At 38.9% G+C, this 144,179-nt stretch overlaps 1 long non-coding RNA gene across 2 annotated transcripts; it reads left to right on the forward strand.

Annotated features, from left to right (window-relative positions):
- Positions 1-26,661: 26,661 nt before the first annotated feature.
- LOC144615820 (uncharacterized) lies at positions 26,662-87,541 on the forward strand. Of its 2 annotated transcripts, none has more exons than XR_013554430.2 (4): positions 26,662-27,091; positions 41,439-41,535; positions 80,429-80,538; positions 87,426-87,541. It is a non-coding gene; the product is annotated as an uncharacterized LOC144615820 (long non-coding RNA). The 2 variants fall into 2 exon arrangements; XR_013554429.2 differs by lacking the exons at positions 80,429-80,538; positions 87,426-87,541 and adding exons at positions 50,610-50,673; positions 52,757-52,982.
- Positions 87,542-144,179: the final 56,638 nt, after the last annotated feature.

Consider the following 144,179-nt stretch of genomic DNA (forward strand, 5'->3'; position numbering starts at 1 on the left):
GGTTAAGCGTCCGACTTCAGCCGGGTCACGATCTCGCGGTCCGTGAGTTCGAGCCCCGCGTCAGGCTCTGGGCTGATGGCTCGGAGCCTGGAGCCTGTTTCCGATTCTGTCTCCCTCTCTCTCTGCCCCTCCCCTGTTCATGCTCTGTCTCTCTCTGTCCCAAAAATAAATAAAAAACGTTGAAAAAAAAAAAAATTAAAAAAAAAAAAAAACAAAAAACAAAAACTAGTTCCTAGAGAAAAAAAGGTACAATCCACGGAACAAGATTATTAATTTTCCATACATTTTTAAAATGTTTATTTATTTATTTTGAGAGAGAGACAGAGAAGAGAGAGTGCACAAGAGCAGGAAAGGGGCAGAGAGAGAGAGGGAGACAGAATCCAAGCAGGCTCTGTGCTACTCAGAGCCAGAGGCAGAGCTCGATCTCATGAACTGTGAGACCTGAGTCAAAATCAAGAGTCCGACGCTTAACTGACCAGGTCACCCAGGCGCCCCTACACTTTTTCTATGAAGCTTTTGAAAGCTTGTAGAAGATTCTTTTGCAGACATGAACTATATATATTCTTAAATTACAACGAAAGGGCAAAGAAAAATGAAGTACTGAGGGACAGTTTTCCTAGCTGAGGTGTTTGCTTTGCCCAGCGCCAGGCTGAAACCTCTGTAGGATGGGCAGAAGAATATCATGTGACCTGTATCCGAGTCTCGGCCTGTGTTGGGCTTAGCACCTTCGTTTCCCCAGGCTTATGAGACCTGCAATCTCAACCTGGGCAGGACTAAGAACCACTTTATCCTGGGGTTCATCTTAACCTGGGACCAGCTAATTTCCCCATATCTCTCTTTTCAGTTGATCTTAGCTGTGCTCTAAATGCCAGCCTCTCTGGTCAAATGTTCTTTCCAGCTCTTTCTTTTTATGCTCTCTGCACGTTCTTGCTGCCTATTCAGTTACTGCTCTTCTTCCCTGCACGGTGTGTCTGCTGAGGGAAGCCCCTGCTACATGGTGAGTAAGGTGTCCCCTTAGTCTGTAACTCTCCAGATCTTGCCCATCTTCATGACTCAAATAAAAGCAGGTCTCCCCCAAGTTGCTGTTCCTTTCACGAGCTCTCCTTATGTGATCAGAGGAACAACGGGGGTGGGGGTGGGGAATGGAAACAATCTCTAATTCTTTAGGCCTCCTCACTTATACTTTATTGTAAAAAAAAAAAAAAATTGCTCTACTTTGAGGCTTACTCTCTTCAGATGCTAAGCATCCATCTACTTTACCAGTCACTGTCATGATCTGGGCCCCTGGTGCATATATACACCTTCATCAACAACACTGGCACCTGGCTCAGTCATTTTCTTCTCCCTAAATCTCACATCCACTCTTGGTCTTTCTTTCTTTCTTTCTTTCTTTCTTTCTTTCTTTCTTTCTTTCTTTCTTTCTATGTTTATTTATTTTTGAGAGAGAGAGGAAGAGAGAAAGGGAGAAAGAGAATCTGAAGCAGACTCCATACTGTCAGTGCAGAACCCAATTAGGGGCTCGAACTCATGAGCCACGAGAACATGACCTGAGCTGATGTCGGATGCTTAGCCAACAGAGACACCCAGGTGCCCCCATCTTGGTCTTTCATATCTACTTTGAAGGCCCTTGCAACCATGAGTAGGTATACCCATGTGAAGCCAAAATTTACCAACTGATTGTTTTTTTTAAAGCAATGACACAAAAATTTTGAAATACTAAAAATGGTAGTCTATTTAGGAAACTTCAGGCCCCCTAGGAGAATTGAAGTGTGACCAAGTAACTTTCTCTGGCCAGTGAAACAAGAATGGACCAATTGTGTTAATTTCATTCAAAAGCTTCAAGGGCCAATGTGTGGCTCATTACATTTTTCCTGCCTCTGTGGTTGTTGAGATGCAATATAAATTGCAATAGACTCATTTTAAGCTGCTGATATTTTCAACACAATTTAGCATGTACTGATGGATATATTAAGAAACAGAGACTACCCTGTCCCCAATCAAAAAAATGTTTCACGTATAAGGTCCTTTATTTTCTATCCAAGATAATCTATGCTGGTGAACGTGTCTGTTTCCTAGTTTTTGGACATCAAAGCACATTGAATTTCTCCAAGATAAAGGAGCATATAAACAGAGTTTTCCTTTTGTGGGTAAGTTTTTCAATTACCTGCCTCAAATGGGAACCTTACTGGAACAGAGATAATTGATGATTATGTCATCCAATTATTATCTTTCTTTTGTTATTTCAGGGATGGAGAAGGAGGTTTCCTCTAAAAAATATTAAAGATGTTTCTTCTCTTTTCTTCCCTGCTCCAATACATTTACATCCCTTCTTGGGATAGAATGGTGAGAGACATACTAGATTACTTGATTTGGCAATTAAAGTGCCAGCTCCAAGGTTCAGAAACAGTCTTAATAATTACTGATCAATTCCATATCTTCCTAAGAAAATGAAGAACTGTCATGTATCCAGTATCCAAAAAAGCTCCCTGGCCTATAAATAAGATCACTTAAGAGTTTTTCTGAATAAGGGCTGATATTTGGAATATAACATCAATTCTGACTTCTTTAGTTTCCATTTCTTGTTTTCCTCATTCCAGAACTAGAAGGATATTCTTATCCCTTTTTCCTTCTTTGGTTGAAGCTCTTAAACATCACATTCTCATTTTTCTTGAGTTATCTTTCACTGTCTGCCTCAGTGGTATGCTAGGGCCAGCTCCCACAGCCTCCTGAGAATAGATTGTATTTCTTCCCAACCTCAAGTTCAGTGGCTTCACACTGAGTGCAGTGACTTCAGCCACGGTGGCTGATTTACAGAGAAAATAAAGTATATTGGCTTATTATAATTTCATATATATGTATATTTATATGTATATATATATAATTTCATATATATGTATATGTATATATATACATATATATATGTATATATATACATATATATATGTGTATATATATATATATATATATATAGCCATGTGGATAATTTTCTTTTCTTTTTTTAATGTTTATATTTATTTTGAGAGAGAGAGCAAGAGAGAGCATGGGAGGGGCAGGGAGAGAAGGAGAGAGAGAATCCTAAGCAGTCTCCACACTGTCAGTGCAGAACCTAACATGGGGCTTGAACTCATGCACTGTGAAATCATGGCCTGAGCTGAAATCAAGAGCTGGATGCTCAACCAACTGAGCCACCCAGGCACCTCTGGATAATTTTCATCCAGGACTTGAACCTAAACCTCCTTCCCCTTTTCAGCTCCAGCCATCTCCCTGCATTCCATTTCTGCTGCTCATTGCCAAGGCCATATCCTCCTTGACGTAATTTGGAACTGATTCATCCCTGAAATATTAGACCAAATACCCTACCCTGAGTTCAAATGCCAATATTCTCAGCTCATTGCTCTCTTACTCTCATCGTGCCAATTGTTCAGAGCCCCAATCTATTTATTCTTCCTCTTCCACAAATATATCAGCCCTTTTCTGTCTGTGCTTCTTTTTCTCACCAGCCTAGTCCCCACAATTCAACACATCAATTATTATTTTTTTCTCCCTTAATCCTTTTAGCTCCCATGTGGATCAATCAATCCATGTAACCTGTGTGCTGCAGGCTGTTGAACATAGAAGTTCAAGAAGCCACGGAGAAGCAGCTCTGCGTATTTGTGTGTTCTGACCCAGAGATTGACAAATGTTTTCCAGAAAGGGATATGTAGTAAATATTTTAGGCTTTGTGGGCCGCATACCATCTTCTTGTATGCTGTTTTCTTTTTTGTGTGATACTTTACAAATGTAAAGCTCTTAGCTTGAGAGTTTATAAAAACAGGCCAATGTCTGGAGTTAAGAGACATTGCCTGTTCTTACCCGAGACTGACCCACAGCAATGCTTGGCAATTCTTGTTGACAACCTCTATCTGCTCCCATTCTCCACAGCAGCCCGTCTTAATTTGGACCATCAAAAGGTTCCTCCACAGCTTGCCCTCTGCTTCAGCTTCATAGCAGACCAGACTTTACTGTTTATAAGTAGGTCTCTGCCTAGCTGGTTTTCTCAACACCTTCTCCACTACGGCTACTGCCATTTCATGAGTCTAGCCCTTTCCCATCTTGAAAGACCACCATGGATCCCACAGTTACAAATACCACTATGGCATATGATGTTCCCCTATAAAAATATAGTAAAGTGTACCCCAAAATATAAATAGCCCTGCACATCCCTGATGAGGAATGCTACAAATAGACAATGAGTGGCATACTCATTGGCAAAGAGGTGTCAAACCTTAGCAGCATTACGGACTATTACATATTACCTTTGTGGGTGCTTAGAAGAGCCAGAATTGTGAAGACCGAACTCCCGAGCTCCAGAGAGTTTCTGTGTTAACACTTCTGGAAAAGATCTTTAGACTTACTGTCACTTCATACTTTTATCCATGAGGTTCTCCCTGCCTAGAAGACTCCTTAACTACCCTGACCCCTTCTTAACTTGGTGAGGCCCTTCTTCTGGGATAAATGGATGAAAGTAAACAAACATTAAGACGTATGTATATCCTCGATTAAGACATGCATATCCTTGAATTATTTGTCAGAAATGTGTATCAATTTAAACTCCCACAGTATGTGAAAGTGTCCTTTCCACCAAATGGAGGACATATTTTTAATATTGTGTTTCAAAATATGTCAATTGAGTTGTTTCAGAAGAATATTTAAGCTATATAATTGCATACGTGTCTGACCCCAATGCTTTATTCTGTGAATGTTTGATATACTATAATTACAGTGCTAATAGCTCCCATAATTCTTTACCTTGGTTTATTCTGTGGAATTATTTCAGCAGTTTGGGAAAAATCATCCTGGGCTTGTTATAAAATTTGCTTTACTAGCCATGCGTGGCACCTGAAACTGTAGGTATTTAAGTGATTGCTTCTTGGGATGTGTGCATCCAAGTGCAAATGAGTTTGGCTCTGAACAGATTTTAGCAGGCGTTTGACAGCTTGGATGACTGGCACATTGTCATCTTCATAACACACCTAAAATGCAGAGTGCCAAAAATCACAAACAGGTTGGGTGTAGTTAAAGATCTGAGACCTTGTCCAACTTAGTTAATCTTTTAAATCATAGCAGCAGAAATATGCCAACTTTAATTAAAATTAACAGCCTGTGTTGTAAAATATGATCATCTTACCTGAAGATATATATTTTTATTTTAATATTCTAACTTCATGTTAAAATGTGTCTTTGTAAGACTGGTGTGTGGTGTCAGATTGATAGCTGGTTGGTGGGACGGGAAACCTCCTTGGGCAAGAAGGGTAATTTTGGTATGCTGATCAGCATTTTCTTCCTCTGACCATTTTGATTTGTTATTGTTGTTGTTGTTGTTGTTGTTGTTGTTCTAGGGCTAGAAAACTTGGGGAATTTTTATTGATGAGGAACAAAATCTATTTTTGTTGTATCATATGTTGATAATGACATGAATAAAACACAGCAAAGGGACCCTTACAGAGTCAGTGATTCATAACACATAAAACTCTTTTCTGGAGATGCTAGTGTTTAATAAAGAAGACTTTGAATCAGTGTGTGTTTGTGTGTGTGCGTGTGTTAGTTAAAATCCACAAATTGGTAAAATACAGAAAGAGAACAAGAGATTAAAAAGGGGCCCCTGGGTGGTTCAGTCGGTTAAGCGTCGGACTCTGGATTTTGGCTCAGGTCATGATCTCAAGGTCTGTGGGTTCGAGCCCCCTGTCATGCTTCTCTGTCTTCCTCGCTCTCTGCCCCTCCCCTACTCACTCTTTCTCTCTGAGAATAAATAAATAAACATTTTAAAAAAGTACAACACTCAGTCTGTTTTTTTTTTTAATTTGGTTTTCAGAAATTTCTATCATGTGCAAAATATTCACTAGATGTTTTCTTTCCTAGCACTGTAAGTCATCAATGTAGATTGAGTACCCATTTAAATTTTTTTACATGTTTATTTATTTATTTTGAGAGAGAGAGGGCAGGGGGCAGAGACAGGGAGACAGAATCCCAAGCAGGCTCTGCTCTCACCGAGCAGAAACGTATGCAGGGCTCGAACTCTCGAACTGTGAGATGGTGACCTGAGCCAAAACCAAGAATCAGACACTGAACCAACTGAGCCACCCAGACGCCCCTTCAGTGCCTATTTTATATTTCTTTAAAAAAAATTTTTTTTTCCACAGAGAGGCAATATAGGAATTCTGATCAGTTGAAAACTGATACCAGGGATACGACATATGCAAAGTAAGAAGAGAAATCAGTGGGGGAAGGAGAATCAGAAGATTCTGCTATCTTGAGAATCGAGGCTGAAAGTGTCAGCATAATAGAAGTAGGGAGGCGGTTTAGAGAATGGAGTGAAGCTGGATTTTGTTACAAGCAATTGCAGTCGCTCTCCCTTATCTGTGGTTTTGCTTTTGCAGTTTCAGTTACCCACAGTCAACTGCGGTCCAGAGGCAGATGATCCTCCTGAGGAGTCATCAGGTCAATAGTAGACTAACACTATGCTAGGCTTCGTCACAATGCCTCTGTCATTCATGTCAGGCAGATGTTTTATCATCTCACATCATCCTAAGAAGGGTGAATATAGTATGATAAGATAGTTTGAGAGAGAGACCATATTCACATAACTTATTACAGTATGTTTTCATCATTCCCTGTTATTAATAGTTACTATTGTTTTCCTGTTACTGTGCCTAATTTATAAATTAAACTTTATCTAGTATGCACGTATAGTGAGTGGTCTGTACCTTCCCTGGTTTCAGGCACCCCCTAGAGGACTTGGAATGTAAAGGGGGGTACTGCTGTAGTGATAGTTCTGGCATGAGTACCTTGGTATCTTGTACCTACATTATCTTAAAGACATGGATATGAGAGCTGCAAGAGGCTATGGTGAGTTTTTAATTCCCTCATTTCATTTTTCCAGACAAGGAAATTGAGATCCAGAGACTTGTCCATGATCTCACAATGAGACGGGATTAAAGCAGAGACCAGAAGGCAGATTTTGTAAAAATGTTTATTGGGGCACCTGGGTGCCTCAGTCGGTTGAGTGTCTGACTTCGGCTCAGGTCCTGATCTCATGGCCCTGCTTTGGGCTCTGTGCTGACAGCTCGGAGCCTGGAGCCTGCTTCAGATTCTGTGTCTCCCTCTCTCTCTGCCCCTCCCACACTCATGCTGTCTGTCTGTCTGTCTCTCTCTCTCAAAAATAAACATTTAACATTAAAAAATTTTTTAAAATATTTATTTTTGAGAGAGAGAGAGAGAGAAAGAAAGAGAGGGAGGGGCAGAGAGAGAGGAGAAGGGGGCTGTACTGACAACAGAGAGCCAGATGCTGGGCTCAGACCCATAAGCCATGAGATCATGACTTCAGCTGAAGTCAGGCACTTAACTGACTGAGCCACACAGGCACCCCCAGAAGACAGATTTTTTAAAGAATTCCAATATAATTAACAGTGTTGTATTAGTTTCAGATGTATGACATAGTGATTTAGCAATATTATACGTTACTCAGTGCTCATCACATCCCCATCAGCTATTTCACCCATCCCCCGCCCCCACCTCCCCTGTGGTCACCATCAATTTGTCCTTTATAGTTAATAGTCTGGTTTTTGGTTTGTCTTTTTTTTTCTTTGTTTGTTTTGTTTCTTAAATTCCACACATTACTGGAATCATATAGTTGTTCTTTGACTTATTTAACTCAGTATTATACTCTCTAGATTCATTTATGTTGTTGCAAATGGCAAGTTCTCATTCTTTTTTCATGGCTGAGTAATATTTCAGAAGGCAGATTTGTTTTTATTCCCCATTTTTCACTTCTGTGATCTCTCTTTGATGATACAGAAAACATGTCCATCTGGTAGTTTGAATTATTTGAAATTTGGAATTCCTGTGACTGATGTCTTTTAAAACAAACCTGCTACAACTTATACATTCAAATGAGTTTTATTCTTTTCTAATATCACATTAAACGATTATACAGTAATTCTAAAACTGATTTATGATCTGGGTAATCTTGGATGACTTTCTTAATCTTTCTAAACTTTCCATTTCTCATGTGTAAGATGAAGATAATACCGACCTTGCAAGTTTGCTTAAAGGTTTAGAGAAGATGTATATAAGCACTGTAGGTACTCAAGAAATAGTGGCACAGCTAATGTTCACTGATATATATTACTGTTTAGGATTTTACATGAAATAGATCTTTTGATCACTTGGACTGTTTTTATGAAGATTACCATTTAAAAATATATATTAGCATTGCTCAAAGCATGTTCTAATTCATCTTCTGGAATGTTTACATTTGAGTACTTAGAAGAGCCAGTTTTCTGAACATGAAGCTGCTGCTTCCCCGCTATACGGAGCCTTTCTTGTGTGACCATCTTTTAGGCATCTCTGGACCACCATAGGCCCTGCCTCTAATCATGACACTGTACTGTTTTATGTGGAGGTGTATTAGATTCCTCCTAGTCCTATAACAAATCACCACAAACATAGAGGTTTAAAATAACACAAATTTATTGTCTTATCGTTCTGGAGGTTAGAAGGCGTACACACATTTCACAGGGCTGAAATCAAAGGGTTGACAGGGCCATGTTCCCTCTGGAGTCTCTAGGGGAGAATATATGCCTGTGTCTTTTTCAGCTTTGAGAGGTTGCCCTGGCTTCTTGGCTCATGGCCCCATCTTTCCATCTTCAAAGCCTATGACATTAGGCCATACTCGTCTCATGCTATTATCTCTCTGGCTTTCCTTCTTTGGTCTCCCTCTTCCATCTATAAGGACCCTCAAGATTATATCAGGCCTATTTAGATAATCCAGGAAAATCTCCTTATTTTAAGATCAGCTGATTACTGACCTTCATTAGATGTGAAACCTTAATTTTTCCCTCGCCATGTAACATAACACAGTCATGGGTTCTGGGGATTAAGATGCAGACATCTTTGGGGGAGCAACATTCTACTTACCACAGGAGAGTGCGTAAGAGGTAATAGAAGCTCCTAGTTTGGAGCTTAATAATCTTACTTTATGTTCTCTGTGGGAGAATCTGATAGCATTAACATATCCTTTACCAGCCTTGTTTTGTCATCAGTGCTGCTTTGCAAATGTGAGATTTCCTTTTGCCAGCAAAATAGTTTGTTTTATATAGCATTTGTGTGCAGCAACATCTTTAAGGTATGTTAGTGCTACAATCCCTAGTATGTCTCAACAATGTACCCTTCAAGAGGTAGTATGGTAGAAAAAGGCATTCTTGGGGGGAAGTATGTGTGCTGAGTATCGACCATACCTTTGCTGCATGCACCCTGATCCCCATCACTGTGGCTAGGAGAACAGGGTAGAAGGCAGATGAATCTAGGTTTGAGTCTCAAAGTTAGATATGTGACCTTGGGCAAGTATTTATAAACTGCAATTTGCTCATATACAAAATAAAAACATTAGTAAATGAAATAACATATGCAAAGTATTTAACATAGTAGCTGACTCATAGAGGACTCCATTAATGTGAGTGACTGTTGTTATTTTCATCTTTGTGAAGTTCAGTTCCCTTATCTGCAGAAAGGGTTGGCCCAGATTCACCCTGTTTTAACAGTCCGTGGTTCTACATTTGGTTTTCTCTGTAGGAAAGGATTAAATAAGTTAACTTTATTTTATTTTTGGAGAGTGAGGTAGGTAGATTATAATTACGTATTAAATATCTCTGCCGTAAATGTCATACATCCATTTATGTTTATTTTTTTTAATGTGTGTGTGCGTGTGTTTTGAGAGAGAGAGAAAAAAAGAGAGAGAGAGGGAAGAAGGGGCAGAGAGAGAGAGGGAAACCCAGAATCTGAAGCAGGCTGCAGGCTCTGAGCTGTCAGCACGGAGCCCAACAGGAGGCTCGAACTCACAGACCATGAGATTGTGATTTGAGTTGGAAGTCAGCAGTTTAATCGACTAAGCCACCCAGGCACCCCTCCATTTAGTTTAGTTTTTTTTTTTTTTTTTTTTGAGATGGATCACATAAGGAATATGTTTTTAAGATATAATATTTTTTAAGTTTCAAACTTAATGGCATATTTGGCCATAATATTCTTTTTGACCAAAAACTTCTCTACTATTTCTTTAGGTATGTCCCTTTTCTTCACATTAAATATTACTTATTTGCCTTTTCTCTTTGTTTTCTTTATTGTTTTTGCTAGTGGTTTGTCTAATTAGTCTTTTTGTTTGTTTTTAAACCAGCTTTTACTTTTATTGACTCTCTTTGTTTTTTTAAAACATATCTCTAATTTCTGCTTTTATTTTTGTTATTTTATTTCTTATACTCTGTATTTTTTCTGGTAGTTCTTCTAATTTCTTGAGATGGATAGCTAGATACTTATTTTCACTCTTTTTCTAAAAAAATATGCAATTAAGAGGGTACGTTTTCTTTTGAGTATTGCTTTAGCTGTATATCACAAGTTTTGATATGTAGAATTTTCATTGTTGTTTAATTATAAATATTTTGAAACTACCATTGTAATAATTATAATCTATGTATCATTTAGATTTTGAAATTTCTGGATATATGGGTTTATCTCCTTGTTTTTGACTGCTAATCTTACTGCATTTATTCAGAAATTGTTGTCTGAATGACAGATATTCTTTGATATTTGTTGAAATTTGTCTTGTTTTCTAATAGAGGGTCAAATTTTGTGTATCTTCTATAGGGGCGTGAGAAAAATGTGCATTCTTAATTGGTATATATGCAAAATTTGATATGTCACATACTGATATTTTGTCCTTGATTTATCAATTAGTAGGAAAAGGTTATTAAAATCTCTCACTATGATTATGGCATTACAAATTTATTCTTGCATTTCAATTGACTTTTGCATACTATATCTTGAAACTCTTTTGTTAGGTATATATGAGTTTGCAAATTTTTTGTCTTCTTGGAAATGGTTAAATTATTAATGCTTTAGTATATAATGACCTTATTTATTTCAAAATAACCTTTTGGGCCTAAATTGCATTTTATTCTATTAAAACAGTGACTAGAGCTTCTGTTTGTTTATTTGTTCATTTTGGGGCCACATATCTTCTTTTTCCCTTTACTTTCAACCTTACTGTGCCTTTGTATTTTAGGTGTCCTTCTTTTAAATACGTGTAAATGAATTTCTTTGTTTACTCAGTGTTCGAGTTTGTAACTGATTTGTTTTTATCTTCATTTAAAATTTTGTTTTGTAATTGAGATATAACTGATATATAACATTATATTAGTTTCAGGTATATAAGGTGATTTGATATCTGTATATATTGCAAATTGATCATCATGATTAGTCTAGGTAACATCCATCACCACACAAAGTTAACACATTTTTCTTTCATGTAATGAGAACTTTTAAGATGTACTCTCTTAGCAACTTTCAATATGCAAAACAGATTGTTAACTATAGTCATCATACTGTATATTACATCCTTAGGACTTATTTATTTGATAATTGGAAGTTTGTACTATTGATCACCCTCACCCATTTTGCCCATCCACCTATCCCTGCCTCTGGAAATCACCAGTCTGTAAGTTTCATTTTGTTTTGTTTTAGATTCCACATATAGGTGAGATCACATTGTATTAGTCTTTCTCTGTCTGACTTATTTCACTTAGCATAATACCCCCTATGTTTATCCATGTTGTTGCAAATGGCAGGATTTCCTTCTTTTTTATGGCGGAGTAATATTCCACTACCTATGAAAATCTTCTTAACTGGAGAATTTGGTTCTTTTATATGTGCTTTTATTAATGGAATTTGGGAATTTATTTCTTCTTTATTATTTTATACTTCTGCTTTCCTCTTTAATAGTTATATTAGACCTTATGTGTGCAAATTATGTACACAGAAAGGACTGTAGAAGCCAATGGAGTGGATTGACAAGATGAGGAACAAGTGTTGAGAAGCAAGGGCAGAGCTTAGAGGAAGGCTGAATAAACCTGGGAAAAAGATCCACAAAGAGAGATAAATTCTGACCAGAGAGACAGGAAGAAGTTATATAAAGGCAATGTCTTAGGGTCCAGTAGTTGAAAAAGTCTAGGTAGGAGTGCATTGTCAATGATACCAGACGCTACAGATTCTATGAAAGGTGATTAAATTTGGTGGTTAGAAGATTGTTGAAATGAATTGTTTCCATGGACTAGTGGGAGCAAAAGTTTTGTGGGTGAAGAAAAGGCCTGATATAGAATATAATCTTAGAGTTGAAGATTTATAAGGATAAGGACAACTTCAGTATGGGAGAAAACTGCCTATCAAGATGTGGGAGCACTGATGCAGCAGAACAGAGGTAACTGATGAATCAAAGTCTTCAAGATAACAAAAATCTGCACTTTCTTCTGATGTGGATTTCTTTTCAAGAGTCCACTTAGAGACTGCACAGATTACATGCCTAATTACGAGTTGGAAGAAATGCAATATAAATGATGAGGGTGTCTCAATAGGGAGTGCTGATGAATCCATTAATTTGGGTATCATTGATCAAGCACTGTGAAGTTAATCCTGCAATGTGGGTTAGATCAGAGCATACATTAATAAACGCACTTGCGCTTGACCTATAAAATGAATTATCAACATGTCCCATAGGGCCGTGAAACCGGTGAGCTCTCTGAAGAATCATCACTATCACTAAGCCATTTTAAAGGCCTGGGTTTATATTTTCATTAGGAGAAATATCTCTGAATGTCTTTCCTAATGAAAACCAAGTGCCTAATTTTTGCTAAAACCGACTCAGGGCAATTATTAAAGTTTTTACTCTTAGAGTGAAAATAAAGTAATTTTACTTTACCTGTACCTTTTGTTGCCTTTCCTTTGGGAAGTAACTGCAATTACCAATTTATTTAGCAAATATTTATTGAATGGTGCTAGCAGTGTGACACTCATCCTAAATGACATTAGCTTATCACACAAATTAGGAGGAGCTATTTACAATTTATTTAGGAAAAGAATACTTAACTAGGCTGTGCTTCATCTAGGCATCTTAAATAAAGCACTGTTTCAGGATAAAGGGTAGTTATCACATTGTTGAGAGTTTTGACTGCTTAGGAAAATCTGTTCGTTTTCTCCTAGAACTCTGACAATAAGATATTGGGAAAAACAATGTTAAAGGATGACTGGACTGGATGCCTTTTGTGATGGCTTCCTTCAAAAAAGAGGATTTTTCTTTTGTAAGGAAAATCCTTTTGTAGGAGCTTTGGTTATGAAAAGTGAGTGATTCCCCCAACTCACCTAGATCTTGAGAAAAGTTCTTTATTTACGTTACATAATAAAATAACAAGAATTTGACAGTTGTCTCCTGGTAAAGTAAGAATGAGTTGTATTAGAGCTTGAGCACTATTCAGAGAAGAAGAGAGATGAGTTAAAGGGTCTTACAGGAAGAAAACATGGCCAAAGGTCAGGACTGAAGGAAAAGGAGAGTTGGTAAGAGGTTACCTGTGGCAGAATAGTTGAATATATTTATGATATAAGACATGCTACTTGAAGTTGGTTTTTGATCTGTGATGTAGTCTAAGTTTTTCCAGAATCCTTACTAAAAATCAATTTTACACAGCAGCCCTTAATTTATTGGTGTTTTTGGTAATGAAAGATGAGGATCATGCTTGTGACAAAGTAGGCAAGAAAAAGATTTCACCTGGAGGTCAGGGCAAGGAAGGCAAGTTTGATTTCAGAAGAAATAGAAATTGCATAGAGGAAGCCCTTTGGGACCCCATGGAAGTGTTGTGGAAGGGCTAGTCTTCTCTTGCAAAATGGAATGGTAGCAGGGTGATTTTATTTGTAAAAACATGGTTCCTGGTTCCTGAATATCAGAGAACTTGGGGATAGCTGACTTATACTGGAAGCACTGATAACAATGTCAGCTGGCCATGAGAATTTATTCACTCCAACCACCCCAGGAAAAAAACCAGACCTTGAGATTTCTAGGATTTGAATTGGAAAGAATAGATTTTTCAAAAAGGAAAATGAACACATTCTATTTCAACATAAATGCCATTCCAATATTAACATATTCCTAACTAGTTAGCACTCCTTTTTCAGGCCATATTCAGCTGTAAGGAAACTTAATAGGTCAAGTCATGTTCTATACAGTAAGAATAGTTTCATTCTTTTGAGAACTTTAGTGGCTTGTGGTCCAAATGAGGTCAGGCTCTATCTTAGCACCTGCTTTGCATTTTCAGTTGTTTTGGCAAAAGATTCTCATGCAAAATGTATACTCAGTCATTGGGGTTAACATTTTCTGAACGCATTAATAATGGCTTCCAATGGGAATTATTATTATTTTGATATTTTTCTTGGGCTAGTGTTTTTCATGATATAATAAGCTATGCAACCATATAAGAGAAAATTAGGAAGTCATGATGTGTCAGACAAAACTTGGGAGGAGAAGACCAGAAGAGTAAGAGGGAAGAGGCTTTGGAGTCAAACTGGGTGGATTGAAACACTGGCTCTGTCTCTCACCTGCTATGACTGTGGATAACTTACTCATTCTTCTTGCTCCTCAGTTTATCTGTATAATGAGAGAGGGTTAAACAAATTACCTGGCACATGGTAAGCACATAATAAATGCTAGCTTCTATAAAAAAATGATTCTTGACGCTATTCAAAATATCCATTTAATACCTATTATATACCTAGTATGTGCCAGGATCTGTTAGACTGTAGAGATATGAAGAGGAAACACTAACCCCTTTCTTTGAAGGCTTCACAGGCTTTAAGTTTTTGGAGACCCTAAGGCTAAGACTCATTCTTCTCTTCTGTGGGTTTATAACCACTAAGAAATAGGAGAGAATGAATTGGGATCCAAACTTTACCCTTGGAATCTCAGCATTTCCGTAGCATGGGGCTCCGGGTAGAGAGAGATGGGAGAATGGTGCATCCTAAGTCCACCTATCATTCCTTTGGAGACTGAGCAGCAGAGGGAACCCTTCCTTCCTTGCTGGCAGGAAGACCCTGCCAAGGTTGGCTAGCTTTATACAGGCAGGAAGTACATGAGGAAACATCTGTCCTGGTGAACAAGCAAGACAGAGTGAGCATAGAAAGGGCACCCTTCCCACTCTGATTCAAAAGAACCTTACCCAAATATGGGTGGGTCTTAGCCTAATCTCACCATCATAATTAAAAATTTCTTTTGTAGACTCATAAATGTGCATACGTGTGCAGTTTTAAATTTGATAGTATGGATTTTGTACTAAAGGAATCTTCATTCATGTATATTAATAGAGAGGTTGTAGAGCAGGACTGATGTTTGTTTCATTTATTTAGCACTTGTGACAAGATGGCTCTGGGCCTGGCTGGTGCGAGGGCATTGCTTTATTGATTAAATAATGTGATGAAAGGGAACAGTGCTTATGTGTTGAGAGATTATTGCCAGAGACGCTTGGCCAACAAAGTGCTGAAAGGAGAGTAGTGTGACACTTTCACTGTAAGTAATTAGCAGCCAGTTGGAACCAAAACACAGCATCCTGGGGAAAGTTCCAGTTAATGCAGCAAGTTTGCATTTTTGAAGGCATGCAGAATTACATTCTGTTTCCCAATTGAGCTCATTTTTTGACTCTGAATAATAAAAAATAAACATCTGAAACTACAGTGATATAAAACAATATACTTGAAATTGCACAAAAGAAAACAGTCTACTTTTATAGAAAAGGGACACAGATCTATTCTCAGGAATCGTATATAAAACAGTAATAAATTTCAAACAATGCATTTATTACATTACTTTATTGTAGTTCTAAAAAAAAGCACTTACAATTCTCAGAAATGTTATAGGGTCTGTGTGGAGTGAATGTGTTTGTTCACGCATTTATGGTAGAAAATAGGACTGGACTACTCAAGAGTGTAACCTGACATTTGTCCTTTGGCCTATGGAATGATTTGAAGGATGGATACATTGCCAGGAATGATGGTGATCTCTGAGAACCCAAGGCATTAGGGGATTTAATTCAAGTTATGACACTGGGACTTACTCTGTGCCCTATGTACATAGTCTACCCTACTGGAAAGGAATGCATAGGGCATTTGTGCCACTTTTGACAAATTGACCTCTATCTCACCATTTGTATTCCACCAGCACTTCAGAGTATTGCTTCCAACTTTCTGTTCTTCATTTTTTCACTTTTTTCTCTCTTTGACTTCTCTGCTTGAATTCTTTATTTCCCTTTTCTCTCCCTTAGTAAATACTTAAAACAAGGACTCTGGAGGCTGTCTTCCTGGCTTCAAATCCTGGTTCTGTGACTTATTAGCTATGTGATCGTGGGAAAACCACTTGATCTTTCTGTGCCTCAGTTTCCTCATTTGTAAACTGGTGATAATAATAGTATCCAGCACATCAGGTTACTAGAAGGATAAAATATTTAAAATATTTAAAGTGCTTAAGTTTCTTGACACAGAATAAATGCTATTATGCTTTGTATGTATTTATACACTAATAAATACACTGTTTGATTCCCACTGACTCAAAAAATATGCACTAGGCTCCCTAAGACCTGCAAAGTGATAAAAGGGATTCAAGGTGTTCTATTATTTGGCTACAAACTCTCTTTTAAGTTTTTTTTCACTGTATGCTCCGCATACTCCATATTCGGGTCATTCACCACAGCCTGAAATTGCCATATATTTTCCTACTTCCCCAAACTACTCACTTAGCCAGAAATGGCTCCATTTCTTCTTGTTTTCTGCCACTCAGAAGCTGAACACCTATGTTTTTGTTACTTATCTAAAGAGATTGAATACTACAAGTACATTAAAAGTGCCTGTGTTGACTGTTCTCATTTAATGTGGTTGTGGGAAGTCAAATGATAGCTCCCCTCTCCCAAATGTCCACATCCTAATCCCTGGAACTAGTAAATGTTACCTTACATTGCAAAGATTTTGCAGATGAGATTAGGATCTTCAGATGGGGAGGTTATTTCGGTTAGTGCATGGCCCCAAGTGCAGTTACAAGTGTCATTAAAAGGTATGATACTACCTTTCACACTTGTGTGAAAGGTAGATTTCACACAGAAGAGTGGAAGGCACTCTGACTGTGGAGGCAGAGATTAGGGTGATGTAGTCACAAATCAAGGACTACTAGCAGCCACCAGTAGTTGGAAGAGGCAAGGAACAGATTCTTTCTTAGAGTCTCCAAAGGGAGTGGTCCTGTCTAAACCTTGATTTTAGCTCTGTAAGACTTATTTTGGACTCTGGCCTCCAAGAGTGCAAAAGCATGAATTTATGTTGTTTTAGGCCACCAAGTTTGTGGTAATTTTTTACAGCAGCCAAAGGAAACTAAGACAATGGTATTGTGGTCTACTATTTTATTTACAACATTTTTCTTTATTTTTAAAGTCATATAGGGTAAAATTCACTGTTTTTGGTGTGCAGTTCTATGAGTTTTGACAAATGAATAGATTCATGTAATGACTACCACAAGCAATATATAGAATAGTTGAGGAAGAAGAACAAAGCTGGAGGGATCATACTTTCTGATATCAAACTATATGGCAAAGCTATAGTAATCAAAACCATTATGGTACTATCATAAAAATAGACACACAGAGGGGCGCCTGGGTGGCTTAGTCGGTTAAGCGTCTGACTTCAGCTCAGGTCATGATCTCACAGTTCTTGAGTTCGAGCCCTGCATCGGGTTCTGTGCTGACAGCTCGGAGCCTGGAGACTGCTTCCGATTCTGTGTCTCCCTCTCTCTCTGCCCCTTCCTTCCTGTCTCTCTCTTTTTTTCTCTCTCCCTCTCAAAAATAAATAAACATTAAATTTTTTTTTTTTAAATAGACACACTAGATTAATGGAACTGAATAGAGAACCCAGAAATACACTAATTTCAACTAATTTCTGATAAAGAAGCCAAGGATATATAATCAAATGCAAAAGAATGAAACCGGACCCCTATCTTACACCATACACAAAAATCAACTCAAAATGGATTAAAGAATTGAGTGGAAAACCTGAGATAAAACTCCTAGAAGAAAATGTAGGTGGTAGGCTTTTTGATATCAGTCTTGGCAATGATATATATATATATATATATATATATATATATATATATATATATATATATATATATATTTGATCTGGTACCAAAAACAAAGGCAACAAAAGCAAAAATAAACAAGTGGGACTACATCAAACTAAAAAGCTTCTGTATAAAAAAGGAAACCACCAACCTATAAAAGGCAACCTGTATAAAAAAGGCAACCTATAGAATGGGCAAAAATATTTGCAAATTATATATCTGATAAGGGGTTAATATAAAAAATATATAAAGAACTCACACAACACCACTTAAAAAAAAGAAAAACAAACAAAAAACCCCAAAACCAATCTGATTAAAAAATGTGCCAGGGAACTGAATAGACATTTTTTCCAAAGGAGACACAAATGGCCAACAAGTCCCTGAAAAGGTGCTCAGCATCATGAATCATCAGGAAAATGCACATCAAAACCACCATAAGATACTACCTCACACCTATTAGAATGTCAGTCATCAAAAAGATAAGAGGTAAGTGTTGGTGAGGATGTGGAGAAAAGGGGACCCTTGTGCATTTTGGTGGGAATGCAAATTGGTGCAGCTGTTATGGAAAACAATATGGCAATTCCACAAAAAATTAAAAATAGAACTACTGTATGATCTGCAATCCTTCTTCTGAGTATATATTCAAAGGAAATGAAAACGGAAATGAAAACAGGATCTCAAAGAGAAACCTGCACTCCCATGTTCATTACAGCATTATTCACAATTGCCAGAATTTGGAAACAATCTAAGTGTCTATCAATGGATGAATGGATAAAGAAGATGTGGTACATATATATAGCGGAATACTATTCGGCCATCAGGAAAAAGGAAATCCTGTCATTTGCAGCAGACTTGAATGGATCTTGAGGTCATTATGCTATGTGAAATGAGGCAGGGAAAGATAAATACTGCATGGCATCACTTACTTATGAAATTTAAATAAAAAGTCAAACTCATAGAAACAGAGTAGAAAGTGGTTGCCAGACACTGGGGGATTGGGAAAACAGGGAATGGTTACTAAAAGAGTATGAACCTTTAACTAGATAAATAATTTCTGAAGATCTAATGTAAAACATGGTAGGGGAAATGTCTTCACAATATATATGTATGTGAAATGACCATGATGTAGACTTCAATTATCTTACAATTTTGTCAGTTATACCTCAATAAAGCAGAAATTAAAAGAGAGAGAGAGAAAGGGAACAGTTCTGTCACCCATCCCCATGCCCCACATCCTTGTACTTCTCCTGTGTAGTCAAACTCTCCCCACACACTTAAACCCTGGCAACCATGGAACAGTTTATCATTATAATTTTGCATTTTCCAGAATGTCATATAAATGGGGTATTTCAATATGTAGCTTTTTGAGTCTAATTCTTTCACTTCATATATACGTTTGAAATATATCTCATGTTCTTGCATGTACCAGTAGTTCATTCCTTTGTATCACTGAATAGTATTTCATTTTATGGATATGCCATAATTAGTTTATTCATTCTTTGAGGAACATCTGAGTTGTTTCCAGTTGCTAGTAATTAGGAGTAAATTTGCCATAAAGATGCATAAGCAGGTTTTTTTTAGAACGCATTTTTTTATTTTACTTGGGTAAATATCTATCAGTGGAATTGATGGGTTGTATGGTAAACCTATGTTTAACTTTATAAGAAACTGCCAAACTGATTTCCAAGTGGCTACACTATTTTGTATTCGCACCAGCAATATGATAGAGTTCTACTTGCTCCACATCCTTTCTAGCACTTGGCATTGTCATTTAAAAATCTTTTTATACTTTATTTTAGCCATTCTAATACTTCTGTAGTCGTCTCTCATTGTGGTTTTTATTTGCATTTCCCAAATGATTAATTATGCTAAGCATATTTTTCATGTGCTTGTTTTCCACACATATGTCTTATTTGATGAGGTGTCTGTTTAAATATTTTATGCACTGTTTTAATTGGGTTGTTTTCTTAGTTTTGAGTTTTGAGAGTCCTTTATATATTCTGACACAAGACCTTTGTCAAATGGTAGCAGGATTCTCACACAGTGAGTTGTGACACTGAGGCTTTTCTTTCCAGGAAGCAACTTTATTCGTGCTGGCACTGGCTCAGTTGGGTTCGTACCTGAAGAACTGAGCCCTGAAAGCCATGTGGTGTCGTTTTTTATACATTTGCTACTTCTTTGTCTCCCATATATGGGAGACAATACACAAACATGCAGCCTGATTAGGTGGTTTCAAGTTACAGGGTTGTGAGGAATGTCACCTAGGCATATAGCCAGGTTGCCTTCCTTTATCTTGAGGTTTTTTTTTTCTTCCACATTCCTTAGGGGGGGGACCCTACCATGTTCCCACCCTTTGATGCTCAGACCCCTCTATTTTGGGTCAAAGAGCATCATTTTGGTTTAGAGGTTTATATTTCCATAACATTACATGAGTGGCTGTCTTTCTTTAAACCATGGCCTCAATGAGACTGGAGACAGACCGTACAACCAGGGGAGCTAGGCAGGGTAATATTAAGCACCCTCCCAAAATTAACAGGATAATTCCCATGAGGGTTTTGAAACCCCAGAGAGTTGAAAACCATCTTCCAAATACCTCCCCGGGGTTCCAGCCATTCCAGGTCTGGACAGGACAAGAGCAATCCTTCTCATTCAATCTGTGATCTCCTCTATCACTTTTCTCTCATCAGCTGTCTGTAGGCAGCAGTTGCTCAGATTAAACTTTCCACAAACTCCTCCCTCAGAAACAAACAGGTAACCTAAGGCCAAGTGATTAAGTTAAGAGTTCTGGCAGTTTCATTGGTTATAATTTCTACAACTGCTTGTGGTCTGATTATGCAGTTTAGCATGTAAATGGGAGTGTGGTAGCCCCAGGACCCATCCTCTGCCCAGGTGGCAGGGCCATAATATTGGATTACATGCTCGGGAGGTCACTCATCATCTTTCCAATTGCCAATTTGTAAGGCATGCCACTTCCTTTGACACCCCCTATATCCATACATTTGAACTCCCAGATGTTCCCCCCTGGCAAGTGGGAGCAGGAAGAAAGATGGACAAATAGTCCCCAGCACACATGGCCCTGACCAGCCTGAAGGAAGTACTATTTAGGCTTTTTTTCCACATATCCAGTATAGCCCACCTGGGGCCCGCCATTCGATGGCTGCGTCGATGTTGTCCCAAGTACCTGGTGATTGGAGAAGTTACACAAAGGGTGAGGATCCGGCTCCAGGTGACCTGGGGGCCCCCACCTTTAGGTTTCCTAGGTGGCTGAATTATAAAACCTTTGGCTCAGGCACGTTAAGTTTCCAACAGGGATGGTGAACTTTCCTCCCCATTGGGGAAGACAGTTCTTCCCAATAATTGAGGTTTCGAGGAGCCAAACCCCGGTAGTGGAACTGGGGTATTTTGTTCCATTATAAGGCTCATGGGGATCTAATTCCCTGGGCTCCCCTGGCCATTGCTCCCCCACATTGGTTCCCTCACATACATAGCATGAAGAGATCTTTAGGGTCTGGGTTATAGTCTCTACCAGAGCTAGAAACAAGTTCCTTGCTGTGACTGAAATGGGAGGGTGGCTACTTCTTATTTCTTCATAGAAGGACTGGAAAACTTGATGGGACATGATTAGATGGGTGGGAGTGACTCTTGAAATATAACACAGTCCCTGGGTCTCTGCCCCGCCCAGAGATTCAGATGCCGATTTGGGTTCCCCACTGCCATTTGTAGTCTCCTGGGTTAATGATGGCAAAATTAACAGTGTTACAGGCTTTTGATTGACAATCTGATCTAGCAACCCCCTTCTACAGGAGTGCTGTTGTACCTTCTTTTTCCCAAGGAGCCCATGAAACAGCTCCAGCCGGGGCATAACAACTCAGGTGTATAGGCACATAAACCGTTTTCCTCACAGATGTGTTTGTCATTGAGTCGATATTCTCACTCCCAGTCTAAGCCTCTGCATGATATATCAAGAGTCTTCGGGCCCTCCATGATGAGTGCCCCCTTTTTTCGTATGACAGATGCCTCTGGGCACATACATCAAACAGCATTGACACCGGTCATTTGGGGTTGGTAATTTGTGTCCGGCTGATCAAGGCCCCACTTCTTGGTAGGACCGGACTTCTAACCAATCTTCACTGGGGGAGTATTGTGGGTCAAAGCAAGTGTATTGACTCCCCCATTGGCAGATAAAAAGGTGGTCTTATTGCGTATGCATGTCCCCCGGATCTTTCCCTGGTGTGAGAAGTGAGTATGGTATAGTAAGGTCCAAGTGACTCCCTGGCCTGACCTGGTTATGCGAATACCCCCTGACCTGGGTCACATGATGAGAAATCTAGGTCTACAAATGGGGTCCAGATTAAAAGCAACCAATACCAATAAAACATCCTATCCACAAGAGGAAAGTGAGTGCTAACATAAACCTCTCACCACATTTCCAGCTGGCCAGGGTAACCTCCACCAATCTTATAGTGAGAAGTAGGGCAAAAATTGCAATAACAGCGAGAGACAAGGGATGACAGTGCATCACAGTAAGGAGATTGATACAGGAAGCAAAGACAGTCTATTTATTTCACTGGACCGTCAATTCCTCAAGCTTCTGTCCTCCGTAGATTAGTCAGCTTCCAGAGTGACTAAAGCAGGGCTGCAGTCTCCTGGAGCCTCTGGAGTTGCAGATTGCTTTTTTCATATGGTCAGCTTACATGGTGTGGATGGATCAGGAATACACTCCCAGTTCTAGGATGCCGGCTTCACTCTGCTGTGGTGAATCCAGGAACCCACCTGGGCTACCTTTACTCTGTCTTACGGTTTCCCCATGCAGCTGTGGTATCTCCCCTTTGATGTCCCTGGTAATGCATGACTGCCACTCTTTTAGGGGCCCACACAGTCTCTAAGACTTCAAGGATTTCCTTACCATGTTTTATGTCCTTCCCTCCTGAGTTTATTAGACCCTTCTCTTTATGTAAGGCTCCATGTACATGGAGGGTGGTGAAGGTATATTTAGAACCTGTGTATATATTAACACGTATCCTTGCTGCTAGTTGGAGGGCTTGGGTTAGCTCAATGAGCTCTGCCTTTTGTGCCAAAGTCCCCTTTGGCAGGGGCCTGGCTTCAATGACAGAATTCAGGGTCACCACAGAATAACCAGCAAGGCGCTCTCCCTACTTTACAAAACTGCTACCATCAGTGAAATGTTCAGCATCAGGATCTTTGAGGGGCTGATCCCTCAAGTCTTGTTGGCTGGAGAACACTTCATCCATGACTTCGATGCAGTCATGGTCTGGCTGGCCCGGCCCGACAGGAAGTAGGGTTGCAGAGTTTAGGGTCCACACTATTTCTAGGTGAATGTGTGGGTTCTCACATAGCATTCCCTGATATCTGACCATCCTGGCATTGGTTAGCCATTGCATTCCATTAATGTCAATACTCAGTGTGGCACTCAGACTGTCAATTCTTGTCCCATAGTTAACTTGTCAGCCTCAGACACCAAGAGGGCCATGGCTGCCAGTGCCTGTAGGCAGGGGGGCCAGCTTGGGCCATGGAGTCAAGCTGCTTGGAGAGATATGCCACCGGGCGATGCCATGACCCCAACATCTGAGTTAGGACCCCCACTATAATACCAATGTGTTTGTGGGCATACAGAAATAAAGGCTTGGTCATGTCTGGGAGACCTAAACCAGGCACAATGGTAAGGGCTTGCTTTATTTCCTCAAAGGCCTTTTGCTGTACTGATTCCCACATCAGGGGTTCCCTCTCTCCCCCCACTTTGTAGCCTCAGAGAGCGGTTTTGTCAGGACTGAAAAATTAGGTATCCAGATTCTACAGAAACCTGCAGCCCTGAGAAACTCCCGAGCCTGGTGTCAGGTTGTTGGGGCCGGGATCGAGCAAATGGCCTGCTTCCTCTCTGGGCCAAGTTGGCGCTGCCCCTGGGACAGATGGGAGCCAAGATATTTAGCCTTTTCCTGACAGATTTGGGCCTTTTTCCTCGAGACCTCATAACGGGTTTCCCATAGGAGGGTGAGGAGCTGCTGAGTCCCTTCCATGCAGCCCTCCTGGGACCTTCCGGCTGCAGTAAGTCATCCACATACTGAAGCAGGACGCAGACATGTTGATCCTCTGGGAAGGCTTTTAAGTCAGGGGCTAATACAGTGCCGAAAATGGCTTGGGAGTTTTTGAAGCCCTGAGGCAACCTGGTCCAAGTCAACTGGCTCTTGTCACCATTTTCAGGATCCTCCCTTTGGAAGGCAAAGATCATTTGGCTCTGGGGGGGCCAGGCGGATGCAGAAGAAGGCATCTTTAAGGTCCAAACAGGTGAAGAAGGTGGCTTCAGCAGGAATCAGCCCAAAAAGTGTATAGGGGTTTGGGATCATTGGGTGTATGGTGATGGTGGCCTGGTTTATTGCCCGCAGGTCCTGAACAAGCCCATCATCATCTGTGCCCGGTTTTTGGACAGACAAGAGGGGGTGTGTTCCAAGGTGACTGGCACAGCCAGAGGATCCCATACTTAAAAGTCTCTCCAGGTGCTTTTGGATCCCAATCTGTGCCTTGAGAGGGATGAGGTATTGTCTCTGGCAGGTGGACTCTGCCCTGGGCTTCAGTTCCACAACCACAGGGGGTATGTTTCGGGCTAGTCCTGGTAGGATGTCTTCGGCCCACACCCCTGGGATCTTAAAGGGAAGCTCAGGCACAGGTTGTGGTTCTTCCTTGAGACTGTAGAGACGCCACTCTTCTCCTTGAGGAATCGTGAGAGTCATAATCTTTGTTTCTGGTTTCCATAGGGTCAGAGAAGCTTGTCCCCAAGAGTTGAAAGTTACCTGGGCCTGCAGCTTTCCAAATAGGTCATGGCCCATTAAAGCCATGGAGCAGTCAGGAGGTACAGGAACTCATGAATGACTTCATGGCCACCTAAGTTGTATCGCTGAGGCAGCAGGAAGGGATGCGCGTCTGACTGCCTGTGGCCCCTGTGACGGCGGCTTGTCTCTGTGAGAGGGGCCCACAGGTCAGGTCACTACCAAGTGTTCTGCTCCAGTATCCACCATAAAGTCAATGGGTTGGCCCCCACATTCATTCAGACCATGGGTTCCTGGGGGCCTAACAAAATAGAGTCTGGTCTGTTCTAGTCCTTCTCATAGTCTTCCATGGTGGCTAGCCCCACAAAATCGCCTTTGGGGACCCCATGAGGCTGTGGGGCCATTTGGTAACAGCCCTGGACCACATGGCCTCTTTCTGTTTGGGGCCTTGCTGAGAATTGTCTGGTTGCTGGGGGCACTCACTTTTCCAGTGGCCCTCCAGTAAGCACCCTGGTTCCTTCCTAATTTTGCTCTGGGGCAAGACCCTCCTCCCCATCGTTCCCTTCTGGCCTTGACCCTTTCCCTGTGGGGCACCTTTCTGGGAACATTCAGACTGCTCCACCAAGGCAGCAGCTAATAAGTCTGCCTTTTTTGCACCTTTTGGCATTCTTCCCTCCATGCGGCCTCCTCACGGTTAATAAATACCTGGGTTGCTACTTCTAGCAACTGACTGCCATTCATGCTGGTGAAACCCTCTAGTTTTTGCAGCTTGCGCCAAATGTCCCTCTGGGCTTTACCTACGAAAGTGGCATTAACCATCCGCTGGTTAGTGGGCGCTTCTGGATCAAATGGGGTGTAGAGAGGAAATGCCTCATGCAATCTTTCATAAAACTGGCTCGGGGTTTCCTCAGGTCCCTGGAGCACTTCTGATGTTTTAATCATATTTATGGCCTTTCCCTCCTCCCCCCTCCACCCCCGTTCCTCATGCCATTTAGAAGGGCTTCTTGATACTGTTTGGTCCTTTCAAACCCTCCATCTATACTTGAGTCATTTGGGTACTATTTGGGGTCCTCCCCAGGAAAGTGAGCCTGAGCGTAGGCTTGGGGGGTCTAGTGTCCCAGCCAGGGCACTCTCCTCTAACCATTTTAGGGCTGCCTGGGTAATTTGGCGTCGCTCCTCCATATCGAAGAGGGTCAGAAGAAGGTGGCGGCAGTCTGTCCAGGTAGGTTTGTGGGTTTGAATTATGGACTGCATTAGGTCAGCCTGGGGTTTCTCTGTATAAGAGGGGGTATGGTGCTTCCAATTTAGGAGATCTGTAGTGATAGAGGGTTGGTACACAAAACACACTGGCCTCCTTGGATCTGGCCTTTCTGATCATAATAGATGGGTCCCCTGGTTTCCCTCAGTCGCAAGTATAGGGCTCCCGGGTGTTGCTGCAGAGAACGGCTGCCTCTGCTGGCCTGATTCTCTAGTTGCCTTCTAGGAGGCTTATGTGGATTTGAGACTAGCAGTCCGGTGAGTCAGTCACATTCAGGGAGGCCAGTGGTGCTAGAGGTGGTGAGGTCTCGGCACTAAGAGCAGGCTCTCGATGGGGTTTCAGCAGCTAGGGCTGCTGGGGGGATGGGGGCACAGATGACAGTGAGGGCTACACTGCGCATATGGTGGTGGGGTTTCTTCAGGTTCTCCCGACAGTATGGGCTTTTAAATTTCTGGCCGATGTTTGGAGGAAGCTGTGACGTGAGCCATCATAACTTTACAGCTCTCTTTAATATAGACTTTTAGCCAAGGCATCCGGGATAGGACCAGGTCTTGCCAACAGTAAATGTAAGGAAATTGGTCAGGGTGGCCCGGGTCCCCCACAATGACCCTGAACATTCCGCCAACTACTTCCTTATCAAGAGAGCCCTCGGAGGGCCAGCCCACCCCAAATGACAGCCAATCAATTTCACAGACTGTCTGGAGCTTTCCAGGAGTTAATTTCACCCCATATATCCCTTTTTGAAATTCTTCAACATATACTCTACGGGAGTGGATTTACTCTTCTTTCCACCCATTTTCTCCCCCTAACAGACAACTTTAAGGCACTCGCGGGGAAAACGAGGAAGGAGGGGGACTAATTTGGAGAGGACGCACACTCGCTTTGTCCGCTTCCGGCCGCTCCCCTCCCGGAGATATTTCAGGCGCCTCTTAGCCCTGGCGGGTTCAGTTTCAACCCCTGACCCGGATGAGACTCCCGAGGAAGTCTGACACTACCTTAAGCTGTATGAGGTTGCCCCCGAACCCGAGGATCAGGACTCAACACTCTAGTTAGGTCAGAACCTTTCCGTTGTCTGTCTCATTCACACGCATATACACGACTCCCACCCACCGCCCTATATTCAGAACATTAGGGTTGCGGCTTTATTCCTCATCCTTTGTGGAACTACTAGGGCAGCTCTGGGAGGTGGTCAGACTCTCGTTCTGACTCTTAGGGGCAGGTGTCCCGAAAGAGTCCCGGGTTCTTACCAGTCTGACCGTGGCGCTCTCTAAGCTGGTTCCTGGGCCTCACAGGTTCCCTTGCGCTCACACGGGGTCCCGGCCCCGGTGCGCCGGGATAGGCTAATCTCCTACGGGACAAGCAGTCCGCTGGCGCCAGGTGAGGTCGCTTCTCCTGGCGCCCTGAGGTTCCTACCGCTGCCGCAAAGGAGGTGGAAACGCACCATCTTCGAATCCCGAGGCGAGCCCCCAGGTAATGTAGCAGGATTCTCGCCCAGAGAGTCGTGACGCCCGGGCTTTCCGGGAAGTAACTTTATTCGTGCCAGCACTGGCTCAATTGGGTTCCTACCCAAAGAACTGAGCCCCGAGCACCACGTGGCTTAGTTTTTTATACATTTTCTACTTCTTTGTCTCCCATATATGGTAACACACAAACAGGCCGTCTGATTAGGTAGGTGGTCTCATGTTACAGGGTTGTGAGGAATGTCACGTAGGCATATAGCCAGGTTGCCTTCCTTTATCCTGAGGTGGTTTTTTTTTTTCCTAACACATTCCTTAGGGAGGGGACCCTACCACAAAATATGTGATTTTTTTTTTTAAGTTTTATTTATTTACTTGAGAATGACAGAGACAGCACAAGCAGGAAAGGGGCAGAGAGAGGGAGAGAGAATCCCAAGCAGCTCCACGTTGCGGGTACAGAGCTGGATGTGGGGCTTGAACTCATGAAACCGTGAGATCATGACCCGAGCCGAAACCAAGAGTCGGACGCTTCACTGACTAAACCACCCAGGTGCCCCTCAAATATGTGACTTATACATATTTTCTCCTAGTTGTTTTCCCATTCACTTAATGGTGTCTTTTGTAGAAGAAGTTGTAATTTTGATGAAGTCCAGCTTATAATTTTTTATCTTTTCAGATCATGGTTTTGGTGTCAAGGACTCATTGTCTCATTAAAAGTTACAAAGATTTTCTTCCATGTTTTCTTTAAAGCTTTTGTAGTTAATATTTCACATTTAAATTTATGATCTATTTTGAGTTGGTTTTTGTATTAAGTGTGAGGTATATATTAAGGCCTTTTTTTTTTTCATGTGGATGCCTGTTTGTTCCGATTGTTGAAAAGACTATCCTATCTCCATTGAATAGTCTTTGTCAAAAATAAATTGGCCCTATTTATGTGGGTCTATATCTGGATTCTCCTGTTCTGTAAATCAAGTGTCTATCCTTTTGCCAATACTAAACTGTTTTAATTTATGTAGGTTTATAGTAAGTAATGAAATAAAATTTTATTTGATTATTCTTCCACCTTTGTTCTTCTTTTTCCAAATTGTCTTGACTATTCTAGCTCCTGTGTCTTCCTACATATATTGTAATATTAGCTTGTTGGTTTCTACAAAGAAGCCTGGTAGCGTTTTGACTTGGATTTCATTGAATTTATAGATCAATTTGGGAAGAGTTGACATTTTAACAGTATGAAGTCTTCTCCAACTTGTTTTTTTTTTAACCTTCATAATTAAGTCAGTATTTAAATTTGTTTTTGTAGTCACTAGTTTAGCTATTTCTGTGTTTTTCAAACTGTTTTGTCCATCATTACCTCCTACAAACTGTGCTGTGCTTCTCCGTTTAATTGCTTCTGAAGTATATTCTTCATTGTGACTGTCTGTAAGTAAAATGGGTGATTCTGGGAGTGGCTAATTTTTTCAATATTTGTGTGCCATATCTTTATTTCATTCTCATTCTTATGTAATAAATTATCTAGGTATAGAATTATAGAGTATTCCTCTATGTATTGAAATATCACTTCAAAATCTTTTATCCTTTAATACTGTTTTTAAAAATATTAGTCTGATTAGTCTGCAAATTTTTTCTTTTCCTTTTCTTTTTTTTTCTCTGTTTGCTTTGTTTTAGTGTTCTGCATTGTCATCATGATGTGTTTACACATAATTTTAAGAGATTTTCTCCTGCTCAGGACTCATGGTTGTGGAATTTATGGATTCATGTCTTTAATCAATTCTGGGAAACTCTTAGCCATTATTTCTTCAGGAGTGCCTCACTTTCTTCCTCCAAATGACTCTAGAAGAGTGCTGTGTCCGCGTGTGCCTGTGTGTGTTCACGCATGAACTTGCAGTCTTCTCATATTTTCCATCTCTATACAGGATTGTCTGAGCAATTTCTTTAGATCTGTTCTTCAATTTACTAATTCTTTTGTCATTTTGTCAGTTTTTATCACATCTATTGCTTTTTATTTTATTATAGTTTTCATTTCTAGAAATATTATTTGGTTGTTTTTAAAATCTGTTGCTCATTTTTCTTGATGTTTTGTTCCTAGGGATTTTTATTCTTTCTTTTTTGTCTTTATTCATTTTTTGTTGATTTTTGAGATATTTTTAGATAGCTGTATTGTATAAATTTTCTCTAGATTCTTTTCCTGGTGCATATTACATCTGTTGACTTTTAGTCAGGTGGCTTTTCTGCAGGTGAATTCTGCAGTTGTTTGGGAGGTAATAATTGGGAGAGCTTTACAGTTGTTGGGGTAGCAAATCTCTGGGATCAATTGTTATGTAATTTTCTGATCTTTGGACAAAAAAATGTGTACAATGTAAAGGCCTGTGCTTTTGATTTCTCGTGAGAGGGTTTTTTTTTTTTCTTTCCTCACATACACTATGCCAGAGGATAGAGGGGTTTTTTTTTCTTTCTTTCTCTTCTATTATCTTTTACCTCCTTCCATCTGTCATTCCTTTCTATGGCCCCACAGCATTGTGTCAGCTCCCCATGGTGAATGCTGTTTGTTTATGGAACTGGGCAACTTCCTTTATTTTCTTACAAGTTGAAGTGTTTATTTCAAACATTCTGTTGTTGTTAAATGCTTGGTAAAAATTACTGTTAGCAGTGTCTGCCACCTTGCCCTAAGAAATCTATAGTTTATTCATTGCGTGTGTATCCTACCCCACCAGTCCTTCAACATAAGTACCACTTATTATGGATTTTTTTCTTCCATAATACCTAGTATAGTATTTATGTGTAGTAGATGCCAAAAATTGCTTGTTGAAGGGATGAATACAAAAAGTGAAGTGTGTGTTCCAGGATTCTCTGGTAGAATGGAGACGAAGTTATTTCTAGAAATGTGGTAAGAATAGAAGAATAAATATATCACTGTGGCCAGATCAAGTGTGTCTGTCTCCCCAGATTCATCCTCTCTGCACTTTTCTGCCATGTTCTGTGGCCTGGGGAGACTAACCTCTATGAATGAATCGTCTAGGCTCTCTGGCTCTCTAGCTTCCACTGGGGATGGGTTAATGAGAAGCACCAGTAAGAAAAGAATACGTCAAAGTAGGGTTTCTCAAACTTTAATATGCATGCAAATTACCTGTGAATCTTCCTGAAATGAAAATTCTGAATCATTAGGTCTGAGATGTAGTCCGTGGTACTGCATTTCTTTTTAAACTCCTGGGTGATTTCTGTTGATGTTCTGGAGACCACTCGTAAGTGGCAGGGGTTAGAGTATTTTTCCTTATTCTCTCCCTTCCTTGGGTGTCTACATTCTAGCACTGGCTGTAGCATCCCTCTTTGACAGTGGTTCTCTACCTTAGCTATACATTAGAAATATTATATGAGGTTTTTGAAAACCTGATTTCCTGGCTACATCCCAGATATTTTACATCAGAATCTCTGGGGGTGGGACCCAGGTGTCAGTAATTCTTCAGCTCCAGTGTACAGCCAAGGTTGAGAACAATGGATAGATCTTTGACTAGAGGTTCTGTTGGTTGGCCTTCTTTCCATGGCTACAACTCTCCGAAGGCAATGATAACCCTGTTTCCCTCACTCCTTGCCCCTTCAGATCTGTGAGTAGCAGTTGTAACTGGTTGTTTCTAGTTACAGAGTGTCTAAACCTCCTATTTTGGTTCCCTTAACCTTGTTCACATCTCTATAAATAGTCCCTTTAATGAATTATAGTCCCCTTATCCGTGGTTTTGCTTTCTGTGGTTTCAATTACCCGTGGTCAACCACAGTCCGGAAGCAAATGATGATCCTCCTTCTGACATATTGTCAGAAGGTCAATAGTAGCCTAACACTAGGTTATAATGCCTATGTCATTCACTTTACTTCATCTCATCAGGTAGGCATTTTATTGTCTCACATCATTACAAGAAGAAAAAGGGTGAGTACAGTACAATAAGATTTTGAGAGAGAAAGGCAACATTCACATACTTTTATTATAGATGTTGTTATAATTGTTCTATTTTATTATTGTTGCTAATCTCTTATTGTACCTAATATATAAATTAAACTTTATCATAGGTACGTACAGGAAAAAACATAGTATATAATGGGTTTGGTATTATCCATGGTTTTAGGCATCCATCAGAGGTCTTGGAACATATCCCTTAAGCATAATGGGGCAGACAACTGTTGTATCATTAAACTCCCAGATCTTCCCTGCCACAACTCTAGCTGATATTTAAAGATAAGAAATTTGATTTTTGGTTTTGTAGGTAATTGGGAAACCAGTGTAATCTTAGGAATAGTGTCAAGTTCAGAATTGTGCATTAGGTATTGCTTTCAAATGAAACTTTTCATTTCACATACTTTAAATTTAGAAGTATGGACTTTTATTATAAGATACCAAGCTCAGATATTTTTTAACTGTTCTGCTAAAAGTATGACTTAAGCTAACACTGATTTTTTTGAAATTAGAGAAAAAGAGTAATATAATAGTAATTTAGTTTCTAATTACTATTGTTCTTTAGCTGTGATGTAGCCATAACTTAGTCTGTAGATCGGATTGATTTCTTCCTCATAAGGATTTTCTTGAACTTGTGCCTTTAGTACTGACTCAAGTCGCCATGCTATTGCCCTCTTGGTTTTCCTCAGAAGGTACTGGCACTTCCATTGCTTTGTAACTCATGGTGTCGTCACTTGAAATAGTGAGTTTGAATTTATTTTTTCTTCTTGAGTACTACCCATTTCCTTAGAGTTCACATTTCAAGAACTCCCTGGATATTCTGACTAAATTGCCATTTTAAGAGGCTCTCCATTTCAATTTCTCAACTCTCTACCAATAATCCTGCCTTTAATCCTAGCAAAGGACTTTCCCTACAAAGACCCATAAGCCATCATCATTCCCCAGGAGAAAATTATTCTCTAATCTTCCCCTCAATTTCTTCTTGTAAACATTGAGCCTCTGGCACTCTACCCAGAGTGTTGTTAGCCTTTTGTCTCTTCTTCCATATAAATGGGTTTTTGCAATCAGAGTTGAGTATAATCTTGAACTGAACTCAAGTGAACAAATGATTTCCTCCCTGCTGTTGTATTACAACTGTGTAGTGGAAAAAAAAGAGGGGGGGGCACTTATAATTTCTTTTCACTACTGAAAACAGGGTGAGGGGTTGCTGCTACTAATCCTACTTCAGGGGTACTGCCCTGTTTTTAAGATAGGTGTAAAAAAATATCAACTTGAGAAAGTGGTTTTTGAATGAAGCAGTGTTATATAGCTCTAGCTATAGATTTAGATGCTCTAGTGCAGCCCATTTGGGAATATTCTCTTTCTCACTGCAATTTCTTCCTTCTGTTTCATAAGACTGGGGAGAAGATGGAAGGTCGTTTAGAAGTTTGGCTGTAACATGATGACAAATAATCATGTTGGCAGGTGACTTCTCTGTTGTGTGATAGAATATATCGGTTTGAAAAAAATGTAGGAAATATTTCACTGGAGCCTTCAGAAAGAGAGATATGTATAAGACACATTTGTCCAGGCCTTTTTGGAACCAGTTATTCCTAAAGGACCTGCTTGCTGCTATGTAGATGCAATCTAAAAGATTGAAAAATTAAAACCATCAGTGTGCACTGTGAAAGAAAATGAGCTTCTTAGGCTTTAGTGGACTTTTAAATATGTGAATTTTTTTGTAGGCTAATTCAAATGTTAATAAAAAAGATAAGAGAATTGATCTGAATGTCTTTATTCTTATACTCATAAACCAAATTCTGCACGTTAGTTCAGAAATATTGAGCCTTTAACCAATTATAAACACCTCTTTTCTAATTATTTAGGTTGAAATACTTCTAAGGATTGCATCTAGGCATGCAGTTATTTAAATGAATGTTTTTGTAAGGTTTTTTTTTTCTATAATGTCTTCAATTTTTTTCTTTTTTAAAACTTAGAAATGTTTCAGGTGTTTTGGGATGTTCTTGCAGCTATTCATGGGAAATAGATGAAATGATTAGTAACAAGCTAATGGATAACCTGGTTCTGTAGTATGTCCTTCATATTCTGTGTGTAGGTACAGATTTCTAAGAGAATAGTGAAAATAATACTCACATGAACCATCTGTGCTAAAGGAAAGTCTCAGAGGCAACACAGATCCCAAACAACCATTCATACAAATCCATTGGTTTTGGTATGTTTGTTTTCTTAATTATGTTTTGCTGAAGACCAATATTAAAAGCAGTTTGCCAAGGAAAAGACCAAGGAGCTGTTTTAGAATAAAGAAGAATAGGAGAAATAACAACTGAATGCAATACATAATCCATGATATTTGGGGCCATGAAAACATTATCATGATACTTGGTAAACTCTGAATAAAATCTATAGATTGGATAATACTACTGTATTAATGTTAATTTTCTGATTCTGATATTTGTATGTAGCTTGGTAAGAGTATGTTCTTCTTCATTAGGAGTCCACATAGTGTTTAGGTCTAAAGGAGGATCACATCTGTAACTTATTCTCAAATGATTGAGAAACATGTCTGTTTGCATATACACATCGCATACATGTATATGTTAGGCATATACATATGCGTGTATGCCTGCACATGTGTTTACATGCATACAAAACAGATAAAGCAAATACGGTAAAATACTAACACTTGGGTAATGTGGATGAAGTCTATACGGGACTTATTTTTTAATTAATTAGTTAATTTTTTAGATGGAAATTATTTGAGTCATTCTTGCAACTCTTTTCTGTGAGTCTGAAGTTATGTCAAAATTAAAAATGAAAAGAGACAAATAAAAGCCACTCTGAATGTGCTTGACAAGGGAAGAGGTTACTCAGACACAATAGATAGCAAGAAAAACCCAATCATTCATAGGAGACTACAGGTCCTATTAAAACTTAGTGAACACTATAAGTCTATATATTTTCTCATATGGATGTTCTTCAAAACCTCAGCTAAATTTTCATTCAGGAAATTATGTTCAATGAATTAGAATAAATCCAACCAGAAAGTAGAAAGTAGTCATTTCTGTAACATTTTACCTTGTAGTTGTTGGCAAATGCCAAGCTGCCATGAGTGGATTAAATATAATGGTATATGTTTATTTTCATGAGCACTGATACTTTTCAGATGTTTATTAGTCTACCTACTGTTCTTTTTTCTGGTAAATGAAAATACTGGGTCCTGTTAATTTCAGAGTAAACAGGAAATGCAGAGTGGATTCTTTATAGGTATGTTTCTTTGTTGTTAGATTTGCTAATTCTCATGAAAAATTAAATGCATTAAATGAGGAGGAATAGTTCTACTTTATAGTCTATTCACCAAATCTTCAAAACATTTTCCACCTTTGTGTCAGACATTCTTACTCAGTATGTATTTCCCCACAGGACCCCATCTTCCTTGTCCCTAGACCCATGTGCCTCAAGGCAGGTGATATACTTCCAAGGCGAGGAGCTCTCCTAATCCAATCACAGTGATCCCATTTCTCTTGCCAGTGACTGGTTTAGGCACCAACATATAGTTCAGTTTTAGCCAAAGAAAAATGCTGATTAGGATTTAAGGAGCCCTGAATTTACTCCTGAGGAAGAGACATTTTGCTTCCTCACTGTGGAGTCTAGGTATGAAATTTGGAACTCTGTAACTTTCTGAGGGCAAAGCTGGGGGAAGGATGAGAAGGTGGAAAGATGGAAAGACTCTGGGTGCTGGGTGACACCTGTGAGCTGCTGAATCAGTCAGCCCTGGCACTAGAATTGCCTTATGGCTTACAATCTGTGTTACTTGCAGGCAAATGTATGCTAACATATTATTATATATTCTGGAAATTTCTTACAAAATGTTTTTTTTTATACCATAATTTATTATTAAAAAACCAGTTCATTCATCAAACCAACCAGATGATATAGAGACAGAGAGAGAGAGCAAGCAGGGGAGAGGGGCAGCAGGAGAGAGAGAATCTTAAGCAGGTTCCATGCCCAGCACAGAGCCCAACACGGGACTTGATCCATAAACTATGAGATCATGACCTGAGCCAAAATCAGGAGTTGGACGCTTAACCCACAGAGCCACCCAGGCACTCCTAGATTGTTTTTATTCCAAGTAACAGACCCTTTGAGAAGCAAATGAAGACTACCAACGAATTCAATTTTGTAGGAGATTTAGGGAATAAATAACTCTCAGTTCTTAGATGAAAAATTTGAAAATTTTAATCTTATAGACAGAACTTTCTCTGCATGACCTACAAGTACACTTTTGGTCACCATCCTGATACCAAGTCCAACATAATAAAATGTAAAATTTTGAAGTGCAGCATGGTGCAGTGCTCCATTTATCACATTGTGATTGGACTACCATATTTGGTTGTAATTCAGTGGAACTGCAACCAGAAGCTTAAATAATTGAACTATAATAGAATAGAATGAGTAAAATCAGAGTAAACTGCATGTATAAAGGTAAGTTTCATGAAACTGTTTCAGTAGCGGATTTGTGTATTGGGTTATATCATAGAATGTATTTGTCACTGTGTTTTGGTCATTGGTATGGCAGAAAAACGTATGCTCTGTAGCAAGACAGATTTGGCTTCAAATGTCTAACTTAACTGGCTTCTTATCTGGAAAAAAGCATGGAACCGTGCCTACAGCATAGTAAGCACTCACAAAGCAGTGACCCTTCTTTCCTGCCTCTTTCCACAGGCTCCCTCCTCCCCTTTGCCATGTGGACTTGAACTTATGAAACCATAGAGTAAAGCAGCACTGGCATTAGCAAACAAGGTCTTTTCCAACAAACAGATGCAACCGTTTTATGTGTTATATATTTATCCAAGCTTGAAACACCAGGAGCGCATTGAGTGGCGGGAGTCCTAAAGCAAGGGATATCAATTATATTTAAACTACGACAAATTGAATCTCCTGAGTTCACAGCTAAGAAATCATTCTGGCCTAGTCTTAAAATAACAGATATTTGGTTAAAACTATTGATTGTTTTCAGTTTGGGTTACCTCAGCAGAATGACACACTATCCATTAAAAATGGTGGTGTGACAGGGTGCTTGCGTGGCTCAGTCGGTTAAGCGGTCGACTTCGGCTCAGGTCATGATCTCGCGGTTCGTGGGTTCGAGCCCCGAGTCGGGCTCTGTGCTGACAGCTCGGAACCTGGATCCTGCTTCGGATTCTGTGTGTGTCTCTCTCTCTGTTTCTCCCCCACTCACATTCTGTCTCTCTCTCTCTAAAAAATAAATAAAAATTAAAAAATTAAAAAAAAAATGGTGGTGTCAGGACAGTGGGCTACTCTGGCATGCTGAGCATCTGAGCTGACTGACTGGTGCTCAGATGTCACCAGACCAGGTGTGCCAAGGCCACAGGCCCCTGTCAGAGGTGAAGGAGGGGGAATAAGAAGATAAATGCATTATCTCACGATAACCATCGCTGTTCCACAGAACCCACATTACCACAGGAACAGATCCTTTATGTTTTTTTTTTTCTTCTTCCTCCAAGTCCCATGTTTTTATTTGGTATTATTCACCTTAACTCCTTATTTACTGTGTGGAATGTTCCTGTGAATCTCAGGGAGAAGAAAAAAGAAACATACTTGGTTTTGCTGACAGAATTGTACCAAAAAAAATAGACTGATTCTCCTCTTGCCCTCCCTCCTGGTTTCCTTCCTTTCTCTTCCTCTTCCTCCCTCTCCTCTTTCCTTTTCTTCTTCTTTAATACAACATCTATCTTTGTGCCTGAACTTTGTGAAACTGCTGAGTTAGTCAAGGCAGTAAATCAAACCGGTCCCTTTTACCTCTAGAATATACGAAAGCATCCTTCTGCCATTGAGCTGGCACCCATGGTGGGATCAAGTGCTACTGTTAACAGGAAGGCAGGAAAGTACATTATCACTTCAGGGCTGTCATTACCAGAGGGTTTCACTGTGAACTATGGCATTCAGAGAGAGAAAGCAGGCAAGAGAGAAAAGGAGAGGCTGGATGAGCAGAGAGGGAGGGAAATAAAAAAGCAAGATTTCGTCTGTTTATGAGGCTGACCGGAATGGCGGTGATATTGATAGTAGAAGAATTCAACTCGAATGCAAAATGTGATCCTACTTTCGTTTAAAAGGTGATTATGATAGCCACCTTCCTCTTTAATCCCATAGGTACACATATGGAAAAACACAGGCTCAGCCACACCCATGGCTTCTGCTGATCAGTTCATGTGCATCTTAAATCTGTCAAGACAAGATCTTCTCTTTACTTATAAACCTCAACATATATATTTTTAGTACCAGAGAAATCCCAAAGAGATCAGCTCATTTTATTTTTTTTTCTTGCTGCTTGTAGAAGAAACACATTTTAAGATTTTTTTCCTGTGTTATAAATTTTAAAATTTAAAGAAATCACTTATCTAATGTCTCAAATTATAACAATAAAATGGCTAAAGGTATGAGAGTGCTTTAGATTTTTTAACTTCGTTCATAATACAGTTGCCAAGTGCTGTCTCTAAGTAATGTTATCACCATCTTATAACAGGGGGATTTTGCTGAAGGCAAAGGAGAAAAGTTCAGAATCTGGGGTTTTGCTTCCTTCATTCCTTTATACCCAGGTTGCTTAGCACAGACACTGAGCTCTTACCGGAGAGCAATTATAATCATTTTTGTCTGTTTCTTCGAAGTCTGTTTTCTGTCTGGTTTCTGTTGTGCAACATATTGGATAAGCAGATCCTTAATGAGTTCAAAGTCGGCTAGTTAGTTCCTGGATGTGTAGCAGGCCCTTTTAATCTGGTTATATGTAGCAGGTTACTCATTTTTCCTATATCTACCCTCCACCCTGCCTGTACTAAGGTTTCTAATTTTATTGCAGAACTATTCACCTTTAGCAACAGAGAAATCATCATCATCGTTATTTTTTTTTTAGAACAATAGTGGTAAGCAAAGTGTTGTAGAAAAAGCAAACAGTATGGAATAGCTATTATTATAGGGAAGAGCTACTATTCCCTGCAGGACCATCTGTTTTCCCAACAAAAAAATACAGTGCTTCTCTGAGTTATTTTTTAAAGGGCTTAAGCAGTCATTCAGATAATCAGACTTCATTGCTATGAAATTTCATCAAAGTGTACTCAATCCTTGAACTCATATCTGGGTCCATTTTGCCAATCAGATAAAACTTCCAAGGCTTTTTCCTAGAGGCATGAGGGTTAACTTGATCTTATTGCGTTGCAAAAGATTTTGTGCTACAAACCATTTTTCATAAAAGCTATTTGTTGTGTTAGGAGAACTCCAGACAGGCTCCTTATTAGAATAGATTTGGGAAGGTGGGATGGCGTGCCCTGCTTTTTCACTTTGATGAAATGAAAATTCTTAGAAATTCTGTCAAGTTAACAGCAGAAGAAATGAAGAGGCAAAAATGATACGGGGGAAATTAGCATCTTAGTAAGTAAAAATGTTATTTCTCATGAACAGACCAACAATCATTAAAAAAAAAAAAAAAATGAAAAAACAGTCCTAAGGAGATCCCTGATGTGGAAGCACTGAATTCATTTGTCTTAAGATTGTCACTTGCTTCTGTTCTTTTCTTTCTTTTTTTCTTTTTTTTTTTTTTTTGGATATAGAGGTTGGAACCAAGCGACTCCTTTCTTTTTTCCTTTGTAGAGGTCAGCCACCCAACGCATGCCCACTCACATCCACACCAGCACAAACAGCCTTTGCATCAAAAAAGCACTAGGTGGTGCCCATTTTCTTTGCCGGTGAAAGTGCTGGATTTCCCCAAGGGAGTCACTCCAGAGAAGTTCATCAGCCCCCAGCCCCATAGAGTGCAGTCCTCTCCTTTGACAGATGACCAGAAGCATGGTGTCCCATTCAGTCATTTCCCTAAAGTATCCTGGGGCTTGCCAGTTTTAGGACAGAGTTTTGGTTTGGGAAGTCAGTGGTTTTAAATGTGAAGGTAGGGGTGGAGGGTTGGTGGAGGCAAAAAGCTTTGAATATTCCCTTTGAAAATAAAGGATAAGAGGAATAAAGGCTGCAACCCTGCCATCTGTGTCTCTAAAAAGTCATGGCATAATATCTTTGCCAAGGCTTTCCTCCTGCCAGATCATCTAGACAATGCAGTGCTGGTTTAATTTTTCCCATTTTTACCCATAATCAAGCTATAAAAATAATAAAAGAAAATAAAGGTTAATCTTAAATTTCAATTTGCCTCCTCATGAAAATAATTCTTTGTCAAATGAAGTATGGTTAAACTGAAGATTTTGCATGCCTCTGTTCACCCCCATACCTGCTGTTTGAAGAGGTGGCTTTAGATCACTGGGTTTATTCCGTAAAAAAAAAAAAAAAAATCTTATTAGGCACGCTTAACAGATTGTTGCTTTGTGAGCAAGGAGAGCAAATAACTGGCTAAGAAGATGTTTTCTTCAGGACAATTTTATCCAGGCGATATGCCCATCAGATTTGTTTTCGAATTTAGGAGCATTTAGAAGGTTCTTGTTCTTGTAAAGATCTGGTATCCGGTATCAGCAGCTGGGCGTGATCATACTATTGCCACAAAATGAAAAGAAGAAGAATATATTGACTTTTTTTTTTTTTTAGTTGAAATGGGCAAAATGATTGTCAGTCTGTGACCTATTCTCTCAAATTTGGCTGAATAGTGTTAATTTGTGAAAGTATATTTATTATGTTCTGAAGAGGGCAAGAAAATAGTGTTTTGAATGTTAAAAAGGAGGTTCTTGTAGTAAAACCTGAATCCTGCTTCCTAGTTGGTGAACCATACTCCAAAATACAAGGAAAATAAAGGTTGTTAGTAGTTTTAAAAAGTCGAACTAAGAAAAAAGCCTTATTATGAAACTACAAGAATTATTTCTGTGCTCTAGCTGCCCTGTCATATGTCATGACATGTGGCAGGTTGACTGCTCATTAATTCTATTTATATCAGTATGATAATCCACCCCACTGAGTACACATGTGTTAAAATATTCATAAATTATGTTTATTGCGAACAAATATACATTAAATGCCAAAAGAAGACCATTATTTAAAGACAAAACTAGTCAACAATCAAATAAGCATAGCCTTTTTACTGTCAGTCCACTACATTATGTTTTATCAAATTCACATTAATTGCTTCTCCTTCCAGTGCCTCATAGGGAATGTTTATCTTTTGTATTTAAACTGTGCAGAAGACGTAGATGTCATTGAAAGGAATAAACTTGGGAAACAAAAGATGTCACATTACCTGACCAATAATGATATCAACTGGAACAAGCCATCTAAAGAGGAATGCACTTCTGGCCTCCAAAATTATTTTTAAAAATATGTCATTTGAACCCTAATACAGACTTGAACTGAACTTGAACTGAAATTGTAGACCAAATTAAATAAATCAGATAATTTTTTGATAAAAGGTTGCAAATAACAGTTTTGGGTTTATACATATTTTGGAAACAAATACACAAGGGATGGTTAATAAAATCTAGTACATTGAGAATGGAAACCAATAATTAAAATGTACTGCAGCACACTGTGTTTTAGAACTTATTACTTCCAAATGAAACAATCTTGAACTACTCTATTTTGAGTGATTTCAGGAAGTTGAAAAAGTTGAAGTGATTATTCTTTTTACAAGCTGCCTGTGCCGTTACAGACCACAGTTGAAAAGTTTGAATTTCTTGTCAAAATCGAAAGTAGTTTTAGTTAAAATATATTGCCTAACTTACCCAATTCATCATATTCTGAATTAATGCCATGAAAACATCTAGGATTATTAATTATTAGGACCACACTTCAGGTATAACTAAAATAATGGCCATTTGAAAAAGTTAACTGTGTTCTGGTCTAATAATCTATTTGCAATACTCCTTAGGAAACTTGTAAATTTTCAAAACTTTAACTATACTTAAAGGGACACTTTTATTTCTAGAGAGAAATAGTAAATGGTGAGGAAAATAAAGTAGGAAATTCTGATTTTGTTTCATTGTTATCGTATCCTTCTTTTACACAGCAGGGAAGGACACAACATGGACTTGAAATGCTTTTTGACTGTTGCCAATACTTTGCTACAAAAAGGAAGCCATCATCCTTGGATTGTGTGTTAACTTCAGGTAAGATTTTAACTTCTTTTTTTAGATTTCAGCTTTATAGAAGCACAATTAACAAATTTAATTGTAAGATACTTAAAGTGTACATCATGATGATTTGATATACATATGCATTGTGAAAGGATTTCCCCCATCTAGTTAATTAACACATCTGTCACTTGACTTATTCATTCATTCTTCCACACACTTATTTGTGAGAACTTTTAAGTTCTATTTCCTTAGCAAAAATCAATTATACAATACAATGTCCTCAACTATAGTAACCACGTTTTACACTAGATTCTCAGACCTTATTCATCTTATAGCTGAAAGTTTGTACCTTTTTACCAACCTCTCCCTATTTTTGCCTTCCCCCAGCCTGTGGCAAACACTTTTTCATTCTGTTTCTATAAGTTTAAATTTCTTTTTTTGTTTGTTTGTTTTTATATTCCACAGAGAGGAAAGATTTTCTATGTAGTGATACCTCACAGAATGCTTTGTTGTCCACTTGCCCTTGGAAGAAAAATTTCTTTACTTAAACATTGTTTAAAGAAATTTGTGGGTAGGGAATCTACCTATATAGATAGATGAGGAAACTATCATAAGGAAATCATTCAAAATATTAAAAAAGAGCTGTATGTATAAAATTGTCTTTCTAATGTTATTTATAATAAATATCAGAAGGTGTTTTAGTATCTAACAATGGAAGCATGTTTAGAAAAATAATAACATTAATTTGGTGAAATATTATGTACTCAATAAAAATTATGGACAGCTAACTGTAGGGCAAATGTGAAATAAAATATTAAGTGAAATTCAGGATACAAGATTAAGGTATAAAATGATTATAATAATATCAAGGCATGCAAATAATGAATCAGTAAAAGAGTTTGGACAAACATGTGAATCGTCATGTTAAGGAGAGAGACTGATTTTTTGGCTTCTTTTCAAACTTTTATTATGCTGTCTTACTAAAATCATTCAAAATGCATTTAAAATTTCAAAGAAATTATTTGGAGGAAATCAGCAGTTAATTTACATTTTTTCTTTAGATGTCATAAATAATCACCACAGATTTTTGAAGAGAAATATTAGACAACTTCCACTTCCAAAAATGCTAACTTTGAAACTGGTATCTCAGTATGTGGTTTTTAGCAGTCAAACCTAATTTGCTTTTTACTGAGTCACACGGTGCACATATATTTTATTGGATAAGAATTCCCTTTTTTATTTTATTTTTTTATTTCGCTGCTTATTGTATTCAGCTCCAAAGCACAGCATTTTCATCTATCAGTTCTGAAAAACACCGGGTAGCCATTTCAGAAAAAAATAAGTAAGTAAAACAAAACAAAAAAACAAATCGAAACATCACAAAACCCTCTGTATGAAGCTCTCTGCAAAGTTTGGGATGCACTTTCATGTGAATCTTGGCCTCTGTACAGCACGGCTGCACAATAATTTTCATCTGAGATTTGAACATATTGGAAGAACTATAGCCTTCCTTTCTTTTATCCTGTCATTTCCCCCCCTGGAAGTGACGGGCATATGGCAGGCACCCTCCCTGGATTCTCAAACAACAGGAGGGACCTGATTTCAATTCCTACATCCTGTCATCAGTGACTCTCGGGATATTTTGTTCTTGCAAGGCTAAAGATGTGATTCGAATTTGCCATACGGACAGAGCTTAATGCGATGCCATTTTTACCACTAGAGCCCTCAATCAGTTAATTAAACATGATATAAATCACCGCATGTATTTGTAAAGTAAGATTAATATGGCAAAGTCAAAGTAAATGAGGAATCCTCCCCATCCTAGGAGTGTGAATCACAGATAGGAAGATTACACTTTTGGAAACTCAATACTTTTGAGCAGGCTTTGTTGGTTTAATCCCTTCGACTGCTTTGTGCAACATGAAACCTGGAGCTGTCATCTTTAGCCAAAATTTCAGCCATAACTTCCTCAGCTTTCACCCCATTATTGAAATCTGCATTCACAATACTTAACAAAGATCAAACCTTTCAGCGGACCACAGGGCAGTCTCTTACCACCTGGGACACCAGAAACATGTTTAATAAATATTTCATTTTGTTTTAACATGAAGACTTCCCTAGTTTCCCATTTTTTTCTTTCCTGGGGAGCTGAGGGCTACCCCCAAGCTGCACATTCCATCACTGTGGTCAGTTAGGTTTATAGCCTTAATAAAAGGATTTTCCCCTTTCACGTGCTAGGGAGCCTTGTTAAACCAGAGCAATTACAGAAACACAAGATAGGTGCTCTGCAAAGATCAAAGCTCACCTAAAGACAGCTCTGTAGGAATTTGGAGCTTTCTTTGAAAAGCACTCAGTTTACAAAGTATAGACGTATTAAACCCCAGGAATTTAAAAAAAAAAAGCCTAGTTTCAAATAATGTTAAAAGTCTGACAGTAGTTAATATGGGACCTCCTTCAGCCACTCTGTGTATTATTCCTAATATCTATTCACAGCATATCTATAATAGCTCCAAAGGAACCATTATGTTCAGAAGACATAGGCATATGATGGATCCTTAATACCAAATACATTACCTACTCAGTAGGTACATTTTAACCTCAATATCCTAGCTCAGGGGGAAGGGTGAGAAAATGGTCTGTAAATTTCTTTAGGAGGAATAAAAATGCAGTGTGCCTGGGCCTTATGCTTTGTGGCTCACTCAGTGGGATCACTAGAGGCTCTCCCAGGTGACAGTAGCACCTGCCTTTGGGGCCACGACACAACTCACACAACTGCTGTGGGGTGTTGATGCACCCAGTCTTAGGCAGTATGTTTTCCTCTACCTCTCTAGATTGTTGTCCTTCTTCCTTAAAACACACACACACACACACACGCATGCACACGCACATCGTGCTTGAAGGTTCCATTTCAGAATAACATTGATAAACCCTGAGTAGTTTAAACTGAGGCATGTGGCTGTGGGAGCTTTCAGGTGACAAAGGGTGGCGGTTTGAGGATTCCTTTCTTCATTTGGCTACCTGCAAGCCAAATGATTTCTTTTGTGTGCAGTATCTAAATATTACAGAGCAGTATAAATGGCCTCAACCTGGGATTTTGAATTCCATGCTTCAATTTAGGAAAATAAGTTATTTAAGTGGCAGCTATTGCCAGGAACATTTTGGTATCAATTTAGTGAACACCATTTGGGGGTTTTGGTGCCCAATAGCCTTAGCTTTGAAAAATGCAGAGATCTGTGCAAAGCCTTCATTTTACATCAGCATATCCATTTTAAAGAAAACATTTTTTAAATGTTTATTTATTTCTGGGGCACCCGGGTGGCTCAGTCGGTTGAGCGTCCGACTTCGTTCGGCTTGGGTCATGATCTCACAGTCTGTGGGTTCGAGCCCCGCATCGGGCTCTGTGCTCAGCTCGGTGCTGGCAGCTTAGGGCCTGGAACCTGCTTTGGATTCTGTGTGTGTCTCTCTCTGAACCCCCCCCCCCCCCAATTGCATTCTGTCTCTCTTCTCTCTCAAAAATAAATTTTAAAAAATTAATGTTTATTTATTTTTGAGAGAGGGAGAGAGAGAGGGAAAGAGAGAGAGAGAGGGAGAGAACGCAAGCAGGGGAAGGGCAGAGATAGAGAGGGAGACAGAAAATCCCAAGCAAGCTCCACGCTGTCAGTGCAGAGCCTGAAGTGGGGCTTGAACCCACGAACTGTGAGATCATGACCTGAAAATCAAGAGTCCAATGCCTAACCACCCAGGTGCCCCAAGAAAACGTTTTTGTTTTTTTTTTGTTTTTTGTTTTTAAATTTATTTTTGGGACAGAGAGAGACAGAGCATGAACGGGGGAGGGGCAGAGAGAGAGGGAGACACAGAATCGGAAACAGGCTCCAGGCTCCGAGCCATCAGCCCAGAGCCTGACGCGGGGCTCGAACTCACGGACCGCGAGATCGTGACCTGGCTGAAGTCGGACACTTAACCGACTGCGCCACCCAGGCGCCCCGAAAACGTTTTAATAATGATAAAAATAGGAGCTGGTATTTATTGACTGCTTGTACATGCCAAGCTCTATGCTAAGTAGGTTACATGGAATATCTTATGTAATATTTACAATAATCCTGTGAGGTAGGTTCTATTACTATATTTATTTTATAGACGAGGAGACTGTGGCACAGAAGGGTTGAGTAATTTGCCAAAGATCACACAGTTGGTAAGAGTGGGGTTGTGATCTAATATAGGCTACACCTATCTGGAAGCCAAGCTTTTACAACCTATGACTATCTGATTTGAAGTTTATTTTGGGCTCTGAACTGAAGTCTGTATTTTATAGTTTCTTTTTATTTAGTAGTAGCTTTAGGAATTGAAATTAAAGTTAACAGCACTGGGTTTTTTGTTTTTTGTTTTTTGTTTCCCAGAGATTAACTTTCTTGCTTTTAATTTTGGTGTTAAACAGTAATGAAACTTTAAGTTTTGTGTTTCTCATAATTTATTTTGGGAAATGTCATTCACCAAAAATAAACAGAGTTTCATGATAGGAAACAACATTTTTTTTCTTTTGCCTTGGAATCACCATTTCATAATTCACCTAAGAAAATATAATTATTGAAAATAAAAATATTCAATTATCTTGTTTGTACTTTCCTTTAAGTAAAGCCTTTTCTTTGACTAGCTCAAGATTCTGATATTTTATCTAATTGTGAAGAGGCTTATTCCAGATTTGGAAGTAGTGTGTCTAGTGTTAGTCAGATAGGGCTGAATTTAGAATCTTAGATTCACCAATATTTGGGTCTGTAATCTTGGGTACCTGGGTAAATTCTCTTAGGGTCAGCAGATTATCACTGGTAAATGAGAAAAATAAGGCCAGTCATACACTGTTATTATGAGGACCATGAAAATGAAATAACATATCTATAAAACACCTAGCAGAAGTCTGACCTATGTTGGTTCAAGAAATATTACTTTCCTCTCTCCCCTTGATTGTATTTATAACATATCTTGTTGAAAAGCTTCCCCCTTCTCCCTTAGATAGGCTTTGGAAGTCCTGCTTTCACCGTCTGGCACTTTATGGGAAAAGAATTCTGAGGCCTGATCAAGCTTGAGTGTTTGTATCATCAGGGAGCCCTTTTACCATTCCTGCCAGGCCTGAAACTGAATACAGGGGAACGTACTGTTCTTGTCAGGGCTTTGCTTGATTGTTGAATATCAAAGGGATCCTTGAAATAGGAGGAAAAGGCATAATTTTAGTTTTTAGATTATGAACATTGTAGATTTTAAGAATTTTCTAACTATCTTTTATGGATTGTCAGATCTCATTTAAACAAATATCTCAACACACTGCTCAGCAACAACATATGTCATCTTGCCCTTTAAGACCTTGTCACCCACTGCTCCAAAACAGGACACTTCCTCCTAAGGCTATAGAGACCTGGCCTGCATGTTCGAATAGCCTCCAGTTTCTTGCTGGTATGTAATAAATATTAATAATTATTCAATCAATCAATCTGTCACGTTTCATAAGCACTAGATTTCTTTCACGGTGTAAAAACACAGTTGACATTTTATCGAAATTCAAGAATTTTTGAAGGAGTCATTTTTATCTTTGATCTTAGTATATGTCTATAGAAACATACATGCATACCAGTATCCTCTTAAGAGGGATTGTTAATGTCAAAAATGTTTATTTTGCCTCTTGACATCTCTCTGGTCTTTGCTTTCTTCACTTTCCATAATCTTTCTTTGTCTGTATGTGATATTCTCATTGTCTGTAGAAGCATTCAACATGCAGCATGACTATATGATCAAGCCTATTTAAAAATATCATTTTAGGGGCTCCTGGGTGGCTCAGTCAGTTAAGCATCCGACTTTGGCTCAGGTCATGATCTCACAGCTCTGAGTTCGAGCCCTGCGTTGGGTTGTATGCTGTCAGCTCAGAGCCTGGAGCCTACTTCAGATTCAGTGTCTCCCTCTTTAGAGGCCCCTGGGTGGTTCAGTCAGTTAAGCATCTGACTTCAGCTTAGGTCATGTTTGTGAATTTAAGTCCTGCATCAGGCTCTGCATTGACAGTGTGGAGCCTGCCTGGAATTCTCTCTCTCCCCCTCTCTCTACCCCTCCCCTACTTGTTCTCTCTTTCTTTCTCGAAATAAATAAATAAACTTAAAAAAATAAAAAATAATATCATTTTAGTGAACTATGAAAAGTTGGCTGTTACTGGATAATGCATTAAGATAATTCTGCTATTGTTTCCTACTCAAAGTTTCACTCACTCTACTAGAATATGCAAACATAGAAACGCTTGGTATCTAGTCAGAACATTTCCTTTTCCTTCTGGGGTTGCCTGATTTAGCAAATAAAAATATATGATGCTCAGTCAAATTAGGGTTTCAGATAAACCATGAATAATTTTTAGGGTAAGTATGTCTCATGCAATATTTGGGGTATACTTATACTAAAATATTATTCATGGTTTATCAAAATCCAGCCTACTCGGGCTTCCTGTATCTTACCTGGCAGCTCTATTTCTTCTACCATTATAGTGTGTAAAAATAATAAACTAACAAAATAACATACTATTTGGTGATGGTAGAAGGGGTCTCTGCCTTTGTATAAACACTGGGAAGACTCTGAACCAAAGGTTGAGGACTAAGTCAAAAGAGATGGTTTGGTATTCTGGAAGGGCTAACAATATCAAACAGCTATCAAGCCACAGTTTGTAACTCACCTTTCTGATTTGCTTTAGTCATTTTTCTTAAAGGCAAAAATGAAAATGACTTAATCAGAAATAGCGCAGAAAAGCAGATTGCCTCTGGATATATTATTTACTCATTATTCATTTTTTTCATTCACTCGACAAATATTTATGGAAGGCCTACTATGTGTCAGGAACTAACAATATTTGTATATTTCTGTTATACGTTTATTCTGGTTCAAGGGTTTTGTGTGAACCAGATTTTAATGGTGGTAATTTTGAATAGTAATGGCTGTACATGCCTAAGTCACGCTTCTTGCTGTCTAATCAAACATCAGTGATAGACATCAAGAGTACTCTTGGTAATTAATGATATATATTTTATTGGAAGTCTTTTGGTTTTGCCTTTAAAAAATAGTTGTGTACTTAGAAGATTATGTTAGAAGAATTCTTATTCTTAGAAGAATATAAGTACCTATATTTTATATCTATAGCTACATCTTTGACAAGAACCTATTTCCCCATAGCACTAAGTTACATTATAATTCATTCCATATTTTTAGAAACCAGGTCAAAATATTGTTCAAGCACATTGCTTCATCTGTCAGACATGAAAATGACTTCTATCAATTGTCCTTCTTAATTTTTAAGTCATTTTTACTCATTTTGAGGTTATGGGGAATCTCACGTGTGTTTGATTGGATTCAGTCAAATAGGCTGTGCAGCTTTTACTATGCCTTGTAATTTTTTTCATTACAATAAAAAGCCTTTTAAATCACTGCTACTTAGACTTATATTGAAAATACTTGTGATACTTTTATATACAGTGAGTTTAATGCCAGGATGTGAAAGCAAATTGATTGTAGGCAATTCTGTGCTTGAGCACCCCAGAGTAAAAAGAATTACACTAGTAACTCTGGGGACCTCCTGCTCTCAGAATGGCTGTCTGTGCACTCAGACATCCACTAGCAGGTGAAAAAAAGAAGGGATTGCTTAATTCTGATCTGAAATTGTATAAACACATTTTAATTCAGAGAAATAATTTTTGAAGGGGAAAAAGGCACCTCAAGAGACACTTATGTTTAATGTTTTTAATTTAGTAAAATGAGCTGCAAGGAAAGTATGTCATCTTTGCAATAAGCATTTGAACATCTTCTAACAGTGACTTAAATGCAGACAACTTGCCATCTGGAGGGTGCGTGGGGTGTGGAGAGGCTTGGCTGGATCAGCTATAAAACCCTCATGGACTTTTTACCTCTGACACCCTGGTCAGAGTGAGAAGTACTTGGGGCTTTTAACCGAGTCTCTAATGACACGCACCTCAATCAGCTTGAGGAACAGCTGACGTGTCTTAGGATGAACTCAGAGCGCCGTGAAAGCATTAGAGAGAATGAATTAATATTTTGGGAAGGAGTCCTTGGTTGAAATTGTGATCCCTGACCACTCACTCAGTCCTGATTCTTTTTTCCTGGATCTTCAAGGTGAAAATGTGCAGGAAACCAAAGAGTTCTTGGGTTTTCAATGAAAGCAAAACCCAGATGTGTTAGGTTTGATTTTAGGAGACAGACTAGCTGCGTCTACTTGTTCACTTCCCTTCCCAAGCTTAGCTGGGGCAGATACTGAGGAAGGGGATGAAGGCAGGAAATAAAGAGATAGAATGTGTCTGTTGACATCAGCCATTAATACTTGGAAGGGCCAAGGGGGAAATTTTGTACAGATTTAGTGGGCCTGGAGACAATCTGGTTCTAAATGAAGTCAGGCCTCTCATATGCAAGCACATTTCTATCAAGGTTATGGCGTTGAACAACTTCTAGAGAGAACCTCACAACAGTGACTACCACTACTCACTGGGACCAAGGCCTCTTATCACCAGTTCCCTTAAGAGAGAGCCTCATCCAAGACCTTATCTCCGGGTTCTCATACTAGCTTGAGCACAGCTCCACCAACATATGTCATTCGCATTGGGTTATAATGACCGAGTTCTGTTAGAGAGGTAGTACTTACACAAGGGTATAAGAGTGCAGGCTCTAGAACCCACTGCCTACCTTCCAAACCTAGCTCTGTCATTGACTACCTTTGCAATTTTAAGCAAATTATATAACCTTTCTGTGACTTGGCTTCATCTGTAGGATAGGAAGGATTGAGTCTATACCTATAAATTCCTTGGTTATTACCATCATTTACATCTTTTCTAGCAGGCTGTGAGGCTTGCATGCTGAGGCTGTGTGTTATTTTTGCAGTTATATGTTCTTAGAAAATAAAAGTGTATAAATGTGCATAGGAAATGAGAGCATTTTTCACATGTGTTTGTCAGAATGATTGCCCCTGACCAACAAAGGCACAAGATCATTTAATAAAATCCTTGAGCTAAAGCATCATGTGTAAATGTTCAAACGTTGAGTTCATAGGGATCTTCTGGTCCAATGTTCTCCTTTTACAGATAACTGCAGCCCAGAAAAGGGGTCCTGTAGCAGGCATTGGCAGCACCAGGATTAACTTCTGTGGTTCGTATCATCAAGTGTGTGCCCATTCCATGGCACAATGCTTTTAGTCTTTGTTACAAAACATATTCAATCCAGTCATTATGAGATGGCCGTTCTATTTTGCACCTGAAAAATATCCCCTCTGATAAGTTTCCTGAACCACTCTCCAGATTATCCATCTGTGTATTCTAAAATTATCTGTCAAAATGGTGAGGCTCAATGCCAACACCGAGTCCCCTCCAAAAGATAATGCACTGGTTAGTTACACCACTGGTTAGTTACAACAGGCTTTTGGCAAAGCCAAAATCTTCTTTCTAAAAGAAGATTGTCAAAATGTTTCACTCATGGGCTAAACCTCACATTTTTATCACCTAGCATTCATAACATCAATTCTCACCTTCCAGCTGTCAGGGATGGTCACTTTGCCTCAAAAACACCTTGTGAATTCCTATCACTATAGCTTTGTTCATGTTGTATCTTTCACCTGGAATGGCCTTTCCATTACAACCCATCTTACAAGGTCCTGCTCAGTTTTATCTCTCCTATGGAGCCTTTATTACATAGCCCAGCTTACGACTAGTTACCCGAAGCAGGTAAGGGTTAATGCCACATTCTGTTTTTATAAACTGGAGCCAGTAAATATCTATGATATCTCACTGTCCTCTTATGAATATTGCTCAATTTAGACCTCTGCTCTTCTAGGCCAGAAGCTGTGTATTCTTCTACATGCAGTCTGGCCATCTGAACTATGGACGGATGCAACTTCTTGTTGTCTGGTCTTCCTGAGAATGCATTATATAGATTACAGTTCATTTAGAATGCAGCTGCCGGGGTCGTGACTCACACAGAGATTAATCATTACGCCTGGGTTAGCTTCATTACTTTGACTACCCATTACATCTTGCCAAGATTATAAAATGTTGCTTTTAACTTACAAGGCCTACACTAGCATTCACTTACCTCCAAGACACGCATTTATGCTGGGGTTTTTTTTTTTTTTTTGGTATTATTAGGTCACTGGAAATTGCTAACATTTCCCATAAGCTTTGATTTCAAAAATTACGTCCTGCCGAAGCTTTCTGACATCAGGTTGAGTAACATGTCTAAAAAAGAAAGTATATCATGTGTTATATTATAAATATTATAATATTTTACAAGGTATAAAGGACTGGCATGAAAATTTTAATAAAATCACCAAGGTTTTCTTTGATTTCCTTTTAAAATAATGTCATCTGTAAAAAGATTTAAAAATTGTCCTGCAATTACCGTTGCTAATGAAAATACTGTCACACTGGTGTGAGCCATCTGTATTTTCTATGGCACTATTCCCTTCTCTTCATCATGTGATTCAGCTCAACCCTGAAAAAAATAAAAGGATTCTAAAGAGAAATACTGCTACTGCTCCCAGGACACAGTGAGTGTAAGTGGAAAAATCAAGGAAGAAGATATTTACTAACAAAAATTGCTGCATAAATTCAAGTGACAGAAATGAAGAACCACAAATAGAGATGGACCCAATTTTCTAATTTTTTTTTTTTAACGTTTTTATTTTTATTTTTGAGACAGAGAGAGACACAGCATGAACGGGGGAGGGGCCGAGAGAGAGGGAGACACAGAATCGGAAGCAGGCTCCAGGCTCTGAGCCGTCAGCCCAGAGCCCGACGCGGGGCTCGAACTCGCGGACCGCGAGATCGTGACCTGAGCTGAAGTCGGACGCTTAACCGACTGAGCCACCCAGGCGCCCTGGACCCAATTTTCTAAAATCTGTATCCATGTGAGGTCTTCCCAGAAGCAAAAAGCAAAAAAAAAAAAAAAAAAAAAAGGTTAATGCGATAAAATACTTGAAGGAAAATTGCAAAAGTATGCCTGGAATCCTTATTCAGTTGTATCCTTGACAATTATATTTTAAGGAAGTTAAAATTAAATCTTAAAGTACATGTGAAATATATGTGGAACTGAAGGGGAAATGGAAAATAGAAGATATTGAGAATAGGTTATATTTAAGAGCAAAAGTTGTATATTACAGTTTTCAATCCTTGTATGAAAATTTGAATGTCTTTTTTTTCTTAGTGGGAACTTAAACTGTCTGTCATTCTTGATGCAGGTAATAGGGATGAACTTGTTCCTGATCAATCTCAAAAATTTGATGAGGTCTTCATAAAACATGACTGGCAAGTAAATTTAGAATTGCTGGTAATAGCATATATATAAAAAGGATTTATTGTATGCCAGGTTCTTTTTTAAGCATTTTATATATAGTAACTTATTTAATCCTTACCATACCTCTGTGAGGCTGGTATTATTATTATCTTCCTTTTACAGATGAAGAATCTGAGGCTCAGAGAGGTCAAGAAACTTGGCCACTTAGATAGTTAGTATGCATTGACACCAGAATTCAAACCCAGATGATCTGGCTCCTGAATTCATGTTTATAACCACTACGATTTACTACTTCTTGGAGTCATTGTAGGGGGGCACCCTTCAAACTATCCAAGACTTGTATTATAGAAATAGCAATTTGAAGGCAAGGAGAACCAGAGACAATGGATTTGATGACTTATTGATTAGGATCCAGGGTTCAAATTTATTCTATGGAGAAACAAGGTCTATCTCGTAGTCTACAATGAATTTATGATAGTAGGTGCATGCCAGGTGACTTAATTTGATGAAGAATGGAGGGCTTTCAGAGCAAGGAGCCAGGTACATCATTTAGAAGATATTCTGAAAATATTTCTGCAGTGTCTTCCATATATCCCTCACTTCTGGATCTAAACATTTGTGTAAAGGAATAGAATAATTATTTAAACTAGAACATGGGAAAAAATCAGCATTTGTTTAGGTGGATAAAGTTAGTCTTGACTAAACTAGAAGAATTTGTAATAGGCCAGCCACAAAAAAAGAAGCAGAGACATAGAAAGAAAAAAGCATGCAGATTCTCATCCCAGGTTTGGAATTAATGTGTCCCATGGGTTCAATAATATTAGAGTTTTTTCATAGTTTCTTGAGAACATAAAGAACTGTATGTACCAGTGCCTTAAAGTCTGTGGAAGAATCATTCAGAACGTGTAATTGTTATTAGGAAAGCTAGTATATTTATCTAGTAGTGTGAGGTGTTCTCCTGGTGTTGTTCTATTTTGTACTCTTGGATTTTGATTTCCTTTGACTAAAGACATTTCCTTTTTATTTTTTCATCAGGCCTTGAAGAGAGCTTTCACTCAGGAGAACTTCAGTATGTGTTGACATACTAAATGTGAAAACTGGGGTTTGGTCTAGTTTACCAAACATGCATAGGGTGCTTACTGCACAACAGGAGCTATGCTAGGTGCAAGGACATGGAATGATGTAGATGGGGGCCCTGCCCTTGAGGGCCTTAGTCTTGTTGAGTTCCCTATAAAGCATTTATTTGTCAGGTCATTGGTTTAGGTCCTGCCAGTCATCCCATAGATTTCCTCTCCAGTGTCATATTCTCAGTTTGTGTGTCTCCCCCTTAGCCACTAAATCCTGTGAACTGGTGAAATCTTATCTGCCATCCATCGTTTGGGGACATGGAAAGTGCCATTTTGAAAAATAAAATTTACACACAAAAAACAGCCTTTTAAAAAACACAAAATAATAAAACATCATAACATCTTAGAATAACTTTTGATATCAGTTTATAAAAGTTGATACTAAAAATGAATTCTTGCTTTGATCTTTCTTCTAAAGAAGGGAATGACCTTAGTAAAGCATGTCATTTGTATTGTTCTGCCAAGTGGAAAGCAGATTGGAGAGCTCTCATTTTTACTTTTTTTTTCCTGGTTTGTATCCCAAATGGAAGACTTTTGGTATAATAAGCAACTTAAGCATTTTTATTTTCGGTTGTATACTATAACATTCCTATTCTGTTTCTAAAAAAAAATTACTTGAAATTTTACTTGAACATATTTTCCATGACAGGGTTTATAATTCTACTCATATTACTCTATAGGGGGAAATAATACATTGATAGCACCGTTATATAAAATTCCTAATACAAGTGAGTAAATGTGCTGGGCCAAGGTTCTTCATGGTTTAACCCAGAGGTTGACAAAGTACAGCCCCAGAGCAAAATCTGGCCTGTCATATGTTTCTGTAAATAGTTTTTTGGACCATTGCTACAGACATTCAATTACATATTGTCTATGTCTACTTGACATATTAAAGTACAGCTACAATGACAGAGTTGAGTAGATACAAAAGAGATCATATAGTCCACAAAGGCTAAAATATTTGCTACCTGACCCTTTATAGAAAAAATTCTGCCAATCCCTGCTCTAAACTATTCTCCAAATGTACATAATAAACATATTTGGGGGGGGGGAGGATGAAAGGGAAGCAACTTTAAAATTATATTTAGCAGTCTTTCCACCTATTTTTGAATAAAATGCATAACAAAATAAAAGTTAAGACTTAAAAAAAAAAAGCTGATTTACTGATCAGTGATCCAGACATTAGAATCCTATTCAGATTTATGCAATACACACAAGTTGAACTATTTTAATTTGGAAGTTATAGGCAAAGATACAGAACTAGAGAGATGGCTAGACAAGGTGAAGAGACAAGTAATTTTAAATAGAAGAAGAGTAAGCAGAGACATGGAAATAGGGAAGCATATGAAGTTCAGGGTATAGAATGCCATATTTTAGAAGCTGTTAGTTTTGGTGGAATGTATTTATTCTGAGTTAAAAAAATTAGTGTAAGAACTAATGATTGCACAATGGGTTGAGAAGGAATAGAAGATACAGTTCTTGCCGTGGAAAAGCTTACACTTGAATTGTAGATTCAAAAGTAAAGTCCATGATAATTTTTTAAAAATAAATACAAGACTTGTGTATTGGAAACTATAAGACATTGCTGAAAGAAATTAAAAGGGCCTAAATAAATGTGAATACATCAATGTGCATGGATTATATGACTTAATAAGATGACAATAATCCTCAAATTGGACTACAGATTCAATCCCTATCAAAATCCCAGTTGGCAGTTTTGAAGAAACTGATGTACTGATCCTAAAATTCATATGAAAACATAAAAGATCCAGAATAGCCAAAAATTTGTTGTAAAACTTATACTCACAGTTTACAACTAAATAGCCAAAGATGTAATTAAAAGAGCCAAAGTTAGAGTACTAATATTCACAATTTAAAAACTTACCACAAAGCTTACAATAATCAAGACTATGTAATATTAAGAATAAACAAATAGATCAGTAGAACAGAATTGAGAGACCAGAAATAAACATTTATGGTCAGTTGATTTTCTACAGGGATGACAAGACGGGGGAAAATAGTTGTTTCAGCAAATGGTATTAGGACAACTGGATCAGCGTGCAAAAGAATGAAGTTAGACCCCAACCTCACACCATATATAAAAATCAGTTGAAAATAAATCAAGGCCCTAAATTTAACAACGGAAACTATAAAATTCTTAGAAAAATACAGGTATAAATGTTTGTAACCCTGGATTAGGCCACTGTTTCTTAGTTAAAATACCAAAAGCACAAGCAACCTAAGAAAAATAGATACATGGCACTTCACCAAACTAAAAACTTTTCAAGAGATGCTATCAAGAAAGTGAAAAACACCACACCAGAATGGGAGAAAATATTTGTAAAACGTACATCTGATAAGGGTTTCTTATACAGAATACATAAGAACTCTTATAGCTGAGCAATAAGAAGAAAGATAACCCAATTTAAAAATGGGCAAAGTACTAAATAGACATTTCTCCAAAGATGTTATGCTAATGCTTAAATAAGTGTATCAAAAGATACTGAACACGATTAGTCATTAGGGAAATGAAAATCAAAAGCATGATGAAATACTACTTCATACCCACCAGGATAGCTATAAGCAGAAAGATAAATATTAACATATGTTGACAAGTATGTAGAGAAGTTGGAATCTTCATGCATTGCTAGTGGGAATGTAAAATCATGCAGCCTCTTTGGAAGACAGCTTGGTAGTTCCTTAGAAGGTAACTGTGTTTAAGCTACCATATAATCCTCAACTCCACTCCTATGTATATGCCAAAAAGAATTAAAACATATGTCCATGCAATACCTTCTTTGTGAATGTTGATCCCATTATTCCTAATATTCAAAAAATGGGAACAACCCAAATGTCCATCAACTGATGAATGGTTAAACAAAATGTGGTATTTCTATACAGTGGAATATTATTGAGCCATAAAAGGGAATGAAGTACATTTATGCTATAACATGGATGAACCTTGAAAACATGCTAAGTAAAAGAAGCCAGACACAAAAGGTGACGTATGATTCTGTTCATATTAATTTCCCTAGTAGGCAAATCCTTACAGGCAGAAAGTAGATTGATGGTCTACAGGGGTTGGGAGGAGGGAAGATTAAGGAGTGATTGCTTATAAGTATAGAGATTCTTTTTGGAATGAAAAAAATGTCCTGGAATTAGAGAGTGATGATGGTTGTACAACTTTTGTGATATATAGTAAAAACCAGTGAATTGTGTGGTTTGTGAGTTAAATCTCAAAAAAAGCAAAACAAGAAAATGAAAGCCTATGAAGTGATTAATAGGGTGAGGATGGGTCTATGGAAAAAGGGAGTTTTGAGAAGAGAAAGCTCCTATGTCCTAAAGGCACTAAAAAGGTGAAAGGTAAGAGAGCCTTTTCTGCAGCAGGTTGCATGTTGGGAAAAATGGAAAATCAGTTTGGAAACAGAGTTGTAGTTAGGTTACTTGGGAGCCTTAAGAATCAATCAGAAAAATGTTATAAAGGGTTGCACATGGAGAAATAGGGAATCATTGTAGGTCAAGAAGTTGAAAGTAGAAGAAAGAGAAGAGGGGTGCCTGGGTGGCTCAGTCGGTTAAGAGTCTGACTTCATCTCAGGTCATGATCTCGCGGTCCGTGACTTTGAGCCCTGTGTTGGGCTCTGTGCTGACAGCTCAGAGCCTGGAGTCTGCTTCAGATTCTGTGTCTCCCCCTCTCTCTGCTCCTTCCCCGCTTGCACTCTGCCTCTCTGTCTCTCAAAAATAAATAAAACACTAAAAAAAAAGAGAGAGAGAGAGAGAACCTACAAAATGTCAGAGATGAAAATAGTAGAATTAAAATGCAAAAGCAAAAAAACCTCTTTAAATAGAACAAGGCCAATTTAGGTAAGTTAAATATATTCTACAATTATGTGTGTGTGTGTGTGTGTGTGTGTGTGTGTGTGTGTGTGTGTGTGCGTATCTTGTGGTATATGTGATCCCATATAATAATATAGTGCACTAAATTCAGGCATGCATTGGTAATTAGCTCTTTTGTTTGAATTAGAAACATAAATTGTGTTCTTCCTATCCAAGAGATATTCAAAAAAAATTTTATTTAATTACAGATGTTGAAGCTCACTGCAAAAAGACATTAAAAAAACCCTTCGGTTTATTGATTTTATCACATTTAATGTTTGCTGTGACAATCTGGTATATCTTTATAATGAATAAAATGACTCTTATTAATATGCCACACCATGCTTCAACTACATTACCCATTGAATATTACAAAAGGGAGATTTTATCTTGTTTATTAGCTGCCCTCTTGAGAGTCATCACAAACTTACTGGAGGTGTAGGTAAGCCTGCTGATTGAAAGTTGTGATAGGGCAAAGTGCTTCCAAATCCGTCCCAATTTTATGGGGTGACTAAAACCTATGGGCAAAACCAGACTTGTAACCTTGAATCTGTGACCAAGAATGCAGGACCTAATCCTCTAGTGTTTTTGACCTGAATGAAGTAGGCAAAATCTTGGGTTTGAGTTCAGTGCCATTGGTCTATAGTTATTAGTGATCTTTCTCATCTTGGGGAACCTGTATAGTTCAGTGATCTTTTTTTTTAAGTTTTATTTATTTACTTTGAGAGAGAGAGAGAGAGAGCACACGATCAGGGGAGGGCCAGAGAGGGAGAGAGAGAATCTCAAGGAGGCTCTGCACTGTCAGCGTGGAGCCTGATGTGGGGCTCGATCCCATGAACTTTGAGATCATGACCTGAGCTGAAATCAAGAGCCGGATGCTTAGTCAACTGAGCCACCCAGGCGCCCCTAGTTGAATGATTTTTAATGGCCATCAATAATCAAACTCAACAGAGTGTGTAGACCTGTCCACAGAGAGGGTGTGTTTGTCAGCACTGAGGTATCCTGTAAGTCACTTGGACACTGGTTTCATTAGTTGGCATGAGTAAAGTATGAATAAAAGGGTGTGGATATCATCATTCACCTTTTTATGTATTTAGTTGCCAATTTTTTGGCATATTTAATTTATTTTTAAATTATTTTATTTTTTTCTTTCCCATTTTTTTATATGAAATTTATTGTCAAATTGGCTTCCATACAACACCCAGTGCTCATCCCAACAGGTGCCCTCCTCAATGCCCATAATTTAGACTTTGAGGAAGAAATGATAACGTGTTTGCAGTTAGGTCTAGGTTTCTCAGAGTGATTCATTGTAGAGTGGAATTGCCATGCTTTTAAGTAAGTTGTGGCATATAAAATTCCTAGAAACTTTCTACCCATTGTTTGTTCAGTGGAAGAACACTTACTAAACTTGTGTCATATTTGGGGCATGTTGTAAAAGGCACAGTCGTCCCAGCACTTTGGGAAAAAAACGCATTAGAAATGCAAGAAGAATTTTGTAAGTCATGAAATGACCAGACTGAAGACATAATTGGTGTTGGTGGTGGGAGTTCGTATTTTCTTCTGCATTTTTAACTTTTTCAGTACTTTAAAATTTTCTGCAATGAGTTCTTATTACTTTGATATTCAGAACAACAGCAGGAATAGCAAAGCATTAAAAAGGTCTGTCCCTGAGAGTGGAGATAATAGAGTAAGGCCTTTGTGGAAGCTTGAAGGACGATTGCAGGCAAAAGAATTTTATATCTGACAGGAGGAATGAAGAAAGACTATATGGGAAGAAATCTGGGGGTGATCCTCATGACAAGTAAACACTGGTTGCCAGCCTCTGGCCCTCCTGTTGCCTGACATATCCTCTGGTTGTCTGAAGTCAACCTTTTTCCTGCTAGTTGATGCCAGAAACTTCTATGCCTACCCTCAAACCTTCAAATCTTTTTCTTGTGTCCAATGAATAAATTTTTAATCTCTTTAATCTTCCATAGAAGACTTCTGGTTATCTGCCTCTGGTTGTACCGCCCAATTTTACTGTTCATTAGATGTCTTGATTAACCTTCCTGCCACACAGGCCTACTCTGCATTCTCTGATGAACTTTTATCATCTCCTTTTCCTGCTTTAGTTTTGGAACTTTGTTTCTCACCTTCTGACTAAAACTCTTACACATAGTTCAAATCTTGGTTCAATAGTTCAATTCACAGTGCTTCCACACAGGGATTCAGTGTATTATCTTTTACTATTTAGGGACAACAGCACAGGTGTTTGACTTGAAATATCACTTAACATTTGAGTTACTGTCCCTCTCTCTCTCTCTCCTCTCACCACCCCGTACGTACGTACGTATGTACACACACACACACACACACACACACACACACACACACGTGTTGTCTCTTCCATCAGATTTCAAATTTCTTGAGGGTGAGAGCCATATATCTATTTTCCCCCAATAGTAATAATGTTAAAATGGCACTTTGTATATAATTAGTACTCAGTAACAGTAACTACAAATACTTATGTACCAGGTGCTGCCCTAAGTACTTTATGTATTTAATTTATTTATTCCTCACAATATTCCTACAAGGTAGGAACTACTATTATCCCTTTTTGGCAGACAAGAAAAAAAACGAAGACAACAGATTAGCAATGATTTGCACTAATATAGCAGCCACTAGCCATATGTGTTGATTTTAATTTGAATTAAATAAAAGATTAAAAGTTTTATTCCTCAATAATAGTCACATTTAGAGTGACCAATAGTTTCATATGTCTGGGGATGAATGTATTGGACAGCACAGATTATAGACCATTGCAATCACTGCAGTAAGTTTTATTGGCCAGTAGTGGTCTATATGGTTAAATGACTTCCCCAAGGTCACAAAGCTAGTTAGTGTCAGAATCAGAAATTTGAACCCAGTCAGCCTGATTCCATGTTAACTTGCTGCAAAGAATCAACATGAGCAGGGGTGCGTGAACAAACACACACATACACACACAGATACAAACACATTCACTGAAGGCTGAAGAACGAAACCACTTGAATAAAATGAACATGAAAGCAGATTTTTCACTGTCAGATGGAAGTGCAGTAAAGAGACAACTGTTTTACCCAGTCTCATGCCATCTACTTGAGGCAGAAAAAGAAGATCTAAAGAAAGGTTCTCAGAGAGGTACCCATAGATACCCAGCTCTGGATGCAGTGTTCACTCATCACACCCACAAGTGCATAACTTTTGATTTATCCAGAATAGAGGTTCTTCATCCTGGGTTGAACTTAGAGTATGAAACATCCACTGAAATATCAAAGTTCAGTATATTTGTGTCTATGCACTCTCTTCTTTGGAACAAATCCATAACTTTTATCAGATTCTCAAAGGGACGTGTGACTCCAAAAAATTTAAGAACCATTGATCTAGAATAATAAATTAATTATGCCATTAGTCTGGAATTTGAACTTGATTATTTTAAAACTTGAGTTATTAAAAAATTCTCACTCATTTTTGATGGTTATGTAAATTGGTACCAACTTTCCAGAGACCACTATGACAGAATCTCTCCAAATTTAAGAAAATGTTCTTTGAATCAGCAATTTCCCTTATGAGTGTCTGTCCTGTAGAGATATTTGAGCATGTATGTACACAATAATATATGTAGAATAGTATACTGTAGCCTTGTTTATAAAAGTAAAAAACAGGAAGTAACCTGAGTGTTCATGAACAGAATGATTAATGAAATAAGGTAAGAAATAACAATATTTGGAAAACTATGCAGCAGTTGAAAGGGATAAGACAGATTTATTGTATTACATATAAAGGTCTTTAAACATACTGTTGAATTAAAGGAAAATTGAAAACTGAATGGTTTTAAAAAGCTTAAAGGTTATGTATACTTGTAAATGTGTAGAAACAAGCTTGGAATACCAGTCTAAATACTTAACATCAGAGATAGGGGTGATCATGGGAGCTGGGAGACAGGGGATGAGAAGGAACTTTCACTGTTTATTCACTTCTATTCTGGTTATATTTGTATAACCAAAATGCATTTATTTACTACTTTCATAGTTTAAAAAAAGCAAACAATGCAAACAAAATTTGTATTGGGCTATAATACAGCTCTTTAATTTACCAGGAAAATTGATCTTTCTTTTCTGCAACCCATATTTTCCATACTTCTTGTAATAAATAAGAGTCATATACAATTTTTAGGTCAAATAACTAAGTGTATGCAGCCCACCAAAGTTATTTTCATAAAGTAGTGCTTTGACCAGGATGCATCTTTAGATGATTACCTGTAGATCTTCAGTCTCCAATATGGTATATAAATATCCCCAGTGGTAATGATGATGATGATGATGATGGCAATAATGATAGTCATGATGATCTAACAGTGACCAAACTGTATTTCAGATACTGGTCTAGATGCTTTATGGGTAGTAACTCATGTAATTGTCATAACCACCCTATGAAGTGGACACTACTCTTATTGTCATGTTATAAATGAGGAAACTGGAGTACAGAGAGCTTAAGTAATCTGCCAAGCTCATATGACTCTGAGAGGCAGAACTGGGATGCATAATGGGCTGTCTTTCCAAGGTCTACATGTCTCACCATGATGCTCTTCAGGCACAAACCCAGTTTTCCAGCCTCATTTTTCACTCCCCCTCCAATCTTTCTACCTCCCCCACACACTGTGACTCAGTCCTTGTACTCCAGCATTTTCCAATATCCTGTGTGTTTCTGAGGGACATGGGCTTTTATGTAATCCTGGGAAACACAGCTTGCAGATGCCTGGAACACAGGAGACCTGTAGCTTGTTCTTTGACCACATCATTTCCTCTAATTTCCACATGCTTTCAAGGCTCGGATCAAACACTGTTTCTTCCACGAAGTTTTTCTTGCTTTCTCAGCCTGAATTCCTTCCTCCTGCTCTGTTCCCAAAGCCCCTCTTTGTCACTTCTCTTATACCATACACAGCACATTTGGTCTTTTATAAGCCTTGTTGCTCTTTGTGTTCCCCCTACCCCCGCCGTTGACTTGACGGTTTCTGGAGGCAAGGGTCAGCTCTGGTTCATCTTCTACAGTGTACTGCCTTAGTACCAACTTTCTCAATTTATTTGAATTGGTGGAATTGTTAAGAAGGATGCTTAATATTTGGATCATTAGAGCCAATTAACTTAGACACTTTCTGAGCAGAGTTTTATGTCTGTACATAAGAACTTAGAGTTCCATTTTAGCAAACGAATGTGTTTAAAAATTATCAGAACTGTTTCATGTGTAACATGTTTAAATAATAATAATAAATAATAATGCTAATAATATTGGTAGTAATAGATAAAATTTATTTAACACTTAAAATGTGCCAGTACTTTAACTGTTTCACTTGACATTTGAACAAATATTTGAGGTTGGCACTATTAAATCTTTTTTCTTAATGGAAAAGCTCAGGCTTGCATAGGTTAAAATATGTTGCATGGGCTCAAAGAGGTAGTCAGAGTCTGAGTCAGGATGTGAAGTCTGATTGGTCTGATTCTAGAGCCAAAATTGATCTTTCTTTTTCCTAATGCTGACTTCCAGTAGTGTGCATTGAAGCATCAGGGTGCAGCATTGTGTAGTGGGATCAGCGCAGGCTGGGGCTCAGGTAACAAGTCTAACAGTCCTGGTTCTTCAATTAATTACATAAACTTTGGATTGTCCATCAACATCTTTAGGTCTCATTTTCCCAAAGTGCTGAGGTGGGTTTGGGTAGTGGATCAATAAATATCTCAGGTCCCCACCAATTCTAGTCTCTGATTCTCAGAAGGAGCCAAAGCCTCTTTGACGTTTACCAAGTGTTACATATGGCACGTGTCAACAGCTGTGAAAATTTTATTTAATCCACTGTGTTTATTTTCTTCAACATAAAGGTGAAATATTTTTACATTTTCCCAATGCATTTCTCAGTAATAACATAGCCAGTAAAAATATTTTTGTTCGTGTAGAGCAGTGCTGTTATATCTTAGCCAAGGAAAAAGCACACTATTATAAACTGGTGGAGAAAAAAAGCCTCATTTGTTATCAAGAAGGAGCAGAAATATAGCAATTATTATACTGCCCATTCCCTAATTTGACTTAAATTAGTGACTTTAAGTTATCAGAGGTTATGAAATATACCGTATGTGCACATAGGAGACAAAAATATTGCTTGCTAGTACCTACGTTTATGACATTAATCTATCTCTCAATGATCTAATATAAAATAAACCATTTGAAAGCAATTTCGTTGAAATACTTTCAGAAATGTTGAAATGAAAATATTAATCTTTTGGAAGTGTCATGCTGGATGTGTTTTTTTTTTTTTTTTTTTTTTTTTTTTTTTTTTAAATCCCAGGAAGATGGGTTAGGGAGTGCTGAGAATAAAGAAACAGTCAAGAAGATGCAAAACCAAGAGGTAAAGATGTCAGCCCATAACCAAGAGTGCTATTTCCTTTTTGCCTTCCTCCTTTCCTCCCTCCCTCTCTCTTTTTGTCTTTCTGCTTCCTTTCTCTCTTCCTTCCATCTACAGATATTTCGGCAAACCTATGCTAAATAAAATACTATGCCAGACACAGGCATACAGATGTGAAACAAAGCAAGGCCTTATCCCTTGGAGCCTAGAGACTGTCCATAGAGGTGGGTTCGTTTCTTTAGAGGGTAATAGAGTGAAGGGTCCATACTTCGTCTACTCATGGATACTCACGTTAGCCTGGTGCCTATTCAACAGGTCCTTTTAAATTTGTTTTTCTCTGCCTGTTGAGCAGTGACACTCCTTCACGTTAGCATACTTTCTTACTCTTACTCAGTGTACTTTCTCCTTAACCACACGTAAATAAATAATAGGAAAGCTAATTTAGTCTTTTAAGAACACTGAAAAATGTTCAGTGTATGTGATTAAAGTCATTCCAGAAAAATGTAATTGGGGCTGGGAGTGAATGCGTTTTTCTACCTCTGATGCACAGGTGTATTTTATACCTATCTATATAGTTTCTTTGCAATAGGAAGAGAGGACAATTGTACCTCAATTATGATGAAAACTCTTCAATAACTTGTTACTCCACCTAAAATAAAATCCAGTCTGCTGTCTGAGGTCCAGGATGATCTAGCCGTTTCTGCTTCTGCTTCATCTTGTCTCCTTTCTGTACCTTCATTATGCCATAGTCTTTTCCAATGTCATCATCCCAAACTGCAGTGTTGATTTCATTTTTTGCCATCATATTACAGTTCCTATCTGGTTTGTATTTGCTTACTTGTTTATTATTTGTTTCCTCTGTAAGATGCAAGCTCCGTGAGGGACTCTGTCTCTCTTGTTTGCTATTATGGCCAAAGGGCCTAGCATAGATGTCTGGTACATATTGGCTCAATAAATGAATGAATGAATAAATGAATGGGAATACTCATTTGAAACTTAGACAAAAACACAATGGTCAGTATTCTACAAGATGGAATAAGTTGTTAAGGGTATGAATTGGAAGTGACACAGCTTGGGTTCCAATCCCAGTTTTATCATTTACAAACTATGTGACCTTGGGGGAAATCACTTCCCCTATCTGTGCCTCAGTTTCTAGAGAATGAAGATAATAATGGTATCTACCTCAAAGTTTGTTGTGATTATTAAAGTAACACCTTTAAAGTACTTGGACCAGTAAATGCTAAAGAATGGTCAGGAGGTTTCGTATTCAAGAATTTCAGAAATGCTTATCAACCACTGTTTGAATGCCAATGAAGGTTTGGAGGTAGAGGGTCCAGTGGCTCTTTGCTTAGTCCGGGGTGTGAACCTGAGAGCTGGCAGTCCTTGCCAGAGCTGGGAGGACCATAGAAGTCCCTCCCATATGGCTGGTCTGGGACATCCCGAATGTACATGGCCCTGTCTGGCTTTATGGATAGAAACAATTGAAGGCTATCCACACATAGGTGCAGTGTGGATCTGGCTATCAGTGACAGTATTTCACTAACAGTTCAGAGGGAAGTAGTGGCGAGATAACTCAGCTAATGCCTGCCCCCAGCTGCCAGCTTCCAGAGCGTCAGGGGTCTGCCAGGCAGAAATGACAAGACATTGACAGTTTTTAGACTCTACACTGCAATTTGATTCATAATCAAGGTTTGTAACAGGCTCAAAGTGATTCATCAGTTCATTTTTGCAGATAAACGAGCAGTCCCTTGTTTCCTTGGAAACTTGGACCTGAGCATATGTAGCTCAGAATGTGCACCCTCATGTTTTCAATTGAGCAGATACAGGGTGAGTTTCTCCCAAGAGATTCAATATGTTGCCTTAAACAGAAGAAGCTAGAATAGGAGAGCATTGCCATATTAAAATTGGATGCTACAGACATGGCTAGATCTCTCAAAACACAGTAATGCTGAATAAAAGAGACAGACACTCTTAATCTGGCCCTCACTGGTTTAGCAATTTGCATAATTTATTTTTCTGAATTGAAAAGGTGTATGTACTTCTTGAAATATTCCTCTGTATACATTTAGAATGTCTGATGTTTACACTGCTTACTCTTTGGGGATCTTCATGAGCTAAAATCAAGCTCTAAACCCCTATTTCTGCATAGTGGCATATAGGGAACTAGATAGATAAATTCTTGTTCTGGAATATTTATGACAAACATGAGGCGATGTTAGCTTTTTAAAATGAAGTCTTTTTTTTTTTTTTTTTAACGTTTTTTATTTATTTTGGGACAGAGAGAGACAGAGCATGAACGGGGGAGGGGCAGAGAGAGAGGGAGACACAGAATCGGAAACAGGCTCCAGGCTCCGAGCCATCAGCCCAGAGCCTGACGCGGGGCTCGAACTCACAGACCGCGAGATCGTGAGATCGTGACCTGGCTGAAGTCGGTCGCTTAACCGACTGCGCCACCCAGGCGCCCCAAAATGAAGTCTTAAATATAGGATTATTTTTAGTTCCCAAGATGCCCCCAGTGCTTCCCCCAGCTTAGAGTTCTCTGAAACTTGCATGTTTTCCCGTAGCATGTTTAAAATGCCTGCTACTTTCTACTAGTAATAAAAGCTTCTTTTGTGTTAGGCAACATGCTTCTGTATACCATCTTTCAAATTCTCTTGTTTTTTCATTTAGCAAATGAGGAGATTGATGTTCAGAAAAACATCATTTTTAAGTGGTGAGGCCAGAAGTTGAGCACAGGTGTATCTGAGTCCCAAACCTGTGCCTGTTACTCAGAACCTACTTTATCTACTCTGATAAGGCAGAGTGGAAGGATGGGGTGTTCTGTTTAATTAGCATTCTGGTTAATAAAAAGTCACAGATCTATCATTTATAATTTACTAGCAGCTACAATATTAGAATAGGGCAAGTGAGTGGCAGGAAGATAGTAACTCAATGTGAGCTGAAAAACACTTAGCATGAGTAAGAGTCAGAGGTGCTACAAAATAGTATGGGTATCATGTGAAGTTGTATTCCCCCTCTCACTGGGTCTGTAATTAGAGACTAAAATACCACATGGAAGGCATGTAGTAGAAGAGGTTTCTGCTCTTTTGTGAAAGATGATGTTGGAGTTGCTTAACGGTTATAAGACTATGAATCTAGATAACAGAGACCACAGTGGGTGAGATTTAATCTTTGCTGATTCAGAAGGTACTTCAAGGCTTTTCAGTACTTCAAGGACATCACTATGACCATCAATTATGAGTCCTGAAATGTGAGGAAATATTGGATTTCTGGCTAAAAGAAGGCCAGGTAAGACAAACTTTTTTTTTTTTTTTTTTTTTTGATTCTTTTAAACTATTGCCAGAAACCAAAGTTACTCCTAGATCTGGAGTCTGCAAACTTTTTCTTTAAAGGTCCAGTTAGTAAATATTTAAGCTTTGTGTACCATATGGTCTCTGTCATAGCACTTGACTCTGCCATTATAGGATGAAAATGACTATAGACAATATGTAAATGAATGAGCATGGCTAAGAATGTTTTTATTTATAAAACTATTTGGTGATGTAGATTTACAAATTTCCAATCCCTGCTCTAGATTAAACATCCTAAAATTGTCATACATATTTCCTTTTCTAGTGGTTATACAAAAAGTCAAACCTAAAAACCTAATCACAGTGGTTTAAGATCATCCAAGAGGCTTTTTCTCTTCATGTATATCAGACATAATGCATCAAAGATCATACCGTGTCAATTGATTTCCTTGAAAAAGAGAACCAATAGAAGAGGTGTATTTGGAAGCGACTTCCAACATTTAAAAAACTACTTGGAAAAAAGAGATCTCAGAATAGCATCTGGGAAATTAACTAGGACCATCAATTGTGCTGAAATAATCACCAAGGATTTAGTTGACACATAGCCAATGTTCAATATGATGACTGTGGCCAAGAAGTATTTGTGAAAGTAACTACAAATGAATTTAGAGGAAATTGTAATTTTCCCCTTTAGTTATTTAAGTGATAGGAAACCCATCAAAATGATGACAAATGTTACAAGCTGACTTTGCTCCATGGAAATGATGTTCAAATAATACAGTGCCTGAGCACCTCTGCCTAATTACCTAGGCACTATAGTGACAGATGGTTTAGAAATATTGAGGTAGCTATTGATAAAGCACGTGGAAAATGTGAATATTCTTCAAATTTCTGACAGCAGAGATGGACACGGAACTCCTGGTTTAAATGGAGAGATCATGGCTTCTTTCCTGGATTTAGCTCATTTCAGGTCCATTGAGCATGCGTTAGAATCAGTCGTGGTTTTTCAATGGGACATCATTTTTACCCCTGATTTAGAATACAGTAAACCACTCTTTTTTTTTCTTTTTAAAGAAAGAAAGCTTGCCATTGACTTACGATTTAAAAATATCTAGCATATGAAGAAGGCATGCTCACAACATTCAAAGCAACTTTACACAGAGGAAATTCTGGGGTAGGGGTATCTCTGGAGCTGTTACTTATGAAAGTCTGGATTAGCCATGTGACCTCTCAGCCTCATTTTCTTCAAGTTTAAGATGAGGTCAACAATATGTAGCTCAATGTCCATTGTGGGGATTAAGTGATATAACATTTGGGGAAACATTCTGTTCTACAAAATAGATAAAACTATGGCTATGATTAATGTTACCAAATGACTTAAAAAATGGCTACACTAAGAATATTTAGGCAAAACAAAAATTAATTCAATGAAAATTAATTAATTCACTTAATTCTCTTCTTTCCTAAAAAAAAAATCTGCTTTGGGTAAAAATAATTAATGGAGTATCCAGGTGTCAGGATAGTCACAGTTTTCATATTAATAAGGATCACACTACATGGAATTTTTCTGACTGTGGCTCCATTTAGAAATCTTAGAAATTGGTGATTCCTTTCTTGACTGAGTGCATGGGGACTTTCCTTTTGGCATCCTGTCCAGAGGGATTTATTGGCTTAATCTTTGACTATCCATTTCTGTGGCCACATTGAAAAATGTTTACTTCCAACTAGTTAAATTCATGATTCTGCTTGTGTAAAATTCCTTGTGTCTGTTTCCTAATGAGAAAAAAGCCAAGTCGATAGACCTGGGTTGGTGAGGCCCTGAATAATCTATTTTTTTCTATTAGTATTTCAAGTAAGGCAAATCTAGAGTTATTCAAGTCATAATGTTTTACATGAAAGCTTGCTATTTAGTTGGCTAAATATTTAGTTTTAGTTGATAAAATAGTAAATATATATATGTATATAATTACATATAAGAATCATACAGGATAATATATACATACTATATAGGAATCAGGTGGCTTATCTTAACCTGAAAGAAAAACTGCAATAAATTATTACTTAAATGTGAATTCTTCCACAAACTTTCTTCCCTTTACAGTCTGTCTCTGAACTACCCACAGATCTTGGAATAATTTTCCTGCTTAGGTTCAACTCTTCAATAACTAAAAATCCATAGATCCTGCAGTTTATTCTGTAACAAATTTCGATTCCTCCAGTTGTTATTTTTACATTAGAAACAGAGTTAATGCTTAATGGGGACTTGGTCTGTGTGAGATGGTGTGTTAAGTATCTTTTTTTTTTTTTAATGTTTATTTATTTTTGAGAGAGAGAGAGAGAGAGAGAGAGAGAGCGAGCTTGAGCGGGGGAGGGTCAGAGAGAGAGAGGGAGACACAGAATCTGAAGCAGGCTCCAGGCTCTGAGCTGTCAGTACAGAGCCTGATGGGGGCTTGAACTCACAGACTGTGAGATCATGACCTGAGTTGAAGTTGGACACTTAGCCGACTGAGCTACCCAGGTGCCCTAGTGTGTTAAGTATCTTACTTGAAAATTTTTTCACCTTTATAACAACAATATCTACCCTGGGGAGTAGATATTATTACTATTATTTTAAAGGTGAGGAAACTAGGGGCACCTGGGTGGCTCAGTCGGTTAAGCATCCGACTTCGGTTCAGGTCGTGATCTCACAGCTCATGAATTCGAGCCCCCCATCGGGCTCTGTGCTGACAGCTTAGAGCCTGGAGCCTGCTTAGGATTCTGTCTCCCTCTCTCTCTGTCCTTCCCCTGCTTGCACTCTGTCTCTCTCTCAAAAATAAATAAACATTAAATTTTTTTTTTTAATTTAAAGATGAGAGAACTAAATATTAAGGAATAAAATTGTTTAAGGACATACATTTAATGGGTGGTATAGCCAGTATTCAAACCTAAGGCAGTTTGACATGAATGTATGTATGTATCATATAATATATATTGCATATGTTCTATGTATTATATGTTGTATATGTGTGCCATATTGTATGTATGTATAGATGTATTTGTAATATATGCCTAAATATGTACAATATGCATACACACATACATATATATTTCATGAACACATAAATAAAATACCCCAGCTCATTGCAACTGCAGCATACAATTTACATGGTCACTTACATGTTTTTTGCATTTCTACAAAGGAATTTGCAATGAAAGCCATTAAATAGGATGCAATTTGTAAGCCTTTCATTAAATAATGATTCTCAGCTGGATTTCTGAGAAGGGAATACTAATGCAACCATATGTAACTAGCATTGCAAGAAATTAGCGTTGCTGATTTAGTCTTGAATCAATCATTTTAAGCTATGCATTAGATTCTTTGCTGATATGTTTCTGTCTCAGACAACTTAGCACAAATTGTGTGCTGAATACAGTCATGTTCAGAGTATAATTTTTGTGAAATACCACTAACATTTCAAGTTTCTTGGATTTGGTAGGTAATGATCAAATCCATATGCAGAAAGTAAAAATGCTGCCACTCAGGGTCCAGTGGCTAATTACTAATCTCTAACATGTATTTCTCGGGCATGAGGTTAGGCGGTAAGTCAAGTTTCCAATGCCAACCAAAGTTAGATTTCTGAACATGGGAGCTGGAATGAGTTAGGGTGTGGGTGTGGCTGCTGTGTATTAAAGTCTCTAAAGCCCTAATCTGGTTGCCAAGATTTGAAAATGTTTTGAGACATTTTGAGGTTTTCCTGGAAACTGTGTTATTGGGCCAGTTCTACCGCATTTTCTCCAAGTTTGAAGCAATGAAGTATGCTATTGTCCATGCTTATTTTATTAGTCACAAGAAGCTGTTTTAATAACAATGATGATCAGAGTTTTAGCTAAGAGAGATCATGAGAGAAGAAGCAGAAGAATTCTAAAGAACTAGATAAGTTAGGTCTTCTGGGGGAGAAAATGTGCTAAGAAGCCTTAGTTGGTAAGGCATGCCAATTTGTTGCCCCTCCAGGGTCTGAACTGCTCCCTTTAGACAGAACTCTATGGAACCTACAACCATAATTGTATTTGATTGTTATTTATCTTAACTTTATTTTATTCTATAATAGCTCCCTTCCCCTACTTATACTTTGACTAATTGGTTATTTTTATTCTGAGGAATGACATTGGTGTATTGCTTTCTCATGGTGTCATTTAACTGGTTTTTCTTTTTCCTGCCTACTAGTGATTGATTAGATTATGGTTCAGAGTTTTGACCAAGAATTCATAGGTAATGCTGTGTCTTTCCTATTGCATCATCTCCATAAACACATAACATCTGTTTAATCAATCAGTGAGTGGCTTCCTAGGTGGCGTCCCTCTGCTCCATCCATTATAAAATTTCCTGTAAGTCTTTCACCTAATGATTTTGGCAGCTATAGATGAAGGCTACCTTGATCCATTATTTCATTAGGTAGTACTAAAATGTTTTAGAATAAAGTCTATTCCAGCTAAAAGGAGAATGTGAGGTTGGTGACACCTCCTGAGAAAAAGCCAAGGACACTATACAGGGACAGCACAACAGTACAGAACAACTAAACAATATGATTCAATTGGACAAGCTTATAAGATATAGTCAACATTCTCAAGTATATGTGATAAATATATTTGCCAGTGGCAGCAATAAGAAAACCTCCAGGCTGGTGGAGAAGCCAAAGCCCCAACACAAAATTGCTCACAGTAAAGGCTCAAGAACAGAATGGTCTTAATCTTTATGCTCCTTGATGTGTCTTCTAGTGGAGTCCAGGTGGTTTCAGTTTCATCCAAGCCTCAAATTCCAAGGAAGATAACAAGGTGACTGTCATATCTCATTTTATGAATGTTGTACATCTAATTCTTCCAAGGTAAATATTTCGTTAAAACCAAATTGTAGAGGCCAAATTGCCTTGCTGTTTCTTAGTATATTTATCCCATAATAACAGCCATCAATATCGGTGGTTTGAATGTCTTCAAAAATAAACAACTACTAACAAAAATAAAACAAAGCAAAACAGGTTTAGGATCTGTTTTTTTAATTATTGTTATTATTCATGCCTTTCTGCCTTTCCCAACTGATATTCCTCATCTCTACCAGAGACAACAGAAAATTATTTGAGTGACTATTTTCTCAGTTATCCCAAGGATGGTTCATAACCAGCAGCACTCTGGATTCATAGGAGAGAGGGGAATTCATTACTTAAAGTAAAAGTCTAAAGGCATTAGGCCTTAATTCTCTTGTGGGACCCCAATGGAGAAAGGCTGCTAAACTGTAAATACTTAAGCATCTTGGTTAGCCTGAAAGATCCTTGAAAACATTTCTTGTTCATCTTTGTCTTCACCATGTTGCCTAGCTCAGCACCTCGTCCATAGCAAGTAATCAAATAACATTTGACATTCATTGAGTAAGTGTTTGATTAAGCCTAGATACATGGCCTTGGTTGTCATAGTCCACAGAACTTGCTCTTTTGCAAGAAACATAAAAATAGTGCCAACATTTCTTATTGCTCTCCTTTCCAAACATTTCTGTCCCTTTCTTCTTTTATTTTCTTTATAGAACTTATTGTCCAACAGAACCTATATTTTTACTAATTTTTATATTTCCCTCCAGTAGAATAAATATTTTTTTGTTTTGTTCACTGCTTTTCTCCCACAGTGTCTAGGTTAGTACCTGGCACAAATGTATAATGATAAATATAAGAATAATAATATTATAAAAATATAATAATATATTATATGAAATATTATAATATGAAATAATATTGAATAATTTCAATTCAATATTCAATTATTGAATAATTCAATAATATTCAATTTTCATATTGAAATAATATGAAATATATATGAAATAATAAGTATATAAAATATATTTAAAATAATAAAATAAAATAAAAAATAATAACATTTAACAACATAATAAAAATAAATATGTAAGGAACAAATGAATGTTCTGAGTATTCCTTCTTATATGAAATGTATGAATGGCATGCTTTCTGTCCATTTCTTTAACTCCATATATGTGTATATTGCCCAAATATTCCCAAATTCTTTTGTCTTTATTTTCAATGTCTAAATAAAACAACTCAAACCTATTTCCCGTGTAACTATAGGAAACCCTATCCCTGAATTATTTTGCTGATTACTGGTAGGTGCCTAGACGTCCCATTCATTGTCTATCACTTCTCTTCCTGGGCCTATCCCAAAACTGCTCTATTATTGCCATTCGCTCCCCAGGTAGTGCTTGGGGAGGCTATGGCTTTTTCTTCCCCTGACTTCTCCCCGAATACAAATACAACTTCTACCTCTATTTCCCCAGTTTCCGTAAAAGTCGCATTAGATTGCCATGATTAACCACCTTTACTGAGGATTTGGGGAAATCATAAGAGCCACTCAACATAGACAACTCTGGAACAAACAGTGCAGGTCATGAGGTTTGTTGGTCACAATCTGTCATGAGAATCACCTGCTGGCCATTTCTTTCCTGGGACCTAGGTTGTCTGTTATGTTTGTGGGGCCCATGCCCTCTATGTCAGTCTCCTTCCCCCTTTTCTCTTTTCTGGTCTATACACGTAGTCCTTCTCAAAGGCCTGAACTATTTTTTTTTTCTCCTCAAATTGCTGGTTACTTTCCATTGCTAATGGCTTTCCTTCTAGACCTGGCTTTAAGACTTGCCTTTGAAAACTAAAAGAGCCCATTTCATTTCTCCAATGAAAACAAATCATTCCCCCATTTGATACATTCTCCTGCCACTTTCAGAGTGTGACATAATGTCCTTGTTTTACCCTGGGTTCCCTCTGGAGAGCAGAGTTCCCTCTTTTTTGGAAGTGATCCTAGGGAACAAGAAATGGGATTTGAAGAGTAAAACAGTTCAAGGGTGCAATACTGAGCAGGCCACCAATGTAGTTAACACACTCAATCCTTCTGGCACTTTCTGAGGAACTGTGCAGACATGTTTCAGAATCCTCTCAAAGAACAGAAGGGGAAAGCCTTTAGCCGCTCTTGACACTTCTGGGCACATAATGGATATCTGCATGTGTGACTGTCAGCTGGGTATCACAGAATCAGAGGATCTCCAGGGCATATGCCATATGATTGAGAGAGGCACTGCAGGGTATCCCTGTGTAAGACTGGCTGCCAGAGCTGTGGCTGGGATAAAAGGCAGGCTGAAAGCATAGAAGGTGGTGCCCCCACATTGTTAAATACAAAATTTAACACTGGGCAGGAACTCAGAATTTCTACGCCGTTACTGACTGCATGAACTGGGACAGATCCCTTTACTTCTCTGAGCTTACATTTCTTCAAAATAAATAATGCCTTATTTCAGAGGATTATTGAAGTTCAGAGATAATTTAACTAAAACATAAAACTGTGAAGTCAAGCAGGTAATATGTATCCCAAATAGATTTATTATAATATATACACTTAATGTTAAAATCTTACATGACTACCCAAATCAAAGTCAAGGAATAATAAATCATTTCTGTAGTAGTAGGCAATCAGATTTCCTTGAAGGGGATGCTGATCCTTACTGTGGCGGGGGCGGGGAGGGGGGTAGGTTCCCACATTTGCATTCTTTTCATCCAGAGAATATATGTGGAGTGTAGATGCCCAATTACCTGAAGAGGGCCTTGAACCCATGGGAGCAGATGTATGGCAAACGCGAGGGCATATTTGAGCCTCCTTGATGTGCAGAAACTTCATGCAGTGTTGGTGCCTTAACAACAGACACACTTAGGGCTGTAAATGAAGGAAGGTTGAGTAGCAATGTGGGAATGATCCTTCCTAAAGGCGAAAATCTATCCTGTCAAGCCAACCACCACTCAAGGCTGTGGGCTCTTGCACTTCAGAGCAACATAGTTGTCACACTCTCCCATGGGTACTTGTGGAAAGGTTAGCAATTGAGGGAAGGGATCTGACTGAAGCTTCAAGCTGAATATTGGAAAAGTAATTTATTATTCTTTCCAGGAAGTAACACATGTAACAAAACCATCACTGAAGTTTGCCTAGACAGGTGTAGAAACAAAGAAAAAAAAAAAAGTTAGAGAGGGAGGAAGCCAAACCATAAGAGACTCTAAAAAACAGAATAAACTGAGGGTTGATGGAGGATGGGAGGGAGGGGAGGGTGGGTGATGGGTATTGAGGAGGGCACCTTTTGGGATGAGCACTGGGTGTTGCTTGGAAACCAATTTGACAATAAATTTCATATTAAAAAAAAAAAAAAGAAACAAAGTCCATCAAGATATACCCAGGCAAATCTGGATTTGTTTCTCAAAATACTATCATGAGGCATAAACTGAGCTGCCAGGCCAAGGTGAGGCCCATCCATTAAATGCTGCTAAAAGTTTTCTCTTGTTAGAAGTTCCAGGGAAGGAGCAAAATGATAAAAAGTGCCACATATTCTTTAATTGTTGTGTATTTAAAATACTAGAAGTTTTTGTTGCAGTTACTAAAAACATTAAAAGAGTAGTTCAGACTCCCACAGTCTATAATTAAAAAAAAATCAGCTTTTGTAAACATAGTTAGGTTTGCCTGAAATCAAATCCTTTACAAAACAAGACAGTTGGCATTGTTGTCAATTACTGGTCACAGCAAGATACCTGTGACCGTTTCTGTCAATAAGTAAAAACACTGTGCTAAAAGTCAGTTCTTTGGGTAATTCTGGAAGCAAATGAGTTATTTGGGCTTTGGCTTGGTTAGTTTATGTCATTTCTCTAATTCTTTTACTGTGATTCTTTATTATTTATTTAAGGAAGTCTGTATCAAATGTGTTGACACAATTAACACTATATACTTATAAAATATTTATTAGTTTTAAAAGTTCTTTAATATTTGTTAATCTCATTTTTATATGTCTTGATATTTCAGTTTGAAGTGTCTTTGTGTGTATATGTGCATGCACATGTGTCCATGTGTGTGCATTCGTGGTTGAACATATAAATAGAAAAACCTCATGAGATCATCTCATCTACAAGGTATTATTTCAGCAGAACTGAAAAACTTTTCTTCCATCAATGCGCTTCTTAAATCACTAATTCTCAGAATTCCAGTTTTAGTGGTTCATTGCTTGGGCTCAAGTGTTAGTCCTTCGTAATTCCTCTAAGCAAGGTGATACCTAAAGTCATATCATACATTGGATGTCTATGAGCTAGTTTGTCAGAAACGTTTAGTTTGAAGGAGGTGAATAGCTTGTAAGGGCATTGGGAACCCAGAGGGCTGAAGTGGAGTTACCACTGAAGAATGGAGTATGGTAAAAGACACAGAGAGGATGGACTAGAAGAATCTATGACCTGTAGTTCTCACCGCCCTCTACATAACTCCAAGGGGATGCAAATTAGAAACTATCAAACTGACAAAACTTACACTTTTTTCCTCACACAAATGACGTCCTATCCTCAACAACTACTCTGTTGTCATAGCCATCAAAAAATGGGGAAGGCAGGGCACCTGGGGGGCTCAGTTGGTTGAGCGTCCAACTTCGGCTTAGGTCATAATCTCACAGTTTGTATGTTGCAGCCCCGCGTCAGGCTTGCTGCTGTCATTGCAGAGCCTGCTTTGGATCCTCTGTCCCCCTCTCTCTGCCCCTTCCCCACTTGCTCTCTCTCAAAAATAAATTAAAACAAACAAACAAACAAATGAAAAACCAAAAAAGAAATGGGGAGGGAAAATATCACTCTTGGAAGGGTGACAAGATAGAGCAGGAAAGAATCCCCATGGCCTGACCCAAAGGGGAGAGGAATGGAAGCCCTTCTGGTTCTCACGGACTGTGAAGAGAAAGTCAGAGATGGGTTGGGGCTCATCTTCTGAGTTTTCTAAAGAAGGCTGAGGCAGAGTGCCAGGCAAGGCATGATCTGACCTATTAGTATGGGAGGCCGAGTGTCCTTAGAACACTGAGTATGAAACATGTGAGAATGAGCCAACATTCACCAAGTACCAAATGAGACCCTGCAGCAGACAACAGCCCAAGAATCATGTGGAGATCCACCATACCAATTGAGAAAAAAAAAAGGTGTGGGGGAAGAAACAGCTCTCACCAGAGGTTGAACTGTTAAAATTAGAAGAAAGGGGGTGGGGCACTGGAGGAATTTTATGATAACTGAAGAAAATAAATATGCTACAGTTTTCTAGCACACCTGTGTCATGTGGATAATTTTATGGCAACAGCAACAGTTTTCAAGGAAAATATGTACCTTTGTAGATCTTGTCCATGTCATTCTAGGTGTTCTAATGGGAAGAATTCTAACATATCTTTATTCCAGGAGCAAATTATAATGCTTTCCTCACTTTCTTAAAGGAAAGAAATAATAAATCAACCTTATGTGATCTGTCTCTGTCCTTAACACAACTTACAATTTTGTGAGATTTGATGAGAGGCAATAGTCATTCATGATGACTGTTATGTTCTCTCAAGAACATAATGCCAGAAACTTGGAAAACTTACGGTTTTTTGGAAATCCTAATTCTGATGACTAAGCTAGTCTTATGTGTTGGGGCCACTGCATAGCTTCTAAGTGAAAGCAAGATGGTGGCAATTTTCTGAATAGGCCCATTGATGGAGGACTCAGGCTCCCTATCTTTAATGGCTGTGACTTGGGTGTCTGGTAGTGGGTGGCAATAAAAGTTATTTGAGATGTCACATTATACAAAATAATAATGACTTTTAAAAAAGGTGTGAATTGAAATGAAAAGACTGCACCTCTGAAGTTTCAAGACAAGCTATGCAATATAAATAATCAACATATCATTTGGCTTCAGTTTGAGTCCTAATTCTAAACAGCTTACACATTTTCAAGTCAGAGTTACAGGAAAAACATTGATAGCTAAATAAACAGAGTGAGTGCATGATTAATGTTTAAAATAGTAAACACTTCACATTTGTAGCATTCCTTCAACAGATTGGTCCGGGAGACCTTGTTTTCATTCCTGCTCTGCAATCTGCGTTTTATTTATTTATTCTCTTTATGTTGAATTCCTCTCTTTTAATTTACCTTTCATCTTAATTTACTCTAGGGGGCAAAGTGAAAATGTCTAAAATAAGTGAAAAATCTAAAACAATTAGAAAATTTAAGACTGAGCTATAATCAACTCTAAGAACATTACTGCCTTTTCCAGCAGGATGAATTGTAGGCAATAAAAAGATACCATTAGTAGCTATTTTCTTTAGACTTTTAAAGACTCATAAAGCTTCATCTTATATTTCTAACAAAGAAATAAAATCATTCAGGAAAATGTTGAGGGTAAGAAGAGGTGAGGTCTTTTTGCTTATTTGTACTTACTTTGTTAGGAGTTACGTAAAAATATAAGAAGAGTGAGGAGTTCTAAGGGGGGATTTCCCCTCACAGATCCCAGCAGCCCTAGCCAAGATGTGTTCACATTGTGTGATACTGAGTATCAACTAAAATTCAGCCATTGACCTATTAGGAAAAAAAAATTAAGAAAGACATGTGATTTCTGTGTTTTTTAAAGATCAAAAAAAGAGCTGGCCTAGAAATTATTCAGAGATAATGCTTGAATCATATTGGATTTCAGATGTGCTCTACCGATCTACTTTTTGAATGGAGAGAGCAAAAGGTCCTGTGCAGAAATCCTTAGTGTCCATGATTGGGTTGATAAATGCTGAGCATGTGGGTACATTTTACAAAATGTTAGCCACTGCCTCCCAATGGGAGAAGGATAGGGATATGTGATCCTGACAGTTGTTGGTCATATGTCCTATGTCCTGGTTACTCAAAATAATTTCCATGAGTAGAAGTTTTGATCCCTTCCAGAGTCAAGATAGGCCCAGAACACAAATGCAGAGAACTCTTATTCATGGGAGAATTAACCAATGTAAGGATGGTCTAGGTGTGCACATTCTGTGCATCTCTCTGGTTCTTCCTTTGTTCAGTGATATGCCTTCTTGGGATACTACCGATGTACTGTTGTGTTGCCCAACATCCTCCTTGGTCAAAGGTTTACCTTTGGGAGATAGTTTTGAAAATATCTGTTCATGATCCATTTGTCATTTTCCTATGTGATGTCTTTATGTCTGTAAAAGTAAAATCAAGTGTAATTCTTAGAAATCAACAGCCCATAAAAGAAACAAGTACACTTGATCACAGACAGAACTCTCCTGAGTCTGCCACTTTCCAGCAAGTGGAGTACCCACAAAGGAACATTTGGGTTCCAGGCTATTATGCTTGGTGGGAAGTCCTTGTGACGCAGCCAGAGGGTGCAGAAACCTAGATATTTGCAGACCATTAAGCAGACCATGTAATGGAGATTAACAGATATTTTCCCTCATCATCTGAAGGATATTATGCTTGATACTGTGTTTAGACAACTTGAAAAGCCACTTATGTGCAGATTGTAAAACAGCACTCAGACAAAATAGGTGTTTATAGAATTGGTCTGAAAGGCCAAGGCATGCCATACCCTCCCTCCTTCTCACCCTCTTCTGAGAATTTGCTGAGCACCTATTTTAGCCATGTATTCTGGGGACCAAAAGCATGAATCATTCCTTGAGGAATTTACAATCTAGGGTGAGTACAGACCTGTCAAGACCAAGCTATGAAGAACAAGGCAAACTAGAATGAAACAAAGCTTATAATCCTGAGGTGAACCATAGGTTATCGACATGCTGAAGTAAGACTAATCTTCTAGGAAAAAATTCTTCTAGAAGGTGTGTTTTGAAAGGTGTGTATGTAGGATTTCAATAGATATGAAAAGGAAAAGGTTTTAAGTCAAGCTGAGGGAATAATGCACAGTTGAAATGTAGAGAGGGAACTAGGCAATAGCAGAAGACCAACTTGAAATGTGATTGGAGATCAGTGTGTTGAGGAATGGAAATATTTCTTTAACAAACACTTTTCTAGCACTGGTGATGTGTCAGGAATTCATAGCAACTTACTGATGTCTGTGCTATTACTATCCTCATTTTACAGATGAGAAACCTGAGGCTCAGAGAGGTTAACTGGTGATGCACCACAGCCAGCAAGCCTCAAACCTGGATTCATGCCCAGGCTCTCTGGCTCCAGTGTCTGTGCTCTTCTTGGTAAGATATGAGTCTCAGGACTTTGTACCATGTTCTTTATTCAATGAAGAGTCTTTGGCTGCTTTTTAAGGGGTTAATGATCTAATATAGGTGCTGGGAAATCATTCCAGTAATGGAATGATAGTTATATTAGAAATCACCAACACCGGCGCAGAGATCTTAAGCAGAAGAGAGTTTATATTTGTTGAAGCTTATTACATTAAAGGCAGTGTGCTAGCCATATCTTGTGCATGCGCTGAATTTCCCGGTTTTCACCTTGGGTGGAAAGAAGTCATGTTAAAGGGAATAACTTCTACTTCACCAGCTCTTACCCCTAACTGCTGTTTTGGGACCTCATTTCCTCCCCCTCTCCCCCTGCCTCAGTCTTCAGGCATTTGGGAAGCTTCTAAGGGGTCTTTCACATGTGCTTTGGAACGAAGCAGTCATCTACTAGTCCAGTGTTGTCCAATAGAACTGTCTACGATGATGGGTCTGTTACTGAGACTGAGAAACCGAATTTTTAATTTTAATTCATTTTTTAAAAGCAACATATGTGGCTAGTGGTACCATGTTGGACAGAACAACGCAGATTGGTATTTCCTGGGCACTTCTGCTGGTTACCACACTTCTCCCACTGAGTGTTTTTGGGTGAAGGCTCTCTCTCTAAACATGGCAGCTACCTCTGTTGGGAATATCCCTTTCTCCTGTACCACTGCTTCTGATTGGGACTACTGCCAACTCTCAACAGAATCCACTGCTTCTACCAGGCATGGCCACTGCTGCTGACTTCTCCCCACAGTGCTGCCCTAGGGAGAAAGGCAAATCCCCAAAGAGTATATATTGTGCCCCCGTATATTGTAGAAATTTTAGAAAAACAGCTCTTTCAATTTTTACTTTAAGTTATTGACAAGTGTATAGAATGACAAATACCAATATGTTAGGATTAGTCCTCTCAATCAACTTTGAGGTTTGTTTTCAAAGTTTGTCTTCTTGCCAGACCCCCTCCTCTCTGGGATGAATTTTCTTTCAAAGAGCTCTACAGTATGTAAGACATCTAAATTTGAGCAAGTTCAAATCTTGGGCAAATTAAAATGCTAGTTTAGGTGCAGATGAAGTGCTGTGATAAACACAAGTTACCTCATTTAACGCTTACAGCAAAAATACCTCCCCCAATAGACGAAAAAATGAAACCCTGAGAGTTTAAATAATTTGCCAGAAGTCACCCAGCTTTATATATGGTTGAACCAGGATTCAAATCTAGGTCTCAGGTCTTGATTCAAATCAAGTCCAGCCTCTTTTTCCTTTATAACAAACTGCCCCTCTGTTAAGAGCCCATTGCAAAAAGAAGAGAATTTATAATTATGTAAGAGGTTTATGTGTATGTTATACTGATTTGAAATTTAAGTACATTGAAACGTTTTAAAAAAGAAGGCATGTTTAAGAATAATTAGCTGAGGGTTGATGGGGGGTGGGAGGGAGGGGAGGGTGGGTGATGGGCATTGAGGAGGGCACCTGTTGGGATGAGCACTGGGTGTTGTATGGAAACCAATTTGACAATAAATTTCATATTAAAAAAATAGTAAAATAAAAATTTTTGAGGAGCCTTAAAAAAAAATAGTTAGCGAATCTCAAACAGTAGGTTAGTGTATAGTTGCAAATTGTTGTTTTCAAAGTAGCTGCTGTTTTGAGCAGCTTTGGGATTTCATGTTTCAAACCCGTTTGGTGTGCACATGGTAAATCAGATATCAGAAATTAATACTAGGTCAGGTGCCTGGGTGGCTCAGTCAGTTAAGTGCCTAACTTTTGATTTTGGCTCAGGTCGTGATCTCATGGTTCGTGGGATGGAGCCCCACGTTGGGGTCTGTGCTGACAGAGTGGAGCCTGCTTGGGATTCTCTCTCTCCCTCTCTCTCTCTCTCTGCCCCTTCCCAGCGCTCTCTCCCAAAATAATAAATAAATAAACATTAAAAAAAAAAGAAAGAAATTTAGACTAGGTGATATTTGGAATGGCCACAACCAAGTCACTCCTTAGAACTAACTAGGAGTTACCAAGGAATCATTCATAGTGCCTGCACTGAACACATTGCTTTTCCATTGTTTGAAAACTTAAGATGTTAAACCCTTTGGGACTGCCACGCTGTTATTGCAGAGATTTGTGGAGGGTCAGCATTGTGGCTACAACTAAATCAGTATACAATTGTTTTGTAAAACAATGACTAAGACTAGAAGACACTGGGCAGTCAGCAAAATCAAAATGCCACTCTCCTTCCCCCCCCCCCACCTGTGTTTTGAATATTTTGAAAACAACAGCACCCCATACTTTGCAGATTTTGCTTTAAGTAGGCTTTCTCCTGGAGTTAAGATCAGGGGAAATCCCACAGGATCTTATAACTAGTATTTTTTTTAAAAAATAATGGACACAGGGTTAAAATTCCTTTGCTAGAAACAAAAGAAAACCTCCCCCCCCCCACCTCTCGCTTGCTCTCAAGAATCCATTCTTTACCTTTTATTTTCTAATTAAGCAAACTTTAGTTATTTCACATAATAATGATCTTGCAAAGTTTGAAATTCAGCTGGGAAGATCTAGTTCATAGAGGGCAGATAATTTGTTGTATCCCTTCCACCAGGATATGTTAAGACTGATCATATCATCCATTATCTTGTTCTCTTTGCTTTCGTCATATATTACATAGAGTTATCTGGGCAACAAATATATTTTCCAGTATTTTTTGGTAAGCGACAACTTTCAGATGCTTTGAAAAACAATGCAATATCCTCACACACGATTTATCACCATGCCATTTGTACTTTTGGTATACACATTTTTAATTATAAGTCATGTAGCATTGCACCATTACCTATGCTGGGTATTACAGAGCTAAGTGGTACAAGTAAAATATTTCTGCTTAATCAAATCTTTTTTTTTTTAATTTTTTAAATGTTTTTATTTATTTTTGACACAGAGAGAGAGAGACAGAGCATGAGTGGGGGAGGGGCAGAGAGAGAGGGAGACACAGAATTTGAAGTGGGCTCCAGGCTCCTAGCTGTCAGCACGGAGCCTGATGCGGGGCTCGAACTCACGGATCACGAGATCATGACCTGAGCGGAAGTCGGATGCTCAACCGACTGAGCCACCCAGGCGCCCCTTCAAATCTTATTTAATAAATGATATTACCTTAGGCCACCCGTTTGGTTTCACACCAAATAAAAGCCTTTTTATTTGACGTGAAGACAAAAGAACTTCCTAGTGTCACCTCTGGCATATCTATTTCTCCCTTGCAAGCCTAGCAGTGCTGGGTTTTCTGCCCTGGCAAACAAGGTCTAAAACTGAATATCCAGAAATCAAACTGTAGTTCCACCATTCCTGATGTCCTCCCAGGTGAGCTCCTGGGCTTCATGCTCATACTTCTAAAGCAAGCAAACTTTAAGCTAATTACGTGCTAGTGTATTCTCCCTTGCTGAATTTTGGCAGGTTGCTTCTGTAAATTATGAAAAATAAATGTGAAATATGCAGATGCCTTTTGTTTGAAGCAGATGTTTGGTCCATCTTGCCAGAATCCAATCAGCTGTTCCCCTGGGGGCCTTCTCTCCACAACATTATCCCACAGCAGCTTAGAAACATGAAGGGGTGATCAGAATAGCACTTCACAGGCCTTAGAGGAAGCTTCTGGACTTAAGAGGTCTTTGTTAAGGAGAATTAAAAATAGAAGTATCCCAACCCACAGGATTGAAACAATCAGATTGTCGCTGGTAAAAGATACTGGATACAGAACACTTTTCTCTGGTGATGTTTGATAGAATTGAGAAAAGGGAGGTTTCATTGTTGCCCTGATAGTCTCTGGGGCCTGCCTTTCATTCCATCTTGATGATTCATGGCAATACTTTGGACTGTTACAGTCACAAAATTGCTGCCAATGTTGTTCATACCATGGTTCAGTGTCTCCTCACACAGAAATCTCCCTTTAGACAATAGATTCTTTGATATTTGACCATTATGTGGCTAATTGATTAAGTTTAGGCAACAATACAGAGTAAGTCAATTCAGAATAATTCATCGATGAAGCAAACTAACTGCCATGCCATCAAAGACTGGCCATTCAGCTGAAGACCTCTGATTCACGGACAACCGACTAATGTAGTGAAGCTTTTGACCAGCCCTAACAATACAGAATAATCCAATACACCCTTTACTGATGTACATCTAGATGACAGAAAAATAAAAACGTTTAGGGTCACATATTCGATTTTGAAGGCGAAATCTGTTTATTCACTGATTCAGTGATTCTGTTTTACTGGGCTCTAATTTTATTGTGAAGTCTGGGTAAAATATATATTCAAATATTTTACTGTTACTAAATCTGCTGACCACTGTCATGTGACTTTGGGCAAGTTACTTAACCTCTCCTAGCCTCAGTTTCCTCATCTATGATAACATCTACCACAGAGAACTTGTTTAAATGAGACAGTGTAAGTCAAGTTCTTAAACACACAGCGTCTGGGCCTGGCACATAACAAAAGCTCAATAGTGGAGAACTAATGCTGTAATTTTCCTATTCACTTTCTACCACTTCTCAATGAGGGTTTATTTTATGTATGTACACATGTATGTATTTATGTATTTATTTACTTTTACGAATGCACATCTTTTGTACCACAGTTAAATACACTTCCCCTGCTTCTATTCACAGCAGAAGCAAGGATCCCCTTGCCAACATGTTCTGCTCTACCGTAGATATTTTGTATGAAGCTATATGATGCTTGCAATCTCCTCTTACTTTTATTATTTGGGCGAATAACTTCTTTAACTTTATGAGTCCCATTTCCCACACTTTCTCTCTTCTGAATCCACTTCAGAATTCCAAGCTCTTGTTTAATGCAAAGTTCCGTAGTCTTCTAAAGGTCTGATTTATGAGTATAATGAAAGACTTTATACTTAGCTAATATTAACTGAGCCCCAACTATGAGTCAGGCAGCCAAAGTATTGAGTGTGATTAAGACAGACAAGGTTCCCTCATGGATGGATTGGAGTAAGTAACTAGGAAATACCTCACAGCCTCTGTACCTGAGCCACAATTCATGATTTCCAGAATCATGTACTGTGGCTAGTGTTAGCTAGAGCATTATAGAGTAGATGTACATTTTATTTCTGTATTTCTGGAATTTTTGTGCACTCCAAGAACATTTCACCATGTGTTTTGGAACAGTACAACTGATTAAAAAGTAAACGTTTTGATCAAATGGTAGATTATTAGTTTCTTTCTGACATCAAGTAAAATTAATGTCACTCTGGCAACGTATAGATACATCCTTACTGTGCTTTTATTTTGCAAAGCACTTTGTTATCTGTACTAGAAAAATCTATGTTCTCAATATGTTTATCAAGTCATCTAAAAGAAAGGGATATGAGGAAAGAATAAAATAAAAAAGAGATAAAAGATAGATATGGCCTGTATCTTAGGGCTATTAATATTAAATTGATGATATAAAATCTACAGACTGAAAATAATAATTTATGGTGTTAAAAATAGTATTTTCACACAATTCACATAAAAATGGGTGAATAATAACACTCATCTTATTCTGTCGTTTGGGGATTAAATGAGGTAAATATGCAAGAATTTTATAAACTCAGAGAAGTCTGCAATTATTAGGTAACATGTCCAACTCTACAAAGCACACAGGCAGTTTTTCCTATTCCCCTTTAACATTAAAGAAACTGAGTCTCAGACAAACTGAACAACTTTCTAAGCCCATAGAGGTAACAAAACTTGGGGCTTAAATGTTGAGTCTAGGTCTTTTGATTCTAAACTGAACCTTTTCTCACTCTATTTCTCTAACTCTCAAATGATTTATGAATAATTAAAAGGCTACATAACAGTAAGACCATATTAATGTAATATAGACTTGATACATTAGTATTTGAGAAATATAAAGAAAACAAGCATAATCAGGAAGGCTTCCTGAGAGAGGTGATAGGTTTTGAAGGAGACGGAGCTGGATTGATCTATATATTATATATACTGTATGTATTATAGCCTTCCAATACTCTCTTTGCTTCTGGCTTCCTATCTAATTTAGGTTTATAATTCGAAATGATTTTTCCAACTTTGGAAGTATTTGACCTATCTTCTAGCATTTATTGTTCCACAAAGACCAGTTTTCATGTCCTGAGGAGGTGTGCCCCTGGCCAAGGGGCAGTCTCGTGTGAAACAGAGGCAGAGGGCACACCAGAGAGCAGATGCCACAGTTTTCCTCATCCACCATATAGGGGGGCATTCCAGATAGTGACCCAGGGCTAAGAGATACTATGAACCATGACCAACCTCTTGAGAAAGTCAAAGCTCAATTTCTCAGCCATTTTTTTAATTGGAATTTTCTTAGAAAAGTAGAAAGTTCTAAAAAAGACTGATAATGTCAACAACAATAATAATATAATAATTCTTTATAGATCTACATCCAGAGTTAAAGAGAATATATTTTAAAGACATCGCTAAAGCATTTATCTAGCTTTAACTGCCTCATCAAAGAATATTATTTTTTAAAAAGAAGCCTCATAAAGATGTATGAATATATAGACCTGTGATTATTCAAAAAAAATTGTACAAATCAAAATAAATTTGCTGGAGCAATTTAAAATAATTAACCTTTGACAAACCTCCCTCTCTGGTAATGGAATAGTAACTATATGAATAAAAGATAAGTCGTGACATTCAATGAATTACAATATTCATCCCATAAATTACTTGATATAATAGCTCTATAGTCTACGTTTTTATAACACTAAAATGTCCTAAACACTAAAGAACCCATTCATTTCCAGTGTACGGTTTGCAGATGGGTTGGGTAATTTCTTTTGCCTTCTTTGGATATCCTTTAATTAAGTCTTTTACTATTATTTTTTCCTCCCAGATACACCTTGTTTCAGCCTGTCAACCACTTCTGCAGTACAGACACCTGGAAAACTTGAGGCTTGTGCTCACCGCCCAAGTAGCTCTGAAAATGAGTGAGTGTGAACCTGATTTGCATGTTGGGTGGGATGGTTAAGGGGCTGGCATTGCTATATGGCTGATTGCCACATTTACGGATTTGGTGGTCCAGTCCATGGACCCTTTGGGTAAGGTGCTGCTCCTCTTTATGCTTCTGTCTCCACTTTCTGGGGATAAAAGGGTGGCGGTGATCTGCCCTGCTAGGTAAACTGAAGCCATCTTTGACCATATAAATATGATTAGAGACCACAGCATGAAATATCGGTGCTTACTAATGATAACTAGGAGGTGTTTGTTGGCATACACAAGCCTCAGGATGGCAGAATGGCTGCAAAATGCCCAACATTTTTGGTTCAAAATGTGTTGCTATTTTAAACAAAGAGTAGAAACCTATGGTGATAGGATATCTCCTGAGAAATGGATGCTTCTCTGGCTACCCATTTTACCTATTAAGTACAAGATTTGCTGGTCATCTAGGGGTAGCCGGTTGGTTTTCTTTAACACTTCTAAGTCATTTGCTAGAGTAAATTGAAAAAAATGAACCAATGAAGGCAGCACTGGTTTCCAATTCAATGTGAATACCTCCCCGGGGTCTTTCTAATGCATTTTATATCACAGTAGAATGTGTCTACACTAACACATTGTTTAACATTTCTGTATCCTTGATCTCTTAATCATGGTCTGGATTCAGTTGTGCCATAATAAAAATAGACACCATTTATTGAACACTTATTCTGCCTCAGATATTGGGCCAAATCCTACAAATATATTTTCTTATTCAGTTCTTTCCACAACTCATAAGGTAGGTTCTAGTTTTACTCCCATTTTGCTTGAGAAAATTAAAGCTTAAACTTCTCAGTGATTTGCCTAATTTAACATTACACATTTAACTGTTACGCCGTGCTTCTCCAGACAAACCATGCTGTCTGGCTACCCAAACTCAAAACCCCTTCACAGAGAGGATTATCCTTGTTTCTTGACACTAACATCAGCAGGCCAGAGTTGCAGCTGTAGGTGATGGCAGGTACAACTCCAGAACTAGAGTTCACTTGGCTCCCTTTTTATCCCAAAGTCACAGAAGCAGGTGGGTGGGTCTTGCGTTAATTCCAGGCCCTTAAGTAGATGCTGATGCTGCAGAAACAGTCCTGAACAAATGGTGCAGAGTGCCCATTGCTGTAGCATTTTTGGGCAAGATATTGTTTGAGCCAAAAATACCTTCTGTTCCTCTGTCCTTTTTGTGAAAGCTCAGATGTATGAAAATAAAGGATGTATGGAAAATAACAGAGGTCACCAATTCACAGCCAAAATATTGTTCCTCAGTTTGGCGGGCTTAATAGAATTATGTCTAGGTAGTTGGACATATTTATTTTTTTCTATTAAAAAAAATCCAGGGTGATTTTTTTTCCTGGTCTTCTTTGAATTTTTTTTCCCCCCTTCTTCAGAGGCCACTATATCTGAGCCACGAAGTTAGGGCTCATTGAATGGTCAGGAAGAAGGATATAGAAATCTGGTGAAGGGACCACCTATCAATCTATCAGCTATAAATGATTTTGATGGGCCATCTATTAACATTCCACGGAATGAGTTCTTCAGATACCCCTGAAGGAAACACTGCTCTTGCCCCATCATTTCTTTTTACCACTGAAAAAATTGGAGCTCAGAGAAGTTAAGGATTTTGCCTAGCTTTGCACAGCAAGTTGATTCTTCTGTCTCTTAGTTCAGCATCCATTCACCACATATTATGAGACATTTACTATGTGCCAGGAACTGAATAAAGCAAATTGGCTGTGTACCTCAAACTTAGATTTTAGGAAAGAAAAAAATGTATCTTAAAACCACAAAGGAATGTTCCGTTTCCTTTTTCATCTGTTATACATTTGTCCTTTTCCCTAGTTTCTTATGTTTAATGTCTTTTTATTCATAATCTGCAGAACGTTGTCCTAGGTCTAGGGTAGAAAGAACATTTTGGGCGGCAGTGATTAAAAAAAAATGACTGTTTAGCACAAAGATCCCCCAATTTTTTTCAAAAAGGTGCTATTTTACATTTCCTAGTGTTTGGTTTTTTGAAGAAAGCCAAGTGGGGCCAAAAGCAAAATTTCTACTGAACTGAATTTCCTTCTTTTTAGTAGGATACAAAGTAAGAAATACATTGTAATCCAACATATGTGTGTGCCTGGGTATGCATATAAATATACAGTTGACACTTGAACGACGTACGTTTGAATTGCGCAGGTGCACTTAGAAGTGGACTTTTTACAGTATAGCACTATACATGCAATTTCTTTTCGTCATGATTTTCTTAACATTTTCTTTTCTCTAGCCGTATATATACGTAGTATAGTAGTATATACTCTACATACATATATGTACGTATACATACATACAAATATATGTATGTATAGTATATATTACATACATATATGTACATATATATACATAGACATAACATACAAAATACGTGTCACCAGTGGGCTATTAGTAGTTAAGTTTTGGGAGATTTTCAACTGCGTGCAGGGTCGGCACCCCTAAGCCCTGCGTTGTTCAAGGGTCAGTTGTAATTGAAACATGAAAAGTTTCATGAAATGATACTCTCGTATGATATAATAAAAACAACATATTTTACATCAAATATGACCCTACTATTATTTCAACACTACAAGATGTGTCACACTGCCTATTCAACTTCATTTTTTTTCTTTTTAAGGTAAGCAAAGTTCAATAAATTAACCAAAGCAATTTGGGCAAATGTTTCAATTCTCTATTTAAGTTTTCTTGTAAAAATACCAAAAGGTCAGGTGTCCAGTGCATTTTGTCTGGGTTAGCCCTTGATCATAGATGGAGTCATTTGCCATTCAACTGCTAAGGGTACAATGGGAAGTCTGCCCCCAATTTCTCTTTAGCCTTTAGATTTCCTGGAGTCTAATCATGTGAGTTACCTAGAGCCATGTTTCAACCTCTCTGAACTTTCATCACACATGTTAAATGAGGAAGGGTAAGTCTGCATGACTTTCATGATCTTTTCCAGCTTCAAAGGCCTGTGATTGCATGGTGTATTTTTTTGAAGCCTGGGTACCTGTGAAAATAAAGTCACCTCAAATGTATTCTGTGCATAAACTAAGAATTTCTAGAGCCACAAATGTAGTCCATTTGAAGTTTCTCTAAAATGTTGACAGATGTGAAAGGGAACATTATCAAATGCTTAGTTTTTACCTTTGCGTTCAGATCTGTTGTTTCATTGGGGGCATTTTTATAAAGTAAAAATGTACTACTGCTGTTCTTGGAATTCTCCTGGTTCTGCAACAAATTTAATGAGCTAAAGCGCTGTCTACTTATGTGCACTTTTGTTTTTAAGAGATTTAGCCATTGTTGGGTTTAGGGTATCCCGGGGAGAGAGAGGTTCAGTTTTTCCTTGTCATGCTGTTACGACTGTAGTGCCTGTAGCGCGTGAGGGAATCCCAGCGGCAGCAACGCCAGCACCCGTGCACGTTATGCACAGTCCTCAGGGGCACAGGGATGGCATTTCAGCTGAGTTTGGTAAAAGTAATCTGGGTAACAGCCTGAATGCCACCTTTACTGGTAACGTAGCTCACCTGAAAAAAAGGTGAGTTGTTTTATACTTTCTCCACGCACAGCTGTGTGAACATTTGAATCCTCAGATTAATAAAACAAGAAAATCAACTGAGAGATAGCGTTTAGGGACATGGGGCTCGAGTGGGTCTGGGTGGAGAGAGTTTGGCAATCACTGAAGGCTTAGGAAATCTTTGTCCTTTCAGTCCTAAAGCAACTGAACTGAAGTTTTGGTCGAATTGATTTTATGTAGAACAAAGCCAACATATTCATTTACAGTGAGAAATATGACTGCCACGTGGCCTGGAATATTTACTTGAGCATGACCTGTGTGTAGTCACACTGTTGACTACCTGCACCAGAGGCCAAATAATAACCAGCAGGTTGTGGGGTGATCCTGTAATTCCAACAAGGCGCATCAGTTACATAAGTGGAATATTTAATGCCGTATGGCCAAAACATTCCATGTGTCTGCCTTAAAAAAGAAAACAACAACAACAACAACAACAAAAAGGAATTGGAATGCTCATAGCCTGTTGGCTAAGCCTCCTTTTCCTCTAGACAGCAATTAGATGCTGGGAAGAATATCATCTACCCTTCAATGCTGCTGTGAAGGATAGAGATAACACACATCTAGCACAGTGTCTGCTGCATTATAAAAATGCTGATAAAATGATGATTATTTTAACCTTGTGACAGGGCTTTTGTGTCCAACCAAGTACTCTTCTTCACTTCTGAATGATATTTTCTTTCTTTCTTCTATTGCACAAGTATTAATGGTAATTGTAGATATTTACAAAATTCAGAAATGCATCAAAAAAATAAAATAATAAGTATAATCTACACAGAAAAAAACTCTTATTAATATTTTGGTATTTAATTTCCCCTTAAATGTGGCTCCATTTGAAATGCCATTCTCTAAGATGGAAGGACAGAACTTATTTGATGCCAATAAAAGTGACTCTATATTCACCCCTTGTATGGGATCTGACCTAGTTCATCTGATCCACATAAGAGTTTTTTGAAATTCAATTCTACCTGCTCTGCCTCTGGCCAAGAAAAATAAAAATGAGAAATAAAATTTCTGGATTGAGTCTTTAAATCACACTGAGCCAAGTTAGGTAAGGAGCAGACCAGAAGTAACTTGTAGGAAAAAAATTACTGGTGTTGTTATTTGCAGTATAATTCCTGGTAGCCTGAATTTCAGATCCGTAGACCCAGAGTAAAGGTAGGGAAGGAGTTGGGGGAGGGTAAAAGGAGGTGGGGAATGGAAAAGAGGACAGGGGAGGTGTTTAGCTTTCATTTGCAAGCGTGATACCCGCTGCTTTGTTTATGGATTTGATGCTATTCATACAGTCTTTGCAATATTAATTTTTAATTTATGATGCTCATTAGGAGACACTTAAAACAGAACAATTATCATTTATCTTGATATATTATTTACTAGGACTGACTGTCATGGTTAGGGGCCCATGATTAGTGAGAGGGGGATCGAGAAGAGCTTCTAAAAGTGCTGGGGTAAAAGAATAGGAGCTTAGGAAGCAGTTGTCAAAACCCAAGGCCCAAAGTTCTGATGTCAAAGTGAAAGCCACACAATCCCTAATCAAGACTCAGGAGGCCCCCTCCAAGACAAGCCTGGAACAGTACTTAATGAAACTGCAGGATTATATTAATGAGACTCTCTGTTAGGCCACCAGCTCATCAATTATTCATCCAGCTGCATTCCTGATACTTTGCTGTCTTCCTCCTCTTTTTGCGTTGGTGTGATTACTTTTTTTAACCCTCAATTTCCTTACCTGGAGTGTAAACAGAGACTTCTGTTCTGTAGTTTCCTTTGCTTCTGCTCAAACAGCATCTCTTTTCAATACTCATCTGGGATATCACACACGATAATGGAGGCCTACTAGAGGGAAGTCTAACTTCTGAGTCTCAGGGAACTAGGGCACCCCTGACTTTGTGCTTCCCTAATACTCTGGGCTTATTTTTGACAGTGTGCTCATCCCACTGTGTTCTGATCATCTATTTGTGTGAGACTCTTCCCCACAAATCTGTGAATTCCTAGAGAACGGAGCCTAAGTTGTATTTGTCTTTGTATTTTCAATTCCCAACATGATGCTTAACAGATGACATTGAATGAGTGAGTGAATGCATGCATGAATGAATGAGTTGTGGGTGCTTGGTTACGCCTCATATTCAGCCTGTCTCTTTATAATCAAGCAGACTGTGAGGTGGAGGCCTGAGTACTACCTGCATGTTTCACAGGAAAATAAACGAAAGCAAACCTTGCATTTACAATCTGGGTCATGTAGATGAAGATGTGTCTATGGGCTTGAGGCAAAGCACCCAAGTCTGTGTGGTACTCAGTTCTACATAAGCTTATTAATTTCTTTTAGAAATTACTTATTAAAATTGGATATAATTTTAGGAACAAATTGTGTTTTACTAGGACTGACTGTCATGGTCTGGATGGCCATGTGATTGTGAGGAGGATTTCAATGAGCTTTCACAATAAACACCCAAGAGGCTGGAGTGGGCTTTGAAGCAGGACAGAGGCCAAGGGCTAGAACTTATTCCCAGAGTCTGTTATTTGTTTCACTCACTCAAGGTCAACAGGAAAACCAAGGAAGCCAGTTTCTACTCCTCAGGAGGTAGAATGCTGGAGGCTGTGATGCTGAGCAAAGTCATTCCCTCATGCAGTAAGGACTAGAAGTACTTCCCTTTTGTCCTGGACAGGTAGGGTGAGGGACAAGTGGTCCAGCTAGAAGTGGTACTATCTGGAAGGCAGGTTGACAAAACAAGGGAAAGGCAGAGGTGGGTGTGAGGAAATGCTTTGATATTCTGCCCCCACCAGTTGTAATACTCAAATACCCAGGTCAGCTGGCAGATAGGATCATGCCTCACTGCCTCAGCCACACTGTCTGCAACATGTCTGTACTTTGCCACCAAATAACCTCTCCAAATGCCATTTTCATCATGTCACATCAAGAATCTGCAATGGCCTTCTTATAAAAAAAATAAAATAAATTTAAAAAAACCCAGAAAAACAAATGCTAGAAAAAAGAGCAAGGTTCCAAATTCTCTGAAAGAATAAAAAGAAATGAGAAGACATGGATATAAATCTTCAGCTTGTCAAGGTAAATAGATCGCAAATCTGAAGGCAAGTAGTGACTTTGGCCAAATGGATTCTAATTTGTTACATCTCAACTAGTCACTATTCTGTAGAGTCATATTTAGAGAAATATTGTCTGGAAGTTCTCTCCATGGATTTCTAAATTGGGTCTTCTTATCAGTGTGCCAGGCTGAGAATGGGTTATGGGTGTGCTTCGGCTATTGTTTTTCCTCCTCCTTGAGGCATCTGGTGGGGTCCTCAGATGGGTGGCCCTGGACTAAGAGAAACCTTACACATTTTTCCTTAGTTCATGGATTTGAAGATGTACATCTTTTTCCTCATTTAACATTTCTGAAATTCAAGTGTTTTTCCTTATCAATATATTGCAATCGCTTTTGGCCAGGTGGCAGTGATGAGGTAGTTGTGATAATCTGCACATAAACTTAATGAGGTAGTTTTCATAGTCTGCATATAGCTTGACTAAACTCGGTTGCAGCTGTTTACATTGTCCTAACTTTAACTGAACGACGTCCATCGTTGTACTGCTTACGTTGGGTCGAGTTTCCCTCAAAGTGTCTTCAAAAACATACATTATGTTTCGACATCGAAACAAAAAAGTTATTGTGTGAACAGAAAGGCATGGAAACAGAGACGTGGATGTAAATGTGATATTGTTGGAGGAAAATACGTCATAGGAAGGATGAATAATCCAGTGCTTTATGAGTTTGAGGAAAGGAAGATTCCCATCAAAGATGAAGCTAGTCAGAATCCAAGCTCTGCTATTAAAGGTGGGAGAAATTATTTTTTTCTTTCTTAGTGGTACATAAGGTAGTGGTATCTCTTTTGATGGCTAGATTTTTAGCTTCTAACCATTTCTCTGTGTGCCATGATATGAACCACATCGGGAAAAATGGCTTTAAGCTCTTGCCTGGATCTTTGGTTTTCCTGCAGTCAAACTTTCTGGTAAAGATATAATTTCAATTCAACTTAACAACTTTAAAATTATTAGACTGGAAGTATTGATTGTATTCAGAAAGAGCAAACTTGGAATTAATTTACCCTTTGTTGTATGTTAACTTACATCTAATTTCAGTTTAGCTTTACATGATAAAGATGGAATCAGACTGTGGGCCCTTAGAGCAGACTAAGCTCAGGGAATTTACACAAGCAGTGGGCACTGGGTCCAGCATTGTCATTCCCATTGGGGACAGTGGGAAGCACTCAGAGAGTTAGAGGCAATAGGTTCTTTCTGTAGATCTGTGATATCTGTGTGACACAGCCCACACTGACTGCCTGTAATTAAACAGAATACAACCTTCCTTATTTTTGAAGGTATAATTAGAGGCTGGTCTCCAGCTATCATTGGCCTCTTCATCAAAACAAAGTGGATCGTTCTGAAAAGAAAACTCCAGGATATGATTTACAAAATAAAATCACTTTGCATAGAAATTGTTTGAGATAATTTAGTTCTGGTCTTTTATTTTTACAAATGAGTAATCTAGAGCTCAGAGTAAGTGGCCACCTGGAATCTCACAGTTTGCTCAGGGTAGTAATGGGCCTTCTGCCCCTGATGGGTGTCCTGCTAACATCACACATATGGGTCTCGCAAGGCAAAATTTCATATACACAAAATGTGGACCTATTTGTGTCTTTGCTTATGCATAAAACTTTATTACATCTAATTCTTCTACTAAATCTCTGTCCTGTTAGAATTGATGAACATTTATTGAGGTTTTTCACTGGTTAGGGACCTAATCCTGTGTTTAACTGAAGACTCTGTTCCAGAAGACTTTCCTCCTAAGTAATCGTAACCTTGGTGTTTTTCACCCTCTAATCTCTATTCTTATATCTATCTTCCCAACAAAAATACAGAAACCTGGAAAGATGGAAACCTGGAAAAATGTTACAGTCTCTCTTGGCTTTAAAAATGCATCAACATGACTCCAACCAAGATGGTAGAGACGGGGAGAGAAAGTAGCAAAAGTCATTACCTCTGCTTCCTACTCCCCTTCCTCCAGTGGAATTGCCAACATTGTTTACAGAGGGCTATTAACCTAATAAATACATTCTGGATGGAATGACCCACCTTTCTGGCTTTAGGATATGCCTTTTAAGGTTTATGAAAAAGAATTGAGAGGGCTTGTCAATATAACCTTAGTATCCAACAAAACGAGATCTACCCTGCCTTTTTTTTTTTTTAATGTTTTACTGCAGATGGGTCTTCAAAACCAAAACTGAAAGGAAGTTACTCATTGTGTGTATTTGTACATTTATGAGTGCATATGACATAACATGTGTGTGTACACACATTACACACCTCTGCATTTAATATAACATAGATTTTTATTCCCTCACAAGGCATCTTGAAGTCTAAAGATAAGACCATTATCTGGTATTTCCACAAAAGTCTGAATTAAGTATACCGTTTCTCTATATAGAACCTTACATTTCCTTAGATAGTTGTTCTAAGAAGTAACTTCATCTTGGTTGTGCGGTTTATCTTGAGCAAGTGTCAAGTATTCTTTTCAAATTAAAAGAACAAAAGTAACAAGGAATTTTACAATAAGCAAAGAAGATAAGAGGGAAAAAGGAAAAAGAAGAACTCTTTCCCAGAATCAAATAAATGGGATATGATATAATAATCTAAGGGCCTTTGAAAATCGCATCTGAAAGCCTGGTACCTGGACAGGTGACACATGATGAATATTGCACTGAAACCTACAGCCTGAGTCACCATAAAAAGAAACAGTGTATATATTATAAATCTATCTCTTGACAACTATAGACAGAGGTTATTAGAGTGAATAATCAATTCCATAAAGAAATGATTATATGTAAACTTCAATTCAAAATAGAAATTCTTTTACTTGACCTTACATGTTACTATTTTACAACATGAGGAGCTTTGCTAATTTTTTTTCCTCTAAAGTGTCTCTTTGTTGTTTTAAAAGATCTTTGGGAAAATAATTCAAAGAATATGGGAAGCAGTGTTGAGCCATGGAATGTGTATGGGAGTAGAGGTGAGGTGTGATAGTCAGTCCCTATCAGGGACTTAAACGGTAGTCCCTGTGGTATAGAGCACCACGGCCCATGGTGGGTGCTCCTGGGTCTGTGTGTCCCAAACTGAGGGGGCTGGCTAAATTCATTGCTGTCTTTACTTTCAGCTTGAACATTCTGTGCTTCATTTGCTCATCTTGCATTGTAAAACCTATCTGGAAGCTTTAACATGAATGAGGTAGGAAACAGCTGTTGGATCGTAAGAACAAATTTTAGTTAAAAAATGTGAATTTTTTCCCTTTGGAAAATCCCTTTCTAGTCTCAATTACCAGCACATACACTTGCTGAGAAACCAAATTTGTCAATCCTTATTTCCAATTGCTAGCAGGGCATCATATTTTCAGAACGCCGTTTGTGATCATTCCCCCTCAATACGGTGAAACATCAGACTTGGATGTCAGCCTAGGCTTTCTTCTCTTAGCCCTCATGTCTTAGTCATTTAAAGAACAATGCTTTTGAGTAACAGAGTTACTTGGTCCTCCTGATTTCTTTTTCTTACAAAATTCAGTTTCCTGGGCGGCTTCTAGGGGGAAAATTCAATCATGAGATGTACTGTAGAAGAGGGCACCATGCTACTTTTAATATTAGCCCCTTTTAATCTGGGTAAGGTCATCGAACTTTTCTGATTTTTGCCTAGGGAGAACTTTCCCCTTATTTTGTAATTGACTTTGTCCCCTTTTTCATTTATTTCCCTGTCTCCTGGTTGTAGCATCTTCTCCCCGGAGTCTCAGGTTAGAAGTTTTCCCTTTTGTGAAACCATGACAGGTGCCTAATTGAATGATGAATGTCCCTTTATTACTCTGTAATTGAACTGCCAGCTTTTTGATTGGTTTGTAGAGATGCTCCCCCCCCCAGTCAGGCACTGCAGGGGGCTTGGTAGTTGGCAGTCTGGTCCTACACTCCATCTGTCTAATCCCATCTAGCCCCCACTTGCTTTTTGGGGGGTGGTAATAGAGGTAGGGAGTGAGGGGGAGGGGAGTCATAATAAATTATGCTAATTTGATGTGGCTCTGACAATGAGAAGATCGTATTGTTCCATGCATCTTGGGGGTAAATGCTTCAAGACATTTTGTCGTCATGGGTGCCTAGCCTGACAGGACCACGATGAAGATTAATGGGCCTCACCTGAGTGACAGAACAGGGGATTGTGGGGAAGAGAGGGTCATTCATCATACTCTGACAGGTGTCATTCAATCCGACAGCAGCTCCACCGTCACCCGGCTAGCAGTTCCATTTTTCTGCCAGTTAAGCAAGGAGTTTAATAACATCCCCAGAATTAAAACTCATTCTTTGTAGCAGGTCTGACAGCTGAAAATAAGAAAATCAATTCTTCACATGTTATAGCACAGTTAACTGACTGGGGCTTTGACTCTAATTTAGTCTTTGGGCTGCATTTCAAGCAAAGAGCTTTTTGTAAGACATCATCTATTAAAATTTATCCACAGCGCTAACTTTGGTGGTGTTGTTATTGTGGGCACATTAAAGATTCAGGCTTTCAAAGCCAGTGTCCTTTACTCACTGCGTGCTGAAATGTATCCCTGCAGTAGCCGGGTCTCTTCTGCTTCATCCTCATTAGCAATGTTTACTGCTTCTCTCTTCATTAATATTGATCCCCTCCCCAATTACCGGCAACAACAAGACAGACACTAATTTGAAACATTTGGTATCATTAAACTGTTTGGATTTCAGGTTTCAGGGATCTTGGAAGGCAGAGAAGGTGGTTCAAAGATAAGAAAGGGAGTTACACTTTGGGGCTGTAGGGTTACCTGATGAATGATGACACTCTAGGTTGGTGAGTGTGGCAGACTGCAAAACATGGCTCTGGGTTCCTTTGGTCCCTCTTCTCATCGGGAGGAGGGGTGTATTTGTCCACCTCCATGGATCTGGGCTGTTCCAGACTGTCACTGGTTTTGACCAATGGAGTATAGTGATGCTGTAGAACTTCGGAGAGTGGGGCTCAAAAGATCTACGTCTTCTTTCACTAGTTGTGAAAGCTAGCCACCACATAAGATGTCAGTTCACCATGCTGTGAGGAAGCCCAAACTAGCTACATGGAGAAAGGGAGACTACAAGGAAATCCACTGAGGCACCAGACATGTGCATGAAGAATTTTTGGAACTTGCAGTCTTTTCTCAGCAGCCAGCTGGATGCAGCCACCTAGAAGCCATCTTGGACATTCTGGCCCCAGCTGATGCCACCTGTATGGAACAGAAGAACTGCTCTACTGAGCACCGTCCAAATTTCCAGCCCACAGAATTGTGACCAAATAAAATGGTTGTAGTTAAAAGCCATTAAGTTTTGGGATAGTTTGTTAGATAGTAATGGAGAGCTGAAATAGAGAAGGTGAAATATTGGGGCACGGTGCAAGGGACTTGGGTACACAGCTGTTTTCTATAACACAGATGTAGAATTGTTATGGCTTTGGGGGCAACATTTTTCCCCTCAAAGCCTCCTTGGTTTGAGTAGCTTTGCCTTCTTATACTGTGCACTCCCTCTACAGCCCTCTTCTCTGTCCTAGGACAGGACAGTTTGTTTTAGTGCATTTTCCTGAGTTGAGAGAAGTTGTGTAATTGGCTGAAGAGGACTTGTCACATATATTTCTATGCTTCTTAGTTCCATCATTTTCATTTTATACATCTAGGATGAAAGAAGGTATCTTTGAACAATAAATTATGAAATTGAGTACTTAATCCGTGGCATAGTACTAAGCATGATTAAAGGGTTGTGAATTATATACAGTGATTAAGTTAACCAGATTATTGATCAACTTCGAGGGGTGCCATATACACAAAGTACATATAGATAAGATAATTATTTTCTTGCGAATCATCTAATTTGGTTCTCAACAGTAATCAGATTAGCTGAAGACATTGGTCAAATAATCTGTTGGGGAACCAAAACAGAAAAATAATCATATTTTTATTGCTTTCAAAGAGCCAGACACCATAACAGCAACTTTTTTGGATTTCTGAGTTGTAAAGAACTGGGACAAAAATGTGATGTGGGGGATAGCTGTCTGTTTAAAGAGAAATCCTGTAGAGACACATGCTAAAAGAACACAGAGAGGGCTTGCAATCGCTGTTTTGGATTTTCCAAATTCACATACCATGTCTATTTATTATAGCAGAAGAACATCTGAAGCTTGGGAAGAAGAGTTGAATTTAGGGAGCAGTAGCATCTCGAGAAAGGTCTTAAGCCCATGGTTAATTCCAGGGAAAGAAATAAAACTGAGTATCACCATGGCAATTTTTATTATAATACTTTGCACAGTAGAACTTTTCCTTTTCTTAATACCATCCTTCAAAACAAATATCTGAAAGTCAGAATTGGGCTCATGATACAATGTCTTTGAAACCAGTAAAGATTACTTGGCTGAGGAGTCTTAAAATGAGGCCACTATGGCTGAATAATGTTGTTATGACCTTGAGTGGACCGTCTGCATTGGCATTGGCTTCTTAAGAATGCTTGCTGTCCTTAATTTCAAACTGCTCCCAAAACTCACATGCGTGTTCAGAGTTAGTATCTCTCAATGATCATACACTTACAGTCTAACCAGGTGATTTCAAGGCATCTCCTCAAGCATCTGCCATGGGTGTTTTGTTTTGTTGTTTTGTTGTTGTTGATTGTTTTTCCTGTTTCAGGTTTTGCTTCTCCATTTCAACACTGATATGATAAAGAGGCCCCAGCCTAATACCCGACCCTTAGTATTAAATAGTGGATCCCCTAGCGTTCATTATGTCCTTCTACTGGGCCTGAAAAACAAGTATTGACTACAAAAACAAACTTTTGGTGCCTAGAATGTTAAGTTCTTTTTAGAGCATCTGGGATGATGATTGAATACAAAGTATACGATATTAATAGCTCATAAGCTAGCAGATCCTGACACATACCAAGTGCTCAAGAAATGATTGTAAATAAATATGAACAAGCCAATTCATGATTATCAGCTGCTTGCTGCCTGTTGAAGGTAGGAATTTATATAATATGCAAGAGGCACATTTGCTAACCTCTAAAGATGCAGTTGAGACTGGCAAGGCAGTTTTGCATATGGACCAGCCATATCTGAGAGATAGAAAGATTAGTTTATTAAAATCCACTACCCTGAATCTATGAATGTTTTCAATCACAACAAAGTAGCAGACCTGACCATCCAGATGATATGTTGGAGGTAGAATTTTGGATTAAGAATCTGAAAACTTGGATTCTAGTCATGTAGGCTCTGCCACTTAGGAGGTAACTTTGGACAAGTCACCTCACATGTCTAAACACCATTTTTTTGTACGTATAAAACTGAATCAATGTCTAGTCCTCCTGCCTAGCATTGGTTTTATGAAGATCATCTTATGTGATGTATATTACAACAGTCAACCCTGTGCCCACTACCCTCACCATCTTGCTGTCCCCAAATCAGTAAGTTGAAACCTATTTAAATATTTTTATATTGTGACTCTAACTCCAAACATTATATGTTTAAAAACCTTTAAGATGGTCATCCAAGAGCTTCTGAATTATACAAGTAGTTATATCAAAACTTGTTTTTGTTTTTTTTTTTTGCTAGCCCAGACAAACTTTCTGTGAGAACACCTATTCAGGGGTATCTTTACATCTGGTACAGGTGCTTCTCAACAATAGAACACAAAATATACTCTTGGGTTTTGTAAATGATATAACACAATGTTTATGGAAGCAGCAGCTGTGCCAAGGAAGTCATCATTTCTTGGGAACAGAAGATGAAGAAGAAGGAAATTGAAGAAGAATGAAAAAAAGGAGGAAGAAAAGAGAGACAGGCACCTCATCATCAAGGGCGAAGATGGCATGAAATCCGACAGTTTTGAGCAAAACTCAAAACCTGGGCATGACACACGTGCATGCGAAAACCGCAAGAGCTCTGATGGCCTTCTTTTTGCTGGGTTGAGGAGGGAAAAGAAAACAAAACTACCCCACCGTAAAGATCCAAACAGGCCAGCAGTACTGGCATGACAGTTCCTACAGCGTGACATGCCGTTTCCACTCAGGGAAGCTCCAGCCAGGGAGCAGCATTCCAGTGGGTGGGTCTGATGTCAGGGAGGTGGATTCCATCCGACTTACAGCTGCACCAAAGGCTGACTTTGGCAGCAATTCCTGGGCTGTAATTTTATAAACAGTCTTTTCTTTCCAAACTTCCAATGTGAATTTAGACCTCAGCACAGATTCCGCCTCACATCTTTATTTTGTGTCATCACATTCTAATCCGATGACAAACAGTTGGTCTGAGATTTCAGTATATTACTATATTAGTGCAATTTATGTCCTGTGTGGAAGTTGATGATGTGTCAAGGCTATATTGTGGACTCGCCTGGATTCTAATCCAGTACCTAAAAGGATAGCATTGCTGTGGTGGATCACAGTGGCACTTTGTCATGAAACCAATGGTTAGCGTGTGGTGCTGGTGCCAGGAGTCCTTGGCAGCAATGTTAATTACATTTTCCCCAAAGTGGGCCAAAGATCTGCAATTTACCTTTGAACAATCGTTATTATAATTTAGCGTGTCATTATACCATTTCTGCTTGACATTATTTACAGAAATATTGTTTTAAAATTTACACTCTACCTTAAATAAGTGAGATCTATAGAATGGAGTGGATCCAGCTGAGGAAGGGAGAGGGTGACTACCTAGGTTAGGGGGCCAGGGCTGCCACTGCCTAGCCAGGTTGACAGTGGCTTGATTCTCCCTGCTTAGCAAGAGATGTGGTGCGGGATGGGAAACCAGTTAGCCAAGTGTGTTCTCATTCCAGGTCTGCGTCAGTTGTTTCATTAAAAGAAATTTCCACAACTTGAAAGCAGTCTTGTAGCACATCCCAGAAGAAGTAGACCTGAAATAGATGAGCTCACGAAGAATAGAAAGTAAATCAATTTCCATTTTCACAAGCCCGAGTCTGCTCATTTTCAGAGGGGACAAATCATGCAGAAAATAGTGCCAAATTACTCATGGTTTAATGACAATTTCACAGAAAAGACAACTGATCTCCCATGTTGTTATGCTCAGGACTATGTCCGGATAGAGGTGCTTTAGACCTGGATTGGGCCATCAGAGCAAGGACGAAATGCCTCAGTGACCAAAGTCTCACTCCTTTCTTCGTGGCTTGGTGTGTGGATGTAAACAAGATGCTCTTCCCTAGGCAGCTGCGGAGTTCCTCTGCAGCGCTGCATGGGTTTGTCGTGTCTCCTTTTGGCTGGCCTTTTATCCTTGCTGAGATAAAAGAGATCAAACATTGTCATGTGATATTAACATAAAGTAACTTCTTGGCAAATTATTCACATGGTAGCCTCTGGTTTACAAGTTTCCTTTGCTAGATCAACAGTTACTTTTTTGAGGTGTGATTATATGGGGCCAGGGAGGGACTATTTACTAATTTTGTTGCACTATTTTAAGACTTTTAAAAGGAACAAGAGAAGATGATTAAACCTTTAATCATGAGGCTTGACCTTGGTTTTCTCATAACGTTTAATAGGCAGATGTTGACTTATCGGGCTATTTATTTCTTTGTTATTTAGGATATGAAGTCAGTGGAATGTCATCAGAAGAAGTATGGAATAATAGTACATTTTCTACAAGTATATATCAATTTTATATCTGATTGGTCTTGCCATTATAAAGATTTTCTGTTTTGTCCACCAGAAGAAAGTTGGCTTATAAAGCTCTAAACAGCAGTGTCCAAGAGAAATGTATCACGAGACATACAGATATTAGCCACATTTAAAAAAAAGTAAGAAGGGAGTGAAAATAATTCCAATAATACATTTTCTTTAACCCAGTATATCTAAGATATTATTTTAATGTATACAAAATCATACAAAACATCGCTGATATATTGCACATTCATTTTTTTTTCATACTATGTCTTGGAAATCCAGTATGTGAAAAACATCTCAATTTAGACTAGGTAAATTTCAAGTGTTCAATAGCCAGATGTGACTAGTGGCTACCATATTAGATAGCATAGACCTAGACCCAGTATGATTACCTCAATAGTTTTTAAAGTGTCTTTGTAATACTAATGTGCACCTCTAAGATTTTGGAGTATTCAGAAACAGTCTAGCCTATAGATGCTGTTGATTTTATCTGAACAATTTCAGTTTCTCAAGGCAAAGAATAAGTGCATATGAAGTGTTTATCAGCAAGATTTCTTCTTAGCCACCTTTTTTTTCAACAACAAAGATGCTAGTAGCCCGTAGTGAAACATAAATATTACACCATTATTCCTCCTTTCAATGATGTGACAGAAACGTGTACCAAACAAGGGAAAAAAATGTTTACCAAGCAAGGAAAAACCAAGTAGTTACAGAACATACTTTTTAACACTTCAGTCAAAATCATACTATTTTCTTAACTAGGCATAGTCACATGATAAGTAAACTTGAGATCAAATTTCAGGATGTTAGAGACCCCTTGGCTTAGGAAAAATTCTAGAAGCAGAAAGGTAAGGAGGTGCTGATGTGGACTTGAGGTAGAACACTTCCATGGAAGTAAATGCTCATTAGGGCTGCAGCTGAAATATGAGTTGAGCCTACCCCACTCAGGGACAGTGATGCCCACATTAAGTCCACTTTGTCCTTGACTCTTCAGAAAGGCTGAGACAGATACCTCCTACAGCTGGTCTTAGGCTCATGAATTATATTCATTATCTCCCTGCTCATTCTAGAGTTTCTGTATTCTCAGCCAAGTAATGAGCTGGCTTGTTGGAGGCCCCCTATCTTCCTTTCTGAGGGGTCTAGCCCTTGGTTGCCTTACCTTTGTCAGGTTGTAATTGCTACAGTTGTCCTTTTACACTGTTCTTCCAGTCATGACAGTACAAAGAGGTGCCCTGTGAGTCTCCCAAACTCCATATACACTTCTCACTGCCCGTATTATGAAGCAGCGACACTAGCTCCTCATGGCAAATCCAGTCAATTACTCTTGTCATTCTGGTAAACCCTTTCATTGCCAGCTGGTTCACCAGTATGAGGAGCCCAACATGATTAAGCAGTGATCATAGCTTTATGTTTAGAGAACTCCTTACTATGTCCTTACGTGAAAGCATTCCTCACACTCCCACCCCACCCCCTACTGGGACCTCAAACCTCTAATTCAACAAAATCTCAAATTCCATAGGTGGGTCACTGGGAGACTGTGCATCTCTGTATTCTAGCTACTGGGGTACAGCACCATGTGTCAGATGTAGGGTTTTTACATTCACTACATCCTGGAGCATAGCAACCCTATCGGTTGGGAAGCCTGAGCTGGCGCCCTAGTGGAAATCTTAATGGGATGTTCCAATGTTCTATCAAGCCAACTGCTTTCAGCTGATACCATGTATGGCAGCTCCAATGGATCCTATGCTCCCATGTTCATGTGCTCATTGTTACATCTTCTTTATTGAATAATGACCAGCATTGATCAAATAGTCACCCAATAAATGCAAATTCATTATTTTGGTTAGTGAATGAAGTTATATGTTACTTTGAGAGGTTATAATATGAGACTGTGACCTTGTCAGGGTGATCAAAATGGCTTCCCTGAGGAGTATACCATTTGAAAGGTGTTTATAAGTTAACTAGGTGAAGAGAAGTAGGAGCAGTGGTCCAGGAAGAGGGAAAAGTATGTATAAGCATTGCATGCCCAAGAAAATGAAAGAAGGTCTCCTGATTTTGGGTTGTATTTGAGGGTGGATGGTGTGAGAAAAGGATGGAGAGATAGGGAAAACCATGAAAGGGCCTTATAGGTCACATGAAAGAGTTTTTATTTTATCTTAAGTGGAGTGGAAAGCCATTGAAGCACAGTGTGTATGAGGGCTTGCATGTATGAAGTAGGAGGTGGAGATAGAGCATCAATTTTGCAAATTGTCTTTACAAAGCCCACCCTGGCTGTGTACGGAGAAGGCATCAGAAAGGGCCAGAGAGAGAATACAAGTAGATCCACTAGTAGGCCCCTGAGTGTCCAGAGGGGAGCTGATGGTAGCTTGGCTGATAGAAAGCTTTCAATAAATTATTGTTGCTAGAGTTGTTGTTGTCGTCCCATAAAGTAGAGAACAGGCTTGTGTTGGTAGGGAAGCGTAAACTTCTTTGGGATTTATGCGGCTTCTTTGCTTTTTCAGGAGTGAACACATCCCATGAAGGCATAGATGGGAGAGAGGCAGAGGCATGGCACACACATATCAGTGCTGCTCAGCTGGCACCTCTGCTGATTTTTAAAGTCTGTGACTTGGGCTCAAAGCACTGCTTTATTAATGTGGTGCTGCCCACAGCTGAGTTGCCTTATCCACAGTAGAGAACTGGATGAAGATGGGGTGACTTGGGTAAACACAGGAGTGGAAAGGGGAGAGTCAGCCTGAAGGTTCTCCCCTTTAATTTCTGATCTTTTACCTTTCCATGGGTCTCAGGATTTAAAATAGCTGCCTTGTTTTAGATCTGTTACTAAAACTACAGATGGTGAATCACTAGCCACACCAGGCTAGTCTGGGTCATGAAGTCCACTCTTCCCAAATACAGTCCTCCACTTACCTCCTTTCTGCAGCAATATACTCACTTCTTAGAATCCAAATCAGCTCATGAGTCACTTCTCCAGAAAGTCTTATCTTCCCTGCTCACCCCATCCAGACTGGTTTGCTGCTTCTCCCGTTTGTTCCCAGAGTCCTTTCTGCTTACCTCCTTCACTGCCTCTCTGCACTAGATGCTCTGATCATATCTCACTCTCTCAAGTCTGGCTCTGGTGACAGGCATGCCATTCATTTTTGTATCCTTGGCATGGTGCCAGAAATTTAAGTATAGCCATGAATGAATGGTTGAACAAGGAGTGGATAAAGGTAAATATCATCTGCATTTAGGTAAAACGCAGATGGATAGGATTTAATCATAGTCAGATGAGAGGAGAAGGCTCGTTTGGGGAAGGGCAGCAAGGTTGGTCTGGTGTGCGGGTGATGGGATAGTTACGTAGATGTTTCATATCTTTCCTGCCCCTTCACAGAATCATCCTCTCTTTCTGCTGGGTCCACTCCATCTCATCTTCTAACACCTCAGGCTGTGTTCATGATATTCCTCAGTCTGGGTCTGGGGTGGGGTAAGTAGGCTTAGAGTTGAGAGACAAGGGCTAGTGGGACGGTAGAGAGGTGAGGTCCTGTCCCTCCATGATGGGGTCAGCCTTGCTGATCGCAGGTAAGAATCATACCAATGGATATCAAAATTGAAATTAGTTAAACAATTAATTGTTAGCCAGTTGCTTTAAGAATAACTTTTAAAAACTCAAGTTCTTTTCCTCCTCAAATTGGTGTCTCTGTATACAGTACTAGGACAAAATGTAAAGAAGAAAGAGCAACTGAGGTGATAACACATGGGCCTTTCAATTCTGAGCTCTGCTCCTTCCTACCTCAGGAGTCTTGAACAAGCGCCTAGACATCAGGGAACCTCAGTTTCTTTGTCTGTGATTGGAGATAATGCTCATTCTTTCTAATAGAGTTGATGTGAAGATGAAATGAAATAATTACTGTTTAGCACAAAGTCTAGCACATGGTACACATGGGAGAATGTTAGCCAGAGCTATTATAATGGATTAACTTGCACTACACACAACTTTATGTTTTAAATAGTTCCATTTGCCCAGTAGTTTTATCCATGAATCTTTCCAGTACAAGGATCATTTTCATGCATAGATTTTGCAAGTTATCCTGAATACTTATTATCAAAATTCATCAGATAAATATAAAACTGAGTATATCTTAGACTAGGATCTTCATTTTGCTCCAATTTATTTTATCTTTTTAATTCAGGGAAAATATACTACACTTCTTTATCCTTTGGGATTAATCAAAACTGCACTTGTCCAATTTATTCAACTCTGAGTCGTTCTCAGTAGCACTATCTCAACTGGGAGATGTGCAATTAGTATAACTTTACCTCTTTTCACTTTATCCAATATGCCTAAACTTAACAACTCAGGGGAGCCATGTTCCTGTCAGGTGGGTAGGACAACCACTGTTTTAGCTCTTGGCAAATACGGACATCTTTTTCAGGAAGAATGGAAATTGGGTAAAATAAATCACATACCTGTAATGACATTTACAGATATTATTAGCTTTTCTGAATGTGGTCCATTTAGGGTCCAGACTAAAGGCAACTTACTGTGCTAGAGGGAGCATAAGATCAGGGATCTGGATTACCCGTTAAATCCTTTCTAGCTGTGTGACCTTGCACAAGTCACCTAATCTTCTCACATTTTATTCTATTAAATGAGGCTAAAATAAACCCTCATCTGCTGTGAATATTGATAGACATTTTATTATTGTTGTTAGGATATGATGTGTTCTTTCCCCAAGGGATAGGTGTTCTAAGGTTTTCTAAGATTCAAATACATGTATATATCAGAGAGCACAGAACTGGTGATGTCAGCAACGATGAGATCTATTTATCTCATACCTGCTGTAAAATCAACTGCAGTATATCTACAGTTCCATAATCTAATCAAGAATATGTGTGAGAGAAAACAATGTAAACAGTTTATCAAAAGACAAATATCTATCCAGTATACCAGATTCTTTAACACTAAACATTTATTGAAATGGAGCAGACTTTTCTTTCAATGCAGACTATACATAATTCCCCTTTGGGATAAGTTTGCTGAGCATTAGGAATCCCACTACTTGGTTTGGGGGAAAAAAAATCATTGCATAATACAATCTGATTTTCACCTTTTCTGGTTCTTCCAGAATAGTTCATATTTTAATTTCACTTTGTGGTTCTGAGAAGCAATTATCATTTAATTCAGGGAGCTGCTCTTCAGCAGCTTATCTCAGAGTCTCCCTCTTTCCTGGGAGACCTGCCTCTACTATTCTCAGAAGCTCCATCTCTGAGCTTTCGTCTCTTGGCCAAGGGTATAAATCAAGAAGCCAGTTCGATTTGGAATTTAGGCCTTAGTCTTAGTTGCTGTAAGAAACGGACTGGGTTATTTATAACCACGGGTGTTCAGGTTTTCATCACCACAGACGGTTGGGTGTTTGAGAGCATTCACCTTTAAGATATCCAGAATACAAGCTGTTGATCCTCTGTGGATTGTAAATTTCTAGAGTTGGGCTTCTTGGTTCTTGTCGGCGAGGCAAGTTTTATGATCGCCATTACATTAGCTCTTCTGAAATGTTGGGAAGCTGGGAGCCTCCTTCCTATTAGGAAGCCTTGTCTTGACTTTCATACCAATAAAGTTGTTCTTAGACTAGAGTTCATCCTAATAAGCATCTTGAGAATTGCACCTGAGCTAAGAAATATTTCCCCCTCTGTCTGCCCTAAGCCTCAGAATCTCAAGCAGCCTACATGCTTTGAATCTAAGACAAGGCTTACAGCCTAACAGCTTTTTTATCACCTTCCATCAAGCAGAAAAGCCTCCAGGTGGATTAGACTGAGTGTGTAAGAAGCTTACAAGGTAGCAGATGTCAAGCCTCAGTAAAGGTCATTCTATTAGGGCTATTCTCTTTCAGGGCACAGATTTCCTCCTGGACTAGTGTAGACCTGGGAAGGAGAACTTGGTATTCTGCCACAGACCTTTGGAATGCTTAAGGGGAAGGGTTATGTGTGACAGATGTGCACACGGTTTAAGAATCTAAGCTTCAAAGGGGCAGCATGTAAAAGGACAATGGAATACAAATGGGAAAATGTTACTTGAGAAATCTTCCCAAGTAAGAGACACCAATGATTACTGGAATGTGATGGTGTTGTGGTTTCTGGATAAAGAATCTTTTGCTTATGCAGAAATAATACATTTCTTTATCAGAAAAAGTAAGTGAGAAGTCTACATATGGTTCCATCTGAGGAAGAAAGATGGAGGGAAGTTCTCCACTATCTAACCAGGATTAAAGCCTAAAGCTCTTACCTAACTGAATGTGGCACAATGGGTTGCTGAAAGGGTACAAAGCAAATGTGCTAGAGTAGAGGAAAAAAAATGGCTTTAATAAACTCTTCCTAGGAGCCAAGCTCCACATTATGGTGGCAAGCTGCACAATAGCAGAATTGTCTTCAGGATATAAAAACTTCATACAGAATGTTGGCTTGATGCTCTGGTTCAGTTGAGTTGAGTGACTTTGGCCAAGTTATGGCCATTGATGCGTCACTCACTGGTGGGCTATTGGAGTAATGTGATTAATCCTGCCATTTATCAGTCAAAATGACTCTCTGTCACCAGTACAAGTGCCAGGATCACACCGATGGATGGAGGTGAAGCAGGGTACATTTCTCAAGTTGCTTTAGTCGGTCAGTATCCAGTTGCATAGCACTGTGTTCTCGTGGTCCCGACTTTTCCAAGAAGTTTGGCCTTCCCGCAGACAACCCAAATTAATGTCAAGTCCAAATGGGTTCTCCGTAAAAACATTTGACTAACTCATTGCCTGGATCTTAACATTTGCGGCCAAATTTCCAGTCTTCCTGCTGAATAATTTCTTGTTGGAAAATGTCAAAAAAGGGGAGACATCAGAGGCTTCTGAGTCAAACCGTTTCCTCCCACACACCTGAGTCACGGGTCAAGGGTTTTACCAATTTCCTTTCGAAGACTTTTCCTAGGCTCCCGTCTAAAAAGAGTGTAGTGCCAGATAGATGGGAAGTAGGGATGTGATTAGGAAATCACTTGTATTTTTTAAATGTTGGATATGATCTTCTTGCCAGGGCTTTCCATTCACTGTCTTTGAATAGAAATCTGGTATTTCTGAGGAAGTGGTGGTGGTAGGAGGATGTCTTTACATGGCAATACAAAACCTGTCGCAATCTGGTGAGCCCTTGGAGTGGCGTGCTTAAAAGGGTTCTTGTCACTGGGAGTACTCACTGGAGCCATGCCAGTTCCCTGGGGAAGGCTGGTGTCTGCTACTTGCAGAGCTGGCTGTCAGGTTGGTCTTGTGTGTTTGTAATTAACTACGATGTCTGGATGTTGATAGAGTAAGTCTGGCCAATGGTTCCCCTCCAAAGAGGGGTTTCCTGGCTAGCTCTCCTGTGTCAGAAATGCCAAGTTGGGAGTTGCCTGGAGACTCCAGAGATGCAGATTTGTTTGGCTGAGCTCCGGTTGTGAAGCCAAGTGCCGAGAAAGCAGATCAGAGACCTAACCTGAATTATAATCAGTGGGCTTCTCCAACCATTTGGCTCCTCTGCTTTCCAATGTTATGTTTAATGTTTTAAAGCATATTTAGTAAACATGTCACTAGCAATTGCCAGTCCTTAGGCTCTCCCCACTCTTTCCTTAATGATTTTTCCTTTTATTTTGGGTTAGTTTGGGAAGCTGGTTTTGCAATGTGTGTGTGCGTGCGTGAGCATGCATGTGTGTTGTTGCAGGCTAGATAGATTGGCTAGCCAGATTATTTATTTTTAGTATCTCATTAGCTTGTTTGTAGCATCCACTTCTTATGCACCAGGTAAATAAACTTAATTCCCCGCTTTTCTTTTCTTTTCCTATTTTTAAAATGTTTTTGTTTATTTATTTTGAGAGAGAGAGAGTGAGGAGAGGAGGGGCAGAGAGAGAGGGAGAGAGAATCCCAAGCAGGCTCCACACTGTCAGCGCAAAGCCCGATGCAGGGCGCAAACTTGAGAACCGTGAGCTCATGACCTGAGCTGAAACCAAGAGTTGGACGTTTAACTGACTGAGCCACCCAGGCGCCCCTTAATTCCCCACTTTTCTTATCAAATTTGGCTAGTTCTCCTCTCTTGAGATAACTGAGTTTAGGGTACACATCAGTTACCACAACAAATTTTTAATTTTTAGGCTCATGCAAGGTGTACTTTCTTTTCCTGATTGAGCTTGAGGAACAATATTTCTGTGTTTTACCTATGTAGACTATAGCCACACTTTACCAATTGGTGAATGGCTTGCTTATTAATTCTCAAATGTCAGTATGGGATGAAGTTGGAACCTTTGGTCTTTCTAGTTTCTGCCTCCCTCTTCTTCCTTATCTCTACTCCTCCTCCCTACAGTATCTTTTTACCCTGGTCATTTTCTAGTTTTGTGTGGATGCCCGAATGTATCATGTTGCTTCATTGGCTCTTGTCTCCACACATTGTATTAATTTCCTACGGATGCTGTAACAGACTGCCACAAACATGGTGGCTTAAGCAGCAGAAATCTATTTTTTCACAGTTTTGGGGGCTGGAAACCCCAAAATCAAGGGTCAGCAGGTGCATGTTCTCTTTGTAGGCCCCAGGGAAGAATCTGTTCCATGCCTTCTCCAAGTTTTGGTGGCTGCCAGCAATCCTTGGCTTGTGCTCACAGTCTGTGTCTCTGTGGTCACATTGCCTTATCCTCTTCCATACAAATCTCCCTCTTCCTCCCTCTAATAAGGATGCATGTGATTGCATTTAGCACACACTCAGATAATCCAGGAATAATCTCCCCATCCCAAAACCCTTAACTGAATCACATCAGCAAGAATTCCTTTTCCATTAAGGTAACATTTACAGGTTCTGGGGATTAGAACCTGGATCTCCTTTGGGAAGTCACACACATGCCTGTGATTCTCTTCCACCCTTTGTCACCAAGTCAGTGCTACTCAGACTATCTCTGATAAAAGGTCATTAAAAAAATTTTAAATGCACTTCGTTGCAGACTTCTTTGTTTAAAAAATCACATGCTTGGACTTTGCAGCAATACCAGATTTCTATAAAGGTTTCAACTCTTACTCTTGTCTCAAACCAGACCAGTAACACTGCTACCAGTCCAGACCATACTTTGAGTAGCACTTATCTAAAAGACTGTTCATTCAAGCACTGCCTTTACCAGGAATCTTTTCTGGCTCACCATTTTGACTCTGCCCTATGTTTCCATGGTTCCTAGAATACTTTATTCTGCTCCTTATCACCTTTTTCTTCAATATTTGCCTTCTCCTCTAGCCTTAAGCTCCTTAAAAGTAAGAACCATGCTTTGTTGGGCTTTAAGCCTAGCATAGATCTTGATACATACTAGATGCTCAGTAAATATTTGTGGAATGAATATATGAGATACACATGAAATCTGGAGGTTGTATCCAAGATAAACAGAAAGAAGACTTATTTGGGGAAAATTTGAGGAAAGGATGAAGCTAATGAAACTTAAAGGAGCCTAGGATGGTGTGGTAGATTGCAAAAATGGTCTTCCTCTCAAGATGGAAATCTGTTTCCTTATCCTTTAAATATGGACTGACCTAGTGACTTGCCTTAACCAATAGAATGCGGCAGAAATTATATATGGAGTCTGAACTAGCACTGAGAAACATCATAGCTTCTGTTACCCTTTGCCACCATATGAACAAGGCTGGCTTGGGCTGCTCTACCTTGTATATAGAGGTATCATTCATCCATCTGAGCCTTCCAGATATGTGGGTAAGCTCAGTCAAGCACAGGTGAGACCAGATTAGTACAGAATAGACACCTTGCTGAGCCCAGCCCAAGGTGATAATACACAGAATCATGTACTAAATAAAATGGTCATTATTTTAAGCCACTGAGGATGGCACTTTGTTATACAGCAAAAGCTACTTGATCCACATAAGAAATCAAAAAATGGGGCATGAAGGTTAGTGAACAATTGTCCTCCGACTGTGCCTGGGCAGAATAGACATGGGTTCACCTTGTGAGGGGAAGGATTAGGGTTAAAGGTCAGAAAGCACTTTTTTCTTTGCAGACTGTCCAACATTAGAACACTAACATAGCCAGTAAGAGGGTTTAACACAGAAGTAATTTGAGTCTCTGGTTATGGATCAGATGGGTGCTAACAGATCCTCATAGAGCTTAAAACCAAGACCTGTCTTTAGAAACAGAGTCAATAAATAGGCAGAAGTTGATGATTGCTCAATTCATCCTAATTATATAAAAAATGACAATGAGTTTAACAGAAGTCTACAAAAAATACAAAGGAGAGAAGAAAGCAGTTGGGGAATACAGCTTTTGAGTCTGATAGTTACAGTTGAACTTGTGCTTCTTCCTCCTCATGACTCATTTGGTCATCCTCTTTATCATCCCCTCCACAAATATGTGCCAAGCACCTCCCAGGTGTTGGGCATAGGACTATATACCAGATATTCAATGGTGAGTGGAGCAGACACAGACCTCACAGATCTGATAGTTTGTCAGGAAAGACAACCCAACAGGCAACCATTAAGCTTTGAAGATTAGGCTTTTTTGCTTTTTTTCAGACACATCTGGCCATGCCTTTCTACCTCTGTGATGCCTGCCATCGTGTATAGCCAAGCCTTTAGCATCTGTACCTTTAGCATGATGCTTAGATTATTTCATGATTAGTCTAAAATCAGCCATTTGAAATCATGCATTGCTAAGTTTTTGACATGGATCATGACTGAATCAAGGAGAGTAAAGTTAGAAGGTGTGAGAAAAGAAGTAATAACGGAGCAAATGCAGGCCTTTATGGGTTTACAGGTGAGCCTATTTGTACCAGTCTATGGTGAACATTTTAAACTTCTGCTATAAAACATCTGGGGCCTGAGATAACAAATCAGATATATTGCACCCAACGTTAAAAACATCTCATAATTTACCACAATAAATCAATCAGTGTTTTCCAAGAAATACTGGAACTGAAACAAGAGTTTAGTAAAAACAGAAAAATCTCTAGAAGTTTAGTTGATTTAAAGGCATTTCTTGAAATATTGAATCCCAAGGGCCAGAGCACACTGTATTAGAGAGATCCTTGAGAGATGTTTTTACAAGTTAGGGAAAAATGGCTTCCAGAAAGTTGTTAATTATTTGGTAAAAGGAACACAATTGCTAGATCACTGAAACAGTCAGTTCTCAACTACCTGAGGGCCAATTGTTCCAAATCTGTGCTTTTTTGATCCTGTGTCCATTTCACTGCACAGTACCACTACCATCCAAAGGGTTGGCTGAAGAAGGCAGAGGCCATGTAAGTCAAATCAGCTGCAAATTAACAGCACGTTAGCTATGCTCGTTCTATGAATAGCTTCAGTCTCTGAGAGACTGACTTCATCTTTCCAACATGGTGGTCTTGTATTTATTTTTTGTGGATTTTTTTTATTTCACTGTCCTTGTCCGTAATGACAGTGGTAGATAGCCAAGAGTAGGTGACAAGAATACAGTTTTCTATTTCTTCCATTAATTTTGCTTATATCTTTTAATTTTTAGTATACTATACCTCACCCAAAGTTTTCCTTCTGAAAATGTTCTCAGAAAGGTAAAATAGAAAGACTATGGGACTGGGTACCAAGAAACAGACTTCTACTCATGGCTCAGAGATCATCTAACTTCTCAATATTCAGTTTGTGTATCTAAAACACAAACAAAATAGTGGATTCTAGTCCTTGTTATGGGCAGGAGGGTGTTCTACAAGGAGAGGGAGGCGCTATACAGAGGTTAAAAGCACCGTGTAAATGTAATATAACATTTTAAATTCAAACGCTTGATATTATGCTCTTTGGAAACTACTCCTGACGTGACTCTCAGTTCTAATCCAGTGGCGAAGTGAGGTTGTAGATGGCTGACTGTGGAAACTTCCCTTCCGTGTTTGAAGTTGGTTCCTCCTCACCACCAAGGTCTTTCTTCTTGTTTTGGTGTCAGAGCTCAGCAGCTCATTTTTCGTGGGTTGGCAGTTGTCCATTGACTCTCTCCTGAAAAACTGTAATTGACCTAACTTTTTAATTCACAGGTATGACATTAAACTTGGGAATTATAAGATTATTTCTTCCAAGTCACAATATGCAGTGTGCACACAGAACATTTTAGGGTTTGAAATTTAAAGAACGTTTCATTAAATGTCTCTGCTGTATCAATTCCAAAACCTTAGAGGAATTTTTTTTTAATAAGAGGATACTGTTGAGAATTTGAGTCATTGAATTCCTTTAAATCATTCTCCTTTGATGAGGAAAGCCCTATAAACATCTTATCTTGCTCTGTTTAAACTGCAAGGGAAAACACACATAACACCTATACAGACTTATGCATACATACTCCAGAAATAGGAAATACTCCATGATGAAAACCTAATGATTATATCTACCTATTACATTAAATAAATAAATAAATAAATAAACAAATATATATATATATATATATATATTTTTTTTTTTTTTTTTTTTTTTACATTTATTTTTGAGAGAGAGCACAAGCTGAGAAGGGGCAGGGGCAGAGTGAGATGGGGATCTGAGGCGGGCTCTATGCTGAAAGCAGAGAACCTGAAGCGGGACTCAAACTCATGGACTGTGAGATCATGACCTGAGCTAAAGTTGGATGCTTAACCGACTGAGCCACCCAGGTGCCCCACCATATATTTTTTAATGGCTCTAAGTAAAGTATATTTTACTTTTTAAAAACATGGAAAGCATTGACAAAGAGGCCAAAAACATTCATTATAGAGGCCACATGGTATAAGGGAATGGCTCTTGGACCAAGGACCAAGACACCTCTGCTATGAAGTTGTGACCATGGTAAACAACTTAAGTCCCTGAACCTCAGTATATAAGGAGCTGAGCTCAGTAGCATTTATGAGATTCCTTCCAACTTTAAAATTGTATTTTAATACCAGTATCAATTCCAGTGTAGTATATTTTTTGCTTTCTCAGTGGTTAGGGTGTAGGATAACTTCTTTTCTTCTCCCTCCATTCTTCCTTTCCTTTCTTGTATAAGAATAATTTCCATGCATGTCTGTGATGTTCCTAGCACAATGCTACAAGTGATAAGATAGCAGCGATAAAGACAGACAAGGTACTTGCCCTCATGCAACTTGTGTCAGTGAACCCAGAGAATAAATAATAAGTCTGGTAAAGTCTATGAAAGATGGCTCCTGTTGTCTAGGATAGCCGAGGTGATAGACTATCTTAGGAAAAGCCAAGGTAGATCCCTGTCTGGTCATTTAGGCAGAATTTTACTAGTTTGTACTGTCTAACAGAAGAAAGTTTGCATTTAGAAGCTAGAGCCTGGAAGGCAAAGGGTAGAGCATGCATTAATGAGTACCCATCTTCCAATTGTTTGGTCCCACAGTCTCTTTTCTAATCTCTATTAGAAAAGCAGATTGAGAGATCAGGTGTCCTGACCTGGTCACTGAGCAATAGGAGCCAATTTTCTGTTTGTTAGAGGAGAGCACTGACCACCCCCACCCCCTCCCTTGCAACCCACAGGGCCCTACATGGTTATAGATGATGAACCAGAGACGACTTGTATTTTAAACAGCTGAAGAGTATGAAAAATTCTTCATAAAAAGAGCTTTTGTCTCCTTTGTTGATATTCAAAAGAGGGTGAAGATAAGGTGATTCTAGACATGGTTTGGAGAAATTTCCTGAAAAATTGATCCGAAACTTGTGATAATCTTTTGCCAAATGAAACGGGCCCAGATTCTTCAATTCAGATGCCATGCAGCACCTCCAGGAATCATTACAACTCTTATCTCCCGGAAGAGGAGTTGGCATTCTACAGAGTCTTTTGTCACAGAAAAGAAGGGATCATCATAAATTTCAAGCGGAGGTTCATGTCCCTCATTTCATAATCCAGCCAGCCATGCTAGTGAAGCAAGGTCTTCTGTGAGGGTTAAATGAGTTAGTGGGTGTAAACAGATTAGCCCAGTACTCGGCACGTAATGAGAGTGCCAAGTAGGAATTGTAGGATACTTAGGTGACAGGCACATACCTGTACTATCCGATACCACAAAAAACGCTTAAGTGATTTAATACACTAGAAATAAACATAGGCTTTATTTTATTTTCTTTGATATTTTTAGTAGAAGCTACATATTTATTTCATTTTATAATACTAGTCAGGTACTCACACTGCAAATACCATTGCTTCCTCTACTTGTTATGGGGCCAGAAATTCATCACCGGAGTTTCAGTTGTAGAGAATGAGAATTTTTCTGTTTTCAAAAGTCTTTGGGGGGAGTCTTTGGGAGAGGGAAAACTTCAGCTTCTTTAGGCCAGCATCTAATGAGACAGTTGGGAAGAACAAAATAAACCAAATAATTCTTGAAAACTGCCTTCGAATACAATTGTGATCCAAGAGGGAAAATGGAAAGTGTTAACTATTGAGAGACTGCTATGTATTAGAGCAATATTAGGCATTCTTATCTGATTTTTCATTTAAATCGTTTAAGTGGTTATGTCCATTTTAATAAGCGAGGATATTTAGTGCCTCTATGGTTAGGTGCTAGAATTTAGAATCAGGTTTGCCTAATTTCAAAGTCAAATTCATTTCTCATACTGTCAAAGGTAGGAGAAAGTAGAGAATAAGAAAAGGGGTTAGGTTGGAGTGGGAAGGCATTTGCTTGGAACAAGCCTTGGGATAAAAACAGGTAAATAGGAGAATTTGCTTATCTTAGTCTGCTGGGGCTGCCATACAGAATACAGTAGACTGAGTGGCTTAAATAACAGATATTTATTTTCTCACAGTTCTGGAGCCTTGAAGTCTGAAATCAGGGGGCCAGAATGGTTCGTTTCTTGTGAGCTTTCTCTTCCTGGCTTGTAGGTGGGCTCCATCAATGTGTGTGCTCATATGACCTGAACACAAGGGGAAGGGAGGAGAGAGAGAGAGAGAGAGAGACAGAGAGAGAGAGAGAAAGAGAGAGAGAGAGAGAGAGAGAACGAGAGCAAGAGCCAGAGCAAGTGAGCATGAGAGCATGAACACAAATTCTCTGGTGCCTCTTCTTATAAGAAAACTAATCCTATCAGATTAAGGCCCCATTCTTATGACCTCGTTTAACCTTTATTACCTCCTTATAGACCTGATCTCTGAATACAGTCACACTGCGGTTTAGGGTTTCAACATATAAATTTGGGGAGCAGGGGACACAATTCAGTCCATAGCAATACTTTCTCTGAGTTAATGCTTGTCTATGTCTACTTTATTTTTGTATTCCCAATGCTTAATATGGTTCCCATAATAAAATGCAATAACTTATTTTGCATGAAATAATAAATGAATGCATGAATAAAAGCAGTTGGAGGTTCTTGCTTTCTGAAAGGCTATAAAAATTGATGCTAAGGTATAATAGGATAGTAAAAAGACCTTTCAGCAGTTTAATTTTCTTTTTTTGTCTTCTTTTATTTTTTTAAAGTAATCTCTGTACCCAGTGTGGGGCTTGAACTCACGACCCAGAGGTCAAGAATCTCATGCTCTGCTGACTGAGCCAGCCAGGTGCCCTGCAGTTTAATTTTCTTTAAAAATTTCCCAAGAGTTTCCATTAAATATCTTACTAGATATTTAGTTTTAATCTAGAGCAGGGCTTCTCAACAAGGACACTATAGACATTAGGGATCAGATAATTCTTTATTGTGGGAGCTGCATAGTGCACTGTAGGATGTTTGGGAGTATCCCTGGCCTCTACCCACTAGGTTCCAGTAGTGCCCTCCACCCCAGTCATGGCAATATAAATTGTGTCCAGACATTACCAAATACATGGAGAGGCAGGGGTGGAGCGTGTGTGGCAAATTCATTTGAGAACTACCAATCTAGGGTCAAGACGCTAGACTGTATAGTATTATGGGTCTTAAAAAGGCTTCCCAATTTCAAAGCAGAGAATCTGTTTCAATTTCATTAGGAGGCATGATCCCTTGAGCCTTCCCTCGTTTCTCAAACTTTGGCACCTTTCTTGACTTCACTTACCTCATAGTTTTAACCTCATAGAGCCCACACAGAATTCCGGCCTCACCCCCACTTTTCTCGACCACTTGTCCTGCTGCCGTTCTTCTGCTGACAGTTCCTAGTCCTAGGAAGTGTCCATTCTTTGATCCTGCTTCTAGTAACGGTCAATTGAATAAGCAACAAATATGGCATCTTCAATACACTTCTTCCTGGTTCTGCTGCAAAGATATGTTCTCTAATCTCAGGTAAGCAGTGACCTGCAGCTTACCTCTCAACTTTCTAGTGAATTCCCCCCTCTCAGATTCTGTCAACAGATGAAGCTCATCTACAGCATTCCATTTATGTGGAACCTCCCATTATATTCTCCCATTATTTTATTGGCTCATTTTATAGCAAAACAAAAGGGATTGTCCAAACAAAATGTTTAGAACAAGAAGAAATTTCAATGAAATACTTGATTCTATTAAAAATGCAGAGGTGCTATAACATTCAAAGTGTCAGATTCCCCTTAGGAATGTGGAAAACCTAATTAATGGTGCTTCTCCCTTGGAAATGCCATAGGAAGCCCACAGCTACTAATACTCAACAATTTTGGTGCAAAAGCAAACAGTTCCAGCAAGCTCTGATTTGGCTGCTCAGATGTCTCCACTTTAGGGACCATCTCTTTATTTGCTCTGAAGGAAAGTCCATTCTCCTATCCAAGCATTCTTGGTCTTCTTCCTTGTCACCTTCTTCATATTATGTCCCCCTCTGCCAAATTTCCTTGTTGTCACTTGCATCTTCAATTTCTCCCGTTCTAGTTGTCTTTTCTTCTGTTCCTGAGCACTTGCTTCGTGGTCTCCACCCTAAATTAAAAAAACAGAAATCTCTCTTCCTAATCCAGTCATTCTCAATCAGAGGAGATTTAACCCCTAGTGAATATTTCACAATATCCAGAGACGTTTTTGTTTGTCACAAACAAGAGGAAGGGTGTTTACTGGTATCTAGTGGGTAGAAACTAAGGGTGCTGCAAAATACCCTAAAAAAAGATCATAGGACATTCTCCTCCCCAACCCCCAACAAAGACTTACCTGGCTCCAGATGTCTTCCTTTCCTGAGGTTGAGAGTGTTCAACCCTATAATTACTTGGAGATACTGCACCACTTCTGCTCTTTCTTTTACTTTTTAACTTAGAAAATTCACGCACATCTGCTGTCATGCTTACCGATCAGTCACACTCATTTATTCCTTAATCTACTGCAATCTAACTTCCTTCCATTGGTCACCAAATCACTCAAATCAAGTGACCCCAGTCCAGCCCTTAGTTTCCCAAGCTTCTCTGAAGTAAGTGATGCCACCTTCCCAGCCTGTAGCTTGGGAAACGAGGAAAGGGTCAAGAGATCCTGGATCCCAGTGAGGTTAAAGCAAAGTCTCTGGAGTGGGGAAGTCTAAGATTCACTGTATTCTGTGATCTAAAAACTAGACTTTAGATGAGTGCATCTGAAGTGAATTTGCTACCCTTTCCCAAAACATTCTCCCCACCTAGAAACAATTTAAAAAAATTTTAATGTTTATTTATATTTGAGAGACAGAAAGAGAGAGAGCGTGAGTGGGCAAGAGGCAGAAAGAAAAGGAGACACAGAATAAGCAAGCTCCAGGCTCTGAGCTACCAGCACAGAGCCTGATACAGAGCTCGAAGTCGTGAACTGTGAGATCATGACCTGAGCTGAAGTCAGATGCTTTACCAACTAAGCCACCCAAGCACCCCTAGAAACAGTTTTTATTGCCAGGATTGGGGCAAGAGGCACTGCTGGAATTCAGTGGGTAGAGGCCAGGCAGGCTGCTAAACCTTCTATAGCCTCTTCCTTCTCCCTCAGCCTTAGGCCTCCTTCCTTGACTCTGCTCTGTTTATCTCCTCTAACCAGACAAATCTGTTTCCATTAAATCTACAGTCTCCTCTTCCTCCTTTTCTTTGTGTTATCTAGTCTACTGGTGTGTAAGCTCACCAAGAGCATTTTAATCATCCTGGACATCTGTAATGCCTTACAGGGTGGCTTGCTTTGGAGGATGGCCCAATAAATATGTTTGCTTGAATTGGTGTTAAACTACATAGATGTCTATGTTTAAACATCTCACGAAACAGCACCCACACCTCACGAAAAATGCTTGAGCAAAACTTGGAGCTTTTGTATATCATGTTACATCTTCCCTAAATTACTCTGTGATAGTAAAACAGGCCTGTGGAGAGCCACAAGGAAAGGGTGACAGAACTTGAATTTTGTCGCTGACACTACTGCTAAGGAGCTGTGTGACCTTATGAAACCTGGTATTGCTCTTGGGTATATTTTCTCATCTATAAAACAAAGGACCCTCGAGCAGATAAGCATCAAGATGCTTTCCAACTCCGAATTTCTATGATCCTAAATAGAAAACGTGAAATTTGATTGCTAACAAAACAGTTTTATTCACCAGGTTTTTAAGTAAAAGGACGTTCTGAAGTTGACCTAATCAATTAATATGCATCTACGTTTTTATGAATCAAATACAGTGTTTAGATATATATGTGCATGAGTATTTTTAACTTTCCATCAGGTAAAGCTTGTTAAGACCAGGCTTTATTCCTAGATCAAATGTTCCAGAGGGGTTCTAAGTGAGTAAAACAAGTTAACCATAAAAACACAGATCAGCCTTAACAATTTTGTCAGAGATAATGACAGTGTAGTAGAGGGAATTTGAGAAACAATTAGAAATTGTGTGGGGTTCCTCCCCCCCCCCCCACAAAGCACATGTTAAATTAACCAGTAATCTTTGAAACTGTACATACCTGATGATTATTTTATGATATCTTGTATTTAAAAAAAAAAAAATAGGTCCCCAAACGCTAGATTTACAGCACTGCAGAATCCCACACTGTTGCAATGCTGTCTTCAATTCAGCCACTTCATATTGAAATTTCACACACAATAATTGGCTGACCTTCACAGCTATGGCAGAAACTAATTAAAGCTGTAAGGCTGTGCTAGCAATGCTTTTGTGCGAAACGTGAAGTTTGGTGATAATGAAATATGGGGTGCAGATGTTATTGTCTTAGATAGACTGTGCCCTTGGTTCACACTAATGAAGAACAGCAATTATTAAACAAAAAGTATTTTTTACCCATTAATTATTTTGTGTTGTGATAGTAGAAATAAAAACACTGTGGCATCTCTCCTACCGGCTTCTCCCCGAAGTGATTTTATGGAACTTTTCCAGCTGACTTCTGTTTCATTAGACATCCAGTTTCTGCTTTCTTCTCCTCCTGATCTTAGACCTTTGGGAGCCTCAAGCAAGGACCCGGTTAGGTTCAGAACGCAAAGGGTAAAGGGCAAGCTAAAAATGGTCACCCATAAAGATTTTCAGACAGCTGGAAGATTAAATAAATGAAGCTTTTTGGAAATAACTTCACACAACAAACAGAGATGTCAGTAGAAATATGATGCCCTCCACACTGTTGGGGTATGATAGACAAAGGTCACTGCTGCTATTGAGGTGCAAGTGGAGAAATAAAGCAGGCCCGAGCTCTGTTTCTTGGTTGTTAGGAGGCTGAGTTTCTGTTAATAGGTCAGTGTGGCTTGCAAGACTTCCACTGGGTCAAATATAACAAATCACAGGTTTTCAACAATTGAAGAAAAACACTAGAATAAATAAAAGGCACATTGTATAGTTAAGTCTTAACTTTTCGTGGGCTAATAATGGAGTCTGCTTCTCTTTATCCGTCTCCTCACTGGCTTTAGGCCACTCAGTTCTCAGTAACAGGGTGGAGATGGGAGGGACATGAGTTAAAGTCAGACTGGCCAGTTTCCCTATTTGGGGGAGGAGTTTGAAATTAGATGCCAAAAATAACATTTAACAATTACTTGTGTAATTTTATCTGTTATGCATGCCCCATATTATCTGTGCTCTCCTACATTGGCATCTTAAGGCATTATCTATCAGGTGCCAGCTACTAAAACACAGCAATGATGAAGGGTAGGAAGTAGCAGAAGAAGCAGGAGGGGAAGTAGGCACCAGTGGTTTATGTCACCTTAGATTAGGCAAGGAAACAAAGGTTAGTGCTTGGGAGGGAAAGGACCAACGACCATGAAAATACCATGTAGGGGAAGATGTGCCGTAGAACATATTTTGTCTTTCAGTAACAGAATATTCAGTGGGACTATGAATTCGAGGAGTAATTAATAAAGGTAGTAATGGGTAACATGACTGTTGAGACAATGCGTCTCTTCATTTTAGGGAAATGGTAAGAACTTCCTTTATAAAGGATAGCTATATATATATTGTCAGATGAAAACATAAACTTGTTTTATGGTTATAAAGAAGTTCAACTGTGTAGAGAATGGTACATATGGTAGCTGAATAGCCAAAGGAATAGACCATACCATTCATTAGACTATCGCTGCTCAGCTCCAACTCCACCCTTCGGTATGCTGCTTTTGATAATAGAATATTTCTTCCTTGCCATCATGCACAGTGTTAAACTGTTTCATAGAGAGGGTACTGCAAGGACAGTGGAGAAGGAAAGGCCATTCTTCCTGGATTCCTGTATTCTCTGTTTGCTCCTGCAGCATATGGTGGCCAGAAGTTCATGGGGTACCAGTGGTGCTCAGCACCAGCAAGTTTCATCAGAATTACCCATTTAGGTGGGTTCTCCCACACCCCAGAGGGTGGCTTTGCAGAGTTCCACTGGTGCAGCAAGCTTCTCTGCCACGCGGTGGGCCATGATCACATGCTCTCCAAGGGCATCTGGATCTCAGTCCTTGAAGGAAGGAGGGCTTCCTGGGGTCCTTCGCCTCACTTCTAGAGGTAGTGGCTGCTTTCTACATCCATTTCTGTAATCGGTTACCTACTCCTGGCAGATGATCCCCTCTTGTAGTCAATAATCTTTTTCATTCCACTTTCCTTGTTCAAATTACTGTGTCTTTTCTGTCTCCTGATTGGAATCTGATTCAATGATCCTCCCATCTTTAGTTCAACAACTTCTAAAAAAGAAAGAAACGAAGCCTTTTATTATCATGACTTATTGAGTTAAATATGAAAAATGTGCTGGAAAAGGAGGTATTGGTAATAGTAGGAATAGTAGAATATAGAATGCAATTGAAGCAATTGTCAGCTTTCAGAAGAAATAGCCGTGAATTACGAAAGGTTACAATACCATGCAATTTTCAATACGAAGAACAAAGCAAGAATATACCAAAAATTTTAACTTTACCATATGCCAAATAAAATAGTGAGAGACTGAAATACAGAAAATGGCAAAAAGTGATGACACAGGCACATTGCCCCATGTCAAAATTGCAGCGTGTCCACTTAGGGATTACAAAAGGCCTCTAATATTAAATTCTTTGGGCCAAAATGTAAAGCAACTACATTGGAGTAGCCCTGACTTCCAGTGCAGAAGGAAACTTAGATTGTCTCAACTTCAGGAACTGGTTTTGCTTCTGTCACTGTTCATCTGGAATACATCTCCAATTCATTTATTTGAGGCAGACTCCTTAGCATCACTAAATTGTATAGACACAAGATCCCATACACAGCCCTCTCTTTACAGCATAATCATCATTTTCCTCAGCAAATGTACCATTACACACAATATGATCAATAATGGAGTGGATGCAGTTAAATAGAGCAGTAAAGAGACCTAGCTGGGCACATTAATGAGAGGCAGAGCAGAGCAATGGAAGTCCGCCCTTCCCCAAGGAGAGAAATTGCCCCTAGGATGTCAAACCATGTTTCTCCTCAGGCTGCTTGGCACGTGGACCTATCGATACCAGGAGTGGAGCTTTGTGATGGTAGAGCCTGCCCATGGGAATGGCATCTGGGGAAAGCAATTCAGGCAAAAAAGAGAGGGTCTTAACTTGCTCAGTGGGAAATAAGTGAATTGCAGTGCTCCTGACCAGGTGTCTTGTCTGACACTTCTATGCTAGGAGTGCCCCTTTGGCTTAGAAAAAATAATGTCAAACTTTGTTTCAAGCCAGAGCCCTGGGGACAGCTAAAACTGGGTTGCTGCAAAGAACTACTTTTTTAACCAGAGGCTGAGCAAAGTGCTGCTAATAAAACATCAGATGTCCTTCTGGCGGTTTCTTTCGGACTAGGCTGACTTTTGAATGATGGGTCTTTGGCATCTGCCTGTTTTTAGCAAAGTTTTAACTGTGAGGTCCTGTTTGTGTTGGAACCTTATTTGCCCCCATGAGGGTAATACTGCTTTAAGTCGGAAATAGAGAATGACAGTGACTGTGAAGTCAGTTCTTGTGAGTGTGTCTAAGTTACCAGGGAGGGCAGTTTGCTCTCCTTCTACCAACTACTGTTAGGAGCATGAGGAAATTGCTGCCCTACTCTACTAGTATTATAAAGTGTATTGCTGGTTGTCCCCCTAAATCAGTGGTTCCTAAACCAGGCGTGCTTTGGGGATGGGCCCTGCCTCTGGATATTCAGATTGAGTAGGTCCTGGGCGGGGGACGAGCATCTATATTTTGAACCAGTATCCCCGTTGGTTTCCACACAACTGTTCTGGGGACTATGGTTTAGTAATCACTACACCTAATGATACAGATTCTTCAAAGGCCAGGAGGGCCTAATGTGATAAAAAGTTGAAAGTGGAAAAATTGGTGCTCTTTGGGACTCATTGCAAATTAGAAGGAGACCTGGCAATTTGGAGAGGTGGGTATTAAACTAGCACAACTAAAGATGGAAGAGTTTAAATGGATGTGGTACGGGCAGCACTATTGGTATAAGATCTGGCTCAGTCTGAATCCAGTATTCCCAGCACCATAATATACATCTTCAGGGGATACATTCTCGGTGTGTCTTCTGTCAGTGACACTCCTTGGAGCACAGTTGGAAACTGTGTTCAATAATCAACACATAAGAAGCACACTCATTATGGTTCAGTTCACGTATTTCATCATTGTGGCCTCCAAATTAGGAAAGGTGACTACTGTTGACCAAAGGGGATCTAGGACTGAAGGGTTAGGTGGCAGAGATTCCAAGGCTGAGGAGGAATGGGGAGAACATTTGGTCTACGTCACTTTGTAGTTTGGAGCATAAGAGGCAATTTGTTTTTCTTTGTTCCAAATCAAGAAGAACTTGCTTTTGGAATGCTGTTGAAGAATATCTTTTATTTTTCCATGGTGGGGATTCATTTATGCTAATTTATTCACACTTTTTTACAAGGAGCTCATTAAAAAGAGTAGTGCAAAGTTGAGAGACACATGTGATTGATATCAGGGCACAGCCCATAGTCAGGTAACAGGACAAAGATTACTGGTTCCATGGAGAGATCACACACATAATTGCCCTGTCAACAACCAGCATATGTTAAAGTCAGGTTCATGCATGCAAAATGTTTGTTGGCTCATTCTAAAGATAATGTATGTTCCATGTAGATTCACATGAAAATCACATACCCAAAATATACATCAAAATTCTGAATAATTATTTTGTAGTTACACATTACACACCTCCTGCCAGGTAATCTTTCCCACTTGAAATATCTTATACCAAGTTGACTGGGTTGCCTCAGTCATGTTCATTGAAACCTGGGTTAAAGGTCACCTTCTTAATCATTCATTGGATCACAGTATATTATTATTTGTTACAGCATGTATGTTTGGATACATCTCAGGCCAAATATAGTTTCCCAGTGAAAATAATAAAAAATAGTCAAAACCTGATACAGTGTATTTCCTTGATTCAGAGCAATCATTTGTAAGATTCATCCTCAAATGTTTTGAAAGGAAAAAAAAGATAAAACCCCAAACATTAAATGCACACACTGTTCATAAGTAATGTCTTGATTTCAGAAATGCTAGAATATGAAAAAGGAAAAGAAAGGAAAAACAAAACCAAAAAGCATATATCTTTTTTTAATTTTTTAAATTAAATATAATTTATTGTCAAATTGGTTTTCATACAACACCCCCGGTGCTCACCCCAACAGGTGCCCTCCTCAATGCCCATCACCCACCTTCCCCTCTTTCCCACCCCCCATCAGCCCTCAGTTTGTTCTCAGTATTTGGTTTGCCTCCCTTCCTCTCTGTAACTTTTTTTCCCCCTTCCCCTCCCCCATGGTCTTCTGTTAAATTTCTCAGGATCCACATATGAGTGAAACATATGGTATCTGTCTTTCTCTGCCTACCTTATTTCACTTAGCATAATACTCTCCAGTTCTATCCATGTTGCTGCAAATGGCCAGATTTAATTCTTTCTCATTTCCAAGTAGTATTCCATTGTATATATAAACCACATCTTCTTTATCCATTCATCAGTTGATGGACATTTAGGCTCTTTCCATGTATCTTTAAACATGTATCTTTAAACTGAAGAAAATGAAAGCTATTGTATCACAAAAGATACAAAGTATTTTGTTTAATAGCATAAGAGACTGTTAAAAACTGAGAACAAACTGAGGGTTGATGGGGGGTGGGAGGGAGGGGAGGGTGGGTGATGGGTATTGAGGAGGGCACCTTTTGGGATGAGCACTGGGTGTTGTATGGAAACCAATTTGACAGTAAATTTCATATATTAAAAAAAATAAAATAAATAAAAATAAAAAAAAACAAAACAAAAAACCAAAGTATTTTGTTTAACATAATACTCTGTATCTCCATCCATGTCACTGCAAATGATAAGATTTCATTCTTTTTTATGTAATATATATGTAAAATATGTAATGTTTTATGTAATGGTAAGTAATATTCCATTATGTGTTTATGTGTGTGTGTGTGTGTGTGTGTGTGTGTGTGTGCGCGCGCGTGCACGCGCACGAATGTGTGTCTTTATCCATTCATCTATTGATGGACATTTAGGCTGCTTCCGTACTTTGGCTGGCTATTATAAATAATGCTACTTATAAACATAGAGGTGCATATATCCTTTTGAATTAATGTTTTTGTATTTTGAGTAGTGCAATTACCAGATCATAGAGTAGTTCTATTTTTAACTTAAAATTTTTTTTAAGTCTTTAAAAATATTTTTTTTAAATGTTTATTTATTTTTGAGAGAGAGAGAGAGAGAGAGACAGAGAGACAGAGATAGAGCGTGAACAGGGGAGGGGCAGAGAGAGAGGGAGACACAGAATCCGAAGCAGGCTCCAGGCTCTGAGCTGTCAGCACAGAGCCCAACGTGGGGCTTGAACCCACGAACTGTGAGATCATGACCTGAGCTGAAGCTGGACCCTTAACCGACTGAGCCACTCAGATGCCCCTAAATTTTTTTAATGTTTATTTATTTTTGAAAGAGAGAGAGACACAGAGTGTGATTGGGGGAAGGGCAGAGAGATAGGGAGACAGAATCTGAAGTGGGCTCCAGGCTCTGAATCGTCAGCACAGAGCCTGACACAGGGCTCAAACTCACATGAGATGGTGACCTGAGCTGAAGTTGGATGCTTAACCCACTGAGCCACCCAGGTGCCCCTCTATTTTTAACTTTTTGAAGAACCTTCATGTTGTTTTCCACAGCGGGGGCAACAGTTTGCATTCTCACCAACAGTGCACGAGGTTTTCTTTTTTTTCACATCCTCACCAATACTTGTTGTTTCCCTGTGTTTTTTAATTTAGCCATTCTGACAGGTATGAGGTGATATCTCACCGTATTAAAAAGTTTTTTTTCTTAATGTTTATTTATTTATTTTTGAGTGAGAGAGACTGAGCATGAGCAGGGGACGGGCTGAGAGAGAGGGAGACATAGAATCCAAAACAGGCTCCAGGCTCCAAGCTGTCAGCAGAGCCCAATGTGGGGCTTGAACCCAGGAACCATGAGATAATGACCTGAGCTGAAGTCCACTGCTTAACCTACTGAGACACTCAGGCGCCCCTCATGGTATTTTTGATTTTCATTTCTTTGATGATAAGTGATCTTGAGCATCTTTTCAAGTGTCTGTTGGCCATCTGGATGCCTTCTTTAAGGAGGTTTTATCTTGACTTCATACATCTTCATTAGAGATTGAAACTTTTCTGGGCAAATTTGCAGAATGTGTAGATGTGCTTAGCAGGGTCTGTGTATAAGGGATAGAAGCATCTCTTAAGAAAAAGTAAATGGTAAGAAGAGACATCCCCAAGGCATAGAAACTTTATCTAATGGCAACAAAAGATAACTTTCAGGTCAGCCCACATGAATTTGCACTTGAGTTCTAGGGATTGCAAGCCAATAAAAGCAAAACAAAAATAACAGGAGGATCTATTTGCTTTTGTTTGTTTGTGTTTTCTGTTTGTTTTGGTTTTCTTTTTCTTTTTCTTTTTTTGGGGCATAAATCTTTGGAGACACAGTTTATGTAAGACAGTGTAACACAAGAGGGTTAGAAGTTCTGACAAGGTTAAAGCAGATTCAAATGCAAAATCCAGGGCTCAAGCCACAGTAGACTAACCTGCAGCTCAGATATAGAAACACTGAATAGGCCTTCATGCATCCTTGGTATCACAGACAGCCACAAAGACAGGGACACACTGGAGGGCATTAGTGACATTATAGTGGCATCACTGAAGCCTTGGATGATCACTAATGGTGGAGACTGCATACCACTTGAAGGCAGCTGAAGACCTCTCCAGAGAAAGCCAAAACAGCGGAGGAGAAAATTATTAGATGCCAGATTATCCAGGAGCTCAGGAGAGGCACACTTAGAAAGAAGCTTTCCCAAAGTTGTGTACGTAGCAGAGGGAGGTGGATAAGGAATGTGACCTTCTTTCATTTCTGGGTGAGGATGGGGCCCCCCAAAAAATTTTGCTATGGTTTTTAACTTTATTTTATTTTATTGTTTATTTGGTTTTGAGAGAAAGAGAGAGCACGTGCAAGTCGGGTAGGGGCAGAGAGAGAAGGAGACAGAGACTCTGAAGCAGGCTCCAGTGCAGAGCCCCATGTGGGGCTTAAACTCATGAACCATGAGATTATGACCTGAGCCAAAGTCAGACACTTAACCAACTGAGCCACCTGGGCACCCCTTTTAACTTAATTTTCACAGGCTGATCTAGTAAGGTAAACCCAGTTTATATCTGTAAAAGTATGGGAAAGATATTTTGTGTGTTTTAAATGAACTTCCATTTTAATAGCTTACATTAAATAATTCCATACAGTCTGCTCTGTATTTTAAAGAAATCATACAAAATATAATAGATTGCTATTAAATATAGGTAACTTAATCCTGAATATTTTAGAAATATATTATTTTCCTATTGTCTGTTCCTATTATTGATCAAGCAAATTAGCTGAGTCAAGTGGTTCTGAATGGAATGTGGACATTTATTACACATAGCAGTGTTAAAAATTATAGAATTAAACTCTCTGTGGTAACTGCATTCCAAAATTTAAACATATAGATGTTTATAAGTCTTGAAGACGAAATATCTAAATAAAGAGTTCACTGATTGGTAGGATTTTTAAATAGCGATTTTTGTTATGATTCAAAATATATTGCAACAAAATGATTAAACAATTTCAAAAATTATGTACATGCCTACATGAGTTCATACACTGTGTGTGTGTGTGTGTGTGTGTGTGTGTGTGTGTGTGTGTGTTTTCTTTAAATGAGGTTCAACATTAACAATTTACATCTTGGTAGATTATAAAATACACTGTGTTTCAGTCTGGGTTCCCTTCTCCCTTACTTTTTGTCATTTATGGTCATTTTAAAAACAATTCGCCATAAAAATGAAAGGATATAAAGAAGTAAATGTGTTTATTGAACAGATGCATCTTTTTATTTAGAATCTTAAATGACATTTAAAAAAGAAACATGCTAAAATTTCAACAGGGACAGCTCATAATTTTACAGTATGTTTCTGAGATCTGGGTGGATCTCACTTTGCCTTTCTATTCTCAAAACCTCTGACACCTGCTTGTTACACGGAGCACAAGGCAATGCATGTTGCCATGATACATAAGAAAAAGAAAAAAAAAAAGTCATGTTTACTCCATGAAAGTTTTAGCTTTTTTAGGACTAATGTGTATTAGGCCATACATTCCCATGTGATGTTCTCAGGCTCACAAATGCATCAGTAAAGATGGGAATGGTTGTATATTGATGGGACTCTGGAAACAAAGTTCTCGTGTTCCCCACTGGCTAAGGCAGACACACAAAAAGTGTTTTCTTTTATGTGTGTTTACAGATAAATAAATGCATTGAGACAAAAACTAATTTGTATCAGCCCAAAAGGTGTAAGAAGTTATATTCGTTTAATCTACAGGGAGGTAACAAGGTAACATAACATTGCTATTCAAAGACTAGAACGCTTTTATGATGGAAGGAGGTACGTGGGGAGTTATTTTTATGAAAATTATTTGGAAGGATTTTTCTTCCTTATCCTTGGATTGTAGTAACATAGGACTCAAAAAGGCTGTTTTAATTAGAACTCTCAAATTCTATCATTTTTCTTCCTTTCTTCTTCTTTTTCTTAAAACTGGGATGCCAATCCTTTGACCTTGAACTTCCATTGACTATAATCTATAATATTTTGGTCTTGCCTAGGAGGCATCTGAAGCAAAGCTTGAGGATTTAAGAAGTGAAGCTTGACAAAGTTTCTTCTCTCCTATAAATTAGAAAATAGAAGTTATGTCTTTCAAAGCATTACAGTTTATTAAATAACTGAATACACACTTTGTTTCTACCCAGTGTCCCTCCTCTGACCAGGGACACTTTGTCTGCAAGGGATGTTTTAACTCTGAGGTCAGTAGGGATTTTCATTGGGTTGACTGCATTGAATCCAAAGGTCTGATTAAATTGAGTAAGTCCACTGAGAAATAGGCATAGTGCAATCCATGCTTAGAAATGTTCTCATTAAACAGAACTTCAGAAGCTTGCAAATGTTGCCAAATTTAATTTAATTTTGAATATTTTAGGAATGTTGCCAAAGTTGCAACTAAAAACCCCCGGGGAGGGGGGGGGGCGTTGTGGGGGGAGGAAGATGTCAAGGCTGTTGGTTTGTGGAAGTATTTTTCAAAACATTACAGTCAATCTTTCTGTGAGTTTTGTGTGTCTCACTAAACAAACAGGAATGTTAGTAGCTGTGAATTAACTCATGAGGAGAAGGCTTTTTAGTGATGTGACCATGTTCATATAGGGAGCAGCTTGTAACCTTGCACGGGCCCTGCTTTCAGGGTTCCAGGCTTGCCGATTACCTCCATTTAGCTTAACTAGTTCAAATACTTAATAACTGAAATTCACAGACTCTTTTTCTTCAAGCACATTGACAGTCTAAAAGTTAGCTAACAGTATCTTCAGAAAGCTCTATTGTGAAGCTGAATTTTGGTAACTGACACCAATAACATAACAGCATTAAATCATCGATATTTTTATAGTGGATAAGCTAGTCTGCTTGTAAATATGTTCAAGGATAACATGGAGGTGGCAGAGAATTATGCTACTACTTTAACAGCTAATAAATCTTTATTTAAGCAGGGGACCTCTAAACTTTAATTAGGCATATGAAAGCAGAGATCATTCTGAGGGTAAAAATATGCCAGTTCTCACAAGAAAAGACATCTGCTTTGTGGAAAAACTTCAAGTTAAAATTTACTCTTCTGTTACTTTGTCAATAGAAAGGCTTTCTGGTAGAAGAGCAAATATCTAACTTAAAAAAAAAATGTCAGAAGCAGACAGGAGGCATTCCTGGCACACCCTAGAGGGGGGAAAGAAAAGCTCATTTGTGAACTTTGTGTGCATCATCTGGCTAATTCACATAGACACCTCTCCCCTTTTCTCCTTTCCCCCTTCCTGGGTCATGTAGGGCTAGTCCAGGAACTATGGCGCATTTAGTAGTCCCCAAGATACAGAATTGGCGGTCACCTTGTAATTCGAGATTTTCAATGGAGTGCTTGCTCCCTCACGTCTCCCAACCTAGAAATGTCTCTTCCGCTCACATCACAAAGTATGGCTACACTAAGGTAATACCCCTCCTCCCCAAATATATAACTTATATATCTAAATCACTACTGGGCCTTGAAGTCTTTGCAGATTCCAAGTGCCTCAGTACCTAACACTGCTCCTCATAAACATGCAGAGACCACTGGGGCTGGTTGCATTCTGATTCCAGATTCTTTATCTTGAGTTTGTGTCTTCTCTTGATTTCCTTCTCGAGAGGGTTTCAGTCAGTATGGCATAAGACGATGACCTTGGGAAAGAGAGTAACACGTTAACCATCATCCTTGTTATGCTTTTAGCAAATGTTCTCCTTCTCTAGTGTAGAATTTGGTAGGCATTGTGGAGGAAGGGATGTAAGTCACAGCCTCTACTCGCATTGAATTCGATCTAGTTCGGGAGATGAGACACACATAGTTGAAGCATGCGGTAGCATCTCAGTTGTCAAAAGTACAGCCCAAGGCAATGTGCACATATGCGCACAGGACAGGGATAAATAACGTCGGGTTTCTCTGTGGGCCAAATCCAGTCATGGGGCCAACAAAGCTGTTTTTGTTGCTGTTTGTTTGCTTCTCATTTCTCAGGAGTCCTTCATCTAAGACCAGGATAATATATTTTAACAAAATTAGCTTCAGGAACGCAACCTTTGCTTGTAACTTGTGCTGCTTAGAGATGCGCAAATGAAGCCAAATAAACATCATGAAAACAGAACTAGCTTATTCTAGGATGTTTTAATTTTTTCTGCTACCATTTGATACACCTCGTAGATGTTCTTCTGCTTGCATGGTATTTCCTCCAAGACACTTATTTTATGCTAAGAAGGTAACACTGGTGACTCACTTCAAATGTCAACAAGCATCATAAATAATGAATTCAGAATCAGGCTCATATTGCCCAATTAAACAGTTCTTTCATCTGATCAAATGCCATCCAGGCCTTTTTGTGCACTTTCCTTTATGCTACTTTAAAAGTCATCCTGGTATTGTTGTTCAAAAATAAGTAGAGTAGATACTCTCTTTTGAGAAAGACTTTAGATCTAGTCTTAAATGGCAACAGAATGCAATTTAATGCAAATAGAAGAAGTGATGATGTAAGGAGAAATGCATTTAAGTATCCTTTCCAAGATTCTGGAAGTAGGTAATCCTACACTAGGTGCCCATGGTGAGAGCTTAGAGATCTTGGGACTGCGTCTGAAAGGCAGTGTTCAGTGGACTAGTAATCAGGTACCTGGCTTGGCCCTGAGGTTAGGGGCTGACTGGGGGTGGGGGGTTGGGGGGTAGGGACTTAAGCAAGGTTCTCAACTCTCAAACTATGATATTTGAGATTTGGACCAGATGACCTCTGAACTTCCTCTCAGTTCTAAAATTCTATGAACTAGCCCAACTTCATCAAAAGGCTACTGTATAATTCTTAATACAAACTTGAGTCTTGTTTCTATTAACGTGAGAAACTGAAAATCTTGCTAGAATACAAATGGTTTTGATATTCCCAGAACTTTCAATTGGCTGGAGTCTGCAGTAGGCTTTTAGCCTATTGGGAAATGACAGAGACTTATTGGGAACATTTGGGGGTTTCTGAATCATTGCATGAAGCAAAAAAAAAAAAAACAAAAAAAAACACTTTACAGAAAGTACAGAAAGTTTCTCTGCAGTGGACTCCTTGATGAAGAGGGAGACTTTGTGGTTTTGCTGCCAGTGACAATTGCCTTGTCAGTTCAGGAGTTTGTGGGGTAGTCTTTACATTCAACATGTGTCTGTTTCGATCCAGTTTCCTCAAATGTGAAATGGGTACAATGCCTACTTCAGAGGGTTGTTCTGAAGACTGACAGTATAAAGTCATCTTGTATATCAGTTATATACTGAAAGGTAACCAACCATGCCACGCCATAGTGACTTGACACAACCACCATGTTATTCATGATTATGTGGGTTGGAAATTGGGCAGGGCTCAGAGGAGTCTGCTCATTTCTGCTCTATGTAGTGCTGGCCAGACCTAGAGTGGCTCAGTGCTTATCCATGTGGCCTCTCCCTCCATGTGGCTTTTATCCTCTAGGGTCTTTCTCTCCCCATTGTGACCTGTCTGTCCAGTTGGATAGGCTACAAATTTTAGTGTGGCAGGGGTATTCCAAGTGTGAAATCAGTTCTGGATATGGAAGTCCCAGAAAGCCATTTCTGCTGTATTGTATTTGTCAAAGCAAGTCACAAGTCCAACCTAGATTCAAGGGGTGGACTTGAATGATGGGAGGAATAGTGAAGTCTCTTTGCAATTAGCATGGACCCAGAGAGCCTTGATTTATTAGGGGCCATTTTAAACTATCAACCACATCACAGATAAAGTATGGCACATGAGAGGCACTTGATGAATGGATAACATCTTCCATGTTGCAACTTTTATCAGCATTTAACCTTATTAGGTAGGCAGCACATATTAAAAAAAATTTTTTAATGTTTATTTATTTTTGAGAGAGCGACAGAGGGTGAGCAGGGGAGGGGGAGGGGCAGAGAGAGAGGGAGACACAGAACTCAAAGCCGGCTCCAGCCTCCACGCTGTCAGCACAGAGCCTGATGTGGGGCTTGAACTCATGAACTGTGAGATCATGACCTGAGCCAAAGTTGGACACTTAACCCGCTGAGCCACCCAAGCACCCCAGGTAGGCAGCACATATTAACTCTCTGAGTTGAGGAAACTAAGAAGAAATGTTGTGTTAGTTGCCCAAATTTATAGTCAATAAGTGGCAATATTGGGACTTAAACAGAGTTTTCCTGCCTCCAAGTTCTCTGGTCTTCCTGTGAATTACTGCTGATAAATTGGAAAGAAAATGAAATGTGGAGAATGATCAGTGAAAATGCCATGGCTGGGAAGCCTTACAGGGCTTTGCTATTTTAGAAAGCTGCATTTACTGTTTATGAGCCAAATGTTGGTTGAAAACAATGAAAGAAGAATATTTTCTTGACTACATTTCTTAGATATCTTTCTCTAAAATTTAATCACATCTGGGGCAACTTTGCTACTGAGCTCCAGACTCATATTTATTAGCAAATGATTTCTTGGAGATATGTCCAAAATTTCACATAGTTTCAGCTTCGGCTAAGAAGTCTACAGAGAAAACAATAAAGATACTGGAGTTGAGTCAGGCATGATCTGACAAGTATGCCTATCATGATCTTCTGAATTCAATCCTTTAAATTTGTTATGAAGACTATGACTACTTTCAGCAAATATGCAGAATAAAGAAAAGGAAAAAATATTGATGGTTTTAAAATTACAGAATACTCATTATAGTGCAAGTCATTATATCATGTTTATATAATATTTAACATCGGTATATGAAATTCTTTATATAAAAATGTCAAACAAAGATTTTTATTCTTTGCATTATAATTGTTATTATTGTCATTATTTTGATGGAGTCCCCTGTTGAACTCTGAATTCTATTTGAACCTGAAACGGTAATCAAAATGTGGGCTATTTGATAATCCCCATGAATATGACTGAAAAGTTTTCATGAAAGCCCCGTAGACTGAACCCATTGAATTTAGAATAGTTCTCATTCTGGTAGAAAGAAGCAGATGTCCCAAACCAAACACACTTGGTTTAATATACTTTTACATTGGCTTTAATGGACAGATGTTTTGACTATGACATGGCAAGACAAGGATTTGAAATGGTGGATTGGAAAGATTTTGTTCATAAAAGTAATTGCTCTTACATTACAAAGTGCAGGATTTACATGTGGAAAATGTCAGCCTGTTGCAGCATCTCATGATGGATCGTGTTACCACAAGCCATGGAATTCACTAGAAATAACCAACTTACTTCTGAGGGGCCCTTTTAATAGGCATCACATACAGAATGGCAGGAAGGGGGAGCCTCACATCTAGAGTCATTCTAGTTATGTAGTTGATCCTTGGTTATACACTTGCAGGATTATCTATGACTTTTTTTTCCCCCAACAGAATGTGGCTTCTGTCTATATTATTTTACAAGCTAAAAGCAATTTTTACATGCCCAGCAGTATTTAAAGAGCTTTACAAGTATAAAGAACCTATTTTATCCTCATAAGAACTCCTAAGAATAGGTGAGAAAATAATGTAGAGAGAAGCTATATGACTCACTCAAGGTCATACTGCTAGTAAGTGACAGAAACAATATCTTAGTAGTTTCAGAGTCCAAGGCTCTTAACTCAGAGTCTGCTCTCTCTCTCTCTCTCACTCTCTCTCTCTCTTTTTTAATTCTTCATCAAGTGGATGGTAGAAGCTGTACCTAATTATTTGTGTGGTTTAGGAAATTTTTAGGTAAGAATGTTTTAGAGAAGTGAAATTATTGCCCCAGAACTTATCCCGAAGTTAGTTCACAAGTAATTTTATTTCTGAATTTGGAAGTCAAAGGGTCCTCCATCCCATTAAATAGTCACAAAGACCTAACACTGATTCCATGCACTTTATGCCTTGGGCTCTGCTTCCTAAATGCTTATTTTGACATATGAGATGAGAGATAAAGGGACAGAAAATTTAGAAAATATAAACCTATTTGTCCTAGTACAGAACCCAAGAAAAAATTTCATGATAATGGCTCTGCATTATTAGCAAAAGATTAACTAATGTTCACTACCCTTTATTTAGATGGCAGGGAAATAGACAATATATGTTAAAAAGTCTGTCCTCAAAAATGCTCAAAAGTTTTAGACTTTGGTTGCTCTGCAGGCTAAGCTTGTATAATGAGAGATCATATTTGTGGAAACCCTGTTCCCAGCAGTGCCACATAACTAAGTAAAAGACGCATCGTTGTGGAAAGAACACTGGGTGAGTTGGAGACACTCTCCCACTAGCTTGCTGATAAATGATCTGGGCAGGTCATTTATCCTCTCTGTGCCTCAGACTGCTTATATGCCTCCCTCAAAGAGTTATTGTAAGGATGAAATGAAATAATGTATGTGAAAGTGCCTAGTATGTAGTGTGTTCTCAATAAATATTTGTTAAAGAAAAAAGTAACATTGCATTCCAACGTCAAAGATGAATTATTTTTGAATTATGCCTTGGATATTGTTTGTGCAATAATATACATGTGGAAATATGGATAAAGGAACAGAAGTGATTGTCTTGGGATTCTTCAATAATTACACTACCTTCCTTTTGATTTATCCAACTTTTTTTTCTTTTTTTGTCTTTTACCTACTTTGAAGAATATGACTATTCAAAGACAGAATCCTTCTCTTTGATAAAACCCAGATGCATAGGGCAAAATGTATTTCCCACAGAAATTCATTTAGGGACCATAGGGTCCAGGAACTCTTCTCTTGGAATTCTGCCACCCATCCATTGTGTTCTCACTTGGCAAGAGGGGATGGAGAGTGGATTGTGACTCAGAAAATGACTAAGAAAGAGTCGAGCAGGTCATCAGCCTCTTCCAAACACAACTCCAGGCCCCCAGCATGACAATCAATGTAAAAACCTAACTGTATTTGTTGCGTAAAACAATTAACATGATAGGGGGGTGGAGACAAAGGGTAGAGAGGATTCAGGTTATCAAATGACCTGGAATTTTTAAAAAATATTTATTTACTTTTTAGAGAGAGAGAGAGAGAATGAGCAAGGAAGGGGCAGAGAGAGAAGGAGAGAGAGACAGAATCCCAACCAGGCTCCACTCTCAGCAGGGAGCCCGATGGGGGGTTCGATTTCAGATCTCACGACCCACCATGAAATCATGACCTGAGCGGAAATGGAGTCAGACGCTTAACTGCCTTAGCCACCGGGGCACCCCAAGGTGATCTGGAATTTGTTTTTCATGTAAAAATGTGTATGTCTCCCCTCCTCAACCAAAATTTTAGATACTTCTCTAAAGTAGGAGGTGGGGGTATGAATATTTTCTCATACCTTTCCAGGAGATTCTGATACCCACCCCCAGTCCCCCAACTGTGAGAGCTACTAGTCTAGTATATTAATTACATCTGTCTGCAGTTTGACTCACCCCATGGATAATATCCTCAGGACCATAATGACCTAAAGCTGATTACCAACCGCCTCCTTTAGGCGGAGCTGACACCCTCAACATTCCCCTCATGAAATGGCATGTATCTTTTACACTAGGCCTACTTAGTCATTTTTGTAATCTGCTTGGCCTTTATTGACCTTCAGACATGTGCAAGAAGGGACCCTGTCCTAGTGCTATTCTTTAGTGAGCTCCATCTAAGCTCTCTTTCAGCCATGCCTCTCCCCATTGGATGAGGAGTCCTGGGGACAAATGGGCTTATCTTGTCAGACACCCACTCTTCCTTTTTGTTTGTGTTTTTCTAACTTAAATATGCTTAGGAAAAACCTGGGCATCTTGCTAACATACAGATTCTAATTCAGTAGTCCCAGAGTGGGTCTGAGATGCTGCATCCCTAATTATCTCGTGTTGCTGTGAGTAGCAAGGGTCTGCCCCACATACCCAGGCTCCTGGTATTCCTTGAGCAAATGATGTCAAGCCTGTATGGCCTCTTTCCTGGGTCTTGAAGACAGGTTCTGTGGCCAGTGTGGTATCCAAGGCCTGAGAGGTGGTCAAGGGTGTGCTTAGGGTAGGGGTCTGTGAACACAGTTTAGAAGGGTGAGGACCTTGAAGTGCAGAAAAGAGCCAGAGGTCAGAAAAGAAAAGGGCAATCACAGACTTTATGCTGAGATTGGGATTATAGACCATGAGCCAACTCTCCCCATATTACCATATTCTAACACAGAATTCCAAGCAGTCCAAGAATTCTGAATTCAATGTTAGCTTCCGAGGTTGTTAATTAATGTAGGAAAAGAGAACACATTTTACTTTAACCGTGTGTTACCTTGACTGTATATACTTTTCAGCATAAAAACGTGCAGCATGAGGACCTCCATTTGTATTCCTGCTGCAGGCCCCCAAATTGTTAGAAGTGAGCCAGTCAGTAGGCAGCCATATTTGTAACCACCTTTTTCCCCTCACCTAGATCATTCTGAGCATAAACATTAAATGACAAAAGGATCAATGGAAATTATTACTTTTGACTTGGACATTTCTTTGGCAGCTGCATGCATTTCTTTCCAATGTCACTTGAATCTCTTTCACTGGCTACACATGTCTCTTTCATAAGCAACTTTAATATGTATATTGGACTATGCAGTACTGAACTCTCTGGGGTGTGAAGGAGTCACAGTTTCTTTTGGTTAGCAGTGTTTGCAAATGTGACTCCAGTTTTAGGACAATGAAACCCACCCAGTTCAAAAAGGCTGGCTTGTAATACTCTTTATTTTTTTTCTTTTCTTTTCTTTTCTTTTCTTTTCTTTTCTTTTCTTTTCTTTTCTTTTCTTTCAAACCCATTCTTGCATCCTATTACAGTAGCATAGTTTTACAAATTCTGGCTTAGGGTCAAGTCTTAGCCCCACCATTTATAAGCTCTGCGATTCTAACTTTTCTAGGCCTCAATTTCCTTCACCCCTAAAATGGAGACAATAATGTTTACCTCTTAGGGTTATTTAGAGGATCTAAGGAGATAACACATATGAAAGTATTTAGAATTGTATTTGTGGGGCACCAGGGTGGTTCAGTTGGTTGAGCATCTAAGTCTTGATTTGGGCTCAGGTCATGATCCCAGTGTCATGGGGTTAAGCCCTGCTTTGGGCTCTGCACTGAGCTTGGAGCCTGCTTAAGATCATCTCGCTCCCTTTCTCTCTGCTCCTCCCCTACTTGTGCAGTGCGCGCTCTCTCTCTCTCTCTCTCTCTCTCTCTCACTGTCTCTCAAAATAAACAAATAAATAAGTGAATAAACTTTATAGAATTGTGTTTGTGTCAGCCTGATAATATTTGCTATTACTTAATTTATTCCATTTTTTTACGGTTTTATTGAGATATAATTGATACACAAAAAATCACACATATTTGACATACACATTTTGATGAGTTTGGACATACGCATTTACCCGTGATACCACAGCCACAATCAAAGTTTGTTCATGTTTTACCTCCTTATTGAAGCTGTATAAATGCTTTCTTTTCCCATTGGTTTTTCGCTTATTTGAAGTCCTTTATCTTTGATAATCATTATTTTACTATTTAACTTTTACTTACATTCTACTGTGTGTTATGGGTCAACATGGTTTTTCTGATTATATCATAATACGCTTTAGGTCAAGGAAAATACCTTTATTTTCTATCCTCCACAGCACAGTGTATAATACTGAACACAAGAGAGACCCTCAAATCTCTATTAATTGTGAAAGGGTGTTTAAAAACAGCTAGGGCTGATCTGGTTTGAATGTTTAAGAACAATAGAAAGAGGAAATGGCTCAAACAGGGAAGGGGTTGTAATCACGAAAAAGCAGGGATTGGAGAAGGGGAATCACTCAATTGGCTGAGCAAGAACAGAGATTAAACAACTGAACGTCATCTGGCAGAACTTGTGGAAAGGCTGACATGCTTCTCCAACTGGGTGAAGGGGGCAGGGTTGCTTGAATTCATGTTGAGTAAGAGCCTCTTACCTCAGAGATAGGCTTATCTCTTTGCTTGGCCTCAGTAAACCCTCTGAACATAACTATTATAAGACTGCACCGTGAGAGCGGTAATTGACACAGGGGTCATCAAGAAAAAAATAGGATTAGAATAAAGGATTTTGCAAAGGCGGTGATGTGTACTCTTGTATACTGCTTTCTCACTCTGGCCGGCTCTGCTGACTCACAGGAAAGCCAGTCCCCTCCTTCACAGTCGACCTTATCTCCCTCTCATTTGCCTAAGGCATCATGCGAGCTGACTGCAGCTGGATATAGGGTCGAAATAGGGTCTGGCTGGTTGTAGGCCACAACATGGGAGCAAAACAACCGAAAGATTTAGCAAAACCCTAATTTGTTTACTCCCTTCTGACAGAAGAATGTTGATGTTTATTTCTGAGGCTGTGGTAGGACGCTTAGTTCAAGAGTTCTGACACATTAACGCACCACACAAGGTTAGTAGCCCACTTGTCCTTTATTAATTTGTTGGTGAATATATTTGTGTTTTCACATCACACCAAAAAATGCAGGAAGGGATGCAGTTTTGACATTGTTTCTTTACCCTTGCACTCCATGTAAACAGAAGTTGTCTATCTGGCAGTCTAGAGCTGTATGTAAAGCCCCTGTTTACTTAATCTGAACGTCCGTTTCTTTTTTGCTTGGTCTGCAAAATAAATGAAACGAAAGAGTGTGCCGGAATCAGAATTGTGTGAGTCTGAAAAAGACATTTGGGTCACTGAGTAACTAAAAGCACCCTGTGTTTACATGTTTCTGCAGTTTCTGTCATTGCAGCTGCATTACCGCTTATAACAACTAATCTCTTTTTATTTGTATTTTACTTTATTTTATTTTGTGTTAAAGGCACTTTTAAGCCATGTCTTCCAAATGTGTTCAAGGTTTCATAACTGTCTTAATAATGTATACACATTATAGTGACGGCAGTGAATTTCCTCCAGTCTGGATTTTGTTAAGAGTGACTTTAAGAATGGTTTGTAGGACAATTAAAATGTGTTAATCTGTATTTGAAAACTTGATCCAGTTAAAAATCAGTTTTCCATCCACTTAGATTTTGCCAAAGTTTCCTATGTCACATAGCTGGGTTTTCCTGAGAGGCAGAAAAGGGAACTGAGGGAAAGGGAGTGCTTGGGAAAGCTTGGTAGTTATGCTAGATTTTAGGCCTCTGGGCTGATGTCCTCTTAACCTAACCCATGTTCTGCTTCAGGAGAAAATGATGCACTGAAGGGTTGGAAATGGGGCTTGAGCAAGCACACTTTTCATGCTCAACAAAGCCTAACGTCATTTCACTATACAATTTGAGTTATGTGTGTGCTTTTAATAAACCAATCCTCACAAAAAATAAATAGATTTGTTCTGCTTAAACTGGCATACAAAGAGCTTGGGGGAAAAAATCTTTAACACCTCTGGGGGATTGGAAGGTAACTTCACACTCCAGCTTCATGTCGGGAACGTGTGATAACAATTTGACAGGAAATAAGTGGATCCTGTCTCAGGCCTTGGGAGGAGACTAGACCCTGGAGCATAATGGTGTGAGTCTGGAGGCCAGGGAGCTTCCCGCCCAGCAGGGGGTAGCCAAGTGCCAGTAAATGGGAAGGAATTCAACTTCCTAGGATCCAATCAGCGCCAGCAACACAGCTCTCTGATTCTAGATGCGGTGTTCTTCTCCAGTGCTTAGATTCTGTGTACTCCAAAAGGAGCCACTTACCTGAGTGCTTGAGCCTATGTAACATTTTTTTTTTTTTGAAAGGGATCCCAATAAAGGGGTTGAAAGAGTGCATTTATCTGCCCAAGGCTTAGATGGAAAGCTGGTGGGTTGAGGCAAGTTTTACTTTTCCTTCTGATTCGATTTCCTTCTCTCCCAGTTGGCAGAAGCCCAGAATCCCCCGGGAAAGATGGAGAGAGACCAAGAAGTCAGGCCAGCCACCCTGGCTTGGCATAAACATGACAGTGTGTGTGTGTGTCTGTGTGTGTGTGTGTGTGTGTGTGTGGTGTAGTTTCAGGGAAGCCAGAGGACAGAATCCCCATAACCTTCCCTGA

The sequence above is a fragment of the Panthera onca genome, chromosome A3, assembly GCF_046562875.1.
Source record: "Panthera onca isolate mPanOnc1 chromosome A3, mPanOnc1 haplotype 2, whole genome shotgun sequence".
Taxonomy (NCBI): Eukaryota; Metazoa; Chordata; class Mammalia; order Carnivora; family Felidae; genus Panthera; species Panthera onca.